Source organism: Capricornis sumatraensis, chromosome 4, assembly GCF_032405125.1.
Source record: "Capricornis sumatraensis isolate serow.1 chromosome 4, serow.2, whole genome shotgun sequence".
Classification (NCBI taxonomy): Eukaryota; Metazoa; Chordata; class Mammalia; order Artiodactyla; family Bovidae; genus Capricornis; species Capricornis sumatraensis.
This window is the reverse complement of record NC_091072.1, coordinates 74,824,851-74,949,797: the sequence shown is the minus strand read 5'-3', so window position 1 is coordinate 74,949,797 and position 124,947 is coordinate 74,824,851. Positions and strand designations below refer to the sequence as shown.

The window sequence follows — 124,947 nt, the reverse complement described above, 5'->3', positions numbered from 1 at the left end:
AATATCGGATCATCTTGAACAAAATAAGAGACTAAGCAGAATAAAAGAAAGACATGGAGTAATCTAATACTTTCTGTGCAAAGAGGAAAAGGGAAGCCATGAATCAGGGTGAGCCAGAAGAATGTGGGATGGGTCTTGTTTAAAGGCTTTGAATGTCTGATGAGAGATTCTGTAGGGTGGGCAATGGGGAGCCACCACTGGTCTCCTAGCAAGAAAATGTTGCACTTCTTGGTTTAACCATGTGGGTTGGAGAGAATATGCTAGAGTGAAAAAAAAACAGACCTGCTGCTTGTAAGGATTGTGTTTTTAAGGGAGTAGGCCTGGAGGGCAGATTGAATCCAGCCCTGGGACCCATTATTCCCCCTTTTTTCATCTGAGAAAAAATGCCTAGGGTAGTTGCCAGAGTCTCCTCCAGCTCTGACATTCTGTGTTCTCTAAATAACTGCTAGACCTTACTGATGGCTTTGTTTTGTGAACCTGCCAAGACCATTCAGTCATTAAGTTAAGAAATAATAGCATGTACTATGAGCCAGCGGTGGTGGTGAAGAAATTACAATGGGCACAGGGTTCTGGGATGAGCAAAAACAAAGTCCTTGCCCCTTAAAGTTTCTAGCCTAGGCTGGAAACTGGAGGTATCACATATTTCTTTGATTCTAAGACTCACATCTTAACATATCTGAAGTCAAGATGTATCTTAAGATCAGTGGTGAAAGTTCCTCAGTTATGCCCAACTCTGTGACCCCGTGGACTGTAGCCTAGCAAGCTCCTCTGTCCATGGGATTCTGCAGGCAAGAATACTGGAGTGGATTGTCATGCCCTTCTCCAGGGGATCTTTCCAACCCAGGGATTGAACCTGGGTCTCCCGCATTACAGGCAGATTCTTTACCATCTGAGCCACCAGGGAAGCCCCAGATCAGTGGAGTATGGTAATTTGGCAGCATTTGTTTTTTATTAGTGCCACATAAAATAATAATACAATCAGATACAAACCGATACAATTTGTATCAGTTGTACAAATAACTAAAATTCCAGTGACTGATTGCTGAAGGGGAAGGTACATGGTGTATGAGTGTGTAAAAGAGGGCTCTGACTAGTTTGCTGGGTTGGAGAAAGCCGTTCATGAAGAAATGATGATGACCAGATCTAAAGGTTATGGAGGTGGGGTGTGTGGGGTTGGAGGGAACATTGCCCCAGGCAGAGGTGGGTGTCTTAGTTGGGAGGACTGCAAGAAGGAGCTCAACATGGATAAGGAAGGCAAGGCAGTTAGGGAGCAAACCTGCCACAGCCTCCCAAGCCCTGGACGTGGGTTTGGGGATAGTGGGAAGCCTTTAAAGAGTTTAAGCAGAGGAGTAACGTAGCCTGCGGTTGGAGTGGATGTGGGGAGACCAGTCAGGAGGCCACTGAAGTAGGTCAGATTTTTTTTTTTTTTAAGTTGTAGGGTTGGAGGAGGAAACAGAAATAGATGGATTCGGGAAATCTTTAGGAGGTAAAATTAACTGGACTCATTGATGTATTCACAAGAAAGAGGGAGGCATGGTGAGTGGCTCACAAATTTCTATCTTGGACAACTGTGCGGATGGTGACATAGTCTCTGAGATGGGTGATCGTAGAGCCTGGTAGGACCCAGAGATGGTTATGTAGCTTCTGGGAGGCTGGGACCCTGAGGCAGGTTGGGTGGGAAAGTGTGGCGGAGAGCTGGATTTCATCCTGAGTTGATTTGTTTCTGACTTCTCGTGCAAAAGGAGGTTTCATGGGGTGGAGCAGGTCTGAATACAGGACTTAGAGAGGCTGAACCCCAAGGAAAGGTAATTTAAGTTGGAGTAGTTTGACTTACCCCCTCTCTTAGGACAAGATAAGCAGAGGGAAGGAAAGACAGATGTTGCTGAAGTAGAGAGTAGAAGCATTGTTAAATACTGAGTCTTCCCAACATAGGGATAATTGGGAAAGTCGGGAAATTGGGCGGCAGTGAGCCAGCTCCCACCTTTACCTGGAACTCCTCCTCACCACCACACTCCCAGCACCTTCCAAGCAAGGAGGAAGGACAGAGCCTTTTAGCTGCATTTCAGTGCCCCAGGTTACTTAAAAACTGGTTTTGAATGGGTGAATATAGCTACATTCAAAGCTACAGAGGCAGACAGAGTTCTTTCTACCTGCGTCCTCATTCTCATTTCTTGTGTCATCTCTTGTTTCTGATTTTCATGCAGGTAATAAAACTTTGCTGCACTTTGCTTTTTTTCCCACTTGTTTATGTATCTTCCAGATTATTATCGAGACAGTGAGCCTCTTCATTCTTTTTATGACTGCATAGTAGTTCATCTTATGTTTGTGTAAAATTTTATAGTTCCCTACTTAGGGATATTTAGGCTGATTATAGTCTTCTGGTGTTATAAATAATGCTGCTCTGAAATCTTGTACACACATGTAGGGCTATATCTATAGGATGAATTTTTAGAGCCATAAGATTATATATAAATAGGATTTGTTCCTTCATTTGTTTATTCATTCACTTTATATTTGTTGAGTACCTATTATGTGCCAGACGCTGTGGCAGGTACCAGGAATTCAGCTTTCAACAACTCAGATATGATCTCTGCCCCCATGGAATATGTGTAATATGTGTAAGGGGAAGCACATATCCAATCCAACATAATTACAAAATTGTATACGTGAGGAAACTAAAGAGAGGATCAGAACAAATTGGACGTGCTTTAAATAGAGTCAGGAAGGCTTCTTAGAGCAAGTGATATTTCAGCTGAGAACTAAAAGATGAGATGTGGCTAGCCATTGGGTGTAGGACAGGGAGACCTAGGCTATTCAAAGCCGCCTCCACTGGGATGAATCTAGGAGAGGCACAGGCCGCTATCTGCTATCTCCATGGGGGCTGGGATGCCGAGCTAAAGGGGGAGAATGGGAATGGGGGTGTCAAGGAGAGTGAGTGACTAAAGGTGAGGCCAGTTAGGGGAGGGGGCTGGTGGTGGTACTTAGGGAGGACTAATGATTGTGTTTAGAGGGCTTTGGGTTGAGTCTCTGTACTGGGTGAATTCAGGAAGGCGAACAGGAAAAGAGGCCACTTCCTCCCTGAATGGGAATGAGAGACCTCTGACTGATTTGAGGGAAGCACAGCCTTGCCCACAGGTGGGAGGGTGGATGAAAAGCCTTGGAAAGAGTTGATCTGTGCCTGTAGTAGAACCTCCTCCATCTTTTCTTGGCTTGGGCAAAATGGAAACTTCCAGACTACAGATGACTTTGATGGGGCTCAGCCAGCTGACTTTGGACTGGCAAAGGAAAGAACAGGTCTATCGAGGGCTCAGAGTGGGGATGGGCAGGAAACTGGGCTTTGAAACTCTTCCTCTGAACTTTGTGCTCCTTTTTCATCCTCACCCCTCTGCTTCTCTTCTACAAAAGCCCATCTCTTTGCCCATCCGGGGTTCTATGACTTTTCTCTCCCTCAACAGTCGGTTCCCGATTCTGGTCCCCGGCCCCCAGCAGCGCCTGCCCCCTTCCCACCGGGGCCCCCCATGATGCCACCACCCTTCGTAAGTTTTATGTCTTTCCCTGGGCTTGGCTTTTCCAGCCTGCACCCCCAACTTCCCAGTCCCCAGCACTGCTGTATCACCAGCACAGTTTTTGTGTAATGCCCCCTTCCTGTTGCCCTTGGATGAGGGATGGTTTTGCTTGGGTCCATAAAGTTGACAGTTCACCCTTTGTTTTTTTGTCCTTGGGACACACGGGGGCTGGGGGAAGAAGTAAACGGGAAAAGACCCTCTTAAGTGTGAGGGCAGGGTGGGGCTCTCTTTCTCTTTCACTGCTCCTTGTCTGTATTCTTTTTTGTTCCTCCCCCAACATGGCTTGTGGGATCTCAGTTCCCCAATCAGGGATTGAACCCACGCCCTTGGCAGTGAAAGCTTGGAGTCCTAACCACTGGACTGCCAGGAAACTCCCCTTGTCTATATTTTTTAAATACGCCCTGAAGTCAGGCTAGAATAGCAACCGGTGGTCATCAAGTTGGGGAAAAAGGGATAGGAGGCAGAGGACTGGGAGATTGGGGACTGGACACCTGCCTCTGGCCCTGCATCTGAAAGGCCTCTCTGGAGAGAGTCGCTTAAGTGGTGGAGCCTTCCAGTCGCAGTCTGGTGGCAGTTCCATTTCTCTTTCCCCTCTCCCCTGCCTCTCAAGAAGCCGTTTGCTTGCCTCTTAGACCCAGAGGACCCCTGTTATCAGTCTCAGTGGTGAGGAGGGAGGCAGTTTGATACCTCTCAAACTGAAACTTTGAACTGTCTCAGAGCCAGTGTGGAGGGTTGGGTGGGAGATGAGTGGCTGTTTCCTGACAGGGGCAGAGCAGTGTCTCCTCTGCTCAGGCTCTCTTCCTTTCCTCGTTTCCAGATGCCTCCTCCAGGAATCCCCCCACCTTTTCCTCCAATGGGGCTCCCTCCCATGAGTCAGAGACCACCAGCCATCCCCCCCATGCCACCTGGCATCATGCCCCCAATGCTCCCACCAATGGGGGCACCACCACCACTCACACAGGTAATCTCCTCCCCTGCTCCAGGGCCTCAAAAAACCCTATCATTTCAGTTGCAGGTAGAGATGAAGGTGGATATCCGAACTGAACTTGAGAATCTGGGGAGGGAGGGAGGGAAGAGAAGTGGGGCTAGGCCCACGTGAATTTGTCTGCTGAGTGGCTAGAGGCCACTCTGAGGCTCAGCTGAGCGCCCAGAGCCCAGTGAGTGCTCTTGTGAGGGTCATGGCCCCGGCAGGATCTCTCAGGACTCTGTGTGGCCTGTGCTTGCCTTCACCTCAGTAGCTGGTTTTTGTCTCCTTTGTGTCCATAGATACCAGGAATGGTACCTCCCATGATGCCAGGAATGCTGATGCCAGCAGTGCCTGTCACCGCAGCGGTAAGCACTGTGGGGGCAGGAAGTGGGCTCTGCGTGCAGCCCAGTGGGTCTGACTTGGTGTACAGGGATGCGGCCTCCGTTCTTTCCCTCTTCTCATCACATCCACCCTTGGCCCCGCTGCACTTCCCACGCTGAGTCCTTCTTCCAGCCACGAACTCGGCTCTTCTAGTTTCTCACTCGCCCCAAAAGGCACAGACATCCTCTCATTATCCCCCTGCTATGCCCAGTTCCCTTAAGGAACACCTTCACTCCAGACACTGATCACTCTCACAGAGTTAGCACTGTGGACACGCGAATACAATTTCCTCTTTGCATCTTCTTTGTCTCTGGAGGAAGCGGCAGTACCTGGAGATCTCACTACACCTTCTTGTGCTGCTGTTCAGCGTAGTAGAGTTGGGTAGGATGTGGCAATTGGTACTTTCTGTGGAAGAGGTGGGCCATGAAGTCTCACTCAACAGAATACTCTCACTTGAAAAAAGGAGCTGCCGTGCAGTTTCTTCCTGGGGTCCTAGAGCCATGGTCCCGGAGGGTGGGGGAAGCTTGTTAGGGAGCAGAGATCCCTGGGAGCAGGACACATGGATCCTGGCCTGGCCTGCTTCTTCATCCCCCATGGCCTGGGTCTTGGGGGCCACTGGGCTTGGCCCCAACCCTTCCCCCTCCTCTTTCTTCGGCAGACGGCTCCGGGTGCGGACACCGCCAGCTGTGAGTCTTCTGGGGGTCTGCTCCCCCCAGGCTCGGAGGTTGGGAGGGAGAGGGGACCATGGACTAGGGCCCACCCTGGATCATGCCTGTTGGGGTGCCAGGGATCCTGGGATGTGATGGGACCAGGGGAGATCTACTGGGGATGGAGTGTAAGGGAGGAACAGCTGGGGATCAGATAAGGGTTGGAACAAGGACTTAATAGGTTTCCTTTGGCTTCTTTTCTAGCTGCTGTGGCTGGGACAGGCCCTCCGGTAAGTTCTTTCCACTCGGGTCTCTGGGTAGAAAGGCTGAAAGGGAGGTGCTAATGGTTAAATTTGGGGGGTGAGGAGGATAAGCTTTGGGAAAGGAGCCTTGACCACCATTCTCTGCACCCTCCCCTCCCCTAGAGGGCCCTATGGAGTGAGCATGTGGCCCCTGATGGGCGCGTCTACTACTACAATGCTGACGACAAGCAGTCCGTGTGGGAGAAGCCCAGCGTGCTCAAGTCCAAGGCAGAGGTCCTGAGTGGGGCTTTCTGGCCCTTTTTTTCAGCTGCCCTGACCCTTCCAAGTCCTTGGCCTCCCTTGAGTCTCTAACCATACTCATGGTTCCTCTAATCCTAAGATCCCTGACCGTTCCCCAACCTTCCTAGGATCTCAAGAAGTCCACCTTCCCTCATCTTGAGCCAGGCCAGGTGGTAGCTAAACACTTCTGTGTACCCCCCTCACTGGTCCCCCTCACTTAGCTCCCCGAACTGTGGCTGGCAGGTATGCCCAGCCCACTGAAGTTCCCTGGCCCATCCTCTTACAGCTCCTGCTGTCCCAATGTCCCTGGAAAGAGTACAAGTCGGACACAGGCAAACCTTACTACTACAACAATCAGAGTAAGGAGTCCCGCTGGACCCGGCCCAAGGACCTGGATGACCTGGAGGGTGAGGAGGGGGTGGGCCCAAGCAGGGGCTCGGGGGCGTGACTCTGTGCTACCCTCTAACCACGTTATCCTTTCCTGTTGCAGCTCTAGTCAAACAAGAGGCTGCAGGGTAAGTGACTTGCTTGTCTTGCCTGCCCGTCCACCCATACGTGGGGCCTCCTGAGGGGTGGGAGTGGCCTCTAACCATGATCTGTGCTCTGTGAGAGGAAGAGCCAGCTCTCATCTCCTTGTGGAGTGGTCTGCTCTGGCCCTAGCCCTTTGCAGGATAGAGACCAGTCAGCCCCTGAGCACCTCTGTCTTTGCACTGCTGGACACTGCCCTTCCGACCCACCTGCAGGAAACAGCAGCAGCCGCAGACACTACAGCCACAGCCTCCTCAGCCTCAGCCCGATCCCCCACCTGCGCCGCCCGGCCCCACCTTGCTGCCCACAGGCCTCCTAGAACCTGAGCCGGGCGGGAGTGAAGATTGCACCGTGTCAGAGGCTGCCCAGCCCCCAGAACAGGGGTTCCTGCAGCAGCCAGAGGAGGGCCCCGGCAGGTGAGGGCTGCCCCCCATGCATTCTAGACCTCAGGCTCCCGCCTGGGTTCAACCCTTGACCTCTGTCAGGTTTCTCGGGAAAGGGGTGAAGATCTGGGCATGGCCTCTAATGAGCAGAAAAGGACTTCCCTGGGGAGCAAAGGGGTGTCCTGATCACACAGGGCACTGAAAACTATAGGGACTTGGGGACACTGTGGCTGAGTTCCTTTTGTCCCCCAGTTCTGCTGGACAGCATCAGCCACCACAGCAAGAGGAAGAAGAATCAAAACCAGAGCCGGAGAGATCTGGCCTCAGTTGGAGCAACCGGGAGAAGGCAAAGCAGGCCTTCAAGGAGCTGCTGAGGGACAAGGTGCTGAGGGTGGGGCTCCCAGGGTAGCCCTGGAGGGGGCTGGAGGTGGGCAGGGCCCATGACCCCCGCCTGCTCCATTCCAGGCTGTCCCCTCCAATGCTTCGTGGGAACAGGCCATGAAGATGGTGGTCACTGACCCCCGTTACAGGTAGGCCTGGGCAGGCCCTCCAGACATTGTTCATGAGGGTGGCTGATCCACGGGTTTCCTAAGAAACCCTGAGGGGGTCAGAGTGAAGAGAGTGATAGATAGGTGAGTGTGCTGGGGAAGAGAAGCTGAAGAGCCTCCAGGAGAAGGAGGGGAAGGGAATCATTCAATAAATGCTTGTTGAATTGAATTGATTTGAATTGAATTAATTGGGGAAAGAGGGGTTGGATAGGGCAGAGGCCTGACTGCAACTTGAGAGCCCATAGCAAAAGGGCTCGGTATTAATAGTGTCTTAAGAGCCCTGTCTTGTTCCCTCACTGTTTGCCACCCCTCCCCACATCCCAGAGACCAAGCTATCTTGCTTCCCTGTGCCCTTGGGGCCCCTGCAGCCCACTGTGTCCATGCGTGGCCACTTCAGTCAGTTCTGGGAGACCCATCCCCACTGTGCCATGACCCTGCTTTGTGGGCTCTGCACTGTGGTTCAACCTGACTCCTCTATCCCCACCCAACTCCCACCCTGTCCACCCTAGTGCCTTGCCCAAACTGAGTGAGAAAAAGCAGGCATTCAATGCCTACAAAGCACAGCGGGAGAAGGAGGAAAAGGAAGAGGCCCGGCTAAGAGCCAAGGAGGCCAAGCAGACCTTGCAGCATTTCCTGGAGCAGCATGAACGCATGACCTCCACCACTCGCTACCGGTCAGGGGGCCAGGCTGGGCTGGGGCCTGCGAACCCTGAGACCCCCATAGGCCCAGGCTCTGTTCTCTGCCTGCCTTCTCACAGCCCATATGCTCCACAGGCGGGCAGAACAGACCTTTGGGGAGCTGGAGGTCTGGGCTGTGGTCCCTGAGAGGGATCGAAAAGAGGTTTATGATGATGTCCTCTTCTTCCTGGCCAAGAAGGAGAAGGTAACAGCTACTGGGCTGGATCCATCAGCCCTAGTCTCATTAAGCCCTTCCATATCTTGGCTTCCTTGTGGGCCCGCCCATTCACTCGCTGCCCCAGGGTCCCAGCTTCTTACTCAGAAGCTGGTATGGCACATCCCCAGTTCATGCTCTGGGCCTACAACTTGGTCTGGGAGGACAGGAAGGTCTCTGAGGGTGTGGTCTGTAACCTGTGCTCCTTCCCCTTTCTGGAGTCAGAAAGGCCTTGAGTCTGGCCATCCCAGAGTTCCCAAGCCACCTGCCTTTACCTAGGTCCTCTGCCCAGGCCCACTTGTATAGTTCTGCCCTGCCCTGCCTCACCCTGACCCCATGGCTCCCTAGGAACAAGCCAAGCAGCTGCGGCGCCGCAACATCCAGGCCCTGAAGAGCATCCTAGATGGGATGAGTAGTGTCAACTTCCAAACCACATGGTCCCAGGCCCAGCAGTACCTCATGGATAACCCCAGCTTTGCTCAGGACCATCAGCTACAGAGTAAGCCTGGGTCTCCACTCCCTTCTCTCCCTTCCTTTTTCCTTCCTGACCCCCAGCACCTGCCTCACACCATTCCCCCTGCACCTCCTGCCCCTTTGGACATCTAGGAGTCCCTCACATTTAGTCCAGAACCTCTCTGGACTTGAGATCACAGGATGGATGCTTCAGGACACCTCTCCCTCTAGGGTCTATAGTTAACCTGGATATTATGTGTTCTTTGGGGAAGAGCACTGGGATAGGAATAATACTTGAAGATGACTTTTATAGCTCATGTGAATATGGTTTTAAATCAACTTGGTATGGTGGGCCATAAATGGTCACACACGTGGCAATCAGCTGCTGTTGGCCTGTCATCACTTGCAGTGTCTTCTGATATTCACCTTCTGAGGTTATATCAAAGCCTGGTTGATTCCCAGTCCAATATAAACTAAAACCTTAGATTCTGAGATAACTGATTTCATATAATTACTTCTAGTAACCAAATTCACAAGAGCTGAATGCTTCTGTGTAATACTTCATATAATCACTGAACCCTTTTCATGAACCATCATTCCAATAGCCTCTCCCAGGAGCCCCTGCTCCCTTCTCCCCACCACCCTGGATGTCCCCAGCACCTGCAGGAGTAGCATCTTGGAAGCTCTGGGGGTACTTGGGACTGAGAGGGTGTTCCCCTGGTGCGGTGCCTGCTGAGCCTCCTCTCTGTGGTTAGACATGGACAAGGAAGATGCACTGATCTGCTTTGAGGAGCACATCCGAGCTTTGGAGAGGGAGGAGGAGGAGGAGCGAGAGCGAGCCCGACTTCGGGAGCGGCGCCAGCAGCGCAAGAACCGGGAAGCCTTCCAGGTATCTTTGCTGCCCTCCGGATTGGAACTCAGCTCTGCCCCGGACAGTCTCCTCTTCACCCACGTGCTGGCTTCTCTCGGCCAGGCCCATGTTCTCCGTGTGCCCAGCCTGTCCTCGCTCCATGAGGGCTCTCTGTGCCTGCAGTTTTGCTCCTCCTGGGGCCCCTCAACTCTGGGCCAGCTCCTCTAGACTAGGTGTGCGTGCCACCCGGAAACTGCCAGCAGATGGTGCCCTAAAAGCAAGGCTCGGCAGCTTGGCCAGGTTTATTTCCCTTCACTGGGGAGCCAGACAGGCATAGCTAGTTCATCCCCATCTTGGAGGTGGCCCTGGTGGTGGTGGTGGAGGGGGTTACTTGGCTGTAACACATGGGGAAGTGTGGGAGTTATGGGAAGGTAATGCTGCAGGCACATTTCTGTTTCTTTGCCTCCCAGTCCGGCTTATTCTCATGTGGAGTCTGTCCCTTTCTGTTTTACAGTCTCTGTTCACATTGCTCTCTGCCTCCCCATCTGTAACTCTTCATCTCTGCCTCCCTTGCCTGCATTTCCTCAGTCTGGTTGTTCCTGCCTCTCCCTGCCATCTCTCCTCTCCCCGCCCAGGCTTTGACTTTGCCTCCCTCCCTCTCTCACCCTCCCTGTAACTGGCCTCTTCCCTGCTTAGACCTTCCTGGATGAGCTGCACGAGACAGGGCAGCTGCACTCCATGTCCACCTGGATGGAGCTGTACCCAGCGGTCAGCACTGATATCCGCTTTGCCAACATGCTGGGCCAGCCGGGTAAGGCAGCCGGGCTCTCCCTTCTCTGGCCTGGCTTCCTGCCCTGCCAGTCTCTCTGCACTCCCACTCCCTGGTCCTGTCCTCAACCCCACCCTCAGGCCTCGGGAAGCTGCCGCCCGCCAGGCCCCCCTCCCTCCCTCCCCCGCAGGCTCCACCCCTCTGGACTTGTTCAAGTTCTATGTGGAGGAGTTGAAGGCGCGGTTCCATGATGAGAAGAAGATCATAAAGGACATCCTTAAGGTGAGGGAGGCCTGGGGCTGTGGATGGATGCAGGCTGGGTGCAGGGCTTGCTCCCAGGACAGGGCTCCCTGATAAATCCTGTTTTGTGGGAGCATTGCCACTCAGTTCAGGAGATAGCTATTGTGATCCTTTCTTTATACAGAAATGAACAAGATACAATTTCTGCCTAGAAGGAGCTCAGGGTCTAATAGGAAGAGAGACATGGCAATTAGACATTACAGAGGGGCAAGGGTTATTATTACAGAGATGAGAATCAGAAGAATTGCCATTTGAACTGCACCTCTAAGAATGAGGAGCTGGGGGAGGATGGAGGCCCGGGATGTAGGGTGCCGCAGGAGCAAAGAGGAGCAGGAAGCACAACTAGTCATAAGCTAGTTGCCCACAAGTATTTTCCTTCTGCCTGTACGTTGTTTTAGAAAAACCTGGAATTTGTTGCTAACATTTTAAAATCGAGATTACAATTAAAATCTGGATCTTTAGCATCTCTTGGGAATTTGGATTATCTAGCAGCACTAGGCTGGCTTTGTGAAGCATTCAGTGGGCTAAAGCTGAGGTACCACGGCCTTTTAGAAGGGGCATATCCTCCTTATCTGTCCTCACTCCTCCCTGTCACGTCCGTAACACGAGAGCAAAGTCACCTACAATTCACCATCTCCATGCTGGAGAGTTCCTCAATATTCATGTCTATCAAGGAGGGAAAAGTGAGTGATGGACTGAGAGAGCCCTGTGTTTCAGGAAAAGATAACAAAGAGAAGCATATTTCTTTGTGGAAGTGAAGACCCTTCTCATGAGTTTCGGGGAGCAGTGTGCACCGTGGTTAGCAAGACTGTGAAGGCCAACTGTGGGGTTGAAAGTCCATCTTAACCCCTTACAAGTTTTGTGACCTTGAGCAGATTACTTAATCTTTCTGAGCATGTTTCCTCATCTGAAAAGTGGGGAATATTCCCCCAGACTTCACCTGATTACCAGCAGGAGTAACTTGGCACCCGAGATGAAGAAGGTCTGAGAATAAAGCTAGGAATGTCTCGCTGCACACATATTTAAGTCCCGTGTTTTGCCTTAAAATCGATGCAGGTGCTGTACTTTAATACCATAACATGTATCTGTTAATATAATATAAAGTTAATATTTTAAAATTACTTACCATTAGATAATATATATTGTATTGTCCTGTGGCTTCCTCTATTTCTCTATACCCCAGTAGGGAAGGAGAGCCCTATGTATAAAATTCTTTGAATGCTAAAACAAGGAAATTGGATTTTTATCTTGTAAGTAACCGGAGGCGGGGAATGATGTCTTGGAAAAGCCCCAGTGGTGGTGTAGAGCCTTGCCCGCAGCCAGAGTATTTGTATGCACAGGGATGGAGTGGTAGAAGACAGGACTTGAAGCCTCAGGACACAAAAAGTGATAGTGGCAAGTGATTCAGATCTAGACTGCTCCCTTGCTGTTGGGGCCCTTGGGAGAAAAGTCTGGGCAGCCGTGGACTCGAGGCAGGGTTTGAAGTGTGGGGGGTGAGCAGAGAGACCAGGCAGGAGCTGCTGCATGGTCTAGGTGAGGATGGCCAGTGAGCACAGCTGAGGTGCTCCAGTTGTTTCTGAAACTCCCTAGGTCAGCTCACAGGGGCCTTGGGACAAGCTGGAGGGGGCGGGGTGGAGGGGACTTTTTGCTCCTTCCTCTATTTTCAAGTGTAACTGCTTGTTTCTCTTATGGAATGAGGGTTCTACTTAAGATTTTTATTTTTAAAAAAAGCATCTGCTGATTTTAAGAAAGTGTTTCAAACCAGTAGACTAGTCACTCAGAAGTAGAATTGACACATTTTTTTTCGTGTGTGAAATTGAGGGAAGGAAGGAGTGAGTCGGAGATAGCAGGGGTGGATTGATGGTAAGGATTAAGCAGGAAGAACAGGGCTGGAGAAAACAGGAATTCCATTTGGGAAATTGTTCTCATAAAGCAACCAAGGGCAGGGAGGAATAAAGCAAATACCATATTTTAAATATGATAATCGCATAGGGTAGAAATATCTAATCCGGGAAGAGTTAAATTTTATTGGGCAGTTAACTTTTAACCCCTGAGTGGCTGGTACTGCTGACAGGCTTGTAGGAGCCCTATCCTTGCTGAAGCCTGTCTCTCCACACCTCCTGAGGACAGTCTTTGGTCAGTTCCCCTTCCTGTTGCCCCCTTCTGGGCTCCTGCCTCTGGAAGGCAGGTAGAACCCAGGGCTCCCTGAGGCCATCTACCCGCCAGGCAGACTGTGGACTATGGTGACACTCCACATCCCATAGGGTAATGCAGAGTCCTGAACTCAGAACAGCTGAAAGTCAGAAGATCTGGGCCCATCCATGGGAGTGGAGTGTGGGGTGGGGGCTCCCAGAAAATGAGTTATCTTGGGATCTGCTGAACTTGAAGTGTCTGTGAAGTACCCTGTCTAGAATGGGTCTGAAAGTCAGGAGAGAGGTGAGGGGTGAGATTGCTAGGAACAGTGTGGAACAGGCACATACATACGAGAGGTGGTAAAAGGGGTCAGAGACAGGTGGGGACCCCGGAGAAGGAAGGACTGCAGAAGTGAACGGAGGCGAGAAGAGTGAGGACTGAGAAGGGTCGCTGGAGTTCTTAGGACACGAGCAGCCTCTAGGAGAACGGTGTCCATGAAGAGGGTAGAGTGAGTGCGGCACAGGCTTTAGTTATACAACTCCTGGCTGTTGATTGGTTGAGACCTCTGCAAGTTATATAATGTCTCTGAGCCTCAGTTTCTCCATCTGTAAAATGAGGATAATATAAATGCAAGGTCATGAAATTAAATGATAATGTTTGTAGTATCTTGCTCATTAGTAGGCTTAATAAATGTTTTCCTTTGTACTACATTTAAAGATTGTGAAACAGAGGGACAGAAGCAGAGGTTGTTAGCTTGAGGAAGGTGAGAGCAGGGTGGAAAGGGTATTCCAGGCTAAGTGAGGTGCGTACCTGACGGAAGGAGCCAGTAAAGAGGTGAGATAGAAGTCTGCAGTTCCCTAAGCGAGAGATTGTCTGAGGAGAAGAGCTGGAGAGCATGGGCCGAGGCAGCCCTCTTGGAAGCAGCAGGAAGAGTATGCCTCTGCCATCAGCAGGGGCCAGAGCAGGTTCCAGATGAGCAGAGGTAGTAGAAGGGAACCTGGGCCTCTGCCTCAGACCTCACGCTCCAGTGGCTCCACTTTCCACTGAGTCGTCTCGGGCCAAGTGAGACAGCTCCTACAGCCTGCTCACTGGGGTGTGGTGAGGCTTAGTGAGAAGCACAGCGCCTAGTCCATGGTGCTTTATAGTGTGACGTGTTCTTAATAATGGGGAGTTGTACAGCTGGTGGCCTTTTTTCCCATGGATAAAATGATTGTGGGTGTAGTGCTTAAAAGTAGGGGCTTCATCGTTAGAAAGACCTGGGGTAGAATTCTTGTCCAGCCATATGTTAGCCTTGAAGACCTTGGGCAGATACTCTAGTTTCTCTCAACCTTGGTTTCTTCTTCCACATAAAATTAGGACCTGTGCTTTAGTTCAGATACATGAGGATCAAATGAGATAATGTGTGTGAGGCACTCAGCATGGTACCTGGTACATAGTAAGCACTCAAATACAGTCGTAGATGCTGACCAAGAAAGAATACAGGGAACTTACGACCCAGCAATGGCTCAAGCTTAAGCCAAAGGGACAAAGAATCAGTTGTGAGAAACACAGGCCATCTATCAGACGGAGAACATGTACCTTGAACACCTACCCGTGATCCAACCCCCCTAGTTCCCTGTGACAGCTAAGCCAAGAGCGGGTATGGGAGGTTTAATTGTCAGACGGTGGAGGACTTGAATGACTTGCTCTCCGAAGTGCATCCCCGTCCTGTGGATCCCTTCCGGGGGAGGGGGCTACTTGAGCATCTGTAGTCTGACCCGTGCCTGCCCTGGAGGCAGCCAACTTCAGGTTCAGGCCTGTGGTGCCCCCCTGCTTCATGCGCTGCTGTGCCCACAGGACCGGGGCTTCTGCGTGGAGGTGAACACAGCCTTCGAGGACTTCGCCCACGTCATAAGCTTTGACAAGAGGGCTGCTGCGCTGGATGCAGGCAACATCAAGCTGACTTTCAATAGTGTGAGGGGCCGCGCGGGGTGGGGCTGTAGCCAGGGCTCCGTTCTTGAGCTCGTCCCTCGCTCTGGTTCTGTTCCTTCTCACTCACCGCCCCAGTGTGACTCTGCCCCCAGTCCAGGAGTGATAGTAGGAGCTCAGACCCCAGCTTCCCACACACCCCTCCTCCTGAGTGACCCTGCCCTGCATCCTTTCGCCCTCAGCTGCTGGAGAAAGCAGAGGCGCGTGAGAGAGAGCGGGAGAAGGAGGAGGCCCGGCGGCTGCGGCGCAGGGAAGCTGCCTTCCGAAGCATGCTGAGGCAGGCTGTGCCTGCTCTGGAGCTGGGCACGGCCTGGGAAGAGGTCAGGACTGCAGCCTGGCATCAAACACCACCCCCTCAGTCCTGAGGGCAGCAGTGCTTCTCCACCACTGGGGGCCCACCCCAGTCATAGCACAGCTCGGGGCCAGCTTCGGCGCCCTTCCTTCCTTCCTCTGCCCCAGCCCTGCCCTGTGCTCACGGCGGCCTCCATGTTGTGCTGGGGCTGGTCTGATCAGCAGTGCTCTCCTGTTCAAGGTCCGTGAGCGCTTTGTGTGCGACTCAGCCTTTGAGCAGATCACCCTGGAGTCGGAGCGGATCCGGCTCTTTCGGGAGTTCCTGCAGGTACTGGAGGTGAGGCAGAGCTTCTGGTCCTATATGCCCCAGGCTGGTGAACACATGGAGCTAGCTTAACAGTAGCCTCAGTAACCTCTCAGCCCCAGGCTCTCCTTTCCCGGACAACTAAGGAAGGGGAGGTCTCATGGTGCCCTGGATACACCCAAGGCCGTAGCCTGAGGAGGCAGCAAAACCTCTGGGACACAGGGTCCTTCCTCGGGCTAACCTTGGCGCCTTCCTCACCCTTCCTTCTGCCTCCACCAGACGGAATGCCAGCACCTCCACAGCAAAGGCCGGAAACACGGCAGAAAGGGCAAGAAGCACCATCGCAAGCGTTCCCACTCGCCTTCAGTGAGTTGGCGGGTAGGAAGGATGTGGGGTGAGGCTGGACTACCTGGGGGAAATAAGAACCACTTCTCTTGCTTTCCCCATATATCACCTCCCCTGGAGGGAGACTGGGCGATCCCTTTGGTCTTGGATTTTCCTGTCCCCAGCTCCCAGACTCAAGGGCTTCTGGAGCCCAGCACCCTTCTGTGCTGACTTGTATCTGCTCATCTACCTAGGGCTCTGAGTCAGGAGACGAGGAGCTGCCCCCGCCCTCTCTCCGGCCCCCCAAGCGGAGGCGACGGAACCCCTCGGAGTCGGGCTCTGAGCCCTCTTCCTCACTTGATTCTGTTGAAAGTGGGGGTGCTGCCCTTGGAGGACGGGGTTCCCCCTCCTCTCGCCTTCTCCTCGGATCAGGTAAGTAGTTGGGAGCTGGAGGGGAGGCCTTAGGGGAGCCCCACCCCTAAGGGTGGAGGTGGTGGGCAGGGCTGCACCTGTCAGAGAGTAAGAACTTCCCATCCCTGCCCAGGCGGGAAGCGGAGAGAAGGAAGGAGGACTGGACTGAGACTTCCTCAGACAGGTCCCTGCCTGTGAAGAATGCAGAGAAAAGGATGAGGCCTCCCTTTTCCCGTGGGACTTAGTGGGGATTTTTCCATCTCCAGATCATGGTCTTCGGAAAGCCAAGAAACCAAAAAAGAAAACTAAGAAGAGAAGACACAAGTCGGTGCGTAGAGAAGGAACTTGCGTCCAAGGCTCTGCTATTTTATGAGATATCTTCATGTCTTCACCCGCCTCCCGGGCCATCCTCCACAGGAACTGAGGAGGCGGGCTCTGGGCTCTTACAGAACAGTCCCGAGAGCGAGACAGACCCTGAGGAGAAAGCTGCCAAGGAGAGTGATGAGAAAGAACCAGAACAGGACAAGGACAGGGACCTCCGGCGGGCAGAGCTCCCTAATCGCTCCCCAGCCTTTGGAATCAAAAAGGAGAAGGTGAGAGGCAGGCACCCGGCCCCCACCCGGTCAGTGCTCTGCGCAGGCCCTCGGGGAAGCCGTGGGTGAGCTGTGCCTTTACTCCACCAGACGGGCTGGGACACGTCGGAAAGCGAGCTGAGCGAGGGTGAGCTGGAAAGACGGCGGCGGACGCTCTTGCAGCAGCTGGACGACCACCAGTGACCTGATGCCACCGTGCCTCGGGTCTGCGTGAGGCTGTGGCTGAGTTCACCCTCGCTGTCTGCCCCAGACTTCATCCTTAGTTGGGTCTGTGTCCACCTTTTCTCAAGTATCCCCAACCCCAACCCACCATTTCTGGCATCTCCCAAGGTGCCTGTGGTCGTCAAGGGTCCCCTCAACTTCCTGGACAACTAGTGCAGTCCTTGCCCTCAGTCTCAGACCAGCGATTGTGGTGAAGGCCATGTGGGCGGGTGGTGCCAGAGGATAAAATGTGAGAAGGGGCTCCCAGAACAAGTGGCAGGCTGGTGGACACAGCCTGGGTGGCAGGGCCGGGTCCTTAGCCGCTAGCATCAGGGCCTGCTCCCACCTCCCGAGGCCCTGGGGCTCCACCACTCCTTCCTCCAGCCCTGGGGCCCACTGTATGTGTGTTTTGTTTTGGTTTTGTTTTTTAAATGACAATATTTATAACGTGGCCAGTGGCTCTTTTGTCTTGTCCGTGGGCTTGGTACCAGGGGCAGGCTGGGGACCAGACAGGTACACGCATGGCCAGCAGGGGGCACTGGTGCCTCATGGGTGGCCTGCCTCCCTTTGTGAGGTTGGAGCCCATCTAAACAGGTTCCCCTTGCCCAGGCTTCTGCAGTCACCTCCCCCAAGCATGGCAGCTTGGCCCAGCCTCCTGTCTGTCTCTGTGGCTTGCTGCTGCTTAGTCACGTCAGTCGTGTCCAATTCTGTGCGACCCTATGGACTGCAGCCTGCCAGGGTCCTCTCCATGGGCTTCTCCAGGCAAGAATACTGGAGTGGGTTGCCATGCCCTTCTCCAGGGGATCTTCCCCACCCAGGGACTGAACCTGCATCTCCTGCATTGCAGGCAGATTCTTTACCGCTGAGCCACCAGGGAAGCCCCCCTGTGGCTTATGTCAGTCTAAATGGCCAATGTAGCCCCTATGCTCAGAAAAAGGAGACAGAGTCAGGCCTGGTATTTCAAGCCTTTGTTGAGAGAAGGAAGGTTTGGGGTTTATGTACAAGAAAGAAGAAATGGTACATGTACAAAAAGGAGTGGGCCCCTGTGTTCCCTTCAGGTACTGAGAAGAAACTGGCAGGGGATGGAGAAAACAGCTGAGACCACCATGACCCTGCCCCCTGCCAGCAAAACCTAGCTGGGGAAAAGTGAAGATGCTGTTGGCACCTCCTTTCTCTTGCTGTCTCCAGGTTGGGGAAGAGGAAACCACCCCCCTGCTCACATTGGCAAGGAGAGTCAACCTTGACTGCAAAGGGCCACGGGCAGGGAGCGTGGATTCGCTCCTCTCCCCTTATCACTAGGGCACAGCTGGGCGGGCCCAGGCTTAGGAGAGCCTTGCTCCTAGTAGAAGGAGATCTGAGGCTGGCAGGGTCCAGGGCTCGCTAAGCTTGGACGCTCCCAGATCACAGCTGACCACTGGGACTCACAAAGTAAAGGGAAAAAAGAAGGGATAATTGCTTTCTCTTCTCTTCCCTCTGGCTCTAGTGACGGTGGGCCTAGGTGCCTGAGGCCTAGCTTAAAGCTGGAAATGGTTTTTCTAGCCCTGAGCTGGCTCTTGAGGAAATGAAGTTGAAGACCTTGGGAGCAAAGTGCAGTGCTGGAAGTGCCAGGCCCTGAAAGACCCAGTGCCCACAGAGGCGGCAGGCAAGCTCCAGCTTTGAGAGCTGGGATGGACTGAGAGCAGCATAGCCCTCTGCTGGGCCCTTGGCCAGTTCCAGGGCTTCAGGTGCACTGGTTGGACTTGGAGGACTCCGAGGGTTGAAGTGCTTCTGCTTCGAGGAGGGTCTCAGTGGGGGCCTGGAGCCCGAGGGGGGCCAGCAGGCGGTGCAGCACTCCTGGCTGGAGGGCGAACGACGAGGGGCTGCTGGTGGAGGCCTGTGGGGAAGACCAGAGGCCTGTGAACAGGCAGGGAGGCTGGGCCAGGCCCACCTTCTGTAGGCCCAGCCCCACAGGCAGGCCTAGCAAAGAGCCAGCCGTGAGGCTAATGAGTGAGATTAAAAGAGGCTGGAGTGGACAGTCAGGGTGGACTCTGCATGTTCAGAACAACAGGCAGGGGTACTAGAGGTCACTAGGGAATGGCAGAAACAAGGTGGACTCAGCAAGAGCTAGAACCTGGGAAGAGACCCCAGGCAGACTGGATATCAGGAAACAGGTCAAGGGTCATCTGATGTCCCTGGGCAGAAGCCACTGCCAGAGCTCATTTGAGGAGGCAAGGCCAACGGACACCCAGGCCCAGGACTGGAGCTGCTCAGCCTCAGTAATCAGAGGTGGCGCCTGGTCCTGCCTATTTGGGCAGCTCCCTACCCCTTGGGTCTTAGTAGAAGCCAGGACAGCATTAGTGGGAGAGCACCACTTCCCTGAGGGGACATGCAGGAGATCAGTCATGCTTCTCAGAGCACGGGGCATGCAAGGGAAGAAGTATGTGTCCCCTGTCACCACGAGGCTGCCAGAGGATGGTTCCAAATCATGCAGGAGAGGAGGTGCCTGTGGGTCCCAGCAGGAGTGCTGGGAGGTGGGCATGCAGAGGGCAGCTGTGGTGCCCAGTACCTGTCAAGGGCCCCAGCCTTGGGGGTTAACAGTTTGACTCATCATGGTGGGCTGCATCACAGAAGAAGCGTGAGCCCCGCTTGGCAGTACGGGCCGTGAAAGGGACACTCTTCAGCACTGTGGCCCAGGAGAGAGACACAGTGGTCAGGCCCCATGGGGGTGGGGTGGGAGGAGGCCCAAAGGGCTATGGGAGGGGTGTGGGAGCCACTCAGCGGCCAGGCACCAGGGAGGGCAAAGGGCCCACCTGTGATGATGTCCTCAATGGTACCATCTTTCCCCTCGTAAACAGGCCGGTGCTCCTTGGCTTGGCGCCGCCTCAACTCTGCAATCAGCTCCTGCTGCTGCCACTTGTTCCGCTGAGATGGGGTCTAGGGCCGAGCATTTGAAGGGGAAGGGAGTCAGCACTAACCCTCCACGGGGCTGGTTCCTGCTCAGGATGCACTCAGACCCTGGAGTGCCCTGGATTGTGCTTACCAGCACCCCCGCCCCCATGGCTGGGAGTCCCCTCTCATAGACCCTCTCCCCAGCCCGTGGACTCCAGCATCAGGCCCTCTGGGTGGTCTTGGGGCTCCAGCTCTCTGCTCCACCCTCCCCCTAAGCCTCTGCCCTGTTCTCCAGGCCCCAGCTCTTGGTCCCACCCACCTTGGCATCCAGTTTCTTGGCTTCCTGAGCCAGCTGCTTCTCCCGCATTACCTCCTCCTGCTTCTTGCGGGCTTCGTTCTCTTGTTCTGCTTCCTAAGAACCATGAAAGATGGTGTGTGTGTTGAGGATGGTGTGTGTGTTTAAGGATGGTGTGTGTGTGTGCTGAGGCTCACACAGGCTATGAGGGGAGGAGCTGACATTGAGGGTGGAGAGTGGGTGTCAGTGGGACCAGCAACCCCAGGTGGCCACCCTCTGGAGGGGTACTTCCTGCCCCAAACAATGACAGGAAGGGCCTGGGCCCCCACCCTGCCCACCAGTTCACAGCTAAGAGGCCTGTGGCCAGCTTCCATCAATCCCTCCCAGGACTCAGAGGAGGAGAAGAAAAAGGCCCAGACTTGAAGCCCAGCCCTCTCTCCCCCTACCCAATTTCTCTGAGCCAGACTCCTCTTTAAAAACCTCTCTTCTACTCACCTTGTAAGAACGAATGAATCGGACAAACACTGGGAAGAATACAGAAGGAGGTGTGGTCTTGGGACTCTCGCCGAAGTAGCGTACTACCGCGTTGTAGGCTTCCTGGGGAAGGGGTGGGCAGAAGGGGTCAGCCCGGCGGGGAAGGGGAAGCCCAGCTCCCACCAGGGACCAGCCAGGACCAAGGAGAGGCAACAGCGGCCCCCACAGCCCCTGTGGGAGGGAAAAGAACAAGGGGCTCCCAGAGCCCCCTGGAGTGCGTGTCTCCAGAGGCACCTGCCTGCCACCCACAGTGCCAGCCCCTGCCCCCAAATCAGCCAGCCAGCTGCCTGACAAAAGTTCTCCAAGCCAAGGACCGGAACCACGCCCACCAGAGGGGCATGGCGCCTCCACCCTGTGCTCACCTCGGCCGTCTTGGCGTCACGCTGGAGCTTGTCCAGTTTGCCTTCGTTGGTGCTAAGGAAGTTGCGCAGGACGCTGTTGTCATGTATGCTGCATTCCCGCCGGATCAGCTCCATGCCCCGGCCCAGCTCCTTCACGTCCAGCAGCACGTTCTCCAGGGACACTGTGGTCACCAGAGCCCGGACTGAGGACTACAGCCCTCCCCGCAGCAGAGATTAGCTTGGTTCCTCACGCCCTGCTTCCAGAGCTCCCACATGGATGGAGAGGGGCACACCAAGCTAGCCAGGCTCTTACAGGGGCCAAGGAGAAGGAGTGGAGGCTGTGGGCTCGTGACCCTCCAGATAGCCAAGGAAGGTGAGCCAGAGACTGCTGGGCTCCAACACAGAGCCGCCCCAGGCCTGCCCTGGTTTCATGAGGGGGACAAAAATAACAGCGACCCTATGTCTGTGGGGGGCTTCACACACATCACAGAGACACGCAGGCTCCCGGGCCAGCCTGTGGGGGCAAAGAGCCGCGGCTGCCTTTCTCTACCAGCTCCCATAGCACCCGGGTGGGGCGAGGGGCCTGTAGGAAGGCTCTCTCTGACCCCTGCCCATAGCCCCAGCAGAAAGCTTCGAAGTATCATAAAGAAAGGCACCCAAGCGTTCTTCTCCTCATAGCTTCTGGGGATTGTCCTGGGCTGGACACAAGGGTGGGCTCGCCCGGCCGGGCTCTCACCTGCAGCGGCTTTCTCCACAAAGTGCAGCTCATGCCAAAAGTTAGCCAGGTCTGGGTACTTCTCCTTCACCGTCAGGGCAATGAAATGAAGCAGGGTCATCTTCCTGTCGGTGGACTTGGTGTCCAGCAGCTGGTCGAGGGGGGCAAAGGGCAATGCAACAGGTCTGAACACCTGGGTTCCACAGCTGCTGCCCCTCAAGCTCCCTGGCTCCGTGTCGCCCCTACCCTCTTACCAGATCCAGGCTCTGGAGCTTGAAGCCATACACAGCTCCCCGCTTGCTGCTGTTCATGTAGTTCCCCAGTGCAAGTATGATCTGTCCAGAGGTGCACCAGAGGAACTCAGGGCAGGCCCTCCTCTCTGTACAGCTCCAGCCCCACCCAGGACCTGGGGACCACCCACACCCACATCCACAACCTCCCCCACCTCCAACATCTGCTTCAGCTTCTGGGAAGACTTGACAGAGGCAGAGGCGGCAATGATAGCGTTGAGTTGCTGGAAGGCAAGAGGAAGAACTAAGTAATCCCACGCCAGGGCAGGATGATGTCAGAGCAGGGCCAGCAGGGAAGGGGGCCAGCAGGTCAGGAGTTGGGGGGGGGTGCGCCGCAGACCACCAGGATTCAGGGGAGAGCCGTACCGGCGTGAGCATCTGCAGGTTGTCCTGGAAGTTGCCCAGGAAGGCCATGCCAGCCATTCGCTGGGTCAGCCGCTCCACCTTGCTGAAGAGCAGCATGAAGCGGTCCTCAGCCGTCAGTTCCTCCAGCGGCTGCCTCTCCCGCTCGTACTGCCGCAGCAGCTTCACTTCCGCCTCCGTGGGCAGAAAGCGCATCAGGCACTCCACGAAGTCGACGGGCAGTGTCTGGAGGTCAAACCTGTGTAGGAGGGAGGAACCACCTCGGGTCTTGCCTTTGCCCACAGTACCTGTCATCCCTTCATTATCCAGTTCCTACAAGGACGGAGGGCGGGGTCTTGAGCAGCACACATCCAGAGGCAGAGGACTCACTGCCTCACCTCCAGTAACTCCAGTACTGATGTTACTCAGCACCAGTAAAAGTCCTAGGGGCACAGTCCATTCTTGTTTAAGAACCCTTCAATACCTTCCCTCTGCAGCTAAGAAGTTTTAGCTCCCAGATGTGGCTTGGGAGGCCCAGCCTGCAAGACTTTTGCTCGCCTCTCTGCTCTGTCTCTTTGGCTCCCCTCCTTCCACTAAAGCCAGAGTCAATTTTCAGTATCCAGGGCGCCATGCCTCCCCCTCCAGGCCCCAACCTACACTTCATATACATATACATCCTTCAGGTCGCAAGTGAGACATCGCCGCCTCTAGGAAGCCTTTCCTGATCACCAAGCTCAGTTACCTGGCCCTCGCTGTTCTCCCAAAGCCTCCTGTACCTCCATCATCTTGGTGGCTACCACCCAGTGTTACTGGACTGTTCCTACTGGACTGCGAGCTCCCTGAGGGAAGGTCTGGGTTGACTCCCCTGCACCTCATACAGTGTCTGGCACACAGCACAGATGCAGTAAGTTCCGGCCAAGCCACTGGATGACTGAGGGAGTTCTGTCGATACCCTGGAATCCAGGGAAGGCTGGGGTCCCAGGTGGAGATCCTAAGTGGGTTACCAACAGCAGGGGGCCAGGGAAAGTTCAGTGGGAGCCTCACGTGTGGATGGCCCTGCAGATCTCCTCAGCTGAGCGGCCAGCCTTCCGTAGGGTGATGGCCAGGTTCTTGGCACGATTGGCTTCCAACAGGGTCACCTTGCTGGCAGCCTTTTGTGCTGTCTTGTTCTTGGAGCAGATGAGATCGAGGGCAGGGCCCTGGGCCTTTGTCTTGAACAGTTCTTCAAACTTGTCCAGGTCCAGGTCCTGGCAGGAGTCACAAGAGGGAAAGTGCTGTGGTCTCACCCTCAGGAGGGCCCCTGGCAGCACACCAGCACTGGCTCAGCTCTGGTGCCCCAAGGGTGAGCCTGGGGGCTCCTGCAAGGCCAGGAGATCTAGCCTGAAGGACAACCTAGTCCCTAGCCCCCAACCCCATCCCTCAGGGCCCCGGGCCCTGCTACCTCCAAGATCTTCTCATCATCAAGTTCGCTAAAGACAGTGCCGCTGATCTGGTTGGGTTTTAGGGCTGTCCAGTTGAAGACGGGCAGCCGGAACTTGGTCTTGATAGGTTTCTTAATGCGAATGGCTAATTTAGAAGGAGGATCAGTGAGACAGGAGCCAAGGACACACTCCCTCAGTCCCACTAGCTCTGCCCAGAGCCCTCGGGACACTCACCTGACAGGCCTACTGTCAACACCACAGAGGGGGCAGCGCCAGGGAGAGGTGGGGCCGGGGGACACTTGTCTGGGGGAAAAAGGAATGGCACAGTAACTCAAGGGCCAAGAGACCCCTCTGCTCACCTACGTGTCCTTAAAGACTTTCAGGGGAGCAGGCTTCATGAACTCCCTGCCCAAGCGGCTCCCAGGGGTTCTAACTCTGACTCCCAGGGGTCCCGGGGGTGGTGGTGCTGGTCTCTGACCTACGCTTTCCTGCTTTAGTCTAAGCCCTCTCCTTGAATGTCTTCAGAGGAATCAGTAGCAGCATCTTTACGCTCCTTAAAACAGATCCACACCTGCTCTTAGAATCCCTTCCCTAGTAACCTGAGCATCCCTCAGATTCCAACCCTCCCTCAGCCCCTCCCATCTGACTTTACATCCTTCCAAACACATCCCCTACGGCCCCACAATAAGGCTGTACCTCTTGGCTTTTACCAGGTAAGGGTTCTGCTTACCTGGTAACGGGGGAGGAGGCGGGGGCAAGGGAGGAGCTGGCGGTGGAGGCAGAGGCAGGGCCTCCTCAGGGGGTGGGGCCAGAGCGAGGAGGTCCAGGTCAGAGTGGGGCATGCCCTCATTCAGCTCTGCAGAGCCCACCCGGGCCAGAGCCTCGCTGCCCACGGACTCCAGGCCCCGGGCACTGGGCTCCAAGTGGCATCGGCGCTGGAAGGCCTCCTCTTTCTCTTTAATGAGCCGCCGCAGGGTGTGTACCTGGTGGCTCGTGTTCTCATAGGTCTCCTATTGGGCAGAGGGTACTATTAGGAAAAGAGCACCTGAAGGCCCCTGGGAGGGAGGCTTCCTACACCGGGGTCTCCAGGAGGGTGCTCAGAGGCAGAGCAGCAGAAACCCAGGTGGGGACTGGGGGAAGCTGGGATGCAACATAACAAGAGGCGAGTGGAAGAGTCGACCACCTGGCCGGCACCCTGCAGTGCTCCAGTCCAGTTTCCCTGGTCCCTCAAGACCTGGGTAGAAGGCTGCCTTATGGATGCTCACTGACCCACCAGCAGCCTGCTATGGCTGCTCTCAGCCCTTGGTGCCTCAGGCCTGCTCTCGTTCCATCTGGTTTGTACAACTGCTCAACTGGAAGCCCCCTATGGACAAGGCCCTGCCTTAGCCACCTCTGTGTCCTCCATACTCCCGACAGAGCACTTAAGACTCTTAGCAGGGGCTTGGCGGATATGTGCTGGGCTCAACAGAGCTGGCAAAACTGTATTCCTGTGGGAGAACAGGTAGGTTGGGGCATGATTTTAACTACAAAAGTTCAATGAGGGACAGAGAAGACACTGAAATATGAGAAGACATTGCCCTCTAGTATGGGATGCCTGGTGGAAACCCTAACAAACAGCCCCAAGGAGGGCTGGGGAAGCATGTGGAGGTGCCGGCGAGGGAGAAGCAAGGGGACGGGCTGGAGGAGGAGGCGGGGACTCCAGAGGGGTCTCCACCTTTCTGTGTGTGCATCTGGCCCACTCTGGCTCCAGCTCCCGTCTCCAGCTAGATCCTGGGATGAAATCATCAGCCCACCCTCAGTGGAATGCTCCAAGGGTGAATCAAGATCTGGATTCTTGAGGACCTGACACGACTCAAGGATGGAAAGCAAGATCCCCTGGCCCCAGCGCCCAGGGGCCCCTTCCCTAGGTAACCTGGTACCTTGACGCTCTCCAGTTCCTTCTCCCGCTGCAGCAGCTGCTTCTCTAGCTCCGCCACACGCATCATGTTTTCATTCTCTAGGTCCAGAAGCTTCTCTGTGAGCTGCAGGATGAGAAGGGCAGGTCTGGGGGCCAGTCCTAAAGCCTGCCACTCAGCGGAGCCTAAGCTCGAGTGACCCACCCGAGTCCGACCCCTCCACCCAGGGCTCCAAAGGCAGCTTGGCCCAGTGGCTTCCCTACGGACTCCTGTGGGCCTGGGATCTGAGGCCGCGGGAAACAGTACTAGGCGAATGGCTACACCCAACTCTGGAGCCCAAGGCCACCTCACATCCAGTCCAGAGGGCACTAGTGGCGTGTTCACTCCACCACGGATGGCCCCGTGCCTCAGCCGAATCACGCGCCGGAGGGCCCTGCTGGGTTCTGAGGCTTCCCAGGGGCTCAGCTGGGAGATAAGCAGGTCGGCTGGGGATTCCTGGGACTCACACATCCCCATTCCCTCCCCACCCTCAACAGTGGTCCTGGCAGCAACGGAGGACGACGTACATGGGACACATGCTCCTCCAGCTCTTCCACCTTCTCCAGGGCCACATTCTTGGTCTCGGCATCCTCCAACAAACCCCCCACGTCGAACACGTTGTCCAGGTACGCCTGGATCTGCACCTGCAGCTTCTCGCTCTCTGTGTGCCGTGACTTCTGGGGAAGAGCAGACAGTAGCAGTGGGGGGAGCCTCCTCATCCCCTCCACGACCCCTTCCCAGAGCTGGGAGCCGGGGAGTTCCTCCTGCAGCAGTGTCCGATTCTTGGCCCTGGAGCTGACTGACTTGAGCCCTCTGCGGGAAGGCCTGAACCCCAGGCCACAGAAGGCAGGTGGGGTGCCAGGAGCATCCATGACTAGGCTCTTAGAAAAGAAACACCTGCTGTGACACAGCTAAGCTGGTCCTCTGTCCTGAACTGTCCTGAAGTGCCTCCCACTGTGAGGACTCCGGCCCAGCTCACCTGCAGGAACTCCTCCAGCCCCAGCTTTGTGAACTCATACTGCAGATGGACCCGGAAGTTCATGTCTTCCACTGAGTGCACCACGATGTTGATAAACTGCATGCAGGCCACCTGGGGGAGGAGCAGCCCAGAGGGTCAGAGAGCTGAGACAGAGATGGTAGGCGGCTGCAGAACCAGCATCATCAGGGGGATGATCAAAAGGAGTGAGTAAATAGGTAAGTCTTTGAGGAACAATAGCAATAACAGTATTTTAACTTAAGTCAAACAATATTCAGTGTATGAAGACAAATTATATGAGAAATGAGTATAAATGAAGATTCGTGCTCGGATTTCCTTTGCACATCAGCAGGTTTGTTTTTTTTAAGTTCCTTCTATTTTTATTTTTTGGCCACATCACCTGGCATGTGGGATCTTAGCTTCCCGATTGAACCCGCGCCCCCTGCAGCGGAAGTGCAGAATCTTAACCATTGGATCACCAGGGAAGCCCCTCATCAGGTATTTCTTGAGACCCCCCTACTAGCTGAACACCTTCGACTGAGGAAAAGTGAAGCCAGAGGAAACGCTGGGGGAAGGGAAAGCAGCTCAGGAAGGATCCAAATCAGGGACCGTAAGGCCACAAAAAGGGGGAAAGGAACCAGACCCAAGACAGGAAGATGACCTTGTCCTGGAGTTTCCTCTGGGGTGAGTGGACAAGCAGCGGTTACTGAGTAGAGAACCACTTGCGCTTCTACACAGAACACCAACGCGCACTGTCGGCCTGGCCCAGTTCTCAAGGAGTAGGTGGCCCTGCTGGGCAAGCTCCTGACCCAGCCCAGCTCCTCACCATGAAGTCGATGTTGCTGTCCTCATTCCGGAAATATTCCATCAGCTTCTCAAAGCGGTGCAGCTCCTTGCACACCTGAACAAACAGACTTTCTCAGTGACAGGATCTGTCCCCTGCAGAACCCTAGCACTCCCCGAGCCCTGGTTCCTAGGAACATTCGGCAAAGGGACTGGTTCTGACCAAGTATAACCACAACTCTTCATGTAACTGGCCACTTGGGACATGACATAAGAAAGCCTGGGACCTGACATCTGCTCTGGGCCTCAGAAGGGGCTCAGTAAAGGTGTGACCTTAGTCTGGGCTCTAGGTGCCCCTGAGGGTAGGCCAAGAAGAAACAAAGGGGTCTGGGGTGCTGAGTTATTGAAAGGAGTGGGGTGGAAGACGGGTGGAGGCCAAGGCTGAGGCAGGACGCTGAGGTCCTAGCAGGGATGCAGGAGAGAGGCTGGGGCGCAGGAAAGCCCCAGAGCTGAGAGGGGTCCAGAGACTCCGCTGAGCCTCTGGCTTCAAGGAGGAAGAGCCACTTCCTGGCTTGAACAATGGATGCTAGGGAAGAGGTCCAAAGAGGAGGAAGGGGTGGGACCAGCAGCTGTGGCTGGATGTCGAGGAATCCTATGTTCAAGCAGATGGGGGTTTCAGAGCCAGGCCCTGGGGCTGGGGAATTCCAAGTAGGAGGTCCCTCTCCCTTCACCAACAACAGCCCCCCCAGGAGAACCCCTGCTTCTCCTCCCACAACAAGTATAACTGCCTTGGGTACGACCAGTGTGTTCACCGCCTCTGAACCACCCAGGGTGCCTGTTAAAGCACAGATCACCAGGCTTCACAGGGGTCCAACCATTACCAGGCTCTTCAGGTATTCTGAAGGAGATCAACCCTGGGATTTCTTTGGAAGGAATGATGCTAAAGCTGAAGCTCCAGTACTTTGGCCACCTCATGCGAAGGGTTGACTCATTGGAAAAGACTTTGATGCTGGGAGGGATTGGGGACAGGAGCAAAAGGGACGACCGAGGATGAGATGGCTGGATGGCATCACTGACTTGATGGACGTGAGTCTGAGTGAATTCCAGGAGTTGGTGATGGACAGGGAGGCCTGGCGTGCTGCGATTCATGGAGTCGCAAAGAGTCGGACACGACTGAGCGACTGGACTGAACTCAGGTATTCTGCACAGTGGTTTAGGACTGTGCGACTGTAGCCCTCAATGAGGGCATCCTTTGCTGGCCAATCAGGGGCATCCCCAACATAAGATCTAGTAAGACTGAAGACTGGCTTTGGGTTTAAAAAAGCAGGGGGCAGACCACCTAGCTAAAAGCACTGGGCTGTTAAAATCCCCAGGACGTGTGAGATCACAGGAATGGGTGCTTACCTACCTTGCTCCCATATCCTCCCCACCAAACACACACACGCGCACACACACACATGAATGTAGGGCACTGACCTCTTTGAAATTGTCAAAGGCAGCGAGAATGATTTCGTGACCTCCTCGTACCAAACACACAGCTGCCAGGAGCTCTAAGACAAGGGCTTTGGTCCTAAGGGGTGGAAAATAAAAATGAACACCCTCGCCCCTGCCCTGGCCATGACACAGTTCACTTACACACCTGTGTGAGTCCTTTCGAGAGAACAAAGACAGCCTCTGTGGTGAAGGAGAAGGTGTGGGCTTGGGAGAGAAGGCAGGGGAGACAAGCTGGCTCCCCTCCCTAAGCTGTGAGGGAAGCAGAGCACTCCTCCGCCAGCAGAGGGGAGGGGGCCGAATTGAGGCACTGACCTAGGCCACGGGGCCCGAGACCAGGCAGGACTTCCAGACAGGGACAAGTGGAGCCCCGATCTCCAGAGCCCTGGGCAGAGAGGGGAGGAAAGGAACTCACCTTGGATTCTTGTTGTTGAGACTGAGCGCAATCTCATTGACAGCGTGAGGGTGGGACATGACCAGGTTGAATCCATACTGCAGCAAGGAGAGAGGACAGGAGGGGAGACGGTGATGAGGGGAAGGCAGGCCCCAGCTGCAGCTGCCTCAAGGTGGCCCCACCCGCAGACTCATCCTTTACAAGCCGGTGCCTTCCTAGCTCTCCTGGTTGGGAGACCAGGTAGAAGGGGCAGAACGCCCGTGGCCAGTGCTGTTGCCTTACCTGGTAGTTCATGATGGCTCTGAGACAAAGGATACACACGTGGACATCATCCTTCTGGCTCACCAGGCGGGAGTTCTTCAGGGCCCTGCGCCCAGGGAGAGTGCTGTACCTGGGGGAGAGGGGGCTTCTGGTGAAGGGTCGGGGGCATGCAGCCTCACCCAGACAGCAGGCTGCCCCTCAGCAGCAGGAGGAAAGGGGGATGGAGGCCCTTGCACCAACAGCCCCGAGAGAGAAGGTGCAGGGGGCAGGTGCTCCACTGTTTTCACCTCCCTGGAGCAGGTCTTTGTCAGTAAATCTCCAGGACCCCAGCCTTAAAACCAGTGCCCAAACCAGCCTAAGCCCAGAGCTCCTCCAAACACAACAGGAGGTGTGCAGGCCTTCCTAGACCTCAGGATGGGCCCAGGAGACATCCATCTGAGCCCTCCTTCCTCCTCCTCCCAGTCACTGCATCTTCTACACGTGCCCTGGGGCCGGGGCATCTTGGCTCCTACCCCATTTCTAGGTCCTAGAAAAGACAGAGCAGACCCCAGAGGCTACAAGAGGGCTGGGGCTACCTCTGACTTTGCCCCCAGTGATGTTTCATGGGAAAAAAAGGAAGCACAAATGGTATCTGGTCATGCATGACTAGAACGACGAGCAGGGTCAGGGGCAAGACCCAACGGAGACAAGGAGAAAAGCATGGCTGAGAGAAATCATGCAAAGGGCCGCAGGGCCCAAAGGGAAGCCTCCCTCTGTGAAGGGGCTCTGAGAAATCATCCAGTCCATCCACCTGCGTCCGGGCAGGACAGCTCTTCAGCTACTGCAGACCAACGCACACACTGCAGCCTTGGAGGAAAAAAGGCCTAAAGGAAGAAGTGAGGGAAAGGTGAGCAGCAGCAGGCTGGTAGGGGCTGGTCTCCGGGCAGCTGATGGAGCAGAGGGAAACACACATGAAGGCAGGTGCTGGACCAGCCGGTGAAGACCAACGAGCTGGATGAGGACAAGCCCTGCCCGGGGGCCTGGAGGAACAGCAGAGTGAGAGTGAGGAACGGAGGGGCCCCCAGAGAGGGGGAGATGAGAGGGGAGGGCTGCAACCCCAGAGGGGGTGGGCACAGCCGAGGGGGATGTACTTACCCAGGACAGGTCGCTGGGCAGAGTCAAGGGACAGAGAGGACAGACCAGAGACAGACTGGCAGGCAGAGGGCAAGAGAGCTGAGCCTGGAAGCAAGAGTGAAGGGAGGCGCGTGAGCACTCACCGCCGTCACCCAGGACCTGCACGGATGGGGGCGAGGGTGGGAGGCAGGCGGGCAGAGCGAGAGCACACATACCGGAGCACAGACTGGCGCGCAGAGCGAGCGAGGCTGTTGGTGAAGGGGGCTGACAGGGCGCTGGGTGGCTGCAGGTCCTCGATAGACCTGCTCCAGGACCGGAGCTTGTCAAACGCACCATCGTCACCACTCTCCAGAGCCTCAAAGTCAAACCTGGAGCAGGAAAGGACACACATGCACGCACACAGGAGAAATTCAGTGCCAAGCCCCTGGCGGGCCCACCCCTGCCCGTTAGACCTTGAGGGCCACGAGAAGCAAGGGCAGCCAGAAGAAAAAGCGGAACCGGGCAGCAGAGACCCAGCCCTGGCTGGGAGAGCCCCTGGCACAGGTGTGCTGAGCAGGGCAGAGGCGGTATGGGCCATGCCCAGGAGGGGCATCTGAGGAGATGGGGATTCTGGGAGGCCAGCTGCTGCTCCCCACTGGCCAAGCAACTCCAGGAGTCACCTCCCATGGGCCTGAAGGGACTCGGGGGGCTGGTAGTCTTTCTGCACCTCCAGCCATAGACAGGACATCTCAGAGAAGCCGTGGGTCCCCTTGACAGCCCGAAGAGCAGCGGTGGGGAAATGGGCAACTGCATGTACTACTAGGCGGCCAACAGCAGCTGCTGGAGAGCCCTCTCAATGCCCTGAGGGCGCCTGGGTGGTTCTGGATTATGTTCATGAGGCAGGTCTGAGTGGAGGGGGTTGGGGGTCCTGGTGAAGCCAGAGAGGGACAGGCCTCCATGTTCAGGAGGAACTCCACAGTCCCATCCCAGCACTGAGTTTCGATGACTGGGATCTCCATGATTCTAGAGGTTTCTAGGTTTTCCTGGCTCAGAGGCTCCTCGCGCTGCAGGTTCCCTTGGGGGAGGGCAGAGGTGTGAACTGGGGTCCTTAGTCCCTACGAGAGTTGGGACGGCTTCTTTGTCACTTTTTGCTTCTCGGACCAGCTGTCTTCTGCAATCAGCAGTTTGGGAGTGTGGCCAGAGCTAAGAGGACAGCTCAAGATGATGAACCCACAGGGCGTTCTCCCTTGCAGGTCCCCTCATTGGATCTCCCCCTCTGAGAAACAAGCCCCACTCCCCTTTCCTGTCCTCTTCCCTGAAGAGGGTCACCCAGGACAGACCGAGCATTTCCAACAGGCTCCTTAAATATGCACAGCGCCAGGGTCAAAGTCACAGAGGCCAAGGCTCTCTGAAATAGGAAGCAGTATCTGCAGATGCCTGAATGTTTCCAAGAAAGGAGGAGCAGACTGCAGGATCCTGACGGTCAGATGTTTGACGGGGCTTTCAAGCGGACCTCGGAGGAGTCTCCAGGACAGGGAAACCACTTGCCAGTGCCCTCCCTCCATTGAAAATAGTATTCCCCACTCCAACCGCACTCTGGGACGTTCAGTGTACAAATAAGTGCCTTGACTCAAACTCTATTTGGCTTCACTCGTCTCCTCTCAACCCTTCCCAAAACACACACTCTTACCTACCCTCTGCCTGCCCTGAGTCTTTCTTTTAAAAACACAGTCAAAGGTACTGCCATGGACACTACAATACTACGGTTCCAGGGTATTTTGGTTTCAAGCAGCTGGAATTTATTTGCTTTCCAAACAAGATAGGCTTATTTGGAAAAATGATCTACATCTTTTACTATAAAAGCTCTGAATTATTTTTTTTAAATCGCTTCAGCAAATATTTTTCATTTCTTTCTATAAAAAGAGTAAGTTTTTTTTTTTTTTTTTTTTTTTAAGGGATAGAAGGATGATGAGGCTTGACTTCTGCCCGGATGGGAAGGGGGAGTGGGTCACTCTTGGTTTTAACAGGATGACCTGGTAAAAATGACTAAGGCCAAACCCAGGAGGGGCAATAGTTCCGAACTCTTAAGGAGGTGAGGGGAAAAACCTGCTGAGGAAGGAGAATGGCCCAGGGCAAGGAGGGCAGCAAGAAAAGTGAAAGTCATGACTGGGGTGGAGTCCCTGGACTGAGGAGTTCCCCAGGATGAGGGACTTTCAGCGCTTACACTGGGGAAAGTCATGGGTAAACTGGGATGATGGTCACCCGAGGGCTCTGGTAAGTCTTGGGTACAGGTCTGCATGTGTTGGTCACGCTGTGAATGATCAACATAATCCCTCTTTCCATACATTTAGGTAATTATGGTAGGGAAAGTGAAAGTGAAGTCGCTCAGTCATGTCCGACTCTTTGCGACCCTGTAGATGGTAGCCTACCAGGCTCCTCCGTCCATGGGGTTTTCCAGGCAAGAGTACTGGAGTGGATTGCCATTTCCTTCTCCAGAGAACACCACCTTAAATAACAACAATTAACAAATAAACAGTGGCTACCACAGTGCAGTCTATGTTCCAAATACCACAGACTGCTTTACACACAATATCACCTAAGGCTTACAGCAACCCTGGAACATGGATCCCCTCTCACGTAAGAGGACCTCAACAATCTTTCCAGAGGTCACGCAGATGGTAAAGGACTGAAGAGACCCACGCCAGGCTTTGCCTTGAAAGCCCTCATTCCTTCCACTCCCCACCCCAGCCCACGTTGCCTTTTCCTCTGTGTTAACTCACTTCCAGCTGCCTCCAAACCCCTGCCTGCTTGAAAAAGGCTCCTGAATGCTTCATTTTCAGTCTGTCAAAGGTCATGCTCACTGCTTCTGGGGTGACACGGAGAAACCCCCTCACAGCTGGAGACCTAAGTGGCTTTGCGAAGACCTAACTCTCCCAAAGTAAATGAACCCTGCGGGGGTCCTCTCTCCCAAAAGCCAGGACACCTCCTTGGGCAGCTCCCAGCATGGAGTCTGGGTCTTCTGGGTTAGGGTCCTGAGCTGCCCTTCCACAACTTGCCTTCTGCTCCCGGCACCTGGCACTCTTCACTGACATCAGACAGCCCCGTGGCCACCTGCCCGTGCCCACACTGTTGCCTGGGGTTCCCATTCCACCTTCACTACTGGCAGTTCCAGTCAAAGCAGAATGGGGCCGTGTCCTACCTCACTGGTCCCCCTGCCCTGGTCCCAGGTGGTACTCACATGACAGAACACTGGGCAAAGGATAGGTAATCCACCAACACGTCCAAGCCTTTGTTTTCGTCATTCAGAAACTCCCGCACCCACCTGCAGATAAAGGAAAGGGAGTGGAGGAGTCTGCTAATAAAGTGGGTTGAGAGGGGACAGCAAAAGGTGCCTCTGTGAAACAACATCCCCTCTTGGATCCTCTGGAGCTCAGCACCAGGCTGGGAGAATTCTGAAGATCAAAGCCTGTGGCTGACCCAGCCACGGCCATGTCACCTGGCTGGACCTCCCCCAGGCAGGGGAGCCACAGATGGGGAGAGATGCAGACCTCCCAGTACCATGTCAGCCCGACCAGCCTTCGGGAGCCCCTCCTCAAGAGCCAGGGCCCCCACTCCATCATCTCCTGGGTTCCTGGTGTCGAACACGAGGCTGGGCACACCTTCCTGATGCCACATTTGTGGGAAGAACTGAGGGTTACACAGAGCATTTACTGCAGTCCTCGGACAGAGCTGAGCCTGACAGAAGCCAGCAGGTCCCCAAATTGACTGGTGCCACAGCAGGTAAAGAACTCGCCTGCAGTGCAGGAGACACAGGAGATGTGGGTTTGATCCCTGGGTCAGGAAGGTCCCCTGGAGAAGGAAATGACAACCCACCCCAGCATTCTTGCCCGGGAAATCTCCACGACAGAGGAGCCTGGCAGGCTACAGTCCATGGGGTCACAAAGAGTTGGACACAACTGAGCACCCCAACTTAACCGAAGTCTCAGTTAAAAGACAGGCAGGGAGGGGCAAAGAGAGCTCTGGAAAAAGAGGCATCCGGGCCAAAGGGCTCTCCACCAAGTTCAAGGAAAGGTATTTTGGGAAGCAGTGAACAGAGGGATACGTGGGCTTTCCGTGTGTGGTCTCGGGTGAGACTGGCAGAACAGGAGAAAGATGGGGGAACAGTCAGGAACTCAAGTAACTCTGGAACAGCTGTGACCTCTAAGGGACTGAACCTGGGAGGCAGGAAGACAGACAACAGACCGGGGTACTTCTACCCTTCTGCCTTCAAGCCTTTCGAACTGAGACATCCCTGGAAGGAAAGTCAGGAGCAAGTCCCAGGATTGTTACAGGACAGGTTCACTCCTATCCTGTAGACACACAGGACCCCAAGAGAAAGAAAACTCTCCAGGTGAAACCCTGACTCTCCTGTGCCCTCTTCACTCTGAGAGTCTGGGGTTCTTTCTAGGCCAGCTGTGCCGAACAGCCCCCCAAGGCCGCTTCTCCCCCACAGCTGGGATACCAGCGCCATGTTGGATGGCCACACCCGGGCTGCAGAGAGAGGCCGGGCCGAAGCGCCAGGCCCGGCAGAGATCTGGCAGCAAGCTCTGGCGGAGGAGGCTGGCTGACACCGGAGCTGCCTGAAGTTAGCTTCCTCTCTGGGGGCCGACAGGCCTCCCGTTTCCTGTCTGTCTGCTCTCCAGCTCCCCGCCCCCTTCTCATTTCCTGTCTGAGTCTCCACTGCTATTTTCGGGATCTTGACACTTTGAGGAGATGTCAAAGGGCACCTCAGCAAGGCCGTGAAACCAACACAAACCAGGGGGAGGAGGAGCTGGGGTAGCTCTGGAACCCTGCTTTCCAGCCTGTCCCGCTCCAGGCCCGAGTCCCCATCTTCCAAGGGCCTGGGGCGGATCAGGCTGCTTCGGAGGAAGGATCACCCTCTTGCTACCTTGCCCTGGGCTCCCACCGCCCTGGAGCTCCCACAGCCCTGCCTGACAGCCTGACACACTCTTCCTGCCCAGAAATCCAGGAAGCGTCCTGGCCTTCCCACGTAACTCCACCAGGGGAGCACAGTTCAAATGACAGGAGCTCCTCAAATGCCAGATGCTGAGCTGCTCCTGGGAACCAAGGACCCGGTTGGGATCTCTAGCTTGTGTGCCAGCTGCTGAGAGGCCTGGGCCTGGGAACCATGCTGCTCTGGCCTCAGAGCCTGGCCGATGGCCAGAGGGGACGGCAGCAGGTAGAGGCGGAAGGCTGGGGGGACCGTCCCACACTGCTCCACAGCCCTCTCGGGGGAAGAGCAGAGCCCCCTCCTCACGCAGCAGGACTCGGTGAGGAGGACGTGAGGGAGAAGGAAGCAGGGAGGGGTAAAGGCCCTCCGGATGAATGCAGGGTGGAGCTTGGAGCTGTCATCTGTGTCGTGCTCTCACACGTGGGGCAGCTGATGAGCCACTGCAGTTTTTCCTTCCTTGAGCTTCACCAAATAAAGGTGAAGGCTGAGTTACACATTTCCTAGCTGGTCGGTTCTCAATGTGTGGCTCATGCTTCATGGATGAGGTGTGAAAGCCAGCTCTGACCACCAAGCACAGCGACTGTGCCAGCAATGGTCCCTTTCCTGTTCTCTCCCATGACTGCAGGAGGCAGCTGACTGCATTCAGGTAGCCTGCACTAGAAGCCCAGGCGGGGAGGGAGGGGAAGGCAGATGATGTCATTTGGCTCTTTCTACTCCTGCTTCTGGGGCTGGAACCTGCCCAGCAACCCCCGCCTCCACCCCAGGCTAGACTTCTCATTCCTGTGAGCTCTCAATGAGCAGGCCAGATCTGTAGTACTGCCTGCAGCTCTCTGTCACAGTGAGGTGTCCCTCACTGTCCTTTGTGTACACACACACACACACACACACACACACACACACACACACACACACGCTTGCTCTCTCTCTCATCCTCTCACTTTCACTATATTTACCCTGGCTGGTTACAGTTTTACGAATCCAAGACTGTAGCACTTTCCCTGTATCTCACACATTAGACCTGTGCCTGCTCAGCAGGTCCTGGTTCCCCACTCCTCCGGGGAAAAAAAAAAAAAGACTCATGTAGTTTCTAGGGGCCCCGGCAACAGGTTGACAGGACCTGGGTCTGGGATTACAGAAGACACTCAGCATCTGGTCCACCTGCTTCAGATCTTCCCTGATGTTTCAGGAAGCTGATTCTGCTCATGAACTAAAACTGTCTTATAATCAAGCAAATAGTCTTCTGGGCACCAAACAGTCCACAAACCAGGTCTCAGCAACCCAATGCAATACATTCCCCCATTCCCAGCCTTCTCTGGGCCTCCCTTGGCCCAGCCCCAGGCCACAGGCAGACTCCAGTCTCAGCTGCTGTGGGAATGTCTTCCACTCAAAGCCACAGACTGAGGACCCCAGGAGAGGCCCCAGACTTGCCAGCAGCATCCAGTCAGCAGTTGGCAGAGCTGAGGGGGAGAAAGGCCAGAAAAGGAACAGTCTGAAGCCCTCTGGGGAACCAAAAAGCATTCAAGAGGCAGCTCTGCCCCACAGCAAGGAGATAAACAGGCAAACTCTCCTCAGTGGATGCCGGGTCCTAAGCGGCCAGGTGGAAAGGCTGTGACGGTCAAGGGTGGACTCACCCAATGTGGTTGGTTCGCAGTGAGATCTCCAGCTCTCTCAGTACTTTGGTTGACTCCTGCACTCTCCTCCTGAATTTCTGTGAATGTAGGATTCTGTCACTGATGGGGGCCCCCAAGTCAACTTTACAATACAAGCAAAAGGGGCAGAAAAGGAAAGGGAAGGCACCCAAGAGGGTGGTGATGGTCCTTCCATCTGCTTCCAGCCAGCCACTCCCCCACAGCCCAGAACACAGAAGCCCAGCTCCTGCTGCTCAGAACAGTCCTGACCCACGCCACAGGGCTTGCCCCTAAACCCCACAGGACTGCAAAGGACAGCAAGATGGGGCTACCTGCTTCGCACCTCACCTTCCGAGTTACGCTGGGGTCCAAGAAGCTCTGGAGTTTCTGGATGTACGTGTGGGGAGGATTCTTCACCTGGAATCGTTCCTGTGAGGGAAACACGCGTGTGCACGCAGACACTCAGGCTTCTGAGAAGAGTGCTGAGGAAGCAGGGCGCCCACAGTGTCTGATGTGAGGGGACTCCTTAAGCTGTCACCTGGCCCTTAACATCCCCCACACCGTAAGTTCCCCTCCATGACTTATCCTCAGGTACTTCTCTGCTGCCATCTTCTCCTCCTTCGATGAGTAATTTTGAGTTACTGAGTAGACCCAGTAACCCTGAGTCTAAAGTAATTTTCTGTGTTAAAAATTAAGAGGTTGCTTGCAGCCAGGCCTGAGTTCAAAAACTCATGATCTGTCATCTTCAAATGTACAGAGGGGAAAAAAGCAAGGCCACAGGTGTGAGTTCTTGATTCTAAGCTAACTGAAAAATCTCTCTTTTCTCTTCTGGCTCTAAACACTTTCATGCAGAAAGAGCTTCCAATCCTCACATTCTGAGATTTGGGAAGAAGACTAGAGGACCGGGGCTTCTCATTCCTAGCGGCCTGTAAGTAATGGGGAAAAGGCTGCTATTCACCAGGTCTGGAGCAGAGTGATAGACAAATGGCACTTTGGATTCTTCAGCCAGGCACAGACCTCGCCCTGGTTGGAAAGGCAGAAACAAGCTCTGCTGGGGAAACCACCAAACTCCTCCACAGCAGACCTCACAGCTCAACAAACCTCACTGGGAAGAAATCAAGACAGTGCTCTGTGGGAGCTCGAAGGGAACTTGGGCTATCAGCCTGTGTCTGTTCAGTTCAGTTCAGTCGCTCAGTCATGTCCGACTCTTTGCGACCCCATGAATCGCAGCACACCAGGCCTCCCTGTCCATCACCAACTCTCGGAGTTCACTCAGACTCGCGTCCATCGAGTCAGTGATGCCATCCAGCTATCTCATCCTCTGTCGTCCCCTTCTCCCCCAGTCCCTCCCAGCATCAGAGTCTTTTCCAATGAGTCAACTCTTCGCATGAGTTGTGTCTGTTAGGAAAGTGCTTTTAGAAGAGGAAATAAGCATGGGCTGAGGCCAAGACCAGGCCAGGGTTCCTCAAGGGACCTCAGGGCTGCGGTTAATGCCCAAGGCCCTGCCACTGTGCCCAGCCTCACTTCCGGTCCCAAACCCTGTACCTGGTCACAGATGAGGTCCCACTTCTTCTCGTTGTCGTACTGCCGCAGGAGCCGTGCCTTGTCGGGAGGCAGGTTCATGGAGCTCTGCAGAGAGAACCTGAGTCAATAGGGCTGACAGGCTTCCCTCACGCCTGAACCCTCAGGTTTCACCTGACATTCCATGGCTGAATAGGAAGGCTCAGAGGGGCACGACCATCTTCCTGTTTCCCCTTCACGTTTGGTTCAGTTTGGCTGAGCAGCATTTTCCAAACCACAGGTTGTGGAATCAGTGTAGTCAGTCAAGAGTAACTTTATTTTGAATGAGAATGAACAGATTAAAATAGAACAAGAATTTAAGGTATCAGAATTGATTGCAATTAGGAAGTATAAATAATGTTTCACAAAGTTTTTGTTTCATGAATGAAACACACACACAATATAAGATGTGTTTCTTAACATAGGACAGGTCAAAAAAGTTTGAAAGTCACCAGTCTAAAGTGACAACATCAATCAATTTTCCCCCACAGCCTGAAAGCTGGGCAGGCTTCTTGTACCACCACCCCCCCGCCCCGGGTGAATCCTGAGCCACCCATACATAGCCTGTGCAGATGCTGCAACTCTAACCCTTTCCTTCACTTCCAGGACACCAAGAATGAGCAGAACATCAACATGAAGATAACTGCTCAAGTTTTTAAGGAAACAGTTTACAAGATTTCAGTACTTTAATCATTTGTGCTGATTACTTATGACACAGCTCCCAATTATTTCAGACACAGTGAAGTGTCCCAGCCCCTCACTGAGACACTCTAGCTGAGAGTACAGGACAGACCAGGGGTCATTTTATTTTGTTCACTACCATCTGCTGAATGAATACAGGAACACAGGCGTAAGTGAATGAAAGCCAAGGCATCCAGGGGCAAGCCACACCCAGACTAGCAGCCCTTCTGTCCCCTCCTTACCCCTCCCCTCCCACTCCGGTCCAGCCAAGCCCCTCCTCTAACCAGTCTAGCTGCCTTGGCTGCAGGTCACAGAAAGGCCTTCCTCTCATCTTCCTCTCCCTTACCTACTGCTCCAAGCTCAGCTCTAATTTCCAGGTAAACAAAGCGCGACCACCTGGCTTATCTCTGTTGGGCCCTTGATATCCTTGTCCCTGGGGACACAAATTGTATGTGCCCGGGATCCTGAGGAGTCATACCAGCTCTGAGTTATTCCAAAAACAGCAAGAGTATCCTGGGAGTAGGCTCTCTGTTTTCTAAGAAATTGAAAGAAAATCCTTAAACATCATTTATTTCTGTTACATGTATCTATTTATTTACACACACGCTATTAAGCCAGTTGTATGCTCAAGGACTTTCCAGGTGGTGCTGGTGGTAAAGAACACGCCTGCCAATTCAGGAGACACAAAAGACGTGGGTTTGATCCCTGGATCGGGAAGATCCCCTGGAGGAGGGCACAGCAATCCACTCCAATATTCTGGCCTGGAGAATCCCAAGGACATTGGAGCCTGGTGAGCTACGGTCCATACAGTCACAAAGAGTTGGACACGACTGAAGCGACTTACACACACACACACACACACACACACACACGGTCATCTAAAGGACTGACTGTACCATTATTCATATGATCGCCAACCCCTAATAATCTCTAACCCTATGACAGACACCAAGTGGAGAGTAAGTTGACGGTAAACCTGTGGTGAAGAGGTCCCATCTGTGGGGCTTCCTCAGTGGCTCAGTGGTAGAGAATCCGCCTGCCCATGGAGGAGATACAGGTCAACGATCCCCGATCCGGGAAGATCCCATATGCTATGGAGCAGCCAAGCCCATGCACCACAACTACTGAGCCTGTGCTCTAGAGCCTGGGGGCTGAGCTGCAACTCCTGAAGACTGTGTGCCCTATAGCCTGTGCTTTGCAACAAGAGAAGACACTACAATGTGAAGCCTGTGCCCTGAACCAAGGGAGTAGCCCCTGCTCGATGCAACTAGAGAAAAGCCTGAGCGGCAACAAACATCCAGCACAGCCAAAGATAAATAAATTTAAAAAAAACGAACAGGTTCTGGTTCTGAGCTCTGGGCCAAGCTTCTGGCTGGAAACAGGGTCATTATGACTCGAAAAAGGAAGTGGAGTTGGGATCTCTGTTCAGTGTTTAGAAATGGAAGAATTTAGAAACCCAGAAGACAAGAAAAGAAGGGGAAGGGACCAGCACGTCACCCCTCTCCCCATGGTTGCTCCCGCTCTGAGTCTGCCTGAGCTTCCGCAGGGAAGAGGGGCTAACCGAATCCGCCCCACTGCCGATGGAGCAGGCCTGGCCGGACAGGCAAATGGAACCCCAGGTGTTCTCTCTGGGACCTCCCTGCTAAGGGCCGATCTCAGCGTGTCTGTGTGGCCAGCAGGACAGGAGCAGGAGGCCACCACAGAACAGGGACCGAAGACCAAAGGTGGCCTGGAGCAAGTTCTCCCACCTAAGCAGGGCCAGGCTGCAGCCCGCAGAGCCCGTGGGACCAGGCCTGGTTCTGGCTCTGCGCACCGCCTGAGGTGGCTTCACTGTCCTCTTGTGCCTCTCTCCCTTGTCTGAAGGCAGAAAACGGTAGTGTCCCCTGGAAGCACGCGACTCGGGAGGGGGAGGAGGAGCTCGTCGGGCTGTGGCAGACATCGCATCCCGTCTACACCAACTTCCTCCCTCAGCCACTGGGGCCTCACATTTCCCCACCAGGTGAACCACTGAGAAAACGTCTGGTCCTCCGGGGCTTCAAAGACGAAGCAGGGTCACCACCTCTGGGAACTCCAGCCTAAGAGCATGGAAGAGGAACCTCGGGGAACTGGCCAGACTTGAGATGTCCAGGAGAGAGGGATGCCAGCAAACAGAAACCAGGGGCAGGAGCGTGAAGCAGCTCTGACCACAGGCCCACGTCCTGCCGTCTAGAGCTCTGGGTGACGCTTCTGAGCAGTGAGGGTAGTTTCCTCTCCTTTGTAACTGAAGTGTGATGGGGAAGGAAGTGGGTGGGGGAATTCCCCAGCCTCCAGGACTCACAAGAAGTCAGCCATGGACTGTGGGGGGTGGGAGCCACCCATCACGGGCAGGGCCAGGGTTTGGCAGTTCTCTCCCCGCCAGGGCATGGCATCGGGGCCCCTGCTTCCAGCAAATACTGCGTGTCAGGCCAGCAGGCCTCAATGTCCTGAGGAAGGGCAGCTTCCTGAGTTCCGGGGACAGCCAGGGAGCAAACCTGCCAACCTTCCTTCCGGTTTCAGTCAGAGGTTGCTTCCTTGACATTTTCCTGCTGTGGCTCCACTGAGACCACAGGCTCTCTTGAGGCAGAAGCCGGGCTGAGTTCTTGCTAACTCCTCTCAGAGCCCCTCGCTGAAGAGAAAGGAGACTCGGCTGTTTTGGAGCAGCGGACACTGGATGTGGAACCAGCGAGCTCCAGATCGACTTGAAGCTCTTCAGAGTCATAGAACCTCAGAGAGCTCATTCACAAAACGGAGATAATCTCACCACTTCACAGGGTTTTATGAGGATTAAATGATAAATACTTTAGGTCCGAGTAAGTCTGGAACACTGTGGGTGTTCAACACACTTCCCTCCCCGCTCCTCCTAGAAACCCTGAGCGATGCTCTGACGCCCCAAGGACCTGCCCTCTCCCTGGCTGTCCTCTATTCCTGCCTCTGTCCCTGCTCCTTCCGCTCTGCTTCTCAACACTCTGAGGACAGAGCAACCCCTCACCCCTGCTTTGATCCTTCGCTGCTAAGACTAGGAGGCAATAAAACATCACTGTCCTGGGGAGGGAGGGGGAGACTCCAGGGAGACGGGAGAAGAGGAACTCAGACTCAAAGCAACTCTGGGACGGATTCCTAAATCAGAGGGAACCAGCCAGAAGTCTAAAATAAAAACCTATAACAGGAAGAAGCAGAAAGGGGTGGATCTGATGCTTCTCCAGCAAGGCGGCTCTGGTTTACAGCCAGTTTGAGGCCAGGCCGAGCACCCTGCTCAGGGGCCAACCCCTTCCATGGGAGCAAGGGCCCAGTCCCCCCAGCGAGGCTTCCTTTCTCCCCACACGACCCTGTTGGCCCCAGAGAAGCAGAGGAGGGGGAGCTGGCTCTGGTCACAGAGGTTCCTTTCCCTTTCCTGCCCTGCACCCCCAGCCAGTTAGCCCCTCCTCACTTCCTTCCCACCGCAGGGGAAGGGAAATGCCGGTGGGGCTGGAGTTTCCTTCAAAGCTGTGGGTCCTGTGCTGGGACTCACCCGTCCTCTGCCAGTCTCCTTGGGCCAAGCCTGGGGAAAACCCAACAAACAGAGATAGAACCACCCAAAATTCCAGCTGCCTCTACTGGTCCTAGTCAGTCATGATAAATTTCAGGATCAGAGGCTAAAATGGCATAGCTCCTCTGAGGAGAGAGAGAGAGAGATGGCCGAAATGTCCCTGCAAAGGGGATTCTGGAGACTTAAGGAAGGGCAGGCAGGGGCTGTTCATTTTGAGCAAATATAGAATGTGAGTTGGTGGTTTTCTTAATGTTTTCCCTCTCAGAACCACCTCCCCACCGAGGCCCTTACGGCTGGCCACTTCTCCCTGGAGTGGTAGCCGCAGTCGCCATGCTCAGCCCATGGGGCAGGGAGCCCTGGGAAGCTGAGTCTAGATCCTCCCCAGAGGGGAAATGAGGTACTGTCCCAGGCACCACATGCTATTGAGCCCTGGCCCCTGGTCACAGCTGCCAGCAAGTCCTCACGGGCATCTGCAGATCAGTCCATCATACGGATGGCAGAGGAGAGGTGGTGAGGAGGTACGAGGTGTGGGAGTCCAGGAGACTGCTGGAGGAGCAACTGGAGTACCATATTCCCACCAGGAGCCCCTCACAAACCAACATCTCTGCCCCCAAGTCAATGGAGAAGCAGGCAACACTGGGCACAGAGGCCCACACCCAGCCGCCAAATGGACCTAGGGTTAGTAGTGGCCAGGCCTCCCCTCCACGTGTCTCTCTTGGTGGGCAGTAGGGGCAGCTGTGGCCAGCTGGGTGCTGCACCCAAAGGGCAGGAGCCCAAGGAGGTGGGAGGCATCATTCCTGCTACCCCGGCCCCCTCAGCGGCCATAGCCAGCCCTGCCGCGGTAGCAGCTCCCAGACAATGAGAGTTATTTTCAGCCAGCGCTTTAACACAAGCCAGCTGGCCAGTGTGCAGGGCGGGAGGCCTCCTCCACCCGGCCCGCCCAGACAGCAGGCCCAGCCCGGTGCTTACGCTGCCACCGCCTCTGCGTCACTGTTTGTTTATCTCACTCTTTCAGCACAGCTTCTTCCAACTGCCCCCCAGAACTACAATATTGGCAAAAGGAAATTAAAAAAATCAGAGTGTTTGAGCAAAGGTCCAAGAGCTAAAATTAAGAAGGTCCAGATATGGGAAGCACAGCTTCCCCAGCCCTGTGACCGGCGGGTGTAGTGCAGGGAGGAAGTGGGCCGGCTCGGCAGCCAGGTCTCAACGCAGCCCCCGCAGACAGGCCGAGCCAGGCTCTGCGGCCAACCTAGGAGACGAAGCTCAGGATGGCTCTCCTCGCTTTCCTCCCTCCCATCCTTCTCTTCAGAGCTCAGGTTTGGAGAAGACAACATGACACAGACAGAGCCTGGAATGAGCCCGAGTCAACTGGGAAAGGCTCTGGGAGAAGAAGTGCCCTGCGGCAGAAAGGAAATCATGAGAACAGTTCATGACACTTGGCTGGAGGAAAGGGGAGCCCTGCCCATGATGGAGTGGGGTGAACACTCGCAGAATAGGAAGGAGTGGACCGGGAGCGGTCACCTCCCTAGATGCGAGGCCTGGAGCCCTGGTGCCGCCAAATCCCACAGCCTCAACAGAGCAGCTCCCCCGCCTCCTCCCCTCCCTCCATGTGCGGCCCCAGCACAGGAGCTCATGCGTGTGACACAGCTCACCACACACACGGTTTCCTCGAGGCCTGAGCTGCCCGACTAGACTTGCGGGAAATTCACCACAGTGCCTCATGATGAGACATCGGAAAAGTGGGTGCTTCTTGACTTAAGTGTATGTAGCGGCTTTGAGCTGACTTTCTGGTTCTGTTTGCTTGAAGCTATCACTTTGGGGACAAGCTACCAGAGAAAAGCCAGCTTTCAGAGCCCTGTCTGGAGAACGTGTTTCTGTGGTCACTGATGACTCTATAACCAGAAATGACTTGCTGAGCAGTTACGGGCCAAGTCCCTGAGCAGCCTGGAGGAAAAAGAGATGGATTTGCCAGATGTCTCAGGCTGAGCTCCGCAACTCACACCAGGGAAGTCGGGTAAAGGCGAGGTCCTGGAAGGCCGTTGTCAATCAAATGAAGAGGTGGCTTTATCCAAATACAACTGTACCCCGAGGCCTCCTCCTCACCATGGTCGACTCCCACCTTGGATCCTGAACTGGTGCAGGAAGTCAGTCAGGTCCCCAGCGCCAGCAAAGCCCCCTAGCTCTACTCTCTGCCACGCCGTCGCCTTACACCTGACATCAAGTAACCTGGGCAGGTAACCTGGCCCTGGCTAAGGACGCCCTCTTGGCCTACTCAGTCAAGAAGCATACAATCTCGGATAGAAGAACTCTTGTTAGCTACGGGCCCCGAGCCCCAGCTTAAAAACACCACTGCCACAGCAACTTGATCTGTCTGCTGGCTCCTCAGCCCCTCCTCGTGGTTAGCCAGACCCACACACTCCCCAGTTACGCAGAATGGAAACTATTCTGCTGGGGGCCGCTGGCTTTTCCAAAGCCAAGGCATCTTGGGGCAGACTCACATTGTCCGTGTAGCCAACCAAGGTTGACCCTTCTCTTCACCATATTCTGCCTTCCCGCAGGGGGAGCCCTTAGGCAGCGCTACCTCAGAGAGAACACAACATTTCTGGGGTTACACCCCACAAAAGACATTTTCCTCTCTCTCCTCGGACCACAGGCCATTACTCACTAGGACCCAAGTGTGCCCCTCCCAGGGTCTCTCATCCATACCTTTTCTCCCCCTCCCATGGCTACCATCAGATAGGCCCTTCTACACGCCTGACCTTCTGGGATAAACTTCTAGCTGGCATCCCTGCTTCCAGCCTGCATGTGGATGGAATTTCCAAACTTCCTAACACATAAGATACATTATGCTTCTTTTCAGTTCAGAAATCCCTGACTCTTTACCATTTACACAAAAAAGCCTAAACTCCTTGGCTGACTGTTCTCAGCATCTTAGATAAGAAAGAGCTTCAGAGCTAAGACTTTTTCCAGGTTGGCCGCAGCATCTCTGACCAGCTAATTGTCTCCTGCGTTCTCTAGGAGCAGCTACTCTAGTCATAGGATTCACTTGTAACTTATGTCTCCGCAATCTTCTGAATCCCTGCCTATTACCACTGGACTCGAAATCCAACTCTGTGACTACTCAACATAGCTCAGTCCCTCTTCTGAGCTCCAAAGCATAATTATATGTGAAGAATGATAAAGCGGAGACCTGCTTGTTGTCCTCAGCCTCTTCTCACCTTCCTTATTAATGAACCTCCAATGCTTAGCTGAGCACTTAGCAACCCAGAGTTAATACATTTCTATAAACAAGGTCCTACTGAATAGCACAGGGAACTAAATTCAATAAAGAATATAAAAAGAATGTATATATGTGTATAACTGAGTCACTCTGCTGTACAGCAGAGATTAACACATTGTAAATCAACTTCAGTAAAAAAAAATTTTTTGTAATACAAAGAATTAATATATTTCTCATCTTTCCTAGCATTCAGATGTGGCTATGTGACCATGTGGTTTGTGAACAGAAGTAGTGTGTATAACTTCTGAGCAGTATCATTAAAGGGAGGGAGTATACCTTTTTTTCTTTCTGCTTCCAGCTGCCTGGAATGCAGAGACAATAACTGGAACTTCAGCAGCTATTCTGGAAAATGAGGTGACCTTAGAAATGAAATCCAGATGAGTGAAGCAAAGAGAAAGAAAATACCTGGTCACTGATACTGTGGATCTCAACACAAACTGAATGAGGTCATATAGTGCATTTTCATGTGTGTGTTTCCTTTATTTCAACTAGAATACAGCTACTGGAGGGGAGGGGTCATGCCTTATCCTTCTCTGAATCATGCACAGGTACTTAATAAATAACTGATTGATCCTGCTACTACCGCATCCATCACCAAGTCCTTTGTTCAGTCCCTGGTTATTTTTGGAGGGGATTATCCAACTTCTCACAATTGTCCTTGCTATTTCTGGTCTTATAATCTGCATTATGAGCTACAGCCCAAATCACTTTCCTTATATGTTGCTTCTCCCACAGCAAATTCCCACTTCTCATTGGGTTTCAACTCTGTCTTTCAGTTCATGTTATAAGTCTAAGACACTCCACTGACTGATTGTCTAACCAGACGCATCTTAAAGTCCGCTAGACCACAAGCTCCTGAGCACAGGCATCATCATCACCAGCTTGTTGATCACTGCAGTAGGTGCTCAATAAAGATTGAGCAAATTGAATTTCCCCAGACATATACTCTTTATCCATTCCCTAAGATTTCTCCTCCATCATCCTCAGAGATCATCTCCTTCCCAGCCGCCAGCCATGGCCCTCATCCAATTCACAAAAAGAGAAATTCCACCTTCTCTAGCAAATCTGTCATAAGTAAGAGTGGGAAGGTTTATACTCTCCCCTAAAAGTGTCTTCACACATTCCCTAATGCTTTTAGCATGTGTTCATGGAGTTGTGATGCACAGCTAATGTCTCTTCGCTTTTTCTTGGGTGTTCAATAAATATCACAAATCTCAAAGAGTGGCTAAACCACAGAATGAGGAGCTACACTGCCCTAGTATGAATTTTGGTTCCACCACTTACTAGTGTGGCCTTGGAAGAGTTATTTAATTTCTATGAGCCTCAGTTTCCTCATCTGTAAAATGGAGGTACAAATAGTACCTACTTCTTAAGGTTGGTATGACAATTAAATAAGTTAGTATACATAAAGCATTTAAATCAGAACTAGGTAATAAATGTTACACATAAAGTTAGCTGTGTTCTTCTTGGTTTTTTGCTTTTGGCTTGGATTTCTTATTCAACAATTAGCAGAAAATAACTATATGCCAGTCACTAAGCTAGGAGCTGGAAATATAAAAATAAATAAGGTAGGATCCCTACATTCAGAAAGCTTATATCCAGAGGGCAAGGTAGATCAGCAAGCCAGGGACGGGTACACACCGTACTGCTGTCAAACAGCAGCATGTGGCACCGTGGGATCCCAGGGAGGCAATGGAACAGAGCAGTCAAGTAACGCTTCCTGGAAGAAATGCTATAGGATTTACTCTTAAAACATCAAGCAGGAAGAAGTTGGGCAAAAGCAATGAAGCAGGGGAAGATGGTGATATTCTAGGCAAGGACATGGCATTTGCAAGTACACAGAAGTACAAAACACCATAAAAAGTCCAGGAGTCTCCAAGTGATCTGCAATAACGGAACAAAAGCATATTTGAGGAAATTACAGCAGGCAGGGAATGGCCAGATGACACAGGTCCCAGGAACTAAGGTAAATCACTGGGCATGACTAGGATACTAATGACACTACTATTAAAATGAAAAACGGAATAATGACAAAAGCTGATAATATTTATTGACAAAACTGAAATAAGAACTCTATATAAATTATTTCATTTAATTCTCACAACTAGCCTATGGAGTTAGGACCAAAATCATTCCTATTTTACAAGTGAGGAAACAAAAGCTCGGAAAGGCAGGCCAAGGAACTTGCCCAAGGTCACACAGCTAGTACATGATGGAGTCGGGGTTTGAACCCAGGTTTGACCCTGACTTTGTATCCTCACACAATGCCTCCTCTGAGACAACCAATTGTTTTAGCCTTTCTCTAAACCTTTTCAGATTGTATGCATCCTTCAGGATTAATATGATCAAGGTGCCACATGAAGCCCCCTTCAAACAACCCAGACCTCTGCACACTCCGTGCCTTGAACTTCTGCAGGGCTACTGCCCTCGCTTCCCATCCACAATTACACTCCATCATCCCTTTAGTGTCTTCAAGGCACCATACACTGTGCCAACTGAAGTCTTGTTTTGTCTGGCAATAACTCTTATATGTTTACCCAAAAAAGGAAAGAGTATGGCTTATAAATATCTACTTTGGTCTGAGCACTATGCTAGATCTTTTAATTGTAAGATTTCATGAAAAAAAAAATTTCACTCCCATATTACTACTCATCTTTCACATTCTGTATTATTTCTTGAACTAGACTGTAAGCTTCCTGAGGGCATGGACTTTTCCTTGATCTCACATGTTCCTAGACAATCTGACATATAGAAGAAGCCCAATAGGTGTTGTGAGTTGCCCACGTGGCCGGCTGGGGACAGCACTCCGCCCCACCCAGTACCACTGGGTCTGGATTTCCAGGAGTCTCATTATAAATCCAGAAGCTTATCATGAAGTCATAAAACCTAATGAATCCCTTCCTACATCCAGACTACACGTGGGAGAGGCATGGCTCCTGCCTTATGGAAGGACAAACTGAGGCCCAGCACCAGTCATATCAGCTGGGGAGAGACACTACAAGTCTTTGATCCCTCCTGGCTTTTCCAGTTGCTCTCAAATGGGGGTCCGTCTCAGTGCCTCGGAACACCTCGCCTCTTTGGGGAGGAAACATAAAGACCCCAGTCTGCTCTTGATCTACAACCTACCTTCCCAACATTGTCCCTCCCTCATACTTGTTAAGGCCAGAGCTTGACACAGGGGTCATGACTGCCCACACCCCCTACCCCATTTTTGAGTGTCACAGCTTTTTTGTATCTCATTTGATCTTCCAGCCAGAAAAAAAAAAAAAAAAACAACACCTGTTTAGAGGCAGCCTCCTAAGAGTTCCCACCCCTTGACCCAGAGAGACTCTGAATCTTGTCTGCTTCTCTCGAAGTCTGGCATTCTAGGTGTCATAATCACTCAGGGCCACAGATGGGGAGGAAAACATTACTGAGCGTCTGTTACATGCCAGGCACTTTGTCACTGCTCTCAGTAACCCATGGAGGTTACGTGGTGTTCTGCCTGTTTAACTGGTGAGAGAATTAAGAATCTGAGACCAACTGCCTTGAAGTCATACTGAATGAGGCAGAACCGAGATTCACACCCAGATATGTGGCCTCTAACAGAACTTTTGACAGGACATGCCTTTTTCTGCCATATCTTGCCATCTCCTTTCAAAGAAATCAAATCTCCATTTCTAACTTGGAAAGGCCCACCTGGATTTGTCTGACTTTGGTTGATCATTAAACAGTGCTTCCCTGTCCAGCAAGACTGGGTGAAACTAGCTGAACGAGGTATGTGTGCCGGACACCTGAAGTTCAAGGCTTCTGTCTCACAGGAAGAGGGACACCATGCAGAGCAGAAAGCCACCGGAACTCCCTCTTGGATACCACCAGTGACAATTCCTTCATATCTGAATGGCATTTTAAACATTCAGAGCCATCTATAAATAACAGCATGGGCTTTGGAACAGGGAGAACCTAGATTTGAGTCCTGGTACTTTTCATGAGACAGTGGGAAGGTTACTAGACTTCTCTGAACTTCAGTTTCTTCATCTATAAAATGTGAATCACAATCTCTACCTCCTACAAGAATTCAGTGAAGGGATGAATGAACGGAAAGTATTTTGCATGTGGCCTGGCCCAGGAGAAGGGCTCTATAAATGGTAACTGGGATGAGCAACTCCAGGAGTTGCAGGTGATTCAAAGACAGCTTCTAAGCCCATACATAAAACATAATTTCACAGTACTTTAAAATACACAAAAGACAGAGTCTATACATGCAGCTGAACAATATAGGTTAAATATATTTACTTACATGTTTACTGATTTTCTAGGTTAGAGCAGGTGCACACGCACCCCTTTGAAAGACTGAAAATACCAATGGCCACCCAGAGGATTCATAGGAAAGCTGGGACCAGAGTTTGGGGAGAAAGAATTGAGTCACTGACTGACTAAGGTGCTCTGCTGAGTGATCTTTTGAATGAGATTTTTCAAAGAAAGTTGTTTTTAGCGTTCCACCTTATCTCAAGTCCCTCGCTTCCCCGTTGTCTCCTGACTTCCTCAGGTTAAACCTGCGGTCTGCAAAGCTGAGGTTTGATTAACCACAAATCTCTGTTTTCGGTCCCCTCAGCTAACTACTTTTCTCCACAACTTTGTTTCTCCGCTTGTGACTTTGCAGAAGTCCCTGGAGTTGTCCCTCCCAGACACACTAAACGGCTGTGCTGTCTATGGGAATATAGAGAGAGGCATGAGAATGTTTAAGCCCCAAATTTTATTTGACCCATAGACGCCGTGCACGCTGAGTCGCTTCAGTTGTGTTCGACTCTGTGCGCCCCCATGGACTGTAGCCCGCCAGGCTCCTCTGTCCATGGGATTCTCCAGGCAAGAATACTCGAGTGGGTTGCCGTGCCCTCCTCCAGGGGATCTTCCCAACTCAGGAATCAAACCCGCAACCCACATGTCTTATGTTTCCTGCATTGGCAGGAGGGTTCTTTACCACTAGCACCACCTGGGAAGACACCAATGACTGTCTCAAATATGCATTTCTATCTCAAGCTAGAAATCTGAGTGCCATCCGGAATTCCTCCTTTCCTGCTTATCTCCACCTTTCCAATATCAAATTTGATCCATCAAGCTCCCTAAATTTAACCTTTTAAACTATTTGTTGAGTCTCAACCACGCAAACCAGCCCTAGTTAGGGCTGCCACCAGCATCACCACACTGTCAGGCATCCACTTGGCTGTTGACCTCCAACTGATTCCCCTCCCATGGCTGCCACACTGACACCTCAAAACTTGACCGTGCCACCCTCCTACCAAAAGCACGACGTGCGGTTCATCCGCTGTGCTGTGCTTAGTCGCTCAGTTGTGACCGACTCTTTGCAACCCCATGGACTGTAGCCTGCCAGGCTCCTCTGTCCATGAGATTCTCCCATCAAGAGTACCAGAGTGGGTTGCCATGTCCTCCTCCAGAGGATCTTCCCAACCCAGGGATTGAACCCAAGTCTCCTGCATTGCAGGCAAATCCTTTATTGTCTGAGACACCAGGGAAGCCCATCCACAGAACAGTCAAAGTCCTTTCACCACTGTCTGCCTTACACACCTTATTCTCCAAAAGCCCCGAGCAGCTCCAGAAGGATTCTCTGAGCACATTACGCTCTGTCTCGCCCGGACGCTGCCCCTCTACCCGGAATGCTTTCTCCTCCACACTTCTCTCCAGCTCCTAATTATCCTTTTAGCCAGCACAGATTTCCTCCTACAGGCAGCATTCCCCAAGCCCTGTTCTGCGCTGCCCAGCTGCTCCTGCCTTTCTACACAGTTGCACTTCCCAAGCTGAAGTCTGCAATTAGATGTTAATGTGTTTGTCTTCCCCTTCAGACTGAACTCCTGGGGGCAGACACTGGCTCGGTCATCTTTATTTCTCTGGCACTTAACACAATCCTAAGTGCTTAGTAAATGCTTGCTGAGTGAATGAACACCACACTGCCCTGAGGAGGCTCTTGAGCACTGGTATAGCATTCCTCTCTCTTCTTCGTCTCCATGCAGGGAAGATGACACCTTCACAGCCTCAGAAGCCCTCCAGAGTACTGAGTGACTCTTTACCTAGCCGTGGCGGGATAAGGCCGGAGTAGCCTGTCTGCCCTCTTGCCTCTGAGACAATCAGAAGCAGCCAGCAGTGTTTTATAACACTGTGACACCACCCTGACATTTCTCTACAGTCATCCACAGGCAACAAATACTAGATGGTTTCTTTACAATTCCTGGAGGGAACCAACCGAGAAGTCTAATGCCACCAGACACTGTCTAGCCGTCGACCCTTCAACTCCTGAGGTTTTGCTCCCAACTTTTAACAAGGGTATTCTGGGGAAACGACAGATAAATGCTTTGGGAGCTCACCAGGACCTGCTGCCCCATAAATGCAGAAGAGACTCTTAATCCCTTACTCACCCACGATGCCAGCAGTAATTAGGCAAGCCCAAAGGGAGCAATTTATAGCTGCTATTGGACCATCAATCTGGAACTCATGCCAGATGCATCAGAAAATAATCTGCAGACGTGAGCACTTTACAAGGGATTTACCAAGTGCCCTGACTGCCAACGGGCTGAGGATAATGAGTGTTTGTGTGATGCTGATTCTGCTGAGCAGCAAGTGAAAACAAAATAACCACAACCATAAACCAGAAATCTGTCCAAAGGGGCCTAAGCATACTCTGGACACAGAAGATTCAAACAAAGATGCTCTTTCCCACTTAGCTATCTCTCATCCATCTGTTCTAGAACATTATCTGGGCATCATTCTGAGGCAGGTTTTGAGAAGAAAGGGAGTCTGTGACCCCTTCAGTCTGCAAATGAGCCACCATCATCCCAGAGTTCAGTACAGTCCCAGGAGCACAGGTCTGGACCTCAGTAGGCCTAGGCTGGCTATTTTAGCCTTGGTAAATGCCTTCAAGCCTCTTCAAGTTCCTTCCATGGCTACACTAGAGATGAAAGGTGCTAAAGGATAGGCCAAGGGCTACATTGGTTCCTAGAGGTCCTAAGGCCTGTGGAGAGGTCATGACAAGGCCAACAACATCAAGAAGGAAAGCAAGGTGATTAATGTGTGCCATGCAATTCAGTGATTTTACAAGTTTGAGGCACATAGAACCAGCCTCTTACCCATCAACAACAATCCGTATTTCTCAATAAATACCAGATCCCTGACTTGAGGGCTTCCCAGGTGTTGCTAGTGGTAAAGAACCCACTTGCCAAAGCAGGAGACATAAAAGACACTGGTTTGACCCCTGGGTCGGGACGATCCCTGGAGAAGGGCGACAACAACCCATTCCAGTATTCTTGCCTGGAGAATCCCATGGAGGAGCCTGGTGGGCTACAGTCCATGGGGATGCGAAGAGTCGGACACAACTGAAGCGATTTAGCAGCCCTGACTTGAAGAGGTTGGTGGACTGAGAATAATATTTCTACTTAAAATGTACTGAGCACCCACCACGCCAGACACTGCCCTGGACCCTTAAATGTTATTTAAGTCTCCTAAAATCCCTAGAAGCCAAGTACTCTTATCCTGATTAGACAAACACAGAAACTGAGGCTCAAGGAAGTTACAGCACTGGCCCAAGGTCATGGAGCTAATAAATGGCAGAGCTGGGATTCAATTCCAAATCCGTGGAGCCCCAGGGTCCTGAAAAAAAGGCCTGGTTGGGCAGCAGCCCCAGGCTGAAGGAACCCCAACACCGCTTATAGCTTTCCAGGCCAGACTCCTTAGCCCTCCTCTAGCCAAGAACACACAATGACTTCAGGAAATCTTAAGAGAATCAGGCTTGAGGAGCCCTGAAAAGACAAGTATCTATTTACGGTTAATCAGCACCCTGCCCGGCCCTGCAGACAGTTCTGACAAGTGGAGCCAGGAAGAGGCAACCACAGGCTCTGACTGGGCCCACCTGGGGCTAGGAACCAGCCAAGCCCCTGGATGAGCAGCATGGACCGGACCCTGCCCAGACGGGCTGTGCTGCCCAGGGACCCCCTGCCCTGGGGGACTCTCAGGAGCTGGGATCCAGAGTCCACAGAGAGTTGTCTTCACTATTTCACTTTTCTCTTGTACTTCAACTCCCCACACTGCCACTTTGCTAAAATATTACTGCTCTTCCTCTCTACCCCTTTAGCTTCTTTTTCTTCATGGCACTTATGCCTACTCAGCATTCCATACAGACCTGTGTATGTGTTGATCACTGCCCCACCAACAATATGACATCCATGGGCCAAGTCCCTCTGTCTCTTCTTCACTGTGGGACCCCTAATGTCTAAAATGCTAACACTCAATACATTTGTGTTGAGTGAATAAATGAGTGGTCACACAATCAGACATTTAAAAATTCTACTTTTAGAACTTCCATAGTAGTCCAGTGGCTAAGAATCTGCCTGCCAATGCAGGGACATGGGTTTGATCCCTGGTTGGAGAACTAAGACCCCACATGCCACAGGGAAACAAAGCCACAAGAGTCCATGTGCCTCTCACATGTCACAACTAAGGCCAGGTGCAGCTAAATAAAATTTTTTTTTAATGTATCACTTATTAAAATGAAAAAATACGTGCCTCCCACTGGATTATTTGAGAGGCAACTGAATAATGCCAGCCTCCCAGGAAGCCCCATCAAACCTGTTGTTGGACCCTAACATCCCTTGCAAATATCTCCCTAAAGCTCACCCCACCAGGCCCACAAACCCTAACTCACCCAGAGCAGGTACTCCAGGGAGAAAATGGAGCAGTGCCTAGGGAGGAGACACATTTCTCTTCCAGTTAAACACAGCCCAGGAGCTCTGCAAATTAAAAGCTCCCTCTTTACTGAATCCACTCAGCTTTAGTTATAGGTCGCACTTTTTATTTTTGTAACCAGCCAACCCACCAAATTATAGGCTCAGGCCATGGGCAGGCACGCCAAACACTGGGGCCAGCCTAGCAGAGGCACTGCCCTTTCTGGCCTGAGGTGGATATAGGAAAGAGGGCTGGACACCAGTCAAACCTGAAAGAGCAGAGGGCTCGATCACCCTGCTGGGCAGAGCTGACTGAGGAGCCTGGTCTCACTCAGGCCAACAGGCTGCCCAGAGGAAAGCCAGATTCCGGGACTCTCCACACAGCAGTGACAGTGAACTCTTCACACTATACAACACATCGGGTCACTCCCCAAACTCCTTATCAAGGCTGATAAGTTTCCATGACCTGAGCCCTGGTCACCTTTCTTCTACAATCCCTGACGTCTCTTTAGCATCCTTGTTGACCAATCTGGCATTCCTTCAGTTACTCGGATGTGCAAAGTTCTCTCCCATCCCAAGGTTTACTCTCTTTTCTTAGAAAACCTACCACTCAGATCTTTATATATGGCTGTGAAGATGAATGGGGGCGGGAGTAGTAGACAGGTGGGGCTGGGTCTGCAAGACTGGAGTAGAGAGACCCCTAAGGAGTCTACTACAGCAGACCAGGCAAGAGATGAGGACCAGCTACGGCGGTGGTGGTACACAGAGAGAAGGCAAGAGGAGCAGCAGCCAAGAGTGAGCCCCAGGTGTCCAGCCTGGGTGACTAGCTGGGAGAGGGGGCCATCCCACTGCCCCCCACCCTAATACAGTGTACAAGAAAACGCTAGCAAGCAAAAAGGAGAACACACGCACTGGACACTATGTAATGAGTAGTATGAAATGAACACCTAACATAACAAGGTATTGTTAATTATATAAATTATTTAGTACACGACCACATTCCACTTTAAAGGAAGGCAAGATAAGTTTGGCAAAGGCAAGAATTAGCCCTAAACTTGGTGACTAGAAATAGAAGCATCTATATTTTTTGAAAGTGAAAGTGTTCATTGTTCAGCTGTGTCCGATTCTTTGTGACCCCACAGGCTGTACGTAGCCCTCCAGGCTCCTCTGTCCAAGGAATTCTCCACTGGAGTGGGTTGTCATTTCCTCCTCCAGGGGATCTTCCTGACCCAGGGATTGAACCTGGGTAACTTGCATTGCAGGCAGATTCTTTACCGTCTAAGCCATCAGGGAAGCCCTTCAATTCAGTTCAGTTCAGGTGCTCAGTCGTATCCGACTCTTTGTGACCCCATGAATCGCAGCACGCCAGGCCTCCCTGTCCATCACCAACTCCCAGAGTTCACTCAAACTCACGACCATCACATCCATGGCATCAAGTGATGCCATCCAGCCATCTCATCCTCTGTCATCCCCTTTTCCTCCTACCCTCAATCCCTCCCAGCATCAGAGTCTTTTCCAATGAGTCAACTCTTCGCATGAGGTGGCCAAAGTACTGGAGTTTCAGCTTTAGCAGCATTCCTTCCAAAGAACACCCAGGACTGATCTCCTTTAGAATGGACTGGCTGGATCTCCTTGCAGTCCAAGGGACTCTCAAGAGTCTTCTCCAAAACTACAGTTCAAAAGCATCAATTTTTCGGCACTCAGCTTTCTTCACAGTCTAATTCTCACAGCCCTTAGACTTCTGCAATTCAGGGGTGACATTTGGGATCATTTTCCATCCAGTTGTACTTAAATCAAATTATTAGAATTCTCTAACCTGTAAGGACTGAGCGGGTTTTTTTGTTTTCTTGTATATTTCAATCATTCATTGTTACAAGCAAGACCATGAATGGCCAGGAACCACTTATCAACGAATCTCTATTCCCCTCTGAAACTCTGGGCAGGAAGGCCCCCAGAGCCTTTTCTAACAATCAGGCGCTCTTCAGACCAAACTCTCTGTGAACTGGCCAACTGTTCTGATCCAAGCTCATGTCTGTGTCTAGAACTAGGATCTTCTACCCTGACAGGTGGGTCTCCTGGCTGCCCTTCATAGATCTGGCTCATTCCTCCTCTTTATTCCCCTCCCATTCTGCTCTAGCCTTCCGCTTCCTCTCTCCTAATCCACACCTGTCCCCTTGAAGACCTGACTTCAAGTCCACGTCCTTCTGAGAGCACTGCCTGATTAGCAATCCTAGGCCATGCTAATCCTTCCCTAACCCTCTAGTCCTTCTGTGCTTGGAGCTATGTGGCCCCTCATCACCTCATGATCTCATTTGGTCTTCTCAAAAAACATGTGACTAGGCAAGACAAATAGTCACCCCACATTGTGGATAAAATAACTGAGGCATACAGAGAACCTCACAGATAACCTGAGGACATGCATTTGTTTTAATTCTCTAGTCATTCAAAGTACAGTTCTAAATGCATATTTTGTCTTTCTATTTTTTGTCTTCTATTTTTTGGTATTCTCCAAAGCACTCAAGAAAGTGTTGTATATACAGTGGGCACCTAAGACCTATTTTCTTAGTAAAGCAAGAAAGGAAGGAAAATTAGATGAACGTAGAAAGTCTCTCATAGATTCCAAGGCTGCCTCTGGCCTTCATTTAGAGGAGCGTGTTGGTTACATTCTCTCCTAACAACCTGTTCTTTGCCTTCCAAGGACATATGATTTGTAATTAAGTACTTATTCATTTAATATCTACATTCCCATAAACTCCATGAAGGCAGAGGCAATATTTGTTTTTCACCACTGTATACCCAGTGGTATCACTGGACAGAGTAAATGAAGAAGGAAACATTTGTTGGACAGTGAATGTCCTATGGGATAGCTGGGATTCAAACCCAAGCCTGGCTGGGATTCTGAAGCACAGACCTTCCCACCACACCTCTCAGCAAAAGATGACTTGTCCTACTTCCCCTGATTTCTGCCGTAATGTACACAATCCCCACCAAAACAATATTGAAGGTGAGGGAGGTGCTGACCCCAGAAAGAGAAGGAGATTGTGGTTAAGGATGTGGGTTTTGGAGTCAAACTGCTTGGATTCAAATTCTGACTTCACCACCTACCAGCTGTGTGAACCTACGTGAGATATTCAGCCTTCTTGGATCTCCATTTCCTCATCTATAAAATGGAGATAATAACTACTTCATAAAGTTGTGGAGATTAAGTGAGATAATGTGTATAAAGTGTCTGCCAGGTGACCAGCCTACCATTAGCACACAACAAACATTAGCTGTGAAAATGATGAGCTATTCGTGTTTCTGGGAGACTAGAATCTAGAGAACATAGTTTCCTAAGTCAGTTCCCAGCTGTTGAACTGACTTATCTTTGAGAAGCTTAGCTGCAGTGAAGCCCAGAGCTCATGTTTATTCTCTTTGCTAACTTCATCTGCTAAAGCTCTGCTGAGGCTGGAGGTACAGCTTTCAATAGCCTAGAAATGAAAGAGGCTAAAAATACACAACCTGCCGGTGTCTGGCAGACCAAGATTGTGCCTACATTTATGAATTTAAAATATAGCCTCAGGGCATAAGGGCATCTCTTAGGATTCTTCCTACTATGAAAACTAGTGTCAAGCTCAGTACAGAGCAGGGAATGACCCCAGTGGTGTCCTTTCTCCCTCCTGCTCTCTTCTTTTGGATCAGTGCAGAGTGAGAGACAGGAGCTTTCTTTTTTGCAGCAAAAGTTGAATCTTCCTCCCCTATTTTTATTCCTCTTTTTCCCTTAAAGGAGGAACAAATATGTGGATGTGTGTAGCTTAAAAAATTAATCAACTCAAAAGCTTATAGAATAAAAAAGGAATTACTGTTTGGTCCCCAACTCTATCCATCCCCCTCCACAGGTAACCACAGGAACCCACAGCTTGGTACTGATTGTTCCAGGCCTTTTTTTCCATACATTTACATACAAACATGTTGCTTTATAAAGCATAATATATAGTCTTCTTTTAATTCCCCTTTTAGACTATTATATTTACACACACACAAATATCTTGGAGATTCCCATCAGCCACAACCATTTATTGAGGGCCTACCCAGTCCCAGGTATTGGGGTGGACAGTGAGAAGCATACAGAAAGTCTCTACCCTCATGGAATCAACAGTCTGGGGAGACAGATAATAAACAATTAAACAAAGAATTTTAAACTAGAAAATGATACAAAAGAAGTTAATAGGATGCTAAGATAGAGAATAATAAGGAAGAGAGGCCTCTCTGAGAGGTGATATTATAAAAACTGAGCCCTGAAACGTAAACTAGATTGAACCATCTGAAAATCCAAGGACAAGACATTCCTGGAGAGGAAACAGCTTGTGCAAAGGCCCTGAGACAAGGAAGGAACTTGTCCTAACTCAAGGAAGGCTAATGTGGAGGCTAGCAATCCGGAAGGCGAGTAAGGTTAAGGAAGCCAGCAGGACCCAAAATAATGTACTCTTAGGGGCCAAAGCCAGGAGTTTGCTGTTTTTTCCTTCAAGAAGGAAACCATTAAAAAAGATCTCTAGGCAGGAAATGATGCTATTTGACTTACAGTTCAAATTTGGCTGCTTTGTGGAAAATGGATGTGAGGATGGAGAAAGGGACAGTGGAAGAAATCAGGAGGCCAATTTGTTGGATGTAATACAAGTCAGAGTTGATACTGGCTTGGACTGAGGCAGTAGAGATAGAATGGTAGATCTGAGACATATTTTCGGAGATGGAACTGGCAGGGTAATAGACGGTATGGAGAAAGCAGAAGGAAAAACGAAGGATAACTCCCAGTATTTGCCTGAAGCAACCAGATGAACGGTAAAGGAATAGATATGGACAGGAAATGGACAATCAGGTTTCTCCCAGATGTTTACTGTAAACAATGCTGTCCTGAGGATCTTTTCCGTGCACCTTCATGCACATGCATAAACAATTCTGTAAGACAGCTTCCTAGATATGAGATGACCAAGTTAAAGGGCATGCACATATGAAACCAGTAGACCCTACAAAATATCTTCTAAAATGTCTGTACCAAATTACACTACCCCTAACGGTGCATTAATGTACTATTAGTGACAATCATGTCGTTGTGTTAGTCACTCAGTTGTGTCTGACTCTTTGTGACCCCATGAACTGTAGCCCACCAGGCTCCTGTGTCCATGGAATTCTCCAGGCAAGAATATGGAAGTGGGCAGCCATTCCTTTTTCTAGGGGATCTTCCCGACCCAGGGATCAAACCTGGGTCTCCTGTGTTGCAGGCAGATTCTTTACCATTTGAACCATCAGGGGAGCCCAATGACAACCACAGATGCTGTCAGTCTTTAAAATTTTGCCCTGATGATTAGTATACAAGTGTATCATTGACATGTTCATTTCTTTGATTTCTAATGAGATTAAATTTTTTTCTTTAACTTTTAATTGTATAACTAACACATAAATACATTCTCCTTGTAAGAAGTGGAGTGAAGTCGCTCAGTCGTGTCCGACTCTTTGCGACCCCGTGGACTGTAGCCTACCAGGCTCCTCTGTCCATGGGATTTTCCAGGCAATAGTCCTAGAGTGGATTGCCATTTCCTTCTCCAGGGGATTTTCCCAACCCAGGGATTGAACCCGGGTCTCCCGCATTGTAGACAGATGCTTTACCGTCTGAGTGTAAGAAATGTCAACATAATATATAAACCTAAATTCCCTTTGACTTTCCTGTTCTTACTATTATGATTCCTTCCCTTCACAGGTATTCATTATTTGTATTCTTCCAGAAAAATTTTCTCTGTTCTTTAAAATCTGTATGAGCATCTTTTAGAAGCTGTATTTCTATCAAATCCTTTTAGCATGAACCAAAATATCTAAACAAAAATTTTTACTTAAGCCTTCTCTAAGTGACATTTAAGCTGAGACCTTCTCCAGGTCAGTTAACTCCTCTGAGTCCTGGTTTCATCACCTCTACAACAGACATAAAATAACTGCCACATCTAATGAGATAATTCGTGTAAAAGTATGTGGCATATACCCAACAAATGTTGAATTATTTCCTTAAGCAATACGAGTTAAGTCTAGGCATTTGGTGGAGCAGAAACCGAGCCACTCCTATAAGGATGAAATGGGAGACTCCACCCAGAAAAGTCATTCTTAACGCTGTCCTGAAAAAAAATTTTTTTTTTTCATAATAAATAAAGCCCTCCAAAGATCTGAATTTTTCTTCACAAAATTTTGGTATGAAATATTCTGAGTAGTCAATAAAAGCAAAGGTCTTTTTTGTTTTTCTTGGTAAGGTAGAAAGCAAAAGGAAGTAAATGCTAGAAACTGTATGTCAAAAATCCCCTTTAAGGCATGCCCAGGGAAGCCACAACCGCCTGGATTTCCCCAGAGACCTTAGGCCTGTGGGAGAGAGCTGCAGTTTGGGCAGGTAATACCTCCAAACATAGGGAGATGACCTAACCTTAGGGCCTCACTGCAAGGATGCCCCTGGTTCCCCTGGCTTGTCAAAGTACATCCTGCCATCCCTACCTGGATGTTCCTGGAGGTCGAAGGTCTGGCTCAAAGGGGCAGACCTCACCACAGAGTATCCCTAGTCAAAGTTAAGATCTCCAGGGACCAGAATATCTCCCTCTGAATGGCAGTCAACCACGTTTCAACACGCTCTCTTTTTGGATCCACTAACAGAGGCATCCTTTTATCTGAACTGATAAATGACTCCCTTCCTCTTATAAAAATACTGAGTACTGTCTGTATGAAGGAGCTCCTACAGTGGCTTCTCCTCGTCTCCCTTCCTATTCCTCTAGGCTCAAAGCCAGGGGTTCCCTAGCAGACCCAAGAATGGGTTTAAAACCCTAAAGGGCTGTGTGCATGACTAGAATCAGGAGTCACAGATTTAAGCGGATTTTTAAAAGGGTCCTTTACTCAAAAGATCCAGAAACACGGTTTAAAGAGCTCTTAAACATATTCCCAACCTAAAAGAATACGTCCCCTGGCTTGAGGAGCTAACGGGGTTAGTGAAGGTCAACAGTGAAATGTGTACCCCAAATTGCTCCTTGACAAGTTGTATGACAGAACTCACAGTACAGAAGGAACCAGGGAACCCGCCCCTAAACCTATGGACAGAGGTAATAAAAAGATGGAGGTCCAGCTCTTCCCTGAAGGTGTACCAGGAAACGGGAAAACCATGAGAAAAACCAAACACTGTTGCTCTGCCTTGACTTTTACCGCCCTTAAAGCTTCATCCCCAACTGGATCACAAAACAGCGAGGTACAAATCAACAGAAGGTAATTCTCAGCAGAAGTGCTATTAGCATTTTGGGTAGGATCATTCTTTATTGTGTGGGACTGACCCAAACACTGTGGGATGTTTAATATTCCTAGTCGGGCACTTAGTGGGGCACTTAGGCATTTAGTTGGGCACTAAATGTCAAAAGCCACCCCATCTCTCCTAGTCAGTGTGATACCAAAATATCCTTACTTACCAAAAACTCCCCCTGGGACAATACCTCCCCCATCTGAAAACCACATTAAGAGGTGGTATACAGCGGGTAATGTATATGCCACAAACAGTTAACTGTAGAACCTTTACAGATTATACAGTATTTTCACTATGTTGTCCTTTTTAAACATCTTCAAAACCTCGTAAAGTAGTTATAATCATTTCATAAAGATGAGACTGAATCAGAAAAGTTATAGACTTTGCCAATGGTCATCAGTTGGGGGGAGAAAAAAGGCTATCAAGCTGATTCCAAAACTGGTGCTTTCTCTTTCAAAATATCCATGTTTTTTAAGGCTTCATGGGAAATACTGGGAGGATCTAGGGGCTGGCTTCCCAGCTCCTTGCAAGGAAGCTGGCAAAAAATGACAGGAAACTAACTCTGCTCTAAACTGTAGATAGTTCGTAAAACTAGATAACCATCTCTGAAAGTACCCAAACACCAGGCTCAGGCCCTGCTCTTCCTTAGAGAGGGGCTGAGGATAGGAGGAGGGCTATGACACTCTCTGGTCTAGATCTGAGTGGAAATGAGCGAGCAGGGGAGGAGGAAAGTGCATCACTTCCTCCTTGGTGTTTTCAGGGACCCAGAGGCAGGACTATCAGCCCAGGCAGCCCTGGGAATAACCTGGGAGAAGGGGAGAAGGTGGTATAAGGAGGGAACAAGGAAAGAGATGAGGACAAGAACTGAACCTTCATGGGTATTCAACAGCCTAAATCCTTCCTCTACTTGCAAAAGTAGTCAAATAATTCTGCTCTCCTCTTGTGGTTCTGAATATTACTTAGAACACCCTTCAAGTACCTCAAAGTACTTCATAAACTGAGAAGAATATGCATATTAGTGAAGGGAGTGGGGAAAACTGTTCGCCCAAAACCTATTCAGGTCCTCCTCTACCCAACACACAAACTCCCAACCCACAATTTTGTTGTGAAATGATGGGAGACAGAAAGCATAAGAGACTCCGGGAAGAGGATTCAGAAAGATGAAAACTGAAGTATAGAGGAGGGTGGGAGGCGAAGACAACCAGAGTATCTCAAGGACAAGGGGCAGCCTGATACCTTTACATCTTTCCTGGGGGATTCATCCTCCCGTGCAAGGAAAACAAGATATAAAAATGTGGCTCTGCCGAGGGAGGCAAAGAGAGACTGGAGATGGGAATTCTAGCTGCCTAGTTCATCTCTATTCCGGAACCTTCTTCTTCGTGGATGACAGCCTTAATACCCTACGTTTCCATACGGTGCTGTCCACAGAGGGGACTCTCAAGTACGCGGCAAGAAGCGGGGAGTGGGGGCTGTGTGGAGACAGCACCCTCTCTTATCTTCAAAGAAAAAGGTCCTTCCTCTTTCTGAAGAGCATTTCCGAACTGGAATGAACCCCCGGCCTTTCCCTGGCACTGCTTCAACTCAGCTCCGACTTGGGAGAAACATTTCCCCGGAAAGGAGGGGAGCAGCCTGGCTGACCAGATCACACGCTGGCTTCAGGCGGCCAGCGCCGCTGTCCCTGAGCCGACTGCACTCAGCTCGGGGCAGATTCTTCCGCTTCGGCCACAGAGCGGGGGCCCTGGCTCCGACCAGCCTTCCCAGGCAACCCCAGGGGCAGGGGAGGATCTGTGGTCTCATTTCCTCTCCACCTTGGCTGCTTTTTTCACTTCACTGAAGATTAGCTATTTCCACCACAGCCAGTTCCTGCTCTCACCAGCTGCAGCGGTTGTTTCCCCACAGACACAGCCATGAAGCACTGGTGCGGCTGCCACCTGGACCGCCCCAGCTGCAGCCACAGATCCCGCAGGTCCTGAGCTAAAGGGCTTTCTCACCCCAGATAAAAAAGCAGAATAGAAGAAATTAAGCGGCAAGAAGCAATTCTAAGAACTCCCCCAGCGGATATACTAGTACCCATTTTATTGTTATTTTAATCTTACATTATAGTTATATATGCTCTTTCATACATGCAAAGTATTTTATAATGAAAGTGTGGAAAGTGTATACATCTTTTCACACAGAAATATGTATACATAATAAAATCCCCAACAGAGAACTAAGAACACATATAAAAGATGGCCAAAACATTTATGAGGAAATGTTCAAAGAAATGCAAATTAGAACAAGCTACTACTAATACTACAAGATACTACAAGATATTGGCTAATTAAATTGGCAAAAGTACTTAAAGCTAAACCATTCAGTAATGATTAGCTTATCGAGAAAGGAGACACATTGTCAGTGGAAAAGCCAACTGGTACAACCTTTTCAGAAGGCATATTTCTCAAAGGCCTTTGATCCAGTAACTTCTCTTCCAGCAATTTATCCCAAGGAAATAGAGATGCACACAAATATTTATGCACAGAAAATTCATCACAGTGTTAATTATAGTAACAAAAAGGAGCGGCAGAAGAAATATAAGGCATTAATAAAATACTATATTATGGAATACTCTGCGGATATGAAATCACGATACTGAAGAATAAACAAATGAAAAAATGATTAAAATAGTCAAATTAAAAATCAACTTACAAAACAACATGCACAGTATGACTAATTGTTAAAATATAAGTACATCAAAATGTTAAAAGTAAATGGAGAGATTATAGGTGATTTTAATTCTCTTCTTTATATTTTTAATGTATTTTATACTTTACAAACTTTTATTTCTAAATTTGCTTAAAAAGTGTTTTATTTTCATAATCTGGAGAAAAGAAGCTATTCTCAACCCTCCTCCCTCCCTTTAAAGACACTTACATGCATTAATCTCTGTTTTTAAAAAAATCATTTGGAAATACATATTTAGGACCTGAAAAACATTATATCCTACAATCTGGCAAGTTCAATTTTGGGTTTCTATCCCAAGGAAAACTCTAACTGTTAAAAGTGTGCACCAAGATATTCATCACAACACTGTTTATGCCGGCAAACAGAAGCAAACAACTAAATGTCCAACAATAGGAGCAGAGTTAACAATAGTACATTCACTTGATGGACCACTGTGCAAGCATTTAAAAATGTTTACAGTGACTAGCCTGGGAAAACTACTGAAATAACAAAAGCAAATAAAAAAAAAGCCATTGGATAAATATGTGTATGTATACCCACACACTCCTATCACAACACTGTATTGATATAAAACTCTACACAGAGAAACAAATATGAAGAGTTTTAGAACACATGCCTCCATTTGCTAAAGGAATGGAGAAAATATGGACTTTTTCCTTGAATCTAAATTATAAATTGCCCAAACTTTTTTTTTAGAGAATGAGTATTACTTTAAGAGAAAAGAGAAAAAAAAGGTTGAATCTCCCTACGAGCAATGAAAACATCCTCAAATCACAAGGAGTCCACTGCATCAGTTCCATCCCTCTCCCACCCAGCCCTACACCTCCCCAATCTAACGCAGGGTCACAGGGAAAAGTCTAGGAATTAGGCTCCTCTCTGCGGCCTAGGGTCTTCTCAGTGGGGTCTCTTAACAAGGGGGTTCCTCTGGCCAGAGCTGCTGTCAAGAGCCTTTTCCCTCCCCCATGTCCTATCCCAGCCTGAACTAATTCACCACAATCCCCAAGGCTGGGAAAAACATTTCCACCATGGCGATTTGGAACTTGATATTTAGTCTGTTTTTCCCAGCCCCTTTCTATGTCAAAGGAGGCCTCTCAAAGTCTCTTGACAACTAGCACCCAGGCCAGTTTAGCTCCCACATCAATGCTACACTTATAGCAAAACCCCAAGTCATCAGTCATCACCAGGGAACTGTGAAAGGAGGCCATGGCAGGGACAGGCTGTCACACAGCCCCACCCTCATGCCCTGAGAGCCTCTTCTTGTGGGATATCCAGGGTTTTTTCTGGCATCAGAACCTTTAGACTTCATCTCAAATCTGTAATAAGCCAGCAAATAGAAAAATCAGGGTGCAAACAAGAAAAGCTATCCTTTTAAGACCATTAAAGCTCGCTGTCTCCCCTCTCTACGCCAGCACTGGCCAGCATACTAGCTTCTGAGCAACCAAGATTGGGTAGTAATCCAACCAGGATCAAAACACAGAAGGGGGGTTTACCAGACCAGAGATCAGCTCTCATCCTGATGTTAATAAAGAGGAGCTCCAATAACTGCCCATCCTTAACTCTCAGTCCTCAACAGAATAGGGGCTGCTGTCAAGACATGGGGTAAGGAAGGATCCCAAGAAAACAGTGTAACATAGCAGCTTCACAGCCTTTTTAATATGAAGGCACATCTAGAAAATAATACTGTTTGTACTGTACACAGAATAAACGGTGGAAGCTGATCCAGCCAGAGGGGATCCATCTGGGATGTCAGCTGCCTCCAGAGAGAAGGGCAGCATCTCAGCACACCAGGAGGAAAGCCCCAGGTGAGGGCAACAGACTGGGGCAGCACTCTTGGGAACAATTCCTGCACAAATCACCTCATGGCTTCAGACCTCAGTTCTCCAACCTCAGCTGAGAGATTGTGGGTCAGATCATGTGTCTGTACCAAAAAGCGGGGAGCCTGTGGTCTTGACTCAGCAGTGATACAACTTCCCCAGCCAGGGTGTTTTTCGGGGGGGGGGGAGGAGTTTCCATAGATATATTGGGACTGGGGAAGCCCTCCGTGTGACAGCAGCAGCATATCCTGGGACTGGCTACACATAATGGGGTAACTGGTTTCATCAGATTTCTGAACTGAAAATACTTTTCTGGGAATACAAGTGCTCTCAAATCTGAGTCATAGCTGAGAGTTACACATTTAAAAACTACTATTTACTGAGCATAAAGTAGATGCCAGACTATGCTAACTAAGGACTTAACTTCTAGTTTTGTTAAATTTACACAATAACCTCATGTAGGAAATACTATTACTATCCTCATTTATAAGAGGAACCTGGGACTTACAGAGATTAAGTAACCTGCTGGAGGTCAAATACTTTTCTAACTGGAGATTGTGAGGAGCCATATATGAGCCCATTTTGACTTGAAAATGCATATGATTACCCAGGACACCAGCGCGTCACCTCAGCAAAACCAACAAATAACTTTTTCATAAACCACGTCAATCACAGTGAGGCTGACAATCTGGGAAAGAAAATGGTGAAAAAGGAGCAACCTGTCACACAACCGAAAAAAGAAACAAATCTATATTGAGTACCTGGTGCTAAGCACTTTATATACATACCTCACTTAATTCTCAAAATCCCACCAGGATGGGAATCATTTCCCCCATTGTACAGATGAAAAAAATCTAGGCTCAGAGAGGTTAAGACAATTGCTAAATCAGAGCCCCTGCCTTTTCTACTCTACTAAGCTTATCCTCACTGTTAGGAAATACACCTGAGCCTGTTCCAGGGTCAAACAGCCAATGGAGTTCCCAAAGGATGGCATATTTTAGGAACAGAGGAAAGAGGGATCTTTAAGAGCCCCCAAGAAGAACTGAAATCTCCAAGAAAGCATGAAAAATGGAAAAATGAGGTAAAATTCAACTAGCCCCCGGCCTGCCCTGTCCCAACTCCCCATCAGCAGCAGAAAGATCAAAACAAAAGCAACAAGGAAACAAATCAAAACTTTATACAGAAAGGAAGGCTTGCAAGTGGGTGGTCAGGTCTCTGGCTTGACCTGAGCTTGCTGGCTAGTAATCAGGATACCTTGTACATTTTGTGAATATTAAGCCATTAACCTGCCAACTAAACAAACGTGTCAACCAAACTCCAAAGAGGACATGACCAATTCTGGTTTTGCGCTTTCACAAAAACCAGCCTGGTAGCCCCTACCTAAGGCAGTCCCGCATCAGTCCACCTTTCAACAGCCCTTTCTCTCCAGTTCTGTAGCTACCTCATGCCACTCGATGGGGGTTTTCACACCCTTACTGGAGTGCAGATTCCCTCCTACTCTTTTCCCCAACAGTTGAGCTCTGTTCTCAAGGGCACCAAGTCCCAGGCTCTCCTCCTCAGCCTCTGAGATGGCCACAGCACATTAGTAATCACTGACTCACCCCATCCTCCTGAGGAGGCTAGGGGAAATGCAGAGGGTCACAGGATGTGTGGCTCAGATCCCTCAGGCCCTTCACAGAGCTGATGGGCAAGAGAGGTGCCAGCTTCCCTTTGGAACCCCGTGGACCCTCTCTGATCCCGCTACGGTGCCAATGGGCTGATGTCAGGCTCTCCACCATTAGAGAGGCCAGGATCTCTAGACAGCTTCACTGATGCCAACAGATCTAATCTGCCTATTCTAAAGCAGATGAAATCCAATAAGGCTGCTAAGTCCACAACTTATCCCTCCTCACAGGCAAAGGCAAAGTCAGCCTTTCTGGCCACAGTAACAATAAAGGCAACATTGGCACTGCCTCTAAGAGAGTTCTTGGAGCAACTGAGAACTATTTCCCCAAGTTTCTCTAAGATTTACCTCTGTTAGCAAATGTTCCATCACCTAGTTCACTTTCTCCAAAATTTCATTTTTAGCTCCAACATATTCTCTGTCTCCATCTCAGTGATATCGATCAGATCTTCTGGTTCCAGACAGCCATTAACATCAATGTCCAATCCCCACATCAAAGGAGGGTCCCAAAGTCAGCCCTAAAACCTCACTTATGCAGATCACTTAGGAACCTACAGAAAGACTAAAAAGAAGCACAGGCACAAAACAAAAACCAACCACCAGGGCTTAACATAAAAAGGGGGGGGTTGTGGGGGAGGCAGAATGGTTTGTGTATTGTTTCAATTGGAAAAATACACTAATGAAATGGTTTATCCACATGTTCAGTCCTTTTAGGCAAACCCACTTTAACTTTGCAGGATGCCTGAAGGCCGTTCTGAAAATAAGTAGAATGGCATCACTCTTCATTCCACCCCCTTCACGAGCTGCCAGCCCCTCTCCGTTCCCCCTCCTCTCCCCTAAACATCTGGTCTGGGCTGGGAGTAGGACCCACTCCCTGGAAAGCCTCCATGTTAACAAGAGAGGCGGTCTCCCCAGTCAGAGAACCCGGACTGAGGATGAGGAATGGGCCGGCCCGGAGCTTCTGAATTCCCCCTCTCCCGCCAAAGTTTTAGAAATGAGAATCCCAGGGATCTGGGGAGACTGTCAAGGAAGTGGGGAGAAGTGCGAAGGGCGGCAGAAGAGGGAGGGAAGAGGAAGAACTCTGGATACTGGGGCGGTCCCGGGTTAGGGACCCCTCCTCCTAAGTGCCCAGAGGTAGAGGGTTCGCTCGGGAGGTCCCAGACGGGGCTGCTCAGCGCCTGAGAAGGCGCTGGTAGTCGAGAGCCATCGGGGGCCCTTACTGAAGGGGTGGGCCGGACCGAGGAATCCGGGCGAAGTCCCACCCGGGGCGCTGAGATCGGGGCGTGGGGGTTGGGGGGAGCGGTAGGAGGGGGAAGGGACAGGATCGGCTCTCACCAGCACCAAGGCGAACCTCTCTTCCAGCTCACAGGGCTCCGGCATCGGCATCTTGCCAGGCGGCGGCAGGAGCGAGACAGAGGGGGGCTCGCCCGGGCCCCCCTCGGCGCTCTCCAGGTTGCCCATCGCGGCGGGGCCCCCTCGGGGGCCTCAGCCCCCCCACCTCCACGCCCGGGAGTCCTGGGCTCGGCCGCTCGGACCCAGCTCTTCCCTCAGTGCCAGCTACCCCAGTCCCTACTCCTCCGCCGGGTCGGGGGCTCCTCGGGGTCCGACAGGAGGCGGTGCAGCGGACAGCGGCACCGCAGCGACAAGCACCGCGGCCACGGCTCTCACTCACACCCGCCGCCTCGCCGCTCTCAGCGCGCCGCCCCGGCGCTGCCCCTCCCCGCCCCCCGCGCTCTTTCCCTCCCCCCAACACTTCGCTTCCTCCCACCCACTCCAGGCCGGGACTCTTGCTTCCCCCCCGAGCTCCGACTGCAGCCGCGCGCCGCGCGCCCCATTCATGCAGACCCCGCCTCTCGCCCACGGGCCTCCCTGGCGCCCCGCCCCGCCCCGCCCCCGCCTGCGCCCGATTGACTGCAGCAACTGCCAATCACAGCGCCTCCTGGCCCCCGCTTCCCGCGACTCGGTCCCGGAGGCCTTGCGCCTGGCACTTGGCGCGCCCTGGCGGCACTGGTGCGTATCTAATCACCGCAGTTGCTGAGGGCTTGAGGTGTGTCGGCTTGGGCGCGGGAAGCGGCCCTTTTCCACAACAGCTCATAACGTACACAAATAAGTAAGATATAGGGCACAGTGTGAAAAAATAACTACAAGAGAAGTAGAAACAAGTAGGATGCTCAGAAGTGGGAGAGAGACCACATCTGTTAAAGAGTCAAGATAAGGGAGATCATATTTGAACCATTCACGGATAGGGAAATACCGTAACTGACAGGTGAAAAGGCAGTTAAGAGGAGACGAGGACCTTACCAACGTTCAGAGGTTGATCTGATTGGATGTGAAAAAGGAGAGGCAGGACAATGCTGTTCTGGCCGAGGTCTGCTGGGTGGGTCATCATTTATGTGACGGACATCTGTTGTTTCTGCCAGCCGAGACTATATCCCTCTTCAAGTGCTAGCACCCCATTATGGGAACTTTACGTTCCGCTGTTCTGAGTCTATGTAGAGCGGAATTTCATGCCTGTCCCAGGAGGTCCCCATGACCCAGGCTTTTTCTTGCTCTACCTTTAGGACTGTTTCAGGGATGGACACTTGACCCGGAATATAAAACTCATTTCTAAGGCTTTCACTGGAATCTTCAGGAAAGAGGCACTGTCTTCCCAGAGTGGGAAAACTGCTGGATTGTGAGAATGTAAATCTGGAGCTGCTGGTGGCCGTCATGCCATCACCATAAGATCTCAAGCCTGTTTGAGAATGAAGTCAGTGCAGAGGAAAGCAAAACTAAGGAGTTCTAATAACATGCTGAGAACTTGACTCCAGCCATGCCTGAAGTTATCACCTTGACTTTTCATTCATTTATTCAACAAGCATTTACTGAAAAGTTCATTAGATGTCAGATACTGTTTGGATCATTGAAGACATATGTGTAAACCGAAAAAGGTATACAGGAAATTCCCTGATGGTCCACTGCCAGGGGCCAGGGTTCGATCCCTGGTCAGAGAACAGGGATCCTGCAAGCTGTGTGGTATGACCCCCCCACCAAAAAAAAAAAAGATAGAAGCATACATCTCGCTCTCCTTGCTCTTCTGGGTAGGAAAAAAGGTGGACAATAAACTAAATAAAATGTACAGGTGTTAGTGATCAGTGTTAACAAAAATAAAATCGAGGTTAGTGGTCCAGTGGTTAAGACTCCACTCTGCCAATGCAGAGGGTGAGGGTTTGATCCCTGGTCAGGGAACAACTAAGATTTCATGTCTCTTGGCACACCCAAATGTTAAAAAAAAAAAAAAAGGGAAATGGAATAGAGGTGAAGGGGGTTACAATTTTAAATAGAATGATCAGAGCAGACCTCACTATTAAGATGAGGTCTTGGATAAAAAGCTGAGGGAAGTGAAGAATTGAGTCATAGGACTATCTGGGGGAAGAATGATCCAAAGGAAATGTCAAGTACATGCTATGCTTGATGTGTTAGAGGAAAAGGAAGGAGGTCAATGTGACTGGAATGCAATGAGCAAGGGAAAGAGTAGTAAAAGATGAGATCAGGGCTTCCCTGGTGGCTCAGTGGTAATCCACCTGCAAATCAGGAGACTCAGGTTCAATCCCTGGTCCGGGAAGATCCCACATACCATGGAGCAACCAAGCCTGTGCACCACAACTACTAAGCTAGTGCTCTAGATCCAGGGAACTGCAACCACTGAAGCTCGAACACTCTGGAGACTGTGCTCTGAAACAAGAGTCGCCTCTGCTCACCACAACTAGAGAAAAGCCCACAAAGGAATGAAGATCCAGCACAGCCAAAAATAAATAAATAAATTAAATTATTTTCTAAAACAGATGAGGTCAAAAAGGTAACCAGAAGCCATATGGTGCAGGATAGTGTAGACTGTTGCAAGGACTTTGGTTTTTCTCTAAGTAAGATAGTAGCCATTGGAAGATTTTGAGCAGAAGAGTGACATGATCTAACTTATGGTTTAAAGGATCTTCTGGCTCCTGCATGGAAAATGAAAGGAATAGAGGCATGGGCAGGAAGACCAGTGAGAAGGCTATTACAATAATACAGGTGAGAGATGATGGTGGTTTGGAGCAGTGTTATAGTTGCACAAGTAGAAATGATCAGATTTTTAATAGGTTTGAAAGAAGAGCCAATAGAATTGTTTGACAGTTTGGATGTTGAGGGTGATTGAAAATTAATGCCAAAGCATTTCACCTGAGCAAGTGGGAGGGTGAAGTTTTCATTGACTGAAATGGAGAAAGATGGTGGGAGGAATAGATTTGGTGAGGGACAGCCAGAAAGAGAAGATCAGGAACAATGCTTTTAGCCATGTTGAGCTTGATTTGCTGATTGGACATCCAAGTTCAGGTAGCCACTAGGCATTCTGGTATGTGTGAGACCAGAGATCCAGGCTGGCAATATCAATTTAAAAATCATTGGCATATTGATGCTATTTAAAGCTAGTAAATTCTCCTTTGTTGTAGGTCAGTCTGAGTTAGGTTTCTGTTGTTTACCAAACAGTGAAGTCCCTGTCTTTGCAAACCCCTGAAGCTCTGGAAAACCTCAACCTCCTCCAGTCAGTTGGACAAATCAATTAACTCACATCTTATCCCCTCTCCTCCTCCCCCCATACTCCAAACACACTTTCCCAATTGCCACAGCAGACTCTTCTAGGACAGGCAAGTTTTAACACAACTGAAAACTTTCACTAGACAAAAAAAAAAAAAATTAGAATTCAAGAGAGAAAATAATTCATCAGTCATATATCATGGAACATCTACCAGAAAGGAGACACTTGACAAGACAGTACACAGTAGTGTATTCACTCTTGTGCGGGTTCTTGGTCCCAAACTTAAAAAAAAAATTATTTGTAGTTGAGGCCCCAGGCTCTAGAGCTCAGGCTCAGTAGCTGTGGCACACAGGCTTAGTTGCCCCAAGGCATGTGGAATCTTCCTGGACCAGGGATTGAACCCATGTCCCCCGTATTGGTAGGTGCATTCTTAAGTACTGGACCACCAGGGAAGTCCTGATCTCAAACTTTTTGTTTTTGCTTTATTTGACTACTAAATTTACATACTCTAGGGTCTTCTGGAGTCTGCTAGATTACTTCTTTCATCATTGACTCTCTGCTCACCCACCTTCAAAGTTTTCTTACTTTATACAGGATAAAGCCAAAGCTTACTCTAGTATTCAGTGATCTCTATCATCTCCAAACCCCAAGGCCTCTTCAATCTACTTTTCCTATCTTACTTGGCTCTAATATTCGTGAGTCCTTTGCTTCAGCAGGAAAGGTCCATCTCCTAACATTAGTTGTGCATTCAGCTTTATTCCTTGTGGTAGACAGAATAATGGCTCCCCAAAGTACCCACATCCTAATCCCCAGAACCTGTGAATATGTTATTTTATGTAGCAAAAGAGACTTTGCAGATGAGATTAAGTTAAAGAGCTTGAGAGGGGAAGATTACCCTGGATTATCTGGGTGGGCTCAATGTAGCCACAAGGGTCCTCAAAGAGGGAGGCAGGAGATGTGACAACTGAAGCAGGGGTCAAGAGGGTGCAGGGTCATCAGCCAGAGAATGCAGCAGTCTAGAGACTGGAAAAGGTCAGGAAACAGATTTTCCCCTAGAGCTTGTAGAAGGAACATAGTCTTAACACTTCAATTTTAGCCCTGTAGGACCTGTTTTCAGATATCTAATCTCTAGAACTGTAAGATAATGAATCTGTATTGTTTTAAGCCACTAAGTTTGTGGTGATTTGTCAGAACAGCAACAAGAAACAAATTCGTTCCTGCTGTGTCCCTGATCTGGATTTCTATTTCTTATCTGTGGCCTATTCTGATCCCCCCAGGTTCAGCATAATCTTTGGTTTTTAGCAAAATGTAAAAGACATTATTTTTTATCACGTGCAAAGCATCTGGCTAAATACCAACAGATAAAGAATGCAAGATAACGAAGATGAGTAAGAGACTCTCATGCCTCCCCACTTCAAAAGAGCTCATAGTCTGGAGCAGAGGAGGTAAGGTATACAGGAGCAGAAGTATGGACTAAGTTTGAGGGCACCAGCTAGGACCTTTGGTTATATTAGTAGGTGAAAGTGAAAGTCGCTCAGTCATATCTGACTCTTTGTGACCCCGTGGACTGTGTGTGGCCTGCCAGGCTCCTCTGTCCATGGAACTCTTCAGGCCAGCATAGTGGAGTGGGTGGCCATTCCCTTCTCCAGGGGATCTTCCCAACCAGGAAATGAGAAACCTATATGCAGGTCAGGAAGCAACAGGTAGAACTGGACATGGGAAAACAGACTGGTTCCAAATAGGAAAAGGAGTACGTCAAGACTGTATATTGTCACCCTGCTTATTTAACTTCTATGCAGAGTACATCATGAGAAATTCTGGGCTGGAAGAAGCACAAGCTGGAATCAAGATTGCCGGGAGAAATATCAATAACCTCAGATATGCAGATGGCACCACCCTTAGGGCAGAAAGTGAAGAGGAACTAAAAAGCCTCTTGATGAAAGTGAAAGAGGAGAGTGAAAAAGTTGGCTTAAAGCTCAACATTCAGAAAACGAAGATCATGGCATCTGGTCCCATCACTTCATGGCAAATAGATGGGGAACCGGGGAAACAGTGTCAGACTTTATTTTTTGGGGCTCCAAAATCACTGCATATGGTGATTGCAGCCATGAAATTAAAAGACGCTTACTCCTTGGAAGGAAAGTTATGAGCAACCTAGATAGCATATTCAAAAGCAGAGACATTACTTTGCCAACAAAGGTCCGTCTAGTAGAGGCTATGGTTTTTCCTGTGGTCATGTATGGATGTGAGAGTTGGACTGTGAAGAAAGCTGAGCACCGAAGAATTGATGCTTTTGAACTGTGGTTTTGGAGAAGACTCTTGAGAGTCCCTTGGACTGCAAGGATCCAATCAGTCCATTCTAAAGGAGATCAGTCCTGGGTGTTCTTTGGAAGGAATGATGCTAAAGCTGAAACTCCAGTACTTTGGCCACCTCATGTGAAGAGTTGACTCATTGGAAAAGACTCTGATGCTGGGAGGGATTGGGGGCAGGAGGAGAAAGGGATGACAGAGGATGAGATGGCTGGATGGCATCACCGACTTGATGGACATGAGTTTGAGTGAACTCCAGGAATTGGTGATGGACAGGGAGGCCTGGCGTGCTGCAGTTCATGGGGTTCCAAAGAGTTGGACACAACTGAGCGACTGAACTGAACTGAACTCCTGCATTGCAGGCCAATTCTTTACCAGCTGAGCTACCCGGGGAAGCCCATATTAGTGGGTACCAGCTTTGAAATCCCATCCTGGAGTTCTCTCAGATTTGTGATTCTTATTTTCTCTCACTTTTCATTTGAAACTTAATTCAGTGATGTTACTGAGTCTATTATGTACAAGACACTGGGCTAGGTGCCATGGAGGATACCCAACACATAACTTGTGGTTCCTTAACTGCCATTGTTGTTTACTTTTTTTGTGTATGTCTTGTCTAGACTATGGGTCTTTTTGGTTTGTTTATGCAAGACACCTATATCCAGTACCTTCTTTGTTTCAAGTACAAAAGAAGATTCAGTGATGAATAGGTATCTTTCTTTCAGGTTCTCACAATCTAGTAGGGAAGACTCTGAAAATAATGTTTATAAAACAATGAGATAAGTTTTATAAGAGAAGGGTGTGCAAAATGCTGTCTAAGGCCTCAGGGAGTAGATGTCACTTGATCCAGGGTTGAGGGATAAATAGATGTGCCAATGGGAAAAGTGAGACAGTGTGAATGAGAAGGTGATGGAAGGAGGGGTGATCAGGAAGGGGAAAAGGCAGTTTAAAGAGGAGGAACTGTACAGGTGAAAATGGAGAACTGTAGAAGAGCACAGAACAAGCAATAATAAAAATTTCAATGAGGCTGGAGCATAGGGTATATGGTGGGAGGACAGGAGACAAACCTAAAAAGTCAGGTGAATCAAGTTTAGAGGAGTCTCGTGTTCAGCTGAGTCTTTTCTGCTGTAGAAGATAGTCCTGTGTCCTAGTCAGGTTTTTTGTATTTTGTTTTTGTTTTTCTGACAAAGCAAAGAGTCGTTGTTGGGAAGAGGTGACTGTGCAGAGAACAGCAGGGTAAGCACATCCAGGAGAATTGCTTTGCCACATGGCTCGTGGTCTCAGATTTATGGTAATGAGGCTAGTTTCCAGATTGTCTCTGGCCAATCATTCTGATTCAGGGTCCTTCCTGGTGGCTCACACATTACTCAGCCAAGATTGATTCCAGCGAGAAGGATTCTGGGAGGTTGGTAGGACATATGGACTGGTGTCTCCTTTCCCTAGTCAGTTTTTTAGTACACTCTTTGGAAGGATTCTTTTAGCAGCATTTGAGACTACAGAGAGGTCTGCAGAGATGATATGGAGGAGATAGGGCCTGATCAAAATCAGGCCCAGGGGCAGGGGTGGGGTGAAGAGGAGTAGAATTGGTGGGAAAGATTAGTCTGTTCAGGCTGTTGTAATAAAATCCTGGAGCCTGGATGTCTTAAACAGCAGATATTTATTTTCTTACAGTCCTGGAGCTTAGAAATCCAAGATCAAGGTGCCATCAGGGTTGGTTTCTGGAGAGACTTTTCTTCCTGGCTTGTAGATGTTTGTCTTCTCGCCATGCCCTTACGGGACCTTCCCTCTGTACTCACATGGAGAGAGGGCTTTAGTGGCTCTTCCTTTTTTAAAAAAAAAAACTTTATTGCATTTTCTGACAACATTGCTTCTGTTTTATTGTTTGGTTTTTTGGCCTCGAGGCATTTGGGATGTTAGCTCCTTGACCATAGATTAAACCTGCACCCCCTGCATTGGAAAGCGAAGTCCCAAACACTGGGAAGTCCCTTTCTTCCTCTCCTTAATAAGGACACCATCCTATGAAGTTAACACCCCACCTTTATGACCCCCTTGAACCTTAATTGCCTTCTTAAAGGCCCAGTTACCAACTCCAGTCACGTTATCATCATATGAATTTGGGGAGGACACAATTCAGTTTGTAACAGAGATATATCTGAGATAGAATCAACAAGACATAGTTACCTATTTGATAACAGTGACTAAAATTTTTATAGTGTTTGTAATTTATAGCATTTTTTTCCACATCTATTATCCGGTTAGACCTTCACAACACTGTGGGAAAGGGATATTATTATCCCCATTGCACAGATGAATAAACAGATTAAAAGAAGTTAAATAATACATCTGAGGCCTTTTAGCTAGTAAGTACAGACCCTGGCACTGAACCTGACCTTCGACTTGGAATTCCATGCCATTCTGATTTTCTTGTGAGAAGTGAGGGTGTAAAGAGGACTGGAAAGTTGAGGCCAGCTTGGCTCCCTTACCCTTATTCTCTGGGGAAGCCCAGACTCTCTCTTAAGTCAACTGCTCACTCAAAACACTTTCAAACTCCTGCTGCTTCCTCCTGCCTAGGAAACTCTACATTATCTCTAGCCCCCTCCTCTAAGGTCTTTAGAAACACACGTCTGCTCTCTCCTCTCTTGTGGGAAGTTATGTTGCGGGGGGTGTGAATATAGAAATTTTAAACTCTTTTTTCATAATTTACACTGGTACTGATAGAAGGATTTTCTCTTTCCTCTTAACTGGCTAATTCTTACTCATGCCTTAAAACCAGGCTTATAGGTCACCTCTTTCATGACCTCTCCAAAATTGATGAGAACATGTCTGTGAGCACATAGTGCCCCAATATATTTCTGTCATCATATCTTGAATCATCAGATTGTGTAAGTTCCTTCAGGGCAGGCTGATATTCCTAGTATCTAGCAATAACACCCACTTTGTGTCTGTTACATGTTGAATAAATGAATGATTTCATATGTTGTGACATTCCTCCCATACCACAGAGCCCTTTTACTCTTTATCATTTCTCTCAGATGCAGTCTGACTGCTTGTATCACTGAAGGTTCAGTGCAGAAAACAAAAACCCCTCCAAATAGTACAAGGATTTGGAGACATAGGTGCTTACAAAATAATTTGGAATGTCTAGAAGCACCCACTCTGGGCTGAAACTCCAGCAATGGAGCTCCAGAACATGATAAAAGTGCTCTATCGGATGAGCTCGTCCGATAGAGCTGCTACCTCTGCCATAGTCAGAGAGGGTGGAGCACCCTGACATCTCTGCTGATGATGGGGCCTGAGAACAAGTAGTCGCACCTGTGATCCAGGGATCTGGAAGCTATGATCAGGACATTGCCGCTGCTGCACTCTGATGCAACCACCTCTCAATGTTTGCAAAGCTTGAGACATCACTGGGCTGCTGCCCAGTAGAAATAGATCACATCTTCAAGGCCTTGCTTGCCAGGAGAAATAGCCAAAGTAGCAGAGGGATGACCTTTGCCTCACTTCTGCCTTTTAAATCTCACCCAAGTGCATCTGACTGACTACAAGGTATGCTGAGAAATATAATCCTTATTTTTTTCAGCCTCTGCAGTATAGGAAAGCATACTGGAAGGGAAAAAACATGTTAGGAACGGGGGAATATATGCTGAATGCTAATAAACATATCCACTACTCTGCTTGTGTGAAAATCCACCCAATGTCTTAATCACCTGTAACTGGGTCTCTTTCTCTCCCCAACCCCCATCCCACTCCCACTCCCCCAACCCACCCAGGGGCCCCTGCTGGTGACTATCTCCGGTCCTGTCTCTCAGTCTTCTCCTTTAGGCTACAGTTTGCCCTTTTCTGTGACGTGGATGAGGCCAAAGTTCTTAGTTATCCTTAGCACAATTCTTAATAGGATAAATGGATATACTGGACTTCATCGAAATTAAAGACAAATGCTCTTTGAAAGACATTGTTAAGAGAACTAAAAATAAGCCACAAACTAGGAGAAACGATTACAAATCACATATCTGACAAAGGACTTGTATCCAGAACACAGAAATAACTCTCAAAAATCAATAATAAGAAAACAAACAGCCCAATAAAAGAAACTGGGCAAAAGATTTAGAGGCTTGTTCAGCAAAGAAGATATATGCATGACAAATAAACACATGAAAAGATATTCAAATCATTAGTCATTAGGGAAATACAAATTAAGACCACAGTGAAAAACCACTATATACACACCTAAAATTTAAAGGGATCTGGGTGTTGGAAAAGCTGTGGAGAACTTGAATCTCTCATATCCTGCTGGTGGGAGTGTAAAATGAATGGTACAACCCTCTGGAAACAACTCAGAAATTTTTTTAAAAGTTAAACATACTGTGTAAGATGGTATGGGAACCCCGAACAAACTTTTTGGCCAACCCAATACCTACCCTATGATTCAGCAATTGTACTCCTAGATATTTACCCCAGGGAAGAAGAACCCAATGAGCACAGAAAGATTTGTACACAAATATTCTCGGCACCTTATTTATAATGGAAAAAAAAAAAAAGTCCCCTGGAAACAATCTCAAATTCATCATCAGGTAAATGAATAAACGATTTACAGTAATCCATACAGATCAAACCAGTCAATGCTAAAGGAAATCAACCCTGAATATTCATTGGAAGGACTGATGCTGAAGCTGAAGCTTCAATACTTTGGCCACCGATGTGAAGAGCTGACTCACTGGGAAAGACCTTGATGCTGGGAAAGATTGAGAGCAGCAGAAGGGGGAGACAGGATGAAATGATTGGATAGTATCACAGACTCAATGGACATGAGTTTGAGCAAACTCTAGGAAATAGCAAAGGAGAGAGGAGCCTGGCATGCTGCAGTCCATGGGGTCACAAAAAGTCGGACATGACTTTGTGACTGAACGGCAAAAAATACAATGGGCTACTTCTCAGGAATAAACAGAAATGAACTATGATTTCTATTTGAACAATAAATAGAAGTAAACAATAAACAGAAATGAACTGTGATTCATTCACACCAATGAATGAATCTCAAATTTATGCTGAGTAAAAAGAGGCAAAAGAAAAAAGAGTATGTATTGTATGATTCCATTTACATAAAATTCTAGAAAATTCAAACCAATTTAACAGTGATAGAAAGCAGGGCAGTGGTTGGCTGGGGATGAGGAGGGTGAAGGCAAGAGAAATCGTCGAATGAAACAGAGGGGCATGAGGAAGTTTGAAGGGATAATGAATCATTCTTTATCTTGATTAGGGTAATGGTTTCATGTAAAAAAACTCATGAAATTGTACACTTTAAATATGTGCAGCTTATTAAATGTCAATTATACCTAAATAAAGTTATTTAAATTTAAAATAAAGCAGAGGCCTTTGAACTGGGAGAAAACTGCTATACTCCTTGTGTGTGTGTTTTCCAAGATCTTATTTCTCCAATCAAGCATCACACCCAGGCCCCCTGGGCCCAGCAGTGAAAGCTTGGAGTCCTAACCACTGGACCACCAGGGAATTCCCTCACTTCTCTCACTTTGTGAATGCATGATGTCTATCTTCCCCTGTAGAGTGAAAACGCCATAAAGGCTAAGGCCATGCCTGTTTGCATCTCTAATGTTTAACATAGAACCTGGTGCTTGTTAGGGATTTGACAAATACATGTTGAAGAAAGAAAAGAGAGAAGAGTTGAGAAGAGCTCCAAGTTTTAACCCTGAGTGAAAGAGAAAATGTATCGTTGTTGACAGATAGGGAGGAATCAGAAGGCAAGGCAGAGGTGGAACTCCCTAAGAGGGTGAAAGGGAGCCACGTGACACTATGTCCGCAAAGCCGAGGGGAGCGGTAATCTCGGGGAGAAGGGTTGGGAAAAGGCCTTTGGATTTTTGGATTCCGCAGTTGGACAGCATTGGCTCCCTGAAGGAAGCGATTTCGGAGAGATACCGTGTTGTTTTCCCTCTCCAGTCTTCCCTATATACAAAACACAAAACTTCCCTATACAGTAGAACACCTCCTTGGCTTCCTCCATCTTCAACAAGCTACCATTCTAGTCCAAGCCCTCATTCTTCCTCATTTGTTCTGTCCCAATAGGAGTTTCTTGGATGTCACTCTTGTTCTCTTCTGTCACAAGGTAGAGTGATTTTTTTTTTTTTTTGAGTTGTGCACTTTATGTATTTTTAATTTTTGGCCTCACAGCATGTGAGATCTTAGTTCTTTGGCCAGGGATTGAACCACACTCCTTGCATTGGTAGCAGGGAGTCTTAACCACTGGACCACCAGGAAAAGTCCCTAGAGTTTTAAAACTAGGGACACAAGTCCTGTGCCTAGTTCTTCCTTGGACTCTCCGTGTCATTCAGTTTATCTCTTCACTGCAATGACTGGCACCCAAATGTGTTCAAACTATGAAACTCTCAAGCTACATTACATCATCAGCTGGAATCAAGAAAGGAAACTACACAGGATATTAGTGATATATTTCTGCCTAGCAAATAACCCCAAAACGTTGAGGCTTGAAACAATAAAACCAAAAACAACAACAACAACAAAAAAAAACCCTATTGTCTTATATTTTCTGAGAGTCAGGAATCTGGGAAAGGCTTAGCTGGGTGCTATTGTCTCAGGGACTCACATTAGGTTGCAATAAAGCTTTTGGCTGCAGCTCCAGTCATCTGAAGGCTTGATTCCTTTCTTTCCTTTTTTTTTTAAATATCTCTTTATTTGGCTGTGCTGGGTCTTAGTTGCAGCATGTGAGGTCTTTTAGTTGTGGCATGCTGAATCTGTTTTAGCTGTGGCATACAAACTCTTAATTGCAGTGTGTGGGATCCAGTTCCCTGACCAGAGATTGAACCTGGGCCCCCTACATTGGAAGCACGGAGTCTTCGCCACTGGACCACCAGGGAGGTCCCCAACTTGATGTGCTTTTAAGATGCCTCACTTACATGGCTGCTGGTCAGATGCTTCACTTCCTTACTAGTTGTTGGCAAAAGGCCTCAGTTCCTCCACCACCTGGGCCTTTCCACAGGGCTGCTTGAGTGTTCTCCTGACATGGCAGCTGTGAGCAGAGAGAGAGCAGAAAGGAAGCTGCCGTGCTTTTTCTGACCTAGTGTTTTTACCTAATCCTCATCACTTTCACTTTATAGACAGTCCCCAACTAACCATGGTTAAACTTACGATTTTTCAGTTTTATGATGGTTTGAAAGTGAAACACATTCCTTAGAAACTGTAGTTAGAATTTTGAATTGTAATCTTTTCCTAGGCTATTGATATGCAGTGCCATACTCTTCCCTAATGGGGATCATGACGGTAAACAATTGATGCCGTTACAACCATTCTGTACCCATACAAGTATTATGTTTTTCACTTTCGGTACACATTCAATAAATTACATGAAATATTCAACATTTTATTATAAAATATTGTGTTAGATGATTTTGCCCAACGGTAGGCTAATAATAAGTGTTCCAAGCACATTTAAGTTAGGCTAGGTTATGGTGTTGTGTGGCTTAGATGTATTAAGTACATTTTCAACTTAAAATATTTTTAATTTTTGATGGGTTTATTGGGACAAAGTCCCATAGTAAGTTGAGGAAGATCTGCATTCTATTTATTAGAAGCAACTTAACATCTAGCTCATGCTTGAAGGGAGGAGAAGTAAGCTCTGCTTCTTGAAGGGAGAGGACTTCTCATATGAGGCAGTGGTAAAGAATCCCTTTGCCAATGCAAGAGACGGAAGAGACGCGGGTTTGATCCCTGAGTCAGGAAGATCCCTTGGAGTAGGAAATGGCAACCCACTCTAGTATTCTTGCCTAGAAAATTGCATGGACAGAGGAGCCTGGCAGGCTATAGTCTGCTGCTGCTGCTGCTAAGTCACTTCAGTCGTGTCTGACTCTGTGTGACCCCATAGATGGCAGCCCACCAGGCTCCCTGTCCCTGGGATTCTCCAGGCAAGAACACTGGAGTGGGTTGTCATTTCATTCTCCAATGCATGAAAGTGAAAAGTGAAAGTGAAGTTGTTCAGTCGTGTTCAACTCTTAGCGACCCCGTGGACTGCAGCCCATCAGGCTCCTCCATCCATGGGATTTTCCAGGCAAGAGTACTGGAGTGGGGTGCCATTGAGATGGCAAAAAGTCTGAGTACATGCACATATACCTGAAGGGAGAAATCTTAAAGAACTTGTGTGTATCTATTCTAAAACCTTTAAAGGAAGGCAAAGAAAAAAGGTATGTTGAAGCCTTACAGCAAGAAAGACTTTTGTTGTCAGTTGTGAATAGTCATTCAAGGACCCAGTGCAGTAAACAGTGGTTATACAATGCAGTGGTTTTCTACTGAAACCGAGTCCCTCTAAAACTTAGCTCCCCTGCAGAGTTTGTGATTAACCTCTCTGTCCAAAATTTATTCCCTTTCTTGTCTCCTCTGACTTCAGTCCTGTGCTAACTGAATGCTAATCAATGAGTCAGATGGCTAAAATTGTTGTAGGTAACACTACCACCATACAAACTCAGGTTGTTCCTCCAGGGCAAGATAAACTAACAGACCCCCAAGCCATGAACCACCTGGCCAGAGAATCATAAACCAGAGATATCCTGGCTTCCAAAACACAACGAAGAAATGTCACAAAGTTGTCACAGGACAATGATTAATCCCAGCCTCTTGGCTCTTCCCTTTTAAAAATACCCTAACTCAAGACCTAGTGGGAATGGATCTGAGGATTGTCTCCCACACCCTTGCTTGGCACCCTGCAATAAATCCTTGAAAGTGAAAGAGGAAGTTGTTCAGTTGTGTCCAACTTTTGTGACCCCATGGACTATACAGTCCATGGAATCGTCCGGGCAGAATACTGGAGTGGAGATCCCTTCTCCAGGGGATCTTCCCAGCCCAGGGATGGAACCCAGGTCTCCCGCATTGCAGGCGGATTCTTTACCAGCTGAGCCACCAGGGAAGCCCCAAAATACTGGAGTGGGTAGCTTATCCCTTCTCCAGTGGATCTTTCCAACCCAGGAATCAAACTGTGGTCTCCTGCATTACAGGTGGGTTCTTTACCAACTGGGCTATCAAGGAAGCCTAAAGCCTTACTTTGCTGCAAAGTCCTGCTGTCAGGGTTGGCTTTCTGTGTGCCCTGGGCACACGAGCCCTTTGCTGTGTTTCACTGCCTGCTCCCATGACAGAGGCAGGATGAAGCTGAGGCAGACGAAGAGGCTGGCCAAGTGTCCAGGGTCTGGAAGTGGTCAGAAGAGCGTAGACTATTTATTTATTGGCTGTGCTGGATCTTGGTTGCTGCAAGCGGGCTTTCTCTAGCTGTGGTGAGTGGGGGCTACTTCCTAGTTGCAGTGCGGGGGTTTCTCATTGCAGTGGCTTCTCTTAGTGTGGAGCACAGGCTCTAGGCAAGTGGACTTCAGTAGTTACAGAGCATGAGCTTTGTTGCTCTGTGGCATGTGGGAGCTTCCTGAACCAGGGATCAAACCCATGTCCCCTGAATTGGCAAGTGGATTCTTAACCACTGGACTATTAGGGAAGTCCTGAGTATAGATTTTAGAGTGCTGGGAAATACTAAAGTAATTGATCTGAAACTCAGACTGAAACTCCACAGAAACGGAGAGAGCTAATTACTTCTAAGACCGAAGCACCTCTCATAGCTCTTTACAGAAACTAACTTAATCTATCTGAGTTTCAGTTTCCTCATCTATGAAATGGGACTGATAATATCTGCATTACCTTCTCCACTGGAGTTGTTATACAGAGAAAGTGAATGACAGATGGAAAATTATTTTGAAAAGAGTAAAGCATTCTTCTAATACTCTTGCTACTGTTAATTACTGCCCTCTGAAAATTACTGCCCTCCCCCATTACAGTGGGCTGAGTTGATGGTAAAAAATACTATAAACTGTGTAGTTTCGTTGTTTTCTTCTTCTGGTCTTCAGTAATAATAGCCTACAATACTGTGATTTGGAAAAGAAAGCTCAAGTTTTGTTTCTTCACTTCTGTCCTTCAGATGTCAATGGAAATGCAAATGAGATCTGGGAAGTGGAAAGGCTCCTCCTGAATCTTAAGCAGAATATTAAATACACATTTGTAGGTGATGGTGCGGGTTTTGATGTGTTTCAGTCCTGTTCGCTGCTTGTTCTCATAACCACTGGGCAGAACAAGGTCAGCAAGTTTGAAGGAGGGATTGGAGTTATAAGAGTAGACAAGGAAAAGTGTAAGATTCAGGGAAGCCATGTTTATCGTTATTGTTAGGAAACCTCTCAACCTCCCTATGGTTAAGTTGAGAGAGGACCCCCAGTCATTCCAAGCTATTCCTCTCATCCTCCTCTCCTTCCTTACCCTGCTTTTCACCTCCTCCCTAGCTTCTGGAATGTAGACTCTGTTGCTGTCTTCCCACCTCCTATCATTTTTCTTTTTAAAAAAAATTTATTTATTGACTGTACCAGGTCTTAGTTGCGGCACGTGGAATTTTTTTTATTATTATTTAGTTGCAGCATGCAGTGTCTAGTTCTCTGACCAGGGATGAAACCTGGGCCCCCTGCATTGGGAGCTCAGAGTCTTAGCCACTGGACCACCAGGGGAGTCCCTTCCTCACCATTTTTTAAGCTCCCCAAGCTCTTAATGTCAAGTACAACTGCTCTTTTCTTTCAAAGATTTCATTAAAACATACAAACACACAGAACTTTACAAAATTGCGTTAACAACACATGCCAATTTTATGAGATGCAGTATAGCTTAATGATTAAGAATAAGGGCTTTAGAATGAGATATCCAGAGCTCAAATTGAAGCTCTGTGACTTTGGGCAAACTGAGTCTTAATTTCCTCATCTTAAATGTAGTATTTGTTCCTGCCTCACAGGGTGATTATAAGAATTAAATTCGTTTATACACACAAAACATCTTATCCATTGACTAACATGTAAGAAATAGTGCACAATGCATATTAACTAGTATTATTATAGAAAGCAAAGGAAAAAAAAAATTACCTGAATTCCCTAGCAGTCCAGTGGTTAGGACTTGGTGATTTCACTGCTTTGGGCTCGGGGTTCAGTAGCTGGTCAGGGAACTAAGATCCCTCAAGCCGTGATGCATGGCCAAAATCAAAAACAAAAAAAATAGAAACAGAAAAATCTTACCTATAATCACAAGTGTTTTGCTTCTGCTCACTAATAAAAACAGACAAAAAATAACACTACAAATATGAGGAAGTTATAAAGCTTAAGAAATCTTTCTGAGGTCTTTTGCTTCTCGGTCATTAGTTACGTCTATACTCCTTAAAATAACTGGAAACCCAACAGAATTTTCCTTCAAATTTATCTTGTGGGAGGTGGTCACTTAGCTTTCCCTTTTCCTACTATGCTCCCTGCCTAGCCCTCTATCCTACGACTTCCACTCTGTCCCAGGTTTGAGGCTGGCAGTTGTCCCAATTTGCCTGTCCTGCTTTTAGTACTAAAAGTCTTGCATTCTGAGAAACCTCCCAGACCCAGGTAAATAGATGGTTGGTCTTCTGTTCCCTTAAGTTTAGGTTGGACGTATACACTCGGAGGATCTTCAGGTAGACTGGGTGATGGCCATATCCCTGGGTCTCTGTGCTGTTTGGAAACAGTCTCCTTGAGTCATTTCCAAAGAATATGCCTATGCTTTCTAAAAGCCAAGTTCCAGGCCCTCCTGGGAGGTGCGTTTTATGTAACTGAACTTGGCATTGGTGGGTAGAATGGGAACCAAAGGGTAAATGGTGAAATGGACAAATAAAGAAGCAATGGGAAAAGAAGACAAAGTCTAATTTAGGAATCCTGTCAGCTTAAATTTCACAATGTTTTTAAAGGCTCTAGAGTCCAGTGCCTATCAGATAGTAGGTACTTCAACAGCAGCTATGGCCTAGTGCTTTAAATCACACTTTAAGATTTTCCCCTTTGTTTTCTTCCTATTTCCCCCCATCATGCAGTCGGTAGACTTTATGCTTATTCTCTTCGTGGAAGATATGGCAAGTAGAGCAGGGTCGGTGAACAAATAATGTCTGCTAAGCATTTCACTTACTGGCAAAGTACTCAAGGGTGTGGGCATAGTGTCTTGGACAGATAAAAAAGGACCTTCATTTCACCAAACTAAGAAGAATCTCCCTCCCCTGGATTAGAGACAGGATGGAGGGGAGGTCTGTAGGGGCCTGAGAGCAGAGGGTTTCTGGACCAGGTAAACCCATCTATATCTTCAGGGCCAGGAGAATGATATGAATGGGGTAAAGCAGGCAGGGTTTTTAAAAAAGCTATTTGTTTTATAAGCAAACTCTATCTGCTCCATCCATTCATATTCTCTCATTAAATTGGATAAGCCCTTCACTGACACAGACCCAGTTAAATGCACTTCACACACACCTAAAACAAATAGGAATTTTTTAAATATTTAACTTTTTACTTTCTTTCAATTTGAAAAATTTGGGAGAAGAAAAAAGCACAGACAATATTAATAAATGACCATGTTCCCATTGGTTACAATTAATGAATGTTAAGATTTCATAACTTTTTCTTCAGAAAATTTCTCGTAAAGATAGGATATTATAAATACATCAAAACTTTCCCTAATCTCACTCACGAAGCATCCTCTGAGACCCCTATTATCATGATTCCAAACCCGAGTCTCGATTCCAAACCCGAGTCTCCTGCACTGCAGGCAGATTTTTTTTTACCATCTGACCCACCAGGAAAGCCCAATGTTTATACAAGCTTTGGACAAAAGTTTGCACAAAAAAGTCCAAGTTTAAAAAAAAATTTTCTAAAACCTGTAAAATGTTACGGAAAAAAGCCCAAAGACCTTTCTGGCCAACCCAATATTTAAACAATATATACATTACTATTCTGAGTGTTACTTTATATTTAAGTCAGTTGTACCATTTTGGGTGTAACATTATATAATTTGTTTCCATTCATATTGTGTTCAAGATGTGTCCATGTTGATACATACAAATCTACTACATTTGTTGTAGCAGCTGCACTGGTTTTTCACTGTGTAAATCTGTTTCTCAACCTTTCTTTCGTTATTTTCCTCAAAGAGAAAATTTTGTTAACTACCAGTTATTAAATGAATAACATTTAATTTTAATTTAATTTCTTCCAACAAGAGAAAAACATACTAAGGAATAAGATTTTCATTGGATAGAACTGAGCTTTGGGGAGTTCACAAACCACAAACCACACCTAAGTTTTGACCCCCTAAGAACCAATTTTCACCATTTTCAGGGTGATATTTGCCCCTGTTGAGAATGTATGGTATAAATATACCATGTTTCTAACTTTTTGTTGCAATGAAGAGTTTAGTTTTATATTTTTATACATATGCATTAAAATATTAATATATCCCCAGAAGCTATGAGGTATGTTCATTTAAGCTTTGCTAGATCTTGTTAAATTGTTCCCCAAAATGTTTATGATCGTTTTCCATTACACCAGTAGCATATGATTTTCTGTTTTTCCACTTTATGAATGCTGGCCTTATCAGGCTTTTTAATTTTGCCAATCTGTGTAAAATGGTCTATCACTGTTTCAATTTGCATTTTTCTAAATACTAGTGAGACTGAACATACTTTCCTTTGGTTTTTCCCTTGGGTGAACTGCCTATTATACCCTTTGCCTATTTTTATGTTGGTTTTGGTCTTTTTCTTACTGATTTGTAGGAAAAACACACTTGTCCATGCCACCCCATGACAAAAACCAACAACCACTTTATTAAGCCTATGGAATCTATGAGATAGGAATTTGGACAGGGCACAGCAAGGATGAATTGCTAGAATCATCTGGAGGCTGGGATCATCCAAAGACTTCATTGTTCACATGTGTAACATCTGGGCTAGGGTGACTCAAAAGTTGGTTCCATTGTGACTGTTGATGGGAGAACCTATACAAGGCCTCTTCAAGTAGCTTAGACTCACAAGCTAGTAGTTGGGTTCTAAGAGAGTCTCCAGAGAGTATTCCAAGAAACAGTGCTCCAAGAGAAACAGGCAGAAGCTGCATGGTATCTTATGACCTAGCACTAGCAGTCACACAGCAATACTTCTTCTATAGTATATTATGGGAAGTAGTCATGAGCTCGTTCTGATCCAAGGGAGAGGGAATAGACCTACTCTGTTGATAAGTGTCAAGCATTCAAGGCCATTTCAGAAAAACTACTCCAATAACGGCTTCAGATTCAGCAATTCCACTCCTGAGAATAGGCCCAAGAGAAATCAAAACATATCTTCACACAAAAACTTGTACATGACTACTCACAGCAGCATTATTGATAATAGCCAAAAAGGGTAAACAACCCAAATGTCAATGGATGAATGGATAAACATTCCTTCTAAGCATGTCTTCTCTTATACTCTTTAAACCATAATCCCAGCATTCTCAGACTGTGATCTCTTTCAGTGTTAACCACATCCCTACCTTCCACATATCAAGGATAGAACAAGAGGCATAATGTCATTTGTGCACTCATTTGGCACAAGTTAAGACTGATGTGGGTGGGAACACGGCATCATCACAGCATTCAGAAACAGAAGAGGACCTTAGTTGGGAAGGGCCTTTTGACACTGTGGGCCAACAGTTTTAAAAGCACTCAGAAGTGATCTTGGAGGAGAAAGGTGGGGCTACGCCCAGAGGACTGTTTGACATACATTCCACAGTCTTTGAAGGAGATGGAGTGAATGTCCTGGGTGTCAGTGGTCGGATGGGTGGCGGAGTGGGGTGGGGTGGGGGTGGCCTGTGTGTGGTGATGTACAGGAGAAGAGATCCCGGCAGTCACTCTGTTTCCTCTGGTGCTATGGACCACACACAGCTCCACGGTCAGAACACGAACAGGAAAGGATCAATACAGGGACCCACACACACAATTTGAGCCCAAGGCTTAGTAGAAGACTCTTCACAGCCCAGAGGCCTCAGTTTATCTTCTGTCTGACCCCCAAGTAGGCGTATCAGCATGATCCTGGAGATCCAATCTCATGGATTCCACAAAAGAAATACTATCCTGGCCAGCAAGAGTGATCAGGCTACCCTCTTGGGGCAGAGACTTGATCACAGGGCCTTGGGATAATGCTATAGGCATGAGTTCCAGAGTTCCTTGGGCATCCTGGAATCGGAGAATTCCACGAAGGGGAGAAATTTGAACAAGAGCTCAGTAGGACCCAATCTGGGCTGAACCTTGATGGCATAACTGGCCCAGATTGGTCCCAGGCACATGAGGAGAACTTATAAAATTTCTAGGAAGGCTCTCCAAAGCATGAGGCCCTCTGAGGCACAAGACTCGGGACAGGGCTCTGGGAATAAGGGTTTTATTATAAGGAAGTGATTGTTATGCAACTGTGAGGATAAGTTGTAAAAAGGGCTTCCATCTAGTTGTCTCTGCTTCTGGGATTGCTCTTTCTGGAAAAAGCCAGGCCTCAAACGGTGAGGACATTCAAACAGCCCTAAGAAGGAACCCATTTGGAAAGCTTCTAAGGCCTCCTACCAACAGCCAGCACCAAATTGTCAGCCGTACCTTGGAAGTAGTTCCTCTAGCTTCAGTCAGTCCTTTGGATGATTGCATCCTTTGTTGACATCTGATTGCAACCTCTTGAAAGACCCTGAGCCAGAAATGGAGTGAATAATCTATGTCTTCAATGAATGAGTAACCTATGTCAGTAAACACTATCCAGGCCAAATTCTTAGCAACCTCTTGTTCTAGGTGGATAATTCAGTATTAGCTTGACAAAAGGTTTCTTGTGCCTTAAGTATGGGAAGGAAATAGCTACTGCTATACCTGAAAGGACACCAGTACAAATGTAAAAACTTCTGCATCAACCTGTGTAGATCAAAGACCAGGAACCAGATAGTGTTCCCAAGCACTTTAGCCCCAGAAATGTGACAGAAATTAGGGTGGAAGAGGGACAGAAATCTCAAGGAAGACTGATAATATATATTTTTTCCACTCTGATGGAATAAGTTTCAGAGTAAACATTAGGTTGCACTACAAAAAATAAAATGTTATTGCATATCTGAGTTTGTGTTCCAAGAATCATACCCTGCCCATTTGTATTCTTTATGAAAAAAGATAACCATTCTACCCTTCTAGGGAATTCCCTGTCAGTCCAGCAGTTAGGATTCCATGCTTTCACTGCCCAGGGCCTGGGTTCCACCCTGAATCAGAGAGATGCTGCCAAAGGAAAAAAAAAAGAAAAAATAACCTATCCTTCTAGAAAGCAGTTTCCTAAATCTTTCATTCTGATTTGATATTCACTGATGAAATGCTTAATCTAAATTTCTTCCCTTGTTTTGCTAGAACCTTTTCTGTCCAGGGGCTTGTTTCCTTATATGTAAAATGAAGGTCAGGGGTGGATCTATGTTTTGTACAGCCCCAAACATCTACAATTGTAGGGCTGTATTTCAGAAAAAGAATACAAAATTATGTAATAAAGTCAATATTTATTTAGAATAAGAATATTAATAAATTACGGATTTTAAAATAATGACAAAACCACAAACATCACACAATCAAAAAAAATTACGTTATTGTTACTAACTGGGAGGGATTGGGGGCAGGAGGAGAAGGGGACGACAGAGGATGAGATGGCTGGATGGCATCACCGACTCGATGAATGTGAGTTTGAGTGAACTCCGGGAGTTGGTGATGGACAGGGAGGCCTGGCGTGCTTTAATTCATGGGGTCGCAAAGAGTCGGACACGACTGAGCGACTGAACTGAACTGAACTGCTTGCAAACCACTATAAGCTTTTTTTCCCTACTTTTTTGGCTGCATACTCTTTGCCTCTTCGTATGACCATGTTGTATTATTTTTATAGCGATATTAGAAAAATAAATCAGCAAAAAAACATAGTTCTGAAAAAAACATGGTGTAGAAACTTTTTAAAATCAGTTTCATAACTCCTTACTATAAGTTCTTGTGCAAGTATTGCTTAGGAGGCCTCGGAGAGCTCGAGCCCTTTGATCTTCCATGGCTTAGTTTCTTCAGGGCTGTCAGGGCAGCTCGGCCAGACAGCCACCCTCGTTCCCCTCCCACCGATCGGACTAATAATATCCACCTCTCCGAAGCAAGGTGGACAGGGAGGTGGTCCTGGAAGCCCGCTGGCCCCGCCCACGACCCCAGATCCACCATTAAGGCTCAGAGAGGGAGTTTCAGGGTGGGCTTGTGCGTCCGATGCAGGACTGGGGCTGTTAATTCTTCCTCGCGTTCCTGGAGAATTCACTGAGCTTCCATAGGTGTTCTGAAGTTTAAGCTTCACTAGATTCACGGTTGGCTTCCAACACTCTGATGCTGGGAGGGATTGGGGGCAGGAGAAGGGGACGACCCAGGATGAGATGGCTGGATGGCATCACGGACTCGATGGACGTGAGTCTGAGTGAACTCCGGGAGATGGTGATGGACAGGGAGGCCCGGCGTGCTGCGATTCATGGGGTCGCAAAGAGTCGGACACGACTGAGCGACTGAACTGAACTGAGATTCACGGTAAATTGGCCCTTGTGACAGCGTTTTTCTATGTGTTCTCTGAATCTGTTTTCCCCTTTAACATTACATGACAGGCCTAAACCAGAATCCTGACACTTGCAGCGCTACCTCACGCGTTTTGCAGGCTGCATTAGTTGCCCTGTGTTTTGGGTGGGGCCTGCCCCTCTTCCCTTTGTCCACTAGAGGCGGCTTTGGACCGCGACCCGTCCTTACCATGCAGGAAGAAGGGGGAGGTCTTTTGCAACGACGCTGGTTGGCGGCTAGAGTCCTGATCGACAAGGGAGTTAAGCAAATAGCTCTGAAGTAAGCAGTCGCTGTTTATGCACGTACAACCAATGGAAGGGCAGAAGTGCAATCAACGACCAATGAGGACTGGCCTTAGTCCGAATATGGGGGCGGGGCTTCCCTCGAGGGGCGGGGACTCAAGGTAAAGAGTCTGGAGCGGACACTGGGAGAGTCAGAAGCACATCCGGTGTTAGAAGAGCTCTGTGGGCTCCTGAGAGGCGGGTTAGAAGGTATGTCTGAAGCTAGGAGTGCGCAGGTTGGGAGTGAGAAATGGAACGAAGGTTAGCAGTTATTGCCTGAGAAATAGTGGAAGTAATCACCGTTTTCGGACGGACTGCATCCTGGGGGAACTGGGCCTTACTCGGCCGCTGGACACCGGAAAGCTAGGCTGAGAGGGAAGAGAGGGAACTACAATGGCGCATGCGCAACTGTACCGTATCAGGGGAGACGCGGGGGGCAAGGTTGCTGGGTCTTTGCGCGGCGTCGAGGCGGGGATTCTGCGCGTAAATATTATCGAAGGCCCTTTTCTTGGCCTTCCTGCCCCGCCCGGGCCGCGTCCCTCCTTCTGCTCCGCCCAAGTGTAAACTGCCTAGGCCTAGACTCGATCCCTTGAATTCGGGGCGCGTTTCCCCGCCCTCCCCCCCCCCACACCCCTTCCTTCTGAGGAGAATGAAAGCGAAACCTTACGGGTTTGTGGTCATCCCAACCCCTCCCCACCGATTGCTGGCCTGCTGGGAGGCCTCTGGCTAGGCCGCCTGTGGGTGAGGGCGGGGGCTTGGATTTGGGAGTACCTGGTCCGACAGGCTGCCCTGTCACGGCGGGACGGGTGATGTCACACTCTTCTGTGACACGCGAGGCATCTTAGTTACTTGGAAGCCAACAGCAGAGGCGGGAGGTGAGGAGAGACCAGGGCTAGGCCTGGTTTGCCAGCCCCACTGGGCAGCCCCGCTCTGATCTGATTGGTTACCTTTGGACAGGTGAGGTGGCTTTGGCTTTGCTGGTCCCGGGCCTTGTGGGCGTCTTTCTCAAAGTTCGCTCAGGAAAGGCGTCGCTCGGGCAGTTTTGGGTTCCTTTTTCTCTAGGACCTACTGGCTGGAGCTGTGGTATTTTTGTGTATTTATTAAGTGAGGAATTGCAGCCCGGTGCCTGCCCAGGTTGCGTTGCCTGCTTCATCAGCCTTTCATTGACCAAACAACAACAAAAACCTTTCTGAACTTGAGACTCTGTTCCAGCAATAGTTCGATTATGAATGTGTAATCATGCAGAAGAGCTGACTGTGCCTGAAACAGAAATTTCAAGGTTAAAGGTTAACGGCAAATGGGCTTTTCTAGTCTAGTTACTTATTTATTTCAAGTTTATCTTTTGGTTGAATGTGTAGTTTAAGAATTAAGTTCAGGAAAGATAAAAGTTTCATTACCACAATTCTCATGGCTTCTGCAAACACCTTTCTGTAATTATTTGACTTAATTCTCTTCGGTGTTTTCTTTTTCCTCCTCTAATGTTTTTTTTGTCCTTGCTTCAAGAGTATGTTGACGTTTAGATTTTCTGCCATTTTCCTCCAGTGGAGGAAATGGTTGAATCCTTGAGAAGTGCAGTCTGTAACTTAGATTGAGTGTTTCCCTTTTCCATTATTTTGTTGTGGAAACCTGGCTTAGTACCCTCTTTCTTTCCTTCTCTCCCTTCCCCCTTGTTGATCCACTGAAGTCTCTCTCTCCTAAAGAATAGGAAAGGTGAAATTAATCCAGATATTTGGTCAGCCATTTCAGGTTTTTTCCTGACATATGTGTGTGGTTGATATTTACTGTAGAAATGCTGAAAAATACAGAAAAGTATAAGAGGAATCAGGATGTGTTTGTTGTCATAGTTGTTTTACAATTTCTCTTGACCAGCAGCTGAAACTGCTTTAAGGAAAACTTGCTTTTCTGCTCTAGGGTGTAATAGTATAAAGAGCACTAGAGTTTACCCTAACCTGTCCTGGCTCTACTGTTTAACTTTTTGATGTTTGTCAGCGCTAATGTCTGTTTAATGTCCACTGTAGTGTTTAACACTTTACAGTAATTTCACAGAGATTTTCTTATTGGGATTCAGTGAGCTTGATAGGGAAGGTGTTAATCATCATTCTCTCACAGATGAGGAAGCCTAGATGACCTTAGGTAAAGTGATTTCCCCAAAATTATGTGGTAGAATATGGTAGGACTTGTAACTTCAAATCCACTGCTCATGATGCTGTTATGTTACTTTTTTGAACTGTCTTTTTAATCTTTAGAGAGGTACTGATCACTCTTGTCCTTTCTTCATGTGTATGATGATCAAAGAGGATATCATGTATATAATACAACGCTTTGAAAGTTGTGAACTTTTATATAAATGCAGTCAGTGATATTGTTACAGGAGGTACCGTTGCTGGCCTGAAGAGTTTCACTTTATTTCATAAACTACCCAAGGGTATTAGTCTCCTCTGGGAAAACACTGAATATTCTCTTGATGCGTTATCTTGCTAAATTTTCCTTTGCTACTTTGATTTGGGTGTAGAAACTGGTAGAAATGTCTTTGACTCTACCTTGCTCTTCTCTAGAGTTACTAACTAAATTGCATGGAGTAGCTTTTATATGACGCATACACATTTTTGTTTTCAAAAACAGTATTCAAACCAAGGAGAGAAAAATTGTAGACTGGCTTTTAGAGCCACTTGAATGACCCTTTAAGGTAAGTTCCTCTCTGAGCCAGCTGGGAAACGCTGATGTGTGGTTGCAACGCTTCATTAGATAGTAGCATCTAGATTTACTCCGGAGATTTAAGTGTGGGGGATAGCGAGATGAATCAGATGCAGGTTCTTAAAGTGATTACAACAAACTATGTGAGAAAAGTTCCTGCACAATTAACTGGAATCCAGAACACTTGGGGAAAAAAAGAGCTTTAGGAATGAGGGTTGAGTGAGTGTGCCGTTTGTCCTAATCTATGCCTGCTCTCACTTGGGCTGAATATGGTTTTACTGGGGAGGGATTGCTGGTTTATAGTGGAAGATGATTATGTACTTAGGACACTGAGACCTTCTTATGATTCAGTGTCTGTCAAACAATTGTGCTTATAGCGAGGGAGATTTAGTAGTGTCAGCTTGATGCAAAAAAATAATTTATTGAAGGCAATAGACATTCCATCTCCAGTTACTTGTTAGGTTCTGAGGCAGCCTCCTAGAGATGCAGTGTTACCTGATCCAGGAATTTTGGTCCAAGTTAAGGGATGGGCTGGGACATCTGGAATCCAAATCTAGGACAGCCCTAGCCGAGACAGAATTTCTTGGATTTCCTAAAACCAAACTGACCTGCCTCCTAGGGGTGGCAAGGAAACCATCAAGCTAATAAATAACCATTTACTTCATCAAATTCTTTTCTACATCAGACGATCACTTAGTGGTTATTAGGCTGTCTCAAAACACCTTTGTGGTCCTGGGGGACAGAAGAGACAGTGTAAATGTACCAGCAGAGAGACATGCCATTTAAACCTTTTTAATCAGTAGTAAGCTTAACCAAGTTCCTTTCAATTCCAGTTTATAATTTTCCTAGACTCTGCATTCCTCCCATTTAATTTTACTCTCTCATTATATAACTGTTAAGCCTTCAGGATATAGCTAGCTGTGCATTAGTTATTGGATAATATTTTTTTTAAGTAAAATACAGAGTGTATATAAATTAGGTCTAAGATAAATGTCTTCTAAAACTAGACTTTTAAAAAGGGAAAGCCACCACCTGTAGCCCTATAAAGGGTGTGTTTGGAACATCCGTTAAATGATTCTAAACAAAAAAAATTTTTTTTTAAAGGGAAGTCATGCACTGAGGACATGAGAGTAATGAATTACACTAGTAACAACAATGGTTAACATATTGAGCTGGTCTTACGTATGAAGCACTGCTCTGACCACTTTATTTGTATTCTCTCGCTTAGTCCTCATTCCTATAAAGTAGGGAATATTAAGTGTTACTCTTACAAAAGGGGAAACTGAAGCACAGTGAGGTTAAGTGGCAGAAACTTGCTGCATCATACAGCTAAGGAAGTAGCCAGGGTTCGAGGCAGCTGGCCTTGTTAACCACTGTTCCAGGGACATGGTTGTACAGAGTCTACAAGCTATTTAGTAGAAAGAACTGCTAACAAAATTACTGCTCCACCCCCCCTTTTTTTTTTAACATGAGATTTTTCTTTGGTATCAGTCAGATCCTTTTGGATGTGTGGGAACAGGATTCAAGATGGTTGAGTTTACTACAAGAGGAATGAGGAACCATATAATTCACACACTGAATGTTTAAATAAATGTGTGACCAATGTTTCTTTGACTTGTTGGTTTAATGTTGTTAAATTGTATACACTGAGGCAGCTTCTGTGCTGGCTCCAAAAGTCAGCAAGCTTTTCTTTTTCAAAGGCAAGGATTTTTTTTTTTAATGAATCCTAAATGCATGATTGTTTTGCATAGCTTTTGGCCACTTGGGCATGTTTCATTTGCATTGTACTTAATAGGTGTTAGAATAAGATCGAGGAGAGTTTATTTATTTATTTATTTACTTAATTTAAGGCTTGGCTGTTGATAATATTATGTTTTAGGACAGGTTAAGGAAGATTCTTAGGATAAAACAGGAGATTTAACAGTATGTGAGAAGACACAGGTGTTCATTGATGACACTGTCTGACTCCTGTCTCCCTCTGCCTGCCCCCGCTGCCCTTCCTTCCTCAAACTAAAGCAGACCTCATGAATACCAACTCAAAGCAGTGTGTTCACTTAAGGTTTTCTTTCTTGGTAGAACTATGCAATGTTTTCGGGTGCCTCTGGCAGAGAGGCCAGCCTGGGAAACCACAGATAGTGACACTTCCAGTGAAGCTTTAGCAGTGTATGCGTGACCAATTTTGACAAGTTTTGGTATTCTGCCTTTCTAAGGATGAAAGCATAAAATGAGTCTCTAAATTAAAGAAATGTAGTTATGATTAACACTTGAACATTTACTTCTCATTTACAAATGCAGTGCAGGCAGATTTCCCATGAGTCTCAGAGGCACTGTCCACTTTCCTGTTTCAGATTGGAGTGTAGAACTCTGTACGGGTTGGGGTCCAGAGTGAGACAAACCAATGCTGGTATCCATTCTGTAATGGGTTTCAATGTATGTTAGGGGAAATCCTTTATTGAGTACCTTTTTAGATACTTGCAGTATACTTTTCTCCTTTATTTTGGTAAAATACACATAACATAAAAATTATTTTAATGTGCCTTTACATTTTATTTATTTATCTATTTTGATCGAGCCTCTCGGCCTACAGGATCCTAGTTTCCTGACCAGGGCCTGAACCTGGGCCCTTGACAGTAAAAGCATGGAGTCCCACCAGACTTCAGGGAATTCTTTGTACTTTTTAAAAAGCAAATCTTTAAACAAAGATTTTCACTTAACTGTGGGGGCCCTCTGGAATGTTAACTGAGTTACTTGGTTAATGGTTTTGAACACTTCAAGCTGGGCTGAGAACTGACTGTTCGTGGGACTGAAAATACTTCTGGTATGGGAGCTGCTATTTTTGAGTTATGAATGCAATTTAATCTTGTTCAGCTGAGTTTACACAGGAACCATTGAATGTAGGTATCTTCTCTACGCTTCTGAGCACAGGTAGTTAAAGCTAAGATTGAAAACTGGTGTGTTTAGTCTGTCTGGCAAAACTTGTAAGAACAATTTTAACTCATTACTTGTCTGTATGTTATTGTCTATTTGGAACAGACCAAGAGGAAACTGTCATATGTTTCCTTGATTCTAAGTCCTAACTCTTTTCCCCTCTGATTTTAACAGTTCTGAAGTTGTCATATACACCTTGTCATATTTATTACATGTTTACTTTATTGCATTTTCCCCATAAAGTTGCTACTACAGTTGCTGTTTACCTTTGCATCTAGAAAATTTAATAATTACATGTTTCACTTAAATTTTAGAGTTGATAGATTTTTTAAAAAACTTAGAGTTGATAGTAGTGGGGGAAAACTAGTTTTATTTATTTAATTAATTTTTTAATGATTTTAAATCACAAGACACTAAATCATGGAGAAATTCTTATTTGACACCTCCTTCCCTATTGTAACAACCTTTGATGACTTTGGTTTTACCATCAGCAGTTGTAAGAGAGGTAGTCATTACCCCCTGGGAAATGCCAAAGAGCAAAGGGGCATTCTCCCCTCCCACAGTTTCCACTCAGTGGGGTCTGGTTACAGAATGTTGCCCCTTTCTGACTAACAGCCTCCAGGGTATTTGAGGATTTAACCCCCCTCCCCATCCCCACCTTTAACTCTTGAAATTGGAAGCAAGAGGCACTCTAGCTTTGTTGTGAGAGAAACTTGGCTCTGAAGGTTGCTTCAGTGCTGTTGCAAGTTCTGTCCAGGGATGTCATTAGAGCACTTAATGGAAGCTTTAAACAAAGACGCTTTCCAGATGCTGGATTCTGCCACCCTATAAATGTGTTCTCTGGAGGGTGTACTCATCATGGTTATGGAAGGCTGTGGTTGGCTGTGCAACGGCCTGCAATCATTGCACCATCTCGATCAAGAGGGCCAGCGTCCCGTGACTTAGGGGTGAGGGGCGTGGCTCTCGTAGGTTCTGCAGCTTCTCACTGTATCCATCCTTGAGAACAAAACTGACAGTGCTGTTGAGGTGAGTAGGGATGTGGGTGAGAAAGGAAAGGGGAAATCAGGAAGCAAGCCAGCCATTGTAGTTGTTTTCATTTGTGAGAGAGAACTTCAGGAAACAAATGGTAGCAGTGCATGTGAACTCTTAAGGATGGCCCAGGATTCCACAGGAAGTCACTTTGGGGATTGTAACTTAAAAAAAGTTTCCTTTGTTTCTCAAAGAAACAGTATGTCTTTTAAAGGGGCAAGTTACCTGCTGAAAAAATGGAAATCGATTGCTGGTAATGAAACAGTTTGGGCAGAAGATGAGTTCGTCCCCTTTAAATTGGTTGCATATGATTGCGAATGTATTCTAAAAGGAAATATGTAAAAATGAAAATGGTGGTGTTAGGGCAGTGGGATTTTCAGATAACTTTCATTTTTCTGAACTCGTATGTTGCTGTTTTTCATAACAAATACCTATGGCTGACTCATGTTGAGGTTTGACAGAAAAACAACAAATTCTGAAAAGCAATTATCCTTCAGTAAAAAGTAAAGAAATTTAAAAAAAATTAAAAGAAAGTTGTTTGTTATTTTGTGTGTCCCTGTAGCTTTCAGATAACTTTTCTTATATGCTTGATTCCACAGAGCGGAGGCTGTGTCCCACAGACACTAGCATCATGAATATATTTGATCGGAAGATCAACTTCGATGCACTCTTTAAATTTTCCCACATGTAAGTGCTTTGACCTTGACTGTGCTTCTTTTAAGTTTCCTTTTATATCTTTTTTTCTTTTCCTTTTCCTGGTGTATTAACTTTTGCATGTATGAACTAACCTATTAACTTTGCTAGAGTTCAGAGGATCTGATAAAAGCATCCAGACTCTTAAGGGCTGCTGTGTGGTCACTGGAAAGCCAGTTAGTTATTATAGTTTGGGTACTGATTGTTAATTCTGGGCTGTGGGGCCTCCCTCAGAATTTAAGATTTTCTGTTCTTTCTTTATTGTATTAAAACTTTCATATATTCCCTGAGAAGGAAAATTATCCTTAGCTTAGAGAATAGATTGGTCCTGGAGTGATGGCCATTATTAACCTTCTTTCCTAGAACCCCCTCGACACAGCAGCACCTGAAGAAGGTTTATGCCAGTTTTGCCCTCTGTATGTTTGTGGCGGCTGCGGGGGCCTATGTCCATGTGGTCACCCATTTCATTCAGGTAAGAGCAGTTTTCTCCTCTAGTCGCTGTGGCATAAATTGCATTAGGAAGAAAATAGCTCAGCAGGGTGGTAAAAACCTGTGTCTCTCCGTAGTCTTTTTCAGTAGTTTGGGATCTGCACCCAGCCAAGTGAAAGTCGTTCAGTCATGTCCGACACTTTGTGACTTTCTCCAGGCCAGAATACTGGAGTGGGTAACCTTTCTCTTCTGCAGGGGATCTTCCCAACCCAGGTCTCCCGTATTGCAGGTAGATTCTTTACCACAAGGGAAGCCCAAGAATACTGGAGTGGGTAGCCTATCTCTTCTCCAGCGGATCTTCCCAATCCAGGAATCGAACAGGGGTCTGTCTTACTAACTGAGCTATCAGGGAAGCCCAGCCAAAACCAGTCATAAATCAGGACATGCAGAGCCATTTACTTTTTCTGGCAGTTATGCCCTCTCTAGATACTGAACACAGGATGTCTTGACCCTGACACTGAATGCTGAGCTGCTGACGTACGAGGCCCCCACCCACTGAGTAGAGACTTGACGTGCATGCTGGGGTGACTTTGCACAGTAACCTTTTTATCTATTCTTCCATTCTTCCTCTTTTTGCCTGAAGTGGAGTACTTAGATACAAAACACTGATTGTATGTTTAATTTCCAGGAGAGACAGGGTTGAGACCTTTAAGGACTTGGTCCATTTTATTCTATGATACAACTCATTTTCCTTTGTTGAGGGAAAGTTTGAGTTTGGCATCAATAAAAGGAACAGTTGAGGAATAACCAGAAAGTTTGAGGCTCGCTAACCAAGACTGGTCCCTTTGAGAGTTGTCCTTTTTAGTGTAAATATGGAGATGTACTTGTGTTGGCGTTTGCCACAGCTGGGGAGTGGCATGCTCAGACACCCCTATGCTCAGGCATCTCCTGGCAGAAGCTGTGTGAAAAATTACTTTGGACACTCAAAGAGAGAGCTTTGATCCTTCGAGTTTAGACCAAAACATTGTGCCTTTTAGGCAACAGTGGCCCTTTTGGCTTCTGGTTGTGTTGGCTTTTTTCAGTGAGACGCAGTCATCCTCATTATTTGTGGATTCCATATTTGTGAATTCACCTACTTGCCAAGATTCATTTGTAACTCTAAAATCAGCCTTTGTGGTGCTTTTGTGGACTTTTGCAGCCATACACAGAGTGGCAAAAAATTCAAGTTGTCCACTGCACCATGTTCCAGCTGAGGTTGAGCAAAGCAACACTGCCTTCTTTCAAGCTCTCATAGTGTCAACAAGTGTCCTTTTCATGGTCTATTTAGTCCACATTTTTGGCATTTTTATCATTTCCATTGGTGATTTTGATGTTTAAAATGGCCCCAAGCATAACGCTCAAATGTCTGGTATTGCTCAATGCAATACTGTGATGTGCCTTCTAGAGAAAATACATGTGTTAGATAAACTTCGTTCAGGCATGAATTATAGTGCTACTGCGCACGAGTTGTGTGAAAGGGTCAATACTACATACCCAAGTGTCTTTAACCAGAAAACACACATTCAGTAAGGTTTTGTATTTTATGTAGGCCAGTTGATAAAAACATTGACAAGGTGCTCGAAAGAACTTAAACCTTCATTTCCTCCAGGAGCATTTGCTGGGTATCACTGATTCATTGTTCACAGTGACTGTGTAGAACATAATTACTGTGAACACTGAGGATCAACTCTACCTTTAAAAGAAGGAAGGAACTTCGGTGTCTGCCTACATCTTTAATGATTTTTTTCTGTTTCTATTGCCTGTTACTTTTCCCATTTGCTTTATTTATTTATTTATTTTCCTTAAACTAATGCATGTTCACCATAGAGAATTTAGAAAACAGATTGGTTATAAGAAGGAAATATAAAACCCTGTAATCCCATCACCCTAAAATAACTCTTACCATTTTGGTTCTTATTCTGTCTCAGTTCATCCATGCTGCTATAACAGAATACCATAAATTGGGTGGCTTAAACAAGAAGCATCTCTCACAGTTTGGGAATTCCACGATCAAAGCACTGGCAGATGTGTTGTGTGGTGAGGGCTGGCTTCCTGTGTAAGCAGCCACCTTCTGTGTCCCCACATAGTAGAAGGGGCAAAGGAGCTCTCTGGAATCTTTTATAAGATCATTAATCTCCCTTCACAAAAGCTCCACACTTATGACCTACTCACTTTCTGAAGACTCCACCTCCAAATACCATTACATTGGGGATTGGGATTTAAACATGAGTTTTGGGGGGTACACAGTCATTCAGTTCTTGTCTCTCTCTCTATGTATATTTGTGTGTGTATGTTTTAAAGGGATCAAAAAGAAGTCATTCCTACTTATTCCGCAGATTGAAATGTTCTTTAAGCACCTGTCATTTTGATTCATCTTTTCTATTTCTTGGGCAAGACTCAATTTGACCTGGGTAGTTACAGTGGATGGACTGCCTCTAGCATCCATCATGGTCCTAACCCTGTCCCACAGGCTTTTGGTTTTTCTCCTCTGCCTTCACTGCCTTTTCCACTGCCTCCAGGTTAGGATCAAATATTAGGACATTCAGGTGAATATTTTAACCCAATAAAGTCTCCCGCAAGATAAATTTGATAGTTTCAGGTATTTAATTATTGAATTATTGACTCTGGATCTGACAGGCTGGCCTGCTCTCTGCCTTGGGCTCTTTGGGGTTGATGATTTGGCTGATGGCAACACCTCACAGCCATGAAACTGAGCAAAAAAGACTGGGACTTCTGGCTGGATTTGCTTTCCTTACAGGTATGTTTGGGATGGCTCTGATTTTGAGGGAGCAACACTGTATTTTAGTATCTCTTTAGACCAAGGCTCAAAATATGTATGTATTCTGATGCATCCCAACTGGCACACTGTATTTTTCTATCTTGTATTACTTTCTTATTTCATATAAGTGTATCTTGCTCCCCCATCCAGAGGGTAAGCTATTTGTGACTCGTGACTGTGACTTCTACTTTTGTATCCAAAAATAACCATTTGTGTGCTTGAATGAATGAAGTTTAAGAGCTTAGGTAGCATGACTTGTTAACAGCGGACATAGGACTAAACAGCGGCCCGAGAATCTGACTTAATTAATTAAGGACTCAACGCTGGCAACTTTCGTAGGAGCGTCTGTTCTGAATCTTGCGGACAGTTCATTAAAGCCGTACGTCAAGATTCATCCTACAGGGCACTTTGCTGATTCTCAAGAAAAGTACAAGCACAGCTCTTCTAGAATAATCGCTAAGGAAAACAGTTCAAGCTACATAGTAAAAATACTCGCAGAGCAACATTTGAGTTAATACAACTTGTTCTGAGTGTGTCTAATCTGTACAGTGTTGAAGAAAGTGCAGAAAGGAAGGGATTTAGAGATTAGATTTTTAGATCAGGAAAAGCTGGTTTTTGAAAGTGTTAAGAGGTGGGATGAGCAGGAGGAGGGGGCATGGCCAGAGTAGAGGAAGTATTGGAGCTGGGACAGGTTTCCCTCCTGCTGGCAAGTGTCAACCTGCAGAACTGGTCTGGCCTTTTCTGCTACACAGGGAATCAGTCTGCATGACTACAGGTTGTTGGCCACTTTTCACCACTTTGCTCTTCATCCTTTCTTTATATTCTGATTCCTGATCTGGCCCACATTACAGTCTCACATCACTGCTCTTCAGAGTTTTTCAGCCTTACAGTTTAGCTTGACAATGTTTGAAATGCCTGCTTCATTTCTCCTAATCTCTGTTCCTCCTGGGTCATCCATGATTTTCAGCCAAGGACTTGGTTTTGCAGCTCTGTCCATAAATAACTTAGTCAAGTATATGTTCTCTGGAAAACAGTTGAGGATGGAAGGGAGGGAGACTGAATTATCTTAGTCCGCATGTTTTGTTTTCTAGGACTGTAGGCATGCCCATGCTATTGATTAATCCTTCAAGAATTGGTGTTTATGTTACGTTCTGGGGCTTTTTGTTTCCTAGGAGTTGGCCTGGGCCCTGCTCTGGACTTGTGCATTGCCATCAACCCCAGGTAACTATGTTAGTAGTGTCTCAGCTCTTTCTACCTTAATGACGATACCTTCTAAACAAAGGTTATATACCTGTAGCCCTTGATATAATGCCCTTTTCCTTTAACAGCATCCTTCCCACTGCCTTCATGGGCACAGCAATGATCTTCACCTGCTTCACCCTGAGTGCACTCTATGCCAGGCGCCGTAGCTACCTCTTTCTAGGAGGTATGTATGGGCTGGAAAACAGGAAGAGGATCTTTGCTTTAGCCAAAATTCTCCCTAGGACCCTTTCCCTCCCTCCAACTTGTAATTGTTGGGTTGAGAATGAAACCCTTTGTTTTTGGGGAGACAGTAAAGAATGGCTTTAATGAGATTGCTGAACTTTGTGTTAGCTTTTCTCAAGGTGGCTTTTTGTCTTCCCTTCTAGGTATCTTGATGTCGGCCATGAGCCTGATGCTCTTGTCTTCCCTGGGGAACCTTTTCTTCGGATCTGTTTGGCTTTTCCAGGTGAGATTTGCGTATAACTTTCCAGTCCCCATTTACCTTGTGTTTCTTTTTCGTGTTTAATCTCCTAAAACCAGGATAGGCTAGGAATCCTCCAAAACTCATCTTCATGGAGCAGTGCTCTTGAAGCCTCCCCACTAACCCTTCCAGAGTGGAACCTTCTGCTGCAGGTCAAAGTACAGACTGAACAGGGGTTGGGCATTGCAGTAGAGATGATGGTTTGCTCAGAAGTCATTTTTCTAAAACCAGTCCAGCAGTGGCTTCTTGTTAAAATGATTGAAGCTCTTTCAGTGACCTAAAAAAAAATAAACGCAGAATTGTGCTTGGGAAGGTAATATGGTCTTCATTGTGGGCTTCAGGTTCCATGAATGTTGATGTCTGTAGGGTCAGTGTTTGATGTGCTTTGAAGTGACCAAAGTCCAGAGAGAGGTATGACTGTTTCTCTGCGACGTCTGCCGCTTGGTAACGCCTCATTCTTCCTTTCCCAGGCAAACCTGTACATGGGGCTGGTGGTCATGTGTGGCTTTGTCCTTTTTGATACTCAACTCATTATTGAAAAGGCTGAAAATGGAGATAAAGATTATATCTGGTGAGTGTAAAAATGGTCTTTAATAAGTATGGAGGAGGAGGCTACCCTTCAGCGGCTCTTTCCTGAGTCTCTGGGATGATCTTTTGTCTGACTCACCTCTCTTTGCACATTGGTAGGAATGAGTGGACCGGGTGGCACTGGCTGACTTACATGGCCAACCTACAGGGGTATACATGATGGAATATCCAGGGTTTTGGAACTATGCATCAGAAAGCATTGTCTTTCTCAGTTCCTGAAAGACATCAGATTTTTAAAAGTTGGACTATTGATAGGTATTTAATTATCCTTGCTTTGAATAGTGGTTACCTCTAGGCAGACGAGAGGGAGAGGAATCTTCCACGTTTTACTCTTTATACTGTTGTAGTCTTTAAACCATTAACAATGAGAAGATATGTATATAATTTTTTTTTAATGTAATTTTCTCATAGTCTCAACTAGGTTGTTCAGGGTTCAGACTTAAGCCTTTACAGTCTAAATGTTTTTTCTGTGCTCCATGGCTTTATGGAGTTAAAGAGGGTCTCAGACAATAGAGGTTTACTTAGTTGGTGGTAGGGTGCTGGTGAGGTTGACTCTTGGGGTTGGGGTGAGGTTTTTATGTCCTGTACCTCTGTGGGCTTGTGGATAAAAACAAGCGGAAAGTGCAGTTTATAACCTGGTTCTTCTCTTTCAGGCACTGCGTTGACCTCTTCTTAGATTTCGTAACTCTCTTCAGAAAGCTCATGATGATCCTGGCTATGAATGAGAAGGTTAGCACCACCCAAAGAGGAAAGACTGGCTCCTGAGCTCTCAGCATCTGTGTGTCCTTCAAACCTGAGAACTTGCTTACACTGTGTGTGGGTCCAGGGTACTTGTAAGGCAGGCCACTGAATATGAGTTAAACTAGAAGTCTGTAGCTGTTGGATAAAAAGGAACAAGTAAAGACAATTCTGTTTGGTTTTTTTTTTTTTTTTTTAGAAAATGTCTCCCCAAGATTAGTATCAGAAGGAAAAGAGCTTCAGCAAGAAACAGTATATATGAAGAATTTAAAGGCTGTAAAGATAGCTTTAACTCAAAAAGACATAACCTAGAGGATTTGGATAATATTGACAGCCAGCTTTTCTTATCTTTATTTCAGAAATAGGCCGGTTGTATACATTTGTTGGTCTAATTTTTTTTTCCCAAGTGAGGTATTCTCTGTAGGGTTAGCGAGGGGCAAACATTGTCCACTCCAGTAGTAGGGGAACAACTGAAAGCACAAGCCTTCCTTTACGGAACTTAAATGGAGAAAGTGACAGGCAGCAGTGGTGGATGCTGGTGACTGGATAGGATTTGTCTCATCTGTGCCACGAATGGGCTGAGCACGAAGCAGGCCTCCCAGTGCAGTGAAGAGTTTGGCTGGACTGGATTATTTTGAATGTTGGTTTATGCCCAGGATTTATGTTTCCGTCTCAGGCCTAATGGAAAGTTGGTCTTGGCCTCTCGTTTAGTTCTTTTAGGATAGACTGCCAGTCTGCAGCTTTTGGTGGTTGGGATCTGAGCTGTCACCGCAGTGAGTAGCCAGGAGTAGTCAGGCAGTGCACCTAGCTTCACGTCGGATAGAAGCGGGAGCACGTGCGTAGTCTTTATTCTTGTCAAGTCTGGCAGTTTGGGGGACGGTTAAGCTTTAGCTCCTCCTACACCAAAGTAGCTTCTCTCCTTCCTTCTTACTGTACCTAATCAAAGGCAGTCAGCTGTTGGCTCACTCAAGAGTTTTAGCTTAACTGTCAACACCAGAAGTTAATTGGGTCATTTTCCTCCATTTCTAGGATAAGAAGAAGAAGAAGTGAAGCAGCCATCCAGCTTTCCCCAATTTGACTTCCTCTCCCTCCGCCCCTCATTTCCTCTTTGCACACATTACAGGTGGCGTGTTCTGTGATAATGAAAAGCATCAGAAAAGCTTTTGTACTTTGTGGTTTTCTCTATTTTGAATTTTTTGATCCAAAAAACTGATTAGCAGAATATAGTTTGGAGTTTGGCTTCTTATTCCTGGGGTTTTTCCCCGCCCCCGTTTTCTGTCAGCCCCCACCCCTAGCTTCTTCCTCTGCTCAAGCAGCCAGCCCACCGTGATAAGGAGCAGGGTTTGCAGCAGAGGCAAGCTCCAAGAGTCCGCTCTCCGGCCGAGCTTCACCAAGTGGACCCGGACTGTTTGGTAAAGACGCCTCGGCCCTTCCTTCCTCAGCATTGTTTGGTTTCTACACAGTTCCTGTGGGACTAGGCAGCGTGTTTTCCACTGGAAAGACTGCTGGTCCCATTGTTACTTGGGCTCATTGTATCTGAGGTGTCAGCCCCTACAAGGAAACCGGAAAGCCTCTTCTGGTGGATGCTGAGCTTCCTCTGAGCTGCCCAAGTCTCCGCTGGTCTGGCAAACACACCTTTCTGCCTTGCTATTACAAAAGGAATGTGGATTTGTGTGTGTTCCCTTCCCAATCTCTTATCTGATCCTCAGGGAATCTGCCTGCTTTCCTTCCATGGGGGTGGGAGGATTTCAGTACAAAGGGAAATTCTTGTCAGGCCTTTATGAAAGGCTGATTATGTATGGCAAGATACGGAAAATTCCCAAACTGTCTCAGTCTTTTTTTTTTTTTTTTTAATCACTATCTTAATTACTGAGTGGCCTCTATTAGGTGACTATGATTAAGGATCCCAGGACAGGAAGGATAAGGAAGGGGCATGGTTGTGCCTCTAGGGTGATTGTAACTAATCCTCCAGACAAACCCAGATAAGGACCCGCTTGAGGCAGGAGAGAGCAAAATCTCCACTAAGGGCATCTTTGTTCAGACCAGGGGAACTGGCTGTGATGACTCAGGAGGCAGCATTTGGAACAGTCCTTAGGTGCATTTTTGTCTTATCCCACCTGAGCACTAATTAGTATCAGGCCAGAGATTTGGGGCAGTTGATAAATGTCCGTTTTACAGATGCACTTTTAGGCTTTGGTCTGTTCACTGGTTTCTAGAAATCTGCAGCTGCCTTTAGGCAGGGGCCGGGTGACCAAACCTCTGATTTCCTGCAACTTTCTGTTTGCAAGTGTAGGGGGCAGTACTAATGGGGATCACCAGCTGCTCCCCGTGAGCTGCCACTGTCAGCTGGCCCAGAAGGGAAGGCAACCTTGGGAATGGTTGTGGCTTTGGCTGTCCACAAAGCTTCAGCCTAAGGAGGCTGGAGCCATTGAAAACTCATTGCCCATAGGACACCGTTTTTGGCTTTCCTTGTTCACAACCAGTATATACAGTTTGACCCAGTGGCTGCTGGTTCGCAGTGTACCACATCACCGTACCCCTTGAGACAGTTGTGTTGGCAGGCCGTGTGGTTCCTGGAGTGGCATGCCACCTGGAAGAATGGCTTGCTTCTGCAGAGGATGCTGCTCTCTTGATTGAGCTGCTGTCCCCAGCCTGTCACTTGACAATTTATCAGAAGGGATTTCCTTCCTATCAACCCCCCACTAGCAACTCTCCATAAATTTGTTGATTCTCTGCTAGGCCTGAGAATCTGAGTTACATCTCCTGAAGCCGAACTCCACCTCTTGTGCTTTTTTGCTTGGGATTAAAGGAGTTTTCTTTAGAAACAGTGCCAAGAATGATATAAAAAACTACTTTTAAAGAAAATGCCTAACAGGTTTTTAATACAGTAATCACTGTAGTTATCCCTTTCTTTTCTAGTTTCTTGGTTTTCAGCTCAGGCTGCATTCTCTAACTCATACTGTGAAGACAAAGGTGTTTTTGATTCAGAAATATATGAAATCTACATAGTCTTAATTTGTAAAAAATAAAATTCCTTAACCTTTTCTGGTGTGTGTGTGTGGAATTCAGTGCTACAGCTGAGTTTGAGGTGCTGTTGACTTCCTGTTCTTGGGGCTGGGAGTGGGACAGGATTAAGTTTCTGCTCTAGGTATCAATAGAAACAAAGAGACCCCACTTAGGCCTCCCATTCTTGTAGACCCAGCTTGCCACAGATGTTGGGAATATTCTGTGTTCCATACACAGCCCACGCCTTTTTCCGGTCCTCTTCCACCCGGCCTTTATTGCAGGGAGCTCATGGCAGCAGCGTGTATAGCTGGTTCCAGTATACAGCCAAGCTTTGAAGTTTGAGGATGCATAATGGAAAGAGGGCTTCCCTGGTGGCTAAGGTGGTGAAGAATCCACCTGCAATGCGGGAGACCTGGAGTCAATTCCTGGGTTGGGAAGCATCCCTGGAGGAGGGCATGGCAACCCACTCCAGTATTCTTGCCTGGAGAATCCCCATGGACAGGAGCGTGGCAGACCGCAGTCCATGGCATTCCAGAGTGAAGATGCAACTAAGCACAGCACAGTATGTAATGGAAAAACCATCACAACCCACTCATGCAGGTATTCATGGTCACCCACTGGGCCAGGCTCTGTTCTTGGTGCTAGAAATCAGTGGGAATATAAAAATCCTTGTCTTCATAGTGTTTATGTAAGCCATTAAAAGCCAAAATTTGCATTCCAGTTGCTCCATTTTGGCTCGCTTGCCCTCTGCTCAGCGGCTTCCTGTTAGTCTGGCTCCTGCCAGAGGCTCCAGCTGAAGTTGAGCAGGAAGTGGGAGGGGCTTCAGGGACTAGTTCCCCCTCCACCCCCAATATTTGTAACCAGAGCAGGGGGGTGAGCTCCGTTTTAGTCTCCCAACCTGCCCACCAGTCAACAAGTTAAAAGTTTAAGAGGTGACATAGCTACTCATTCCAGGCCTAACAGGCCTGCAGGCTGAATTAGAGTGGGGAAGTCTTGGTGGACGTCAGAAGTGGAAAGATGTCTGTTGGGAGAGGAGACAGTCTCCTGACCAGGCAGGGAATCAGACGGGGCATCCACTGGGCACCAGGTAACAGGCTCCATGCTGGGGGTAAAGATGGATAAGGCACTTACTGCTATTCAGTCACAGTGGAGCGGCACAGGAAGCCACATGCAGGCATGAAGTTCCTATGTGGAAATGCAGGGCCATGGGACGAGAGAGAGAGCCCTGTGCCCTGATTCAGGAAAAAGTGTGTAGGAGATGATATGTGAGCAGAGGTGAGATCTCAAAGATCGAGTCAGAGGTTAAGATGGGCAGTGCTGGGAATGGGGCTTTTCAGGTCAAGAGATTAGTATCAGAAAATGCACAGGAGTGTGATTCAGCATGGGGTGCACTGGAAGCTGCAATGGCTGGGTTGTAAATTTTGAGAGGACCAGGAGGACATGAGGAGGAGGAAGGGAACTAACTTAGGGCCTGCCTTTGGGTGCTAAGGATCTGGCCTTGTCCTGAGGGCAGCTGAGAGCACTGAAGAGCTTTGAGGGAGGGAGTGGTTGGATTTTTATCCTCACATTTCAGGTGGCTACAGAGTAGAATGGGGAAGGGGCTAGTTGAAAGGTAATTATTACACTAACACCCAGATGTGGTCTCTCTCGTGTCAGTAAAAGGAAGCAGAGCTCCTTGGAAAGATGGTGCTTAGAGGTTGGCCAGGAAATGTACAAAATCAACCTGGAACATAATGTTATGCCAGAAAGCAAAGGAACTATCAAAAATGACTACTGCAGTATCATTCAGAAGGACTCGGGCTAAAGAGGCTTCTGGCCAAAGATGGGATAATTTGAGCATCAATAAGAATTATAAGAGCAAAGAGTTGAAATCAAAATTGTTAAACTCATAAGTTCATGATGATATTTTTAAAATATTTGTCACTTTTTGTGGGTGCTAGCTGCTGCTGCTAAGTGCTTAGTCGTGTCCGACTCTGCAGTCCCATGGCCTGTAGCCCATCAGTCTCCTCTATCCTTTCTTTTCTGTATAAACTGTACTTAAGGGTAATCAAAAATAAGTTCAAGTTTCTCTCTATAGAAGTATTCCAGCTAATAGATGAAGAAATTAGAGGATTGGTGGTTTGGCCTCAAAGTCGTGTCCAGCTCTTGCGACCGCATGGACTGTAGCCCACCAAGCTCCTTTGTCCATGGGCTTTCCCAGGCAAGAGTACTGGAGTGGGTTGCCATTTCCTTCTCCAGGGGATCTTCCCCACCAAACGACTGAACTCAGGTCTCCTACACTGCAGGCACATTCTTTACCCACTGAGCTACCAGGGAAGCCCCAGAGGATTAGAATGACTGTTTTGTAAACCTCTGATGAAATAATGAATCCGAGTGATGCTAATCAATAGCTACCAACATCATATTAAGAGACAACCTGACATGCTTCCTGATGAAAGTAAGCAACACGACCAATAAAGTGTAATTGCAAAAAATAAAGTTGAATCTCAGGCATATTAGGTTCTAGATCTACATACCAGTTTATAGGAAAGACAAGTGTCAGAGGACTATGTAAATGACATCATGGGGAGGTGGGCAGCAAAATCTAGTAAAACTCTAAGGACAAACAACCTGGTGTCTTTAAACAACAAAAAGATGAAGCAAGAACAAAATAAAAGGAGGGAAAGAAAGCTAGAGGTTAAGAGTTATGAGTCAGGGATGGGGTGGGGAGAGAGGTGGGGGGAGGGGTCACAGGTACACCTATGGCTGATTCACGCTGATGTATAACAAAAACCATCACAATGTTATCATTATCCTCCAATTAAAGAAAAAGTTTGAGCCCTATCAAGAAAATGCAGTGATGTAAAACTGAATTAGATCCTGCCTGCAATGTGGGAGACCTGGGTTTGATCCCTGAGTCGGGAAGATCCCCTGGAGAAGGAAATGGCAACCCACTCCAGTATTCTTGCCTGGAGAATCCCATAGACGAAGGAGCCTGGTAGGCTGCAGTCCATGGGGTCGCAAAGAGTTGGACACGACTGAGTGATTTCACTTTCTTTCACTTTCAAATAAACCAATTGTAAATGAGAGACACGTGGGGCAACTTCAACCTGCAGTAACCATTCTCCAGGATGCCTGCCTCCCCCTAAAAAAGTCCTGGCCTGGCATTCACACCCTGTATACACTGAAGCAGGCTGGCACAGATGGCGGGAGGAACACCACAGAAGTGTGTGCGATTTATGAAGCTTGGTCGTGAAAGGCACTGCAGCTTCCTCCTGGGCTCCCTGGTTCACTAGCTCTGAGGGAAGCCAGGCACGGGTTCTGAGGCGGTTCAAGCTGCCAGGTGGCAGCAGGAGAGGACCTGAGTCTCCAGTCAACAGCCAGCTCTGACTTGCCAGCCACCTGGAAAGCAGATCCTGCAGGACCTGTCAAACTTTCAAGTGATAGCAATTTCAGGAGACACAGACCCAGAACTAGCTCAGCTGCTCCTGAATTCCTGACCCACAGCAACCGAGTGACAATAAATGTTTATTGTTGCTTTAAAACACTTTAGTTACACAGCAATAGATACCTTACACCAACCTGGACTAGATAGTTGATGATTTAAAGAAATATTGCTAATGCATAATGCTAATCATGTAATTGTGATGATTTTTAAAGCTATCTTTTAGAGATGCATACAGAAGTACCTATAGATGTATTAATATACTGCCTGAGATTCACTTCAAAATAATGCAGTTGGGTGGCAGCAGGGAGAGGAGGGCATAGGTGAAGTGAATGGTCATGAGTTTATGTTGGTTGTATCTGGGCTTCCGTGACCGCTCAGTGGTAAAGAATCCACCTGCCAATACGGAAGATGCAGGAGATGTGGGTTTGATCCCTGGGTCAGGAAGATTCTGGAGGAGGAAATGGCAACCCACTCCAATATTCTCGCCTGGAAAATTCCATAGGCAGAGGAGCCTGGCAGACTACCATCCATGGGGTCCCAAAGAGTCTAACACAACTGAACACTCGTGCACGCACGTGCACACACACACACACACACACACACAGCTGGGCAATAGACACACTCATTGTTCTAGTCTCTCTACTTTTTTGTATTGTTGAAAATTTCTATAATAGAAAGTTGGAGATAAATGGTCCAGGCAAGAGAAAAGATGGTTTGAAAAAGAGCAGTAATTATAAGGACAGGAAGATAGACAATGAGATAAAATATTCAGGAGGTGAAATGTTCAGGACTTAGTGACTGAACAGATGTAGAGAGGGGAGGAGGAAACACCTTGGGTGGCTGTCAGGTATCTGGGTGGCCCTACTGTCCACTTGTAGCTCTGCAGACTTGGGTGAGTCAACCAAGATGTCATTACCAGTGATGAGATACAACAGTACAACCTCTAGAACATAACTGACTGTCTCTTATAACATTCAGTTCAGTTCAGTTCAGTTGCTCAGGCGTGTCCAACTCTTTGTGACCCCATGAATCGCAGCACGCCAGGCCTCCCTGTCCATCACCAACTCCCGGAGTTCACTCAGATTCACGTCCATCGAGTCAGGGATGCCATCCAGCCACCTCATCCTCTGTCATCCCCTTCTCCTCCTGCCCCCAATCCCTCCCAGCGTCAGAGTCTTTTCCAGTGAGTCAACTCTTCACATGAGGTGGCCAAAGTACTGGAGTTTCAGCTTTAGCATCATTCCTTCCAAAGAAATCCCAGGGTTGATCTCCTTCAGAATGGACTGGCTGGATCTCCTTGCAGTCCAAGGGACTCTCAAGAGTCTTCTCCAACACCACAGCTCAAAAGCATCAATTCTTCGGCATTCAGCCTTCTTCACAGTCCAACTCTCACATCCATACATGACCACTGGAAAAAACATAGACTTGACTAGATGGACCTTAGTCGGCAAAGTAATGTCTCTGCTTTTGAATATGCTATCTAGGTTGCTCAAAACTTTTCTTCCAAGGAGTAAGCATCTTTTAATTTCATGGCTGCAGTCACCATCTGCAGTGATTTTGGAGCCCCCCAAAATAAAGTCTGACACTGTTTCCACTGTTTCCCCATCTATTTCCCATGAAGTGATGGGACGGGATGCCATGGTCTTCGTTTTCTGAATGTTGAGCTTTAAGCCAACTTTTTCACTCTCCTCTTTCACTTTCATCAAGAGGCTTTTAAAACATATATTAAAGCAATTACACTACTGTGTATTAATCCTAGAGAAATTAAAATCTGTATTCACACAAAAATCTGTACACAGGGACTTTGCTTGTCATCCAGTGGTTAGGAAGCTGAGCGTCCACTGCAGTGGGCATGGGTTCATTTCCTGCTCAGGGAATTGAGATCACACAAGCCATATGGTGTGGCCAAAAACAAATTATCCTCCCCACTCTCCATACACAAATGTTCAGAAAAGCTTTATTTATTAATTAGCAAAAACTGGAAATAATCCAAACACCCTTCAACAGGGCAATGTATTGTACAAACTAACAGTGGTAAACCCATGCAATGGAATATTACTCTGCAATGAAAAGTAAAAGCCATTCAGGTCTACTATATTCTTCTACTTCTCTGTATATTCATTATATAGGGGCTTCCCTGGTGGCTCAGATGGTAAAGAATCTTCCTGCAATGCAGGAGACCTGGATTCAATTCCTGGATTGGGACCATCCCCTGGAGAAGGAAATGGCAACCCACTCCAGTATTCTTGCCTGGAGAATTCCATGGACAGAGAAGTCTGGCAGGCTACATGAGGTTGCAAAGAGTCTGACACAACCGAGCAACTAACACTTTCATTTTTCATATTCATCTTATTAATTTTTGAGAGTTTGATACTCCAACTAAAAATCTTAATTTATCTACTTAAACAATTGTAATATGTAGTGGAACTATATGTAACTTTGTTCTATATTTTCCAAGTCTCCTGCAAATGAGGAGATAAGATAAAGTAATATTTCCTGTAAAATAATGTTATCATATTATTTTATATGATAAAATATAAAAATATGTTATCATATTTCCATAATTTAAAAAATAAGAAAAGGAAAAACCATAGATACATACAACTCAGGTGGATCTCAAAGGCAATATTTTATGAAGGTTGAGTGACCCCAGCGGAAGTCCGGCAACCTTAAGGAGGTTGTGGAAATCTTTTTAATCTGCCCTCTAACCGAACCCCTGCGGCCTAGGTTCAGGCCCTACTGAATCTCGCCTGGAGTATTGCTCCAGCCTCCTTACCGGCCTCCTAGTTCCCAGTCTTGGTTCTCTCCCATGCACTCTGCACACTATTTCTAGATGAATCCTTCCGATGGTGAACACTGAACTTTTCAATGACTCATTTTTGCTGTGAGGATAAAGTCCAAACTTTGCATCATCCATTCGAGCTTCCTGCTTACCTCTGTCCTCTCATCTTTTAGTCCTCTAGGCATAGTAAACTTAAACTTACGCTAGAATGTTCCATTTGATCCTTCACTGACAGGCCTTGGTATTTTTATTTTTCTGCTTAGAACTTTCATCCCCATCCATTCTGCCTGATTCATCACACCCACCCTGTAGGCCTTAGTTTTCTTACCTCATCTAGGAAGCCTTCTCTGAACCCCCAGGACTGGGTTTTAGCCCCTTCTGGGGCCTCAAAGCGTCTGGGGACCCTCCATCATAGCACTCTCCACGTCCCCCTATGATCCGTCACCTGGTGACTGGCATCACTGGCATCGCCCACCAGAACTGAGTCCTGAAGGTTGGGGCTTGCCGTGTTCATCCCTGGGTCGCTGGTCTAGCTCATTGCTTCATACCTACTAAGGGTCCAGTGAATGTCCTTGAGTGAACGACAGTGCGGGTGGATGCGGAAATAGAGTGAAAGGGGAGGCATGGCGTGGGGAGGAAGGGCCCCAGCTGAGTGTCCTGACTTCAGAAGGGGCAAGAAGAGAGAGGCAAATGAAGCCCAGAGTCCCTTCTGTTCCTTGGCCAATGCTGCCTGCCTTGGGACTGGCTGTGGGGAAAACGCCTACCACGAGTCCCAGGTGGGGGCGGACTTGGCCGGGGCGGGGGAGTGTGGTTCAGGGCAAACAGACTCTGACAGTTTATGTCCATCCAAGTCCACGTATTCCTGTTCTCCGTACTTTGTGCAACGCATGCAGTAGGTGCGAGGAGATACCAGCTTCCTTGTGTACGGTCATCGATGAAGGGAGGCGCCCTGCATCTCCTCTTCTCGCCACACGGTGGCCCTTCAGGCCCGCAAACCTCTCAGATGGGCGCTGCCGCCTGGGCGCCACCTGGTGGCCATGTATTTTCCAACTGTTGGGTAGGAAAGGATTTTTTTGAAGTTGAAGACTCTCACACAAAGAACATATGAGGCCAACCTAAACATGAGGCTCTTAAAGAACTCCCTGGAGTGCTTCTGCCTTAGAGAAGGCCCCCAGTGCTATCCTGCTAGCTTTTCCACGAGTCAATGACAGAAACCCGATCTCCTGGTGGCTTCTGCCCCCTTAGGCCGCAGCTGCCCTCGGCCCAGACTGCTCTGCAGGCTCACTCTCCGGCAGGAATTATCCGCCGCACTCATTAGAGACCTGTCTCCAATTGTGCTCCTGTGAGTGGTTCTCCACCACCCACTCCCCGAACCACCCGCTGCCCGGTTCGTGGATCTTTACCCTCCCAGGGCTTTCACCTCTGGCTCATCGCAGCCAGCCCCAGAGGACAAAAGTCCGTACAGAAATCCAGTCTTCCAGTCTCAGACCATCGCTCACATCATCCCAGCTCCCGCTCTGGATGCACTGAAACTCCAGCCCTGCCCCTTAGCTCCTCCCTTAACTTTTAGTCCACTTTGCTCTTTCAGTGCTTGCCTGGCATCAACCTCTTTGTGTTTGTGTGGACTCCTGGGTTTGAATCACAGGTCTTCCTTAGACAAGCTTTGACTTTGGACAACTCACTTAAGCTCTCCGAGACTCACTCTCTCTTTAAAATGGGGGGAAAAATCCCTACCTTAAAATGTTGCGGTGAAGATGTGTGAGCACTTCGAACGGTGCCTGGCACGTTGTAAATGCTGTGGAGGTGTTTGCTCTTATATGTTATTATTGCTCAAGCTGGAGCCTGTAGCGGATGACCTGACCAGCCACCTCAACAAAGCCCATCCTTGCACTAAGCTCACAATCTTCCTTTTTCATCCTAGAACCAGGTGTCTGCACTCTGCTAAGAGAAGAAACAGAAAACACAAAAATCCCAATTTTGCCACTGGATTTTTCTGATTCTCAGCCTCCACTGGGCTCCAGTCTCCTTTGAAAAATCCTTGACTTGTCTTTAGCCTCACTCCTCTCTTCTGTCTGCAATGACCATTCCACATTGTCACTACTTTCTCCATTCACAGGATATGAAATTCAAAATATATAAAAGGTTGCAGTGACAAAAGGGTCCCTCTGTGGTAATTTGATAAACACAGCCACCATATTCTACAGTCACTCCCCCTGACATGAGATGACCCTTTGGCTCTCATTCTGATCCTCACATCCCTGCACATGCCCTGCTTTGCTCCTGTCTCCTGAAACCCTTCCACTGGATCTTCTGGAGCTCATGGCTCTTCATCAGCAAACTCCCCATGGACATAACCTTTTTTTTTCTTTTTAAATTTTTGGCCACACCCTGCAGCATGTGGGGTCTTAGTTTCCTGACCAGGGATCGAACCCACATCCCCTGCAGTAGAAAGGCAGAGTCATAACCACTGGACCACAAGGGATGTCCCTGGATCCAGCCCCTGTAAACATTCCGGGAGCGGCAGTCTGAGGGCAGGTTGGAAAAGAATTTCCAGACACAGAGCATTTGAGAAGGGAGCGAGTGTATAAAGAGCAAGGAGCAGAGACAATGAAGGCGCTGCAAAGACAGTGGGCCGGGGAAAGCCGACGGTGCTTTTCGTGGGTTAGTAGCCAATTTGTACAGACTCAAGACAAAGAAAATTCCTGCTGGAAGCGTGGCATTAGGTGGTTGGTTAGGGTGCTATAGGGTGAGTAACAGGGTGGGCATTTTCACCTAGTTTGGGGACAGGAAGCTGGTCAGTAAGGATCAAGGGTCTTTTGGCTGGTTAGTAAGGGTCAAGGGTCTTTTGGCAAGGTTACAATGGGGCGCAGTCAGTTCTGGAGATGACTTTGACTCTGGACTCCACTTCTCTGGCCTCAGTTCAAGGCCTCTCCCTGTGACCTAGGGATCAGTTCAGTTCAGTTCATTTCAGTCGCTCAGGTGTGTCTGACTCTTTGCGACCCCGTGGACTGCAGCACACCAGTCTTCCCTGTCCATCACCAACTCCCGGAGCATAATCAAACTCGTGTCCATCACGTTGGTGATGCTATCCAACCATCTCATCCTCTGTCATCCCCTTTTCCTCCTACCTTCAATCTTTCCCAGCATCAGGGTCTTTTCCAATGAGTCAGTTCTTTGCATCAGGTTGCCAAAGTATTTGCGTTTCAGCTTCATCATCAATCCTTCCAATGAATATTCAGGACTGATTTCCTTTAGGATTGACTGGTTGGATCTTGTGCAGTCCAAGGGACTCTCAAGAGTCTTCTCCAACACCACAGTTCAAAAGCATCAATTCTTCAGAGAGATGTCCAACTCACATTCATCCATACACGACTACTGGAAAAACCATAACCTTGACTAGATGGACCTTTGTTGGTAAAGTAATGTCTCTGCTTTTGAATATGCTGTCTAGGTTGGTCATAGCTTTTCTTCCAAGGAGCAAATGTCTTTTAATTTCTTGGCTGCAGTCACCATCTGCAGTGATTTTGGAGCCCCTCGAAATAAAGTCTCTCACTGTTTCCATTGTTTCCCCATCTATTTGCCATGAAGTGATGGGACCAGATATTCTTAGTTTTCTGAATATTGAGTTTGAAGCCAACATTTTCACTCTCCTCTTTCACTTTCATCAAGAGGCTCTTTAGTTCTTCTTCACTTTCTGCCATAAGGGTGGTGTCATCTGCGTATCTGAGGTTATTGATATTTCTCCAGGCAATCTTGATTCCAGCTCTTGCTTCATCCAGTCTAGCATTTTGCATGATGTACTCTGCATATAAGTTAAATAAGCAGGGTGACAATATACAGGCTTGACGTACTCCTTTCCCAATTTGGAACCAGTCTGTTGTTCCATGTTCAGTTCTAACTGGACCTGCATACAGATGCTTCCTGACCTGCATACAGATTTCTCAGGAGACAGGTCAAGTGGTTTGGTATTTCTATCTCTTGAAGAATTTTCCAGTTTGTTGTGATCCACACTAGTCAAGGTTATGCTTTTTCCAGTAGTCATGTATGGATGTGAAAGTTGGATGGTAAAGAAAGTTGAGCACTGAAGAATTGATGCTTTTGAACTGTGGTGTTGGAGAAGACTCTTGAGAGTCCCTTGGACTGCAAGAAGATCCAACCAGTCCATCCTAAAGGAGATCAGTCCTGGGTGTTCATTGGAAGGACTGATGTTGAAGCTGAAACTCCAATACTTTGGCCACTTCATGCGAAGAGTTGACTAATTGGAAAAGACCCTAATGCTGGGAAGGATTAGGGGCAGGAGGAAAAGGGCACGACAGAGGATGAGATGGCTGGATGGCATCACCAACTTGATGGACATGGGTTTGGTGATGGACAGGGAGGCCTGGTGTGCTGCGATTCATGGTGTCTGAAGGAGACGGACATGAGTGAGTGACTGAAGTGAACAGAACTGAACACAGTCAGAGGCTTTGGCATAGTCAGTAAATCAAAGATAGATGTTTTTCTGGAACTCTCTTGCTTTTTCGATGATCCAGTGAATGTTGGCAATTTGATCTCTGGTTCCTCTGCCTTTTCTAAAATCAGTTTGAACATCTGGAAGTTCGCGGTTCATGTACTGTTGAAGCCTGGTTTGGAGAATTTTGAACATTACTTTGCTAGTGTGTGAGATGAGTGCAATTATGTGGTAGTTTGAGCATTATTTGGCATTGCCTTTCTTTGGGATTGGAATGAAAACTGACCTTTTCCAGTCCTGTGGCCACTGCTGAGTTTTCCAGATTTGCTGGCATATTGAGTGCAGCACTTTCACAGCATCATCTTTTAGGATTTGAAATAGCTCAACTGGAATTCCATCACTTTCACTAGCTTTGTTCGTAGCGGTGCTTCCTAAGGCCCACTTGACTTCGAATTCCAGGATGTGTGGCTCTAGGTGACTGATCACACCATCGTGGTTATCTAGGGATAGGGCTCCGCAGTTCCCCTTTGACCTCTTGGCTCTCCTTGAGCACGCCCTCCTTGCGGGCCTCTCAAGGGGGCGCTGCTCTCTCCGTTAGCCCTGTGCCTGGAGGCCAGAGGGTTTATAGGCGCCCTCCTTATTTTTCGGGTTGCTTTCAGATGGTTCTTCTTCCTGAAATTCCCTCAGCTTTGAATCTCATGCTGATTAACTATTCCACCCACCATGCCCCCCACTCTTCTCTATCAATCTCTGGGTTACTTCCCCTTCTTTCTTGAGGTTTTGGCTCCTGCCTCACTGTCACCCCCTCTGATGCTTAGACCTCTCAACACACGCAGAGATAGTCCTCGCAGTCCCCGGCCTCTGCATTTCATGACTGCTTCTCCAACAACCTGGCCCTCTGAGCCCCTCACACTCATGGCCACTCCCTGGTCCTTCTTATTACCTGTAACTGCAACCTTTCTGCTTTAGTGTGGGGCTGCCATCACACACGGTCACAGACCGGGTGGCTCAAACAACAGAAATTTAGTGTTCCACAGTTTTGGAGGCTAGAAGTCTGAGATCAGGCTGTCAGAAGTGCTGGTTCCTTCTGAGGGCTGTTGAAGGAGAATCTGTTCCCCTAGACCTGCCCTCTAGCTTCTGGTAATTTGCAGGCACACGTCGGCGTTCCTTGGCTTGCAGAGGCATCACTGTGATCTCTGCCATCATCACGTTCCATGGCATTCTCCTTATGTCCAATTTTCCACTTTTTATAAGGACATCAATCATGTTGGATTAGAGTCCACCCAAATGACCCCATTTTAACTTGCAACCTCAGAAGTTACTGGGCTTTAGGACTTCAGCATTTTTTAAGGAAGGGAGGGACACAATTCAACCCATAAAGTTTCCTGTTCTCCCATAATCTCAGTTTCATGCGACTCACCCTCTGACCGTCACCTCTTTTCTTCTAAACATCTTTCCAGCTCATTCCCGCTAGTACTTTATCTCCAAAACTCGTTTGATCCCACCAGGCCCTTCAGCCTATTGATTCTACCTCCCTTCACGCCTCTCTCCTTTATTGTACTCTCTTCCCTCTTAAACCAGTGCAAAGCCCACAGCCAGTTAATAGAACCACTTCCTTGTATAAATATATCGTCAATACTCTTGCCTGTCTCTCTTTGTTGCTTATTTGGCAAATTGGCAGCTCTGGCTAATCCAACTTGCTGCCTATTCTCTACTTACTATGGCAGAAGAAAACCTCCAACACATTCACATTAGTAAAACTTGTTTTTAATTCCTAATCACCTCAAGTGGACCCTTTATGCCTACTACATTTCTCTAACTTATTCACTAACTTTTGAGATCCTAGGGACTTTCCTGGTGGTTCAGTGGTTAAGACTCCATGCTCCCCATGCAGGGGGCCTGGGTTCAATTCTTGGTTAGGGAACTAGATCCTGCATGCCACAACTAAAGATCTTGCATGCTGCAACTAAGACCTGGTGCAGTCAAATAAATAAACACATATTTTTTAAAAATGTAGTAAGTACAAAAGTCCAAAACCCCTCAGATTAAAAAAACAAAAACAACAAAAAATTTCTGTGCTCCTAAATGACCAGTCATATTATGTTCTCTCTTCTCAAACCTCCAACAACTTTCTCGCATCCTTCCTCTTGGCTGATGACCTTGATTATTTCCTTGAGAAAACAGAAGCAATCAGAAGAGTTCTTCTCTAAGTTGACACCACCACATACACTCACCTACCCGCCTCTGCTCCCTCCTCCTTCCTGTACCTGTAGGTGAGGCTTAAGGCTACCTGGGCACTGAATACCCAACCACTTCCTGGTTTCTCTCCTGCATCATCAAATGTTCTCTATCTGATCAGTCCCATAAGTACAGGAAAATGCTTTAACTTCTTCAGTCTCTAAGAAACCCTCTCTTCAAACCTGGGGGAAGCAACTCCCCTATAACAATAAGCACACACAGGCTCCAGATCTTAGTTTCTAGAGATGCTCTTACTCAAAGAAACCAGGGTTCGTTGGAAAAATGGTTGACTTCAGAGCTGGGTTTGAGAAAATGGAATCTTGAACATGTTATGCCAGAAAGTATGTACTCAAAAAGAATGATGGAGATTTGTAAAGAAACAAAACAAAAGTCAGTTTTAAGGGGGCTCCTACTGGCCAGATCATGGACAATTTGAGCACCAAAGTAGATGATGGTAATAATGGATTATAAACCATTAAATAGGAAACCATGAACCTATACTGATATAAATGCACAAATGGAAAGTTTCCTAAAAGTGAAATATTTACAGTTTCAAAGTAGCCCCCACTATGTTCTGTGCTGTTTTTCTTCATTTCCTCTGCCCTCTCAAGAGATGGAGTACCCCCAGGGCTTAGGACTCAGACCTTTCCTCTCACTCTCTTGGTGATTTCATCCAGTCTCTCGGCTTTAAATAGCATCCATATGCTGATGACTTACCGATTTATGTCCCCAACCCAGGCTTCTTTTCTGAATTCTAGACTTCTATAACTCACTGCGTACTCCACATTTTCCACTGGATGTTGTCCAACAGACATCTCAGATTTAACACGTCCAGTATTGAACTCCTGATCTTCTCTCCCTCAAGTCTGCTCCATCTACCGTCTTTTCCATATCAGTTAATAGCAAATTCTACCAGTTGTTCCAAAACACTTGGAGTTACCTTTTTTTTTTTTAAAGTATAGTTGATTTACAATGTTGTGTTAATTTCTGCTGAACACCAAGGTGATTCAGCTATACATACATATGCGTTCTTTTTATGTTCTCTTCCATTATGGTTGATCCCAGGACACTGAATGTGATTCCCTGTGCCATACAGCGGGGCCTTGTTGCCTATCTCTTCGATATGTAATAGTTTGCCTCTACTAATGCCCGATTCCCAGTCCATCCCTTTCCTTTCCCCCTCCGCTTGGAACCACAAGTCTATCTTCTACGTCTGCGAGTCTGTTTCTGCTTCGTAGTTAAGCTCATTTGTGTCATATTTTACATATAGGTGATATCATATGGTATTTATCTTTCTCTTTCTGACATTTCACCAAGTATAATTATCTCTAGTTCCATCTATGTTGCTGCAAATGGTATTATTTTGTTCTTTCTTATGGCTGAGAAGTTTTCTGTTTTATGTATATTCCACATCTTCTTTATTCATTCATCTTTCACTGGACATTTAGGTTGTTGGCTATTGTGACCAGTGCTGCTATGAGCACAGGGGTGCATGTATCTTATCGAATTAGTTTTGTCCAGACATATGTCCAAGAGTGGGATTGCTGGATTGCATAGCAATTCTATTTTTAGCTTTCTGAGGAACCTCCATACTGTTCATAGTGGCTGCACCAACTTACATTCCCTCCACCAGTAGGAGGTGATCTCTTTTCTCTACACTCTCTCCAGTATTTGTTATTTATAGACTTTTTAATGATGGCCATTCTGACTGGTGTGAGGTGGTACCTCGATGTAGTTTTGATTTGTATTTCCCTGATAATTAGTGATGTTGGGCATCTTTTCATGTGCCTGTCGGCCATCTGTGGCAAAGCTGTTCTTGACTCTTCTCTTTCCCCCCATTGTAGTTACATTAGCAAACCCTGTTGTTTATAGTGTCTCTGCCCCAGCACAGGTTCCCATCTCTCACTGGAGTTACCCAAGAGGCTTCCTTACTGGTTCATTTCCATACATGCCCTCTACAGTTTATTCTTACCATTTTCTAATTGCTCCCCATTTCACTCTGAGTAAAAGCTAAACTCCCTACTTTGGGCTCCAAGACTAAAAGACATGATCACTGACTCCTATCAAATTGGCTAAGAATAAAGTTTGATAATATGCAGTGTGGAAGATAGCCCACTTATACAT

The 124,947-nt window shown here is 48.0% G+C and overlaps 3 protein-coding genes across 11 annotated transcripts; 2 read left to right on the top strand and 1 right to left on the bottom strand.

Moving 5' to 3' along the window:
- Positions 1-4,383: 4,383 nt before the first annotated feature.
- On the top strand, positions 4,384-17,487 carry PRPF40B (pre-mRNA processing factor 40 homolog B). 7 transcript variants are annotated; one of them, XM_068971351.1, is made up of 24 exons: positions 4,384-4,527; positions 4,833-4,898; positions 5,573-5,600; positions 5,826-5,851; positions 5,987-6,097; positions 6,390-6,510; positions 6,594-6,618; positions 6,847-7,047; positions 7,267-7,396; positions 7,510-7,544; positions 8,072-8,236; positions 8,337-8,445; positions 8,803-8,953; positions 9,663-9,796; positions 10,454-10,568; positions 10,717-10,808; positions 14,796-14,912; positions 15,110-15,247; positions 15,460-15,555; positions 15,802-15,888; positions 16,101-16,278; positions 16,524-16,585; positions 16,707-16,850; positions 16,941-17,487. In XM_068971351.1, the coding sequence occupies exons 1-24, from the start codon at positions 4,384-4,386 to the stop codon at positions 17,031-17,033; spliced, it is 2,568 nt and encodes an 855-aa protein (XP_068827452.1). In that variant the 3' UTR covers positions 17,034-17,487. The 7 variants fall into 7 exon arrangements, with proteins under 7 accessions (XP_068827452.1, XP_068827448.1, XP_068827446.1 ...); XM_068971347.1 differs by having other exon boundaries at positions 7,480-7,544; positions 14,817-14,912; XM_068971345.1 differs by having other exon boundaries at positions 7,480-7,544.
- A 546-nt stretch (positions 17,488-18,033) lies between these two features.
- On the bottom strand, positions 18,034-70,333 carry FMNL3 (formin like 3). Of its 3 annotated transcripts, XM_068971677.1 has the most exons (27): positions 70,010-70,333; positions 38,952-39,035; positions 37,755-37,835; positions 37,410-37,486; positions 34,027-34,110; positions 31,025-31,177; positions 29,718-29,826; positions 29,457-29,533; positions 29,027-29,120; positions 27,594-27,668; positions 26,771-26,881; positions 26,319-26,468; positions 25,777-25,878; positions 24,588-24,867; positions 24,092-24,160; positions 23,878-24,002; positions 23,481-23,683; positions 22,461-22,695; positions 22,250-22,318; positions 22,059-22,139; positions 21,826-21,955; positions 21,111-21,271; positions 20,710-20,811; positions 20,239-20,331; positions 19,841-19,964; positions 19,597-19,713; positions 18,034-18,924 (listed from the first exon to the last, which is right to left on the bottom strand). In XM_068971677.1, the coding sequence occupies exons 1-26, from the start codon at positions 70,133-70,135 to the stop codon at positions 19,622-19,624; spliced, it is 3,087 nt and encodes a 1,028-aa protein (XP_068827778.1). In that variant the 5' UTR covers positions 70,136-70,333; the 3' UTR covers positions 18,034-18,924; positions 19,597-19,621. The 3 variants fall into 3 exon arrangements, with proteins under 3 accessions (XP_068827778.1, XP_068827779.1, XP_068827780.1); XM_068971678.1 differs by lacking the exon at positions 19,597-19,713; XM_068971679.1 differs by lacking the exons at positions 19,597-19,713; positions 31,025-31,177.
- A 23,080-nt stretch (positions 70,334-93,413) lies between these two features.
- TMBIM6 (transmembrane BAX inhibitor motif containing 6) lies at positions 93,414-109,942 on the top strand. Its single transcript, XM_068969690.1, has 10 exons — positions 93,414-93,490; positions 100,531-100,618; positions 100,988-101,096; positions 103,730-103,850; positions 105,044-105,092; positions 105,200-105,297; positions 105,500-105,579; positions 106,065-106,165; positions 106,836-106,911; positions 107,950-109,942. The coding sequence occupies exons 2-10, from the start codon at positions 100,563-100,565 to the stop codon at positions 107,968-107,970; spliced, it is 711 nt and encodes a 236-aa protein (XP_068825791.1). The 5' UTR covers positions 93,414-93,490; positions 100,531-100,562; the 3' UTR covers positions 107,971-109,942.
- Positions 109,943-124,947: the final 15,005 nt, after the last annotated feature.

What these genes read in the sequence shown, in the direction of transcription:
- PRPF40B (XM_068971345.1), top strand. Translation starts at nt 4,384, where the DNA reads ATGCCTCCTCCAGGAATCCCCCCACCTTTTCCTCCAATGGGGCTCCCT. An exon ending in GGGTGCGGACACCGCCAGCT is followed by an intron (nt 5,601 to 5,825) that starts GTGAGTCTTCTG and finishes CTTCTTTTCTAG; the next exon opens with CTGCTGTGGCTGGGACAGGC. An exon ending in AGCGTTCCCACTCGCCTTCA is followed by an intron (nt 15,889 to 16,100) that starts GTGAGTTGGCGG and finishes TCATCTACCTAG; the next exon opens with GGCTCTGAGTCAGGAGACGA.
- FMNL3 (XM_068971677.1), bottom strand. Translation starts at nt 70,135, where the DNA reads ATGGGCAACCTGGAGAGCGCCGAGGGGGGCCCGGGCGAGCCCCCCTCT. An exon ending in ACCCCAGCGTAACTCGGAAG is followed by an intron (nt 37,487 to 37,754) that starts GTGAGGTGCGAA and finishes CTACATTCACAG; the next exon opens with AAATTCAGGAGGAGAGTGCA. An exon ending in AGCTGAAGCAGATGTTGGAG is followed by an intron (nt 22,140 to 22,249) that starts GTGGGGGAGGTT and finishes ACCTCTGGACAG; the next exon opens with ATCATACTTGCACTGGGGAA.
- TMBIM6 (XM_068969690.1), top strand. Translation starts at nt 100,563, where the DNA reads ATGAATATATTTGATCGGAAGATCAACTTCGATGCACTCTTTAAATTT. An exon ending in TGCATTGCCATCAACCCCAG is followed by an intron (nt 105,093 to 105,199) that starts GTAACTATGTTA and finishes TTCCTTTAACAG; the next exon opens with CATCCTTCCCACTGCCTTCA. An exon ending in GGAGATAAAGATTATATCTG is followed by an intron (nt 106,166 to 106,835) that starts GTGAGTGTAAAA and finishes CTTCTCTTTCAG; the next exon opens with GCACTGCGTTGACCTCTTCT.